Source organism: Rattus rattus, chromosome 10 (genome assembly GCF_011064425.1).
Source record: "Rattus rattus isolate New Zealand chromosome 10, Rrattus_CSIRO_v1, whole genome shotgun sequence".
Taxonomy (NCBI): domain Eukaryota; kingdom Metazoa; phylum Chordata; class Mammalia; order Rodentia; family Muridae; genus Rattus; species Rattus rattus.
Window position 1 is genome coordinate 69,766,100 of NC_046163.1, and position 144,179 is coordinate 69,910,278.

Consider the following 144,179-nt stretch of genomic DNA (forward strand, 5'->3'; position numbering starts at 1 on the left):
CACAAAATGTCCAACATGCTGTGCCTTCCCAGGGTGGTCGTGCTCCTGTCTCCTTTGCTGGTAGCAGCGGCGACCTCTAGGAGAACCCACCCCATCAGCCTCTGCTCCCACCCTGCACTGGAACCACAGATCTAGGTTAGAGAGTTTCCTTCCCTTACTAGGTGAGCACTCTTTCCCGAGGAGAGGAAGCATCTACTCATCTACTCCATTGGACCACCTTCCATCCCAGAGCTCACAGCAAGCTCCAACCAGTTTCTCAGAGTCCATGGCCTCTTTGGATAGCCGTGTCCCACCTTAGATATCTCTAGTTGATATTTTCCCAAAGGTGCTAGAATTGGAGTCCACATTGGCCAGAGCCAGAGTTGCCTGGCGTTGGTTTCCACCCTTGTCTATTCTCCCCTGCACATTCTTGCAGAAGGCAAAGGAAATGCTAAAAATGGTTGCTTTTGAGGGAATTCAATATTGGCTTTTCATAGTTTTGAATGTTACTCTCCATCAACGTTATTAACAATTAATATAGCAATAATCTATAAATATCTATAATTACTCCCTTACGAGGTTACATTGGGATCTAAAGCTAATGTGTGTAAGTCCATGACACATCTATGATATTGGAAACATCAATGATAGTTATGAAATTCCACCATTTCCAACCTCACACTGCTGTGAAGATCAGCCGTGATAAAACTGGGCGTTGTCACTTAGCATTGTGCTCGTCATAGCATGTGACGAATAGGCTTTAGTATCGAAATGACTGTGGTTCTGGGGCCCTCACCATTGTGCTGGGCCTGGAGGTCTCACGCTGTGTCCTTGCTAAGGTTCTCTGCATCCTTTTCTCCCTTTTGAGATATGTACACTTTTGAAATTGAGAAATCTTTGGAAGAATTCTATTGTGTTCTTTCCTTCTGATCCTTGGCACATCTATTTGTATTGCTTTTTGTTTCCCGTGAGTTCTCCAGGCCATGGTCTTGGCATTTTTCTAACTCAGGACATTCTTGCTGCAAGCCTGTCAGGCAGATTCAGCACATTCAGTGATGTGGAAGCACTCTGTTCAGTATCAATCAGTCCTTGATTATTCAGTAGTGCCCTGGACTCTGGTCATGACACGACGCTTGACTCATGCCTTGGTTGTTTTCTGCAGGAGTCCCCTTGCCCACTCCTGAGCCACCATTCAGTGTCAGTAACAACTCTCCTTCTACATTCTCTCAGTAGTGCCTCTCAGGGCATGTGGTCTCCTCTCACCCGTGTCCTGTCTTGTCCCTCTCTTGCGCACATAGGTCCTTTCTTCTGCTATGTTTCTTCCTTTTATCTGTAGCCCCCCCCTTTGGAAGCTATAATAATATGATTTAAATTTTGTGCTATTTCTCATACTCCATTTCTAAAATAAGACTATGCTAAATGGCTTGGCTAGCAGAAACATCTAAGTGTATTATTTATATGCAAATATACAATAATCGGGGCTTTTAAAGATTTATTTATTTATTTCATGTATATGGGTACACTGTCTCTGCCTTCAGACACACCAGAAGAGGGCATCAGATGCCCATTAGATATGGTTGTGTGACACCATGCGGTTGTTGGGAATTGAACTCAGGACCTCTGGAAGGGCAGTTGGTGCTCTTAAGTTCTGAGCAATCGCTCCAGCCCAATAATTATGCTTTTATAGACTACAGATTGAGGCTGCTCAGTTAGCACTTCCCGCTTTTCCAGGGGTCTCAGTGTGAGCAGTGCCTCTTGCCCTGCAGCTTGCTGCCTCTCAGAGTGGCAGGTGGCTTTTGGGAAGTGCTCACCCATGCAGCTGTGCCCTGAGACTCTGGCTCCCTGCTCTATCTGCCTGCTCACAGGCCCCCCACTCAAGTGCCCAGTGGCCAGCCATGCTGTACTGTGAGGGATAAGAGGCCTGCACTTCCACAGTGAATTTTCACATTTACAGCTTTGGTTAAGTAAAAATGGCTAGAGCCAATTACTGGAGGGATCAGAAGTAAGTGGGTTTTTGAGTTCCCTGGTTGAGCTGGGTGAAAAAGAGTATGAGGGAGAGAGAGGAGAAAGTGCCATGAGAGGAGAGGTACCATGACTGGTATGCGGCTGGGGAGGTATCCAGACCAGCAGTTAGAAAGGTGGATTAGGGGTTACCCCCAGTAAGTGTCAAAGCCATAAAATAACCACAGTCTGAGTCTAATTTATCTGTAACCTAGCCAAGGATAAGCATGAATTGGTTGTACTATAAACTGGCTAACCAATCTGAAGCAAGAGCTTATTTAGAACCCAGGTTTAGATCACAGGTATACCAGGTATTGTTTTATAAAACAGCAGCCCTGGGGTTGGGGGTGCCTTGGCAGGCCTTGCCAAGGTATCCCCCTGAACAATCAAGCCATGCAATAGGCCTAATATAAAAGGGAGGGAGTTTATTTGGGACCTGGAGGAGGGGTAGAGGCAGAGGAGAGAGAGGGACAGAGAAGGACAGAGAGAAGAGAGTGGAAGAAAGAAAGAGGGGAAGCGACTGGGGCTCTTGTAGTGAACAAGATTGTACCTGGCTGTTGGTAGGTAATTGTTGGGTGGAGTATTGAGAAAATGTTAACAACTAGGAGAGTCACAACACTCCCCTGCTGCTAGGAGAGATTTAAGGCAGTGCTTTGAAGCTAGGGCTGCTTTGGATTGGTTGGCCCATAGCCCTGGGAGGAAGCCCACACACTGCTGAGGCCCATGGACTAAAACAGCAGCCTCTCTAGGCCCACTGAGTCCCCAGCCAGTGCCTGGTGAGAGGCACTGGTGGATGTCAGGGGATGAAGGCCTAAAATTGCACAGAAGCATAGCATGTTGAAGAGGACTGGCCAGGCTGGCAAGAGGTTAAGCCAGGAGCCCTGAACTAGCTGAACAGCTGGGGCAGGACTGACATGGCACAAGGTACAATCTACAAGGTTCAAGAGTCTAAACTGATAAGGTATTGAGTTTAAAGAACACTAAAAGAGAAGGAAAACCAAGTATTAAAAATCATAGAAACATTTAATTTAAATATAAGAAAGTCCTTAGGGAGAAGTTTTGAAATTAAAAAGGAAAAACGTTTTCTGTATTTGGGATGGAGGGAAACACAATGACACCCTGCATCTAGATTCAATACCATGTTGCACTGTTTATCAGCATACAAATGGCTATTTTTTAAAATATTTACAGTTTTGTATTGTTCTCTTTGGAGAGAAACCAGAATAAGACAAACATGAAGAAAAAAAAAGAGACTGAGAAATTAGAGACTAGATTAGAGATCATAAAAGAGAGGTTGAAAGAATCTTTAAATCAAAATAGAAAACCCTCAGAAGAGTCTAATCTAGAACTTAAAATAACATCGAAAACATTGTTGCAGACAGAAGTTTTCATGGGGCCTTCAGGTGCAGTAAATGCAGTTAAGAATCCAGATTCTGTTTACTGATGGTAACTTATTGCAATGCCACACAATGAATTATGTGTTTCATTTTATAGAGGTTGCAGAATTGAGATATGTATACATGTTGATAAATTATACAACTGACACATGTTCAGTTCCAATGGACTTCTGAGGGGCATGATTCTGAGACTGCACATTTATTAGAGATGACCGCTGTCTTGCAGATGCCTTTATAGATTAAAATAAATGATCCTCAGACTATATGTCCATTAAAATACATCAATTTTATGACCATTATAGCATGAAACCTATTGTGGGGATAGCATACAGTCCTACAGGTCAAGCCATTATAAAAAGGCCTCACAGGACTTTGAAGGAAATGCTCAGAGAAGAGAAGGGGATCTGACAGCTCCCAAAGATGGTTTAAAATGTGCTTTGCTGGCTTTCGATTTTTCAAAAGTCAATGAGACAAAGAGCACAACTGCTAAGGCACTCTGGAATTTAGAAAGGACTGCTGAGTTAGATCAGCCTTTAGAAGTCCTAATTCCACACTGGAAGAAAAGGGATATGGGTTTTTGGGAAGAGATTTTACATTTGTTCCAACAGGAAAAGAAAAGCCATATCTTCCATCCAAATTAATGAAAGTAAGATTTTGGTCAGGGAAGACCCCCCTGAAAATCTTGGCTACAGACAAAGAGGGAGATTAGCAAGATCGACAAGACAGGTAATGTATACACTGATCCCGTTATTTGAGAACAGCTCTGAGACTAGCTGAGACATTAAAAAAAAAAATAGTCTTTGCATAGCAAATAGATTTTGACTACAAAATCTTCAAGACTTTTCATGCCATTTTAAAAGGTATAGATTAAAAATTAACATCCTAATCTGATATATAATCCAAACAAATTTGTAAAGAAAAACAGGTATTTTTTTATTTGCTTAACCAAAGAGCAGAAAATTGTCCTTAATTGATCTTTGCACCTTGCACATTGCATGCAAATGCTTTATAGAACTATATATGTCTTGTAAGGTATGGATATCACAGATTGGAAGGCCAGGAGGGCAGCCCTGACAGGACCCACCCTCCAGGATGGGTCCGCTGGGATGCTTGGTCCTGCCTCACCTGATACTGTTTCTAGAGACTTGTTTTGAGAACAACTTTCAGGACAGGCTGCTAATCCCAGATGACCTTGGTTCTTCCAGCCTTTCAGACTGATTCAGTCACGACTTCACTCAATCAACACACAGAGACTGGGCAACAAAGGCTGTAGCAAGCTTTCTTAAGACCAACCACTTTTCTCATTTTTCTTGCCTTCCAATTCAGCAGGAATCAATTACAAGTAGACCATCATCCCAGTTCCTTAAGTTTGGTGGGTGGTTTAGTCATTTTTTGAGTTACAGATGTGTTGTAATTTTAAGGATGATTACAAATAATTGAGACCTTGGATAGAAAAGAAATGAAAGAATAGGGATTTCTTTTCTTTTCCCATTTCTTTCCTTGGTCTTCCTTTTTTCCTTAGGTAAGGGAAAGAGGTTTGAAAAGGAAAATAGAGGGAGGGTATAGAAATATAAGAAATTAGACAAATATGGGCAGATTATTGAATCTACTCAAACCAAAAATCATCTTATAGTCATACTCTTACATTGGTAGAGAGATTTATATTTTGGCATAGAATTGAGGATATATTTTGTTACATTGGTACAAAATTTTGTATATTCATACAGGTTTAAAGTTTTCATTAGTATAAATCTTTTGTATATTGATACAAAATTTAAGATTAATTTTGTTACAACAGAATACATACATACATATACATATATATTTTACATACATACATACATATACATTTATATATACATTTTTGTTACTTTACACCCTGGACCGCCCGACTATCCTTACCCTTTGGGCTTGGGGGTGAGATGGCAGGGAATCAGAAGCTCACATCCCAGGAGGAGGTAAGAAAGCTGTAGCAAGCTCATGAGAACACCACCACCGCTCATTTATTAATCCTTGGGGACGTCCTGTGTATCCTCTACCTACATCCCATTTGTTCCAAGCAAGCATGTCTTCCAAGTGTCAGTTCCCAATTGGCTGGCTTTGTCTGCATCACCAATTTTTAGGCTGTCCAGCAGTCTTCAATTAGGTCCTCATGTGGAAGTTGCCTCCTCAGCTGAGCATCTCCTGATGTTTATGTGGAGGCATTCACTGCTCCATCAGTGAGGCCCACCATTCCTCCTACATTTCTACCCTTCTGTTTTTAGATTTTGACAACCTAGTGGGAGCCAGGGTGCTATGGCCTTGACATTGTTGGCCCAATAGCAGAGGATTCCCAATATACTGGACTGTGTCTTTTTTAGTTGGTCCTGCCTTCCAGGATCTTACCCATCATTGACTATCAGTCCTCAAGGAGACATCACTCTGGAGGCATGTTGTGCAATGGGGAGATGTGAAATGGCCTACATGGTGGTTTCATGGATCTCCACCATCTAGGCTTTCATCACTTCCTCAGGGGTGCCACGACTGGATTCTCAAGAGTCACCTGGAGGGTCACCTTATTTTTGGAGCTATGCCTGGAAATGTGCTGTCCAAGACACTTAAAATAATTACTAGTATGACAATTCCTCCTATCATAGTGTAAGTGGCTATCCACAAGGTGTCAGTCTCTTAATATTGTCCCACACTTTTCCCAAGAATCCGGCATCTGGGGAGAGCACAGATACTCTGGTCCCATTGAAGTTGGCTATGTTCTTTGTTAACAGTACAGAATAGTTACGGAATTTGTCTGACCAAGTACATTCAAGATATTGAGCCAACTGTTGCTGGGTTTCAATGGCATTATATACCTATAAGGGGTTAAGTAGATTAAGTGAAACCTGGGGCTGTATGCCAATAGAGACATGTCCCTAACAAGGGTCAACTCTTCCATCAGTAAGTCAATCCACTGTTACAAAATGTGGATGGGCCGATAAATATGTTGATTTAGTACCTCCTGTGGTTGTAGTGCCTTAGCTGACTTAGAGACTACCATATTGACAGTCTCCACTGTCATGGCTATCTGGGTCAAGGCAACAACAGCTATTGTTACCTTACCAATGCCTGAAATAATATCCTCAAAGATGACAGCCATAACACCAAATTCCCTCTTTCCCCAATATAGAGGTTATAAGTGACTATGGGCCATCAGAGTGACAACATGAAAGTGAATGGTATTTACTTACCATAGGCACACAAATGGCAGCTGGTTCCCTCATCAGGATGGCCATTGTTAAATACCCCAACCAGCAGATGGTCAAGAGACATTTTTTTTTCTTTTTTTTTTTTCGGAGCTGGGGACCAAACCCAGGACCTTGCGCTTCCTAGGCAAGCGCTCTACCATTGAGCTAAATCCCCAACCCCGAGACATTTTTCACTAGAGCAGTTAAGGCTGCCTCTGATAATGGAGATATTGTTGATCAGAAAGAAAAAGGGAGGCTGGACACAGACTGGGGTGGCTTTCTAGTCAACTTGGCTGCCAATGGTCACATTCACGAGGGGATGGTCGCCCCAGTCCACATTTTCACAGACCAGTTTAATATGTCCCATTATAAAGGCATAGATATCCTGGTTGCATTGAGGTTGCAGCCACCTTTTAAGAGAGTAGGGGGTTATAGATCAAGACAATTGGAAGGACTGCACAGATCTCAATTGTTCATAATGGGGTCATATCAGAATCTAATGGGATCCCTGTCAACATAGGGAGTAATATTGAAAGCATCATGTGAGGTAAACCTCCACATGCCAAGTGTGAGCTTAGATGACAATGCCAAATAGTCCCAGTGAATTTTATACCTAGTGCAAGTTGGCAGTGCTCTCAAGGGATAGGAAGTTCCATGAAAGTGGGTACTTAAGGGACTCTTGGACATCAAGGCAGGGGTGGACATGATATGTTTGGGGGATCCTTTGGGGATTTATAATCAGCAAGGGGAATGTGAAGTCCCGTGCCTAACATGGGGCCACAGGTTAGATTATCATGAAAGTTTCCTGTGGTCATATTGTATAGTTAGATACAAGGGGCAGTGGAGGAGACATTGGTGGTAAGGTAGAGAATTTTCTCTGTGGGACAGGTGCCTTCCAATTATCATGTAGGAGAGTCTAAGTCCATGAAGGGCAAACCCAAACTTGCATTGGAAGAGAACCACCACAGGCAAAAGAATGGAGGGCAGGGACACCAAAGTCCTGAGCTCATCAGCTATCACCAGGCTGAAGAAAAATGAATTAATAAAAACAGTATGTATGTTACCTCTCCTGGTCCTGGTCCTCTCCTGACCCCTTCATCATCCCCTGGTCTATGGCTGGATGAACATCTCTCAAGGGCACCTATATTTGTGCAGCTGCATCCTGGGAGAAAACACAAGTATAACCTTGCCCTTTGTCATAAGCGGAGCAAGTAGTTGCCATTGAGAGGTTATTGGATCCCTGCCTCTATCTGATCAATGGTAGGAGAGTGTCCCTTGGCAAAACTGCCCAATGTTTGTAAGCAGAGCTTCTTCTCAAAGGAGAGAGAGTTCACATGAAATAGGACCTCCAACAATGCCAAATGTGGATCTCTTTTGGATACTGGGGAGGTGACCTGAGCAAGTACTTCTTTCAATGAGCAATTCACTCTTTCTACGATTGCTTGGCCTTGGGATTATAGGGTATCCCAAAGAGTGACTGGTCCTCCATGAGGATAGGAAGGTGCTGAACTGCTGAGATGAATAAGCAGGTCTATTGTCAGTCTTGAGTGCCCAAGGCACTCCCATTACCAGCATTGCTGATGTTATGGTCTTAATAGCAGGAGAGGCCATCTCACTGACATAGCCACTGTGTATATGAAAGGTAAGCAAGTATCTACCATAACATGAACATACCTAAGATTACCAAAGTCTGGGTAATGGGTGACATCCATTTGCCAGATTGCATTGGTGAGTAGGCCTCTAGAGTAGTCATGCTCTGCCAAGGGGTCGCAAAGGCACAAGAGGTGTGCACATTGCACAGGACCTTGCAAGATGTTTACATTGCAACATAGGCAATTCAGGTAGGAGCTTATGCAAATTCTAAGGGGAAAGGTGAAATTGCTGGAGTAACATTCTAGCTTGTTCTAGCAATTCCATGTCTACAGCCCTAATCAGGGCATCAGTTATCTCATTTCCTTCTGCATACTTGCCAGGCAGTTTAGAATGCAATCTTATATGTGAGATGAACCAGGGATATGCCCTGTTCTTGAGAGCCTTCTGGATTGGTCTCCTGCAGACATTAACAGGGCTGTTTGCTCTTTAGTATTGGAGAAAGACAGGGTACAGTCAGTCTGCATTGCATATTGGCTGTCTGAGAAAATATTGACTGGCTCCTGTTGTCAACACTCAAACATTTTCATGAGTCCAAATAATTCGCCTAGTTGTACTGAGCCAGAATTAGGGAGAATGTGAGTCATGTTGTCTACCCCCACCCCCAATTCTGGATAAGGACCCCATATCTGGCTTCATTAGCATCAGAAAAGGCCATGATGGCCTTGGGAATGGGGTGAGAGCTAGGTATGCTATGGGGTTTAACTGTATTGGCAGCTGGGGGAAAGTAGTAAGATACTTGTCTGCTAGTGGGTGATTATTCTATAAGCTTGTGAATTCCCCTCCATTATTTAAAAGCTGACGGAATCAGCTCATGATGATTAAGACTATCAGAGAGAATGGTTCCCTGTTACAAGTTCTTGCTAAGCCTCTCACCTTAAGGGCTAGGCAGAAGGCAATCTCAAACTTGAAAGTAACCTTAAGTAGATCAGAGTGGGCCTGGTGTAACCACATTCCTAGGACTCCCTCAAGGGACCACGGAATTATTATGGTCAGGAGGGGTTTCCCTGGATCATGCCTTTCTAGAGTTGATGTAGCTGCAGATGTTAGTTTAACCCTGGAGGAAGGGCTACTAGGCCCCTCCAAGGTGCCTCACCTCCTGATCTAGAGAAAGGTTTGAGCCAGTTAACAGTTCCACATAATTTCTATAACTCCACAGGGAGTAGGATTATTTTACCATGATGGAGAAGGCCAGGAGCTTCTGTCAGAAATAGAAATCCCAGGAAGGCATACGCCACTGCTTTGTCAGTGAGGCCTTCCATTCCTCCTACATGGTTCAGCTTTTAGACAGGCATTATGCCTGCCTATACAACTCATTTAAAAATAAAGGATTTAGTCCTAATTTGTTTAATAACTGCTATTACAAACTGTTTAGGATAATTAAGTAATGCATGTTAATAGTCAGTTAAACTCATGGTCTTGTCAGGTAGTAGTCTCACACACACACACACACACACACATATGTATTTATCATAAGTATATCACAGAAATATACATCCTGGGTTGTATACATGATATGTAGCTGGAGACAAGAAGCATTTCCTTGTTCACATATGCTATAAATAGACAGATGGTCTTCAGAAAGCTCAGAGACTCACAAAACATGGCATTTAAAGATGTTTGTACTAAAGGCATTTTAACATTGAGATATCTCAGCTCCTGGCAATACTCTGGTCAACTTACAAGATTATGAACACCAATGGATTAGGAGCTTCATTTGAAGATGACTGCAATTGTGGCAAATTAGCCACTGGGCAAAGAAAATGCCCTAACTTCATCTGCAGATAGAATCCTATCCAGAAAGGATAAATGGATACAGGGAAGTCAACTGCCAAGCTCTGCCAAGACAAGGTAAGCAAGTCCTTCATAATTTCTGCTTCACAAAAGGTCTGTCAGATGTTCTGGGCCAGAAGGCTGAAGACAGATGCTCCAATGTTACAGAGAATATTAGGAATTATCTGGGCAATCAGCTATCTCTGTCATTTCTTAATTTTTGGAAGTTGTGTCCCTGCACTTCCTGCATACTCAGGTAATATTCATTCTTTTTCAGGTCTCTGATGACATTGAAGACTAGATAGTTATAACCTTACTATAAGCTTAAGTTCTTTAGTATTGAAGAAGATGTTCTAGGTCTAAGAAGATATTTTTCAGGTTGATAATGCAAGTTAGGATAGAAATTGATTTAGATACAGAACCCTGAACTCACCAGGATAGATAGGAGTTGCCAAATATTAACAGACTAGACCTTTTAAATGTAACTCTTAACAGTTTTCACAAATGTTCATATTTGTTTCTATTGCACGTTGTTTATTATTATAACCAAAAAAGCCTTTTTATTTAGACAAAAACGGGGAATTGTTGGAGTTTGGGCTTTTGCTATGTATTGTAATGCTAAATTTTTTACCCATACATAGGTCTAGGCTAGAACTGGATTCTCCACTTACCAGATTTTGTTGTGCAAACATAGTTCCTTAATTTAAAACTATTGGTTAAATAAAGAAGCTACAGTCAATTACTGGAGAGACTAGAGGTAGGTGAGTTTTCAAGTTACCTGGTTGAGTGGAGGAAGAGAGTATGAGGAAGAGAAAAGAGAGGGTGCCATGAGAAGAGAGGTATCATAAGCATGTGGCCAGAAGAAACAGCAAGTATTTGGGGTACAGTGCTGGGTAAGTTGCCAGGCCAGCAGTTAGAAAAATAGATTAAGAGTTATCCCCCAGTAATTGTCAAAACCAAATAAAATAACCACAGTCCAAGTCTCATTTATTCATAAGCTAGTCAGGGAAAATCACAAGCTGGTTCTACAGGCATTGTTAGTTCACACACTGTGCTGTATGTGGAAGAAACCATGGCTTCTATGTACTGGGACCTCTTCTCCCACCAAGTTCAGAGCATGTGTGGCTTCTAGGGAAACCTTTTCCCACCTTTCCATTTTGTCCCCTTTTCAAGCTGTAAGTCTGTATTTATGGCCTGCAATGTTCACAAATTATAATGTGATTTTCTTGGTCTGCTGGTTCTCAAATAATGACATGGAGACCTTTTATTAATTATGATTGCTTAAGGCCTTTGCTTACGCTTGTTCCCAACTAGCTCTTATACCTTAAATTATCCCATTTACACTGATCTATGTTCTGTCATGTAGCTAGTCATTACCTCCTGAATACTGGCATTTGTATCGCCTTCCATGTCTGGCTTACAAATCTCTTGCCTCCATGTCTGACTGATGAATCTCCCATGCCTGTTTCTTTTTCAGAGTTTCTATCTCCCCTGGAAGTCCTTCCTTTCCTCTCCTCCATCAGTTATTGCTGTTCAGTTCTTTATTAAAACCAATCAAAAGGTATTGGAGAGGATGTTTACAAGATCTAACATATCTATACAAATAGCAAGATCAAAGTCCGGGTGTGCACTCAATTCTCTGCCAACACAGAAATCAGCATTTGAATAATACAAAGACAATCTGTACACAAAAAGATCACTCCAATATATACATATGTATATATATGGTAGCCGTGGTGGTTTCAATGAGGTTGGACTCCATAGGATCATATTTTTGCATGCTTACTCCCCAGTTGATGAGCTGTCAGGGAAGGATTAGCATGTGTGGCCTTGCTGGAGGAGTTATGGCCTTGCTGCAGGAAATTTCAAAAGCCTATTCCAGGCTCAGAATGCCTCTCTGTCTCCATGCCCTAACTCTACACCACAGCTGCAGTGGATCAGGATATAAAGCTCTCAGCTATTGCCTCAGTATCATGTCTTCCTGCCTGCCACTATGCTTGCCACCATGGTAATACTGAACTAATTTTCTTAAACTATATACAAGCCCCAATTAAATGCTTCCTTTATACGAGTTGTGTTGGTCATGGTGTCCCCTTACAGCCACAGAACAGTGACCAAGACAGTGGCATATGCTTCTAATGCCAGATCTTGGGAGGTGGAGGCAGAAGACTAGTCAGGGCTCTAAAGTAGATTCAAGGCCAGCCTAGGCATATAGTAAGCCTGTCAAAAAACAACTAACCTCAACAATTAATGCCTAGCATGAGTGAGTCTCCAAGTTCAATCCATAGCATCACCAAGGCAAACAAAAGAAAGAATATAGGTTAAGAAAAGATAATGTATATATGAGAATATGTATACATATTGTATATATCTAAACTATATTTAATATACCACCTGCTTTGAAATAATCTTTCTTTCCTACCATTCGGCTGTTAAAAGTTTAAATGTTTAAAATAAATAGGCTCTCACTTCAGTCCTGTTCTGAGATCTTGATGTTCAAATAGAAGAGTCTTCTTAATGCAAACTCAGGCCCCCTTGACCTGTTTGGTTTGAGAGAGTTTTTGCACAATGCTTATCTCAAAAGTTGAAGGTGTTTTCCAGTCAATCCTACTTTTCCTAAGAATTCATCATAAACCCAAACACATTGTTTGTATTCAGAAAATACATTGTATAAATCTATATCTATATATGAAATAGTATATGAGGATCATATATGATTTGTCATGACAAATAGTCATAAAAAGAGATGTATTTAAAGATGTGTTTGGACAGTCTACATTAGACCAAATTTCTTAAACATATGAGATCATGTAACTGAATGTGGGGACCATGAAAGATAAACTGACAACAATAAATGGTTCCTGACTGCGCAATAGCCCAATATTAATTGAAAATCAAAACCATGATGAACCTGAGGTGTTTCTGAGGCACTTGCTTCTGTGGCATCATGAGCTTCACTGTAGCCTTTGGTCTGAAAATACAGTGTGTACACTCTGTACTGTGCACGTAGTCAACCATGCAGCACCAATGAGCGCTACCCAAAACACCTCAGCTCAGTGTTGAGACTACCGTATGTGCTTTTACTCCAAATGCAAAGTTTTTTGCTTTTATAGAAACAGCAGTTCAATTATTGAAAACCAGGTCTTAGTATTTTTCTTTCATTTGTTAGAATGTATCAAATTAGTTTATCTTTGTACTATATTGTGATAGAATGCTTAATTTATAAAAAAAAATAAGAATCTTGAGTTGCTGAGTCAAATTTCACTTAAAAATAATTAATTTTGGCTCTGGGTTAGAACAGAATTTTCAACAATTCTGAAATGACTGTAATCCATTTCTGCCATTTTGTACTACACATTTATGTAAAAAGCAGTGTCCTCAGCACTGATGACACAAAGCCAGGTATCAGCCAACTCTGAAAAACTGAAGATCTTATGTGCCCTTATAAAATCAAATATTTGGCTAAAATGTAGTTCTTGATGTTGAAATAAACACAAATTTAAAACATGGAGCAGATTTGTAATCCCAGATACTTGGGAAACTGACTCAGGAAGATCACAGATTCAAGACTTCCTTTGAGTAAAGAATGAATTTAAGGCCACTTAGTGAGACCTTTTCTCACCAAATAAAATAGCTCAGTGTTCGAGGACTTGCCTCATCTACATCCGGCCCTGAGTTCATTATCCAGGACCCTCAAAATAACTAACAAATAAATGAGCTCATGCATTTCTGTAGGTAGAGTTGTTCTTGGCTTCAATGGATGGTAAAATTATATACATACCAAATAATAATTTGAAAGTACATTTCTCTATGATTTCTTATAAACAGTCAATGTTTGAATGGTATCCCAATTATTATACCTGTAAACCTGGTGAAAGGGGGTCAGGAGGCCATTTAAGAAGTCCTGCATGAGGTAATGTAAACAGAAGTGTTAGTTCCCAAACACCATGTTTAATGATTAGGCCAGGTTTCTAAGGTTGTATTTTCCCTGTGTACATTTATTTGGTTATATTTCAATGACTTTATTCAGCTTATAAAAACATGAAAATAGTAGCCCAAGGATAGGAAAGTGAGAAGTGGAAGAGGGATTGATTGTATCTCCATTTTCAGCAATTTTAAAGAAATCTATTGTGAAATTATTTCAGGTTTTCACCTGAAGGGCTGAAAGAGAAAGTTCTTGAAGTGTAGCTGCTTGTATTACAAATGTTGATTATGTTCCCCAAAAAACTGCTTACACAAAGGTCTGTAAGTAGCTTCTGGGAACCTGGCCCCAGTTGGGTCCAATTGGGAAATAAAGACGCCAACAGCCAATAAATAGCTGGGGAGGTCAGACAGAGGTGGGATTTGCCAGGCTTGGGACTGGGAGGAGAAAAAGGAGGAGGAGATCCACCATGCTGGGGGAGAGGAGAGGAGAGGAGAGGAGAGGAGAGGAGAGAGGAGCCATGCCTGGGAAGAGTGCTGGACAGAGAGGCATAGCCACCATGTGGAGGAGTTTAGAGAGCACAGTCCAGGGGGCTGCCCACCTGGGACTAAGGCAGCCAAGACAGAACATAGAATTTAATAAGTAGTAACTTTGAATTACTGTCAGGAGGTAGATTCTATCAGCAGTGGAGGGTAGGCAGTGTTTAAGGCATATTAAAATACAAAGGCTCTGTGTGTGTGTTTCATTCAGGAACATAAACCATTTAGACAGGTAGGGAACCTGCCGTCGAGATTTATAATAATTATTTCAACACTGAAGTTTCCCAGCCATTGTGTAAGGTTGAGCAGCAGTGGAGTGTTGCCAGGTGCTCTAAGCCAGTGTTGAAACTGAGGGATGTCGCTTACCCTCCCAGCATGATGGCATCCAAACAGAATCATTTCTGGTTAATCAAGTACTCAGTTAGGTCCCAGTGTGACCAAATGTTAGTTGTCTGGTGTCAAGAAAAGCATTTAGTCTCTTCCGGTCTCTTTGGCCTCGCCAGTAGAAGCAAGATGACAAAAGGAACGTCATCCTTTGGAAAGCATTGCAATAAGACGCACACACTGTGCTGCCACTGTGGCTCCAAGGCCCACCACCTTCAGAAGTCGACCTGTGGCAAATGTGGCTACCCTGCCAAGCACAAGAGAAAGTGTAACTGGAGTGCCAAGGCTAAGAGGCGAAACACTACCGGGACTGGTCGGATGAGGCACCTAAAGATTGTCAGACATGGATTCCGTGAAGGAACAACACCTAAACCCAAGAGGGCAGCTGTTGCAGCATCCAGTTCATCTTGAGGATTTCAATTGGTCATAAAATAAATGTTCTGGTTTCAAAAAAAAAAAAAAAAAAAGAAAGGCATTTAATTCTGTTTACTTGTCTATAGAACGGTCCAACAGAAAGTCTTCTCCAGCTGTTAAGAGAGTATGCGGGGTTGGGGATTTAGCTCAGTGGTAGAGCACTTGCCTAGCAAGTTTAAGGCCCTGGGTTGGGTCCCCAGCTCGAAAAAAAAAGAAAAAAAAAAAAAAAAAAAAAAAAAAAGAGAGCATGCATAGCGTGAGGGATCGGCAGTAAGTTGGAATCGGGGGACTGGTAAGACAAATGAGTAAATGATGAGAGAACTATGTACTCTGTCATTAGGAAGTACTCAGGAAAGTGGCTGGAAACTTTTTATGGCAATGTAAATAATAAAGTAAACCATGGATCACAGTTCATGGATTCTTTAAGACAAAACTGGGGAGCTGTTCAAACACCCATGTCAAAGGAAACTGCCCTGCAAAACTGTGGCAAGAAGCAAATTACCTTGACTCTGCTAATTTCAAAATACCAGCAAGGCTGGATTTATGTTACATGATATATTTCACAATAAAAACCAGGGTCCAGAGTTACTAAGGATAGCACGGGGTGAAGGTAGAAACTGCATGCAGGAGACAGGAAGGTGCTGAGTGGTCTGAAGATAATTGCAGCTGTAGATAAGGGGCAATCAGCTTCTGAAGCAGCAGGAGGGTAAGTACCCTCACAGACTAGCACACAACCAGACAGTTCCCAAGAATTCTGAGCCCTCAATGGTTAGAAAGTGTCTATTCCAATAATTCTCAAAGTAGTCAAGTATTTCCTAAAGTGTGGTCAAACTCAACACTAGGAAGCAAGTGGGTGCCATTCCCACAGAGATGAGATTTGAAAAAGATATAGTATTTATATAGGATCCTAGCCAAAACCACATAACCAAAAATCTAACCACGACATCAGCCATCCTGCACTAAGGAATGGTCTATAAAGAACTAGCTTGTATTCATTTAAAAAATGTCAATCTCATAAAAGGAATGAAGATAGGCTAATGCACAGTGCCAGAAAATTTTTTTTAAAAAAGGATGTCACTCTAGAGATAATATGTGTCCCTGGAATGGATCTCATATTGGGGAAGAGAGGCGCTACATAGGGCATTATTAAATCAACTGATGACTGTGTATTATGCATGAGATAATAGTACTGTATTAATGTAAGATTTCCTGAATAACCAGCAGTAGTTATTTAGAGACATTATTGTTATTCTTAGGAAGCACTGAAGTTTTTAAGGTAGAGATATAATGTGCAACATCTTCTCAAATTGTATTAAAAACACTTTGAGACAGAAAAAGGGATTGATAAAGTATTGATTAATAGCCCTACTTTTTATTCCTTTTGTATTGTTCTAGAAATGTAAAATTATATAAAAAATTAAAAGTTGGTTTTAGGTGCCATGGATCACCTGCATCAGAACCCAGGAGAACTGTATTTGCTAATGACACAGACTCATAGGACCTGCCACTCAGTACTGAATAAGAAATTCTAGGGAAGAGCCTGGCAGAAGGTCACTCACTGTGGAGTGCTTGCCTAATACACAAGGCTCTGCAATCAACACAGGGAACAACAGAACCTGGGGGAAAGTCTGGGAACTTTCATTAAAACCATCTCCCCAGCAACTATTTTGTTTGAAAGCAGTTGGCATGGATTTCAACCTATGCTTCCATTTTATTTTAGGGGTTAATATATTTTCTTAATCAAGTAATTACTTTGAAGTCTACCATGACTAGTTAAAATGCATCTTATAGTCAATGATACTGATTTTTTCAATTATCATAATAATTTCTATAATTATGTACTTTTTACAGATGAGGAAATAGGGCACAGGAAGACGATAGAAACGCAAATTCATAGTTAATAAAGGATAGAGACGGGGTTGGGGATTTGGCTCAGTGGTAGAGCACTTGCCTAGCATGCGCAAGACCCTGGGTTCGGTCCCCAGCTCCGAAAAAAGAAAAAAAAAATAAAGGATAGAAAGAGGATAGAAATCCAAGGCAGTCTGGCTCTAGCACCAAATACTTGGCCCTAGACCTCTCTAGGAAACTGTATGTTGAAATGACTGGCTTTGGTTATCATAAACTGCTATGCTGCTTAGTTTATAAAGTCCATCTTGACCTCCATATTAAGGAAAGAGGAAGTTGGGCAGAGTGGTGGTTTGAATAGGTGATGAAGGTAAGGGCCTATGGACTTAGGCGTTTGAATGCTTGGCCAAGGGAACATTACTAGGAGACATGGCTTTGTTGGAGTAGGTGGAAGACATGTGTCACTAGGAGATGGGCTTTGTGGTCTCAAATGCTCGTCAGGTCTAGTGTGACACTCATTTCCTGCTGCCTTTGGATCTGGATATAGAACTCTAAGTTCCTTCTCCAGCATCATGTCTGCCTACACACTGCCATGCTTCCTGCCATGATGATAACTGACTAAGCCTCTGAAACTGTAAGCCAGCTCCAGTTAAATGATTTTCTTTATAAGAGTTGCAGGGGTCATGGTGTCTCTTCACAGCCATGAAACCCTAACTAAGAGAAACAGCTAACCCATGTGCATTGTGATAAGACATGGGGTCGCCCTGTCCATGCCTGCCGTGATGACAGAGCCTTGGCTCTGTGATGAAGGTTAAGGCCACCATCTGTTCCCCTCCTGAGCTCTACTGTGATGTTTGTTGTTTGTTTTACATTTATTTTTATTGTATGTGTATGAGTATTTGTCTTGCATGTATGTCTGCACATCGTGTATGTACCTGGTACCTGTTGAAGCCAAAAAAGGGCACTGGGTCTCCTGCAACTGGAGTTACAGATGGTTGTGAACCACTTTGTGGGTGCTGTAGATAGAACCTGGTCCTTTGCAAATGTATCACGTGTCCTTAACTGCAGAGCCATCTTTCTAGCCCCTCAAGTATGATTTTTCCTACCACACACCTCTTGATCCTTTTCAGCCTGCAAGACAAAGCCAGGTGACATCTGGATGCACCTTCACCTGAGCCTCAGGGCTGGGCTAAAACTGAGCACCAGAGGGTCTCCTCTCAGAGGGGGAATCTCATGTTTTAAATGAGAAAAAGAATTGACCCTGATAAAAACAAGGAAATTATTTAACTGCAACTAAGGCATTGCCCTAAGGTACAACTTAGCCCACCCTGCTGGAAACGTTACTCTTCTGAGCTCTGCGGAGACAGTCTGTCCACAGCAGACAGCCTATCAGCAGCTCCCTGGACCCTCAAGAGTAACCCTGTGAGGTAAGCTGGGCAGGCATTGGCCTCACTAAAGTCTCTATTGCAATTCTATTTCTTTGTTTGCTTGTCTACTTTTACATTTATTTTCATTTTATGTTTATGAAGTGTTTGTCTGGCATGTGTGTTTGCACACCATGTGTGTGCTTGGTGCCTTGCAGAAGCCAAAAGAGATGTCGTGAGACGGACAGAGCTGGGCTGATTTCTTTCAGTTACCAAGGTCAAGATCGTGCTACCTTAGAAGGCCGCCTCCTAAGTGAAGCACATCAACACTGATTGTTAGAATTATTGCCTCCGAGTTGACTGGGAATGCTGAGTGCAACTTTAAAAGTAGAAGTATGTTTTCAGTTACATCCAGCTGAAAGGTAATGTGAAACATTATCGATGACTTTCCTTGAGAGATCACATTTAATGTGCCAATCTCCTGCCTGAACTTTCTCTGTGCTTTGCCAAGGATCAAATGCTGTGCAATAAACAAATGTTCTAAACATATCTCTTCCTCAGCCTTAAGACTCAGGTGATTCAGGTTCCTAATGAGAAGAGTGAACACTTTCAGCATGACACCACATTGTTTTGAGAAAGCCACTGTGGGACCGTGAAAGGCACCCTGGTTCCCAGTTGAGGAGGTTTGAAACCCAGGTGACCCTGAGGGATGGTGGGCCTTTCACGTGACTCCTAGGAAACCAGGCTGGTCACTAGCCACAGCCCTCCATAGATCTGTGGCCATCAGTCACAGAAGGGCAAGGCCCAAGCCCCTCCACACGTAGAGGATGTGAGCACAGTCAGGTAGGCTCAAGACAGATCTCCACCATACCTAAAGGCCTGGATGCTTAGCCAGTAAGTCTTCCTTCCCAGACATTCCCCCCTGTAAAAGGTACTTAATCTCAAGCCCACCCTGAGAAGTGGGGTACAGTTTTACTCATCCACCCTCTGCCATGACAATAAATGTCTTAAAACCACGGACCGTTTCTTTTCATGGGGATCCACTGTGGGGAGCCACAGAGAAGGCCTCACCTACAGAGCTGCCTGTAGAAGGCCTCTCTGTGCCTCCAGCAGCAGCCACCACCAAACCAAGCCTACAGCCTGCCACTGTCAAGCCAAGGGACCCAAGGGACCAGACAGAGAGCTCCGCTTCTTCCCCTCAGCCCTGGGCTACATTCAGCTTGTGTGTCCCCACTCCATTCTCAGCTCTTCCTCGGCATCCCAGCGGTGCCTGGATGTCCAAGAGCCTGAGAACCTGACGGCCATGGCCTCCTTGCAGGTCCAGGGACCCCTGAGCAGCTCCGGCTCTGTCCTGCTCTCAGACTGCATTTCCCCACCCCCGAGCATTGTCCTGGTGCTGCCCGAAGGCAGACACAGACAGTGCAGGATAAACTAGTAAAACCTCCTGCCTCCCTGAGCGGCCAGCTGATGCAGCACCTTGATTAGCCCTACAAGCCACCGCTAGTGCAGCTCTGCACTGCACACACACACACACACCCCCCAATACCAGTGCAGCTGCCATCATTCTTAAGACCCTTCAGGGTATAGGTAGCATGATTCGATCTAATGAATAGCTTGCGAGAAACTTTTAGAACTTGTAGCTAAGTTCAGCAGAATTGGAACATACAAGATTAACATTTTTAAAAATCAATTATAAATAGAATGAGTAAAACAAATATATTAACAATAGCATAAAAAGAAAATACTTAGAAATAAACTGAATAAAAGACATACGGAGGCTTTACTCTGACACCATAACATAACCATAACCATAACTGAAATTAAAGACCTGTAAGCAAAAGGACTTCACTGTTAAGATGGTCGTGTTCCCAGGGCATTTACAGACACATCACAATCTCAATCATAATTCCATCTGGCTTTTTTTTTTTTCAAAAATTGGATAATCTGATTGTAAAATCCATATGGAAATTCAATGCACCAATCTTGAAAAAATAAAATAAAGTTGAAAGACTTGTGTACCTAATGTTAAACATACCGTAAGCAACAGTGATCAAAGCAGCACAGAACTGGCTGGCACAGGAAGGACAGAGCAGTGGAGGGGATGGAGTTCAGCGCCCTCCTAGAGCTGATCAATTGGTTTTTATCAGCTTGCTAAGACCATCCAATGGAAGAAGAATATTTGTTAGCCAAATGTAGTGCCTTAGTCAGGGTTTCTATTCCTGCACAAACATCATGACCAAGAAGTAAGTTGGGGAGGAAAGGGTTTATTCAGCTTACACTTCCACATTGCTGTTCATCACCAAAGGAAGTCAGGACTGGAACTCAAGCAGGTCAGGAAGCAGGAGCTGATGCAGAGGCCATGGAGGGATGTTACTAGTTGAAAAAATGCCTTACAGCTGGGTCTCATGGAGGCATTTCCACAACTGAGGCTCCTTTCTCTGTGATAACTTCAGTTTCTGTCAGGTTGACACATAAAATCATGTAGTGACACACTCCTTTAATTCCTGCACTTGGGGTGGGGGAGCAGAAGCAGGCAGATCTCAGTGAGTTCCTGGCCAGCCTGGTTTACATAGTGAGTTCTAGGGCAGCCAGAGCTATACAGTGAGAACATACTTTGAAAATAAACAAACAAAAAAATTTTTAAAAAAAGGAAAGGAAAGAAGTATTGGGTTAATAAATGATTCTGGGCAGCTGGATAATGATATACAAACTAATACAGTTGTAGTAAGGGAAGCTCAGGGGTTAGAGAGGTTTAGGGTAGGAGGCAAAGGTGAGAAGAGTTGAGAGTAGCAAGGACTTCAGAACAGGTACTTGCAATACTGAGAAAGTTTGGCAGCCAACATCTGTTTGTCCTTTTGGAACATATGTTAGACCTATTAAAAAAACCATTTCCATGATGTTTGATTAAAGCAAGCTATATTTAGAAGTGCAAAGGGGGACTGGTCAGATGACTAGACTCCCCTAAGTCAGGGTTTCAGAAAGCAGCACCTCACTAGTTTTTGAGATCCCTTTTATGGAGAAGAGTTAGGGTTAATAGGAAAACAGCTGTTGAGATAATTGGCACTTAGCAATTGAACAGAAGAATGGGGAACTCAGGGCTTGAGGTTGCCTGTGGGGTAGATACTAGCAAGAATACATCATGTGGAAGGGGTTGTCATCACAAGGTGTTCAGGAGTTTAGCAAGGCAACAGGATGGGTATACATCAAGGGGTTACAAGTTCAGCAGAGGCTGAAAGACATGGTTTGCAGGATACATTAGGCTTAGGAAACAGACACTCTTGAAAGGTATGGAGACTTGTAACAGTGTATAACAATGTAGCTACTATTTTAGTTTCACACCTAACAATAAATCTTTGCAGTATTGGAGTAGGCAATGATTTCTTAGATGTGGCAGCAAAAGCATAAGCAACAACAGAAAAAAAATTAGATAATTAGGATATAAAAAAGGTTTTGTGATATACCATCAAAATGGGAAAATATCTGTAATATGTAGCTGATAAAGGGGTTGCTTTTAGAATATATAAATTTATAATTCAACTATAAAAAGAACTTAAAGGCAGAAAAAAGTTTGATGGTTATTTCTCCAAAGAAAGTATACAAATTGTTAGTGGGCACATGAAAAGATACTCATCATTAACCATGAGAGAAATGCAAATCAAAACAAGGAACTGCCATTTCACAGCTACAAGAAAGAAGGTGTATTGGTTACTTTTGCATCACTGTGACAAAATATCTAACATAAGCTACTTAAAAGGAGTAAACATTTGTTTCCATTCATTGTAAACCACAGATTATTGTACTGCTAAAGCTATGGAAGGGAAGCATGGTGGAGCAACTTACCTTGCAGCAAACAGAAAGGGAAACACAAGAAGGTCCCTAGTGAGATATAACCCAAGGACACACTCCCTACTCCCTGCGGCTAAGCCCTACCTCCTACTTTAACCACCTCTCCCAAATGCCACCAAATTCTGAAACTATCAAGAGGTTAAGTCATTGATTCGTTTAGTGCCTGAGTGATATAACTTGTCTCTGGAAATGCCAACCCGATGAGGAGGGCTGCACCAATCCCTTAGGTTTGTCTTAATCCAATCATGCTGACAATTAAAAGCAATCATTCTAGATGGCTGTGATCAAAAAGAAGGAACATAAGGGTGCGGAGAACCTAAGCCACCTTCCTTTGCTGGGGGGATATTAAAGAGTGTAGCATGCTGTCTTAGAAAATACTTTCAAAAATTTAAACAGTTACTGTTATCTGTCCCACAATTTCACGCCTAGGTATACTTTTAAAAGTATTGAAGACGGGCCCACAAAAAAATTAGTTCATTAATGTCCACAGCAATGTTTTCATAACACCTACAAAGTAGACACAACCCAAACTTCTGCCAGTTAATGAACTGATTGACACATGTGGTATATACCCAGACAATGGAAATTTTTGCAATACATATGGGTGATATTCCAATGCTATTTACAACACAGATAAACCCTGAACAAATACAAAGGAGCCAAACTCAAAAGGCTGTAAATTCTAGGATTCAACTTATCTGACATGTCTAGAATACATAAATCTTTAGAGAAAGAAAATAGTTGTTTTCCTACAGTTAGAGAATTCCAGGAAAGATGGTGAATAACTCCTAATGGTCTTGTTGGGCTGATAAAATACTTTCATGATGATAGTTGTGCAACTCTACGAACGCACTAAAGAGCTTCATATGCTTTACATGAAGAAACCATGTGCATGCGAATCACATCAAAACAACTGACATGTACACTGCACATACTTCTATGTACATAGTTCTTTATAACTACAATATACTTAATTATCTCATGATATATATTTATTGGTATATCTGCATAATGTGTGCATATACACACATAAATATCTTTCAGGACTGGTTCTTTTCCTCCTTTTCTCTCAGCTGATCAATAGCTCTTCTTTATTACTTAGAAATGTGATAGTGTATCTATTTTTCCTCCTCTCCTTCTTCATTGAGACAGGGTCTTGCTTGTATCACTTGCTAGCCTGGAACTCCCTATGGAGCCCAGGCTAGCCTTGAACTTTCAGTAAGCCTCCTGCCCCACTCCATCCCCACAGTGCTAGAATTGGAATCATGTGCCATCTACTGAATTTTATATAGCAAACAAACTGTTTTATGTATCTTGAGAAACATGAACTATAACTTGTCTAGTTGATAAGAACCATTTAAAGATGTTTACAGAGAGGTTCTGTTTGGGGGCAAGAAGACTGGACTTTAAAGAACATATGCATTGACCAATACTTTAAAACTATCATTTGAGTAAAAAATACACATACTGCACTTAACCTATGGAATGCCATAGCTTTAGCAGTACAATAATCTGTGGTTGACTAGGGGTGCCCTGACTGCCCAGCACTGAGAGTATAGCACTGCGTATCACTTGTCTAGGAAAAAACAGACTCAGAACAGGAAGCAGTTTCTACCTACACACAGCCCTTTGTTGTGGATGAAACGCTTCCCCCAGCATTCCAGTGGAGGCTGAAATTTCTTGTGCTCCAGACAGAAAATAGTTCACAGCTGGAGAAGAGTAGAGTGAGAAAATAGTAAGGTATAAACTGCACCGGGTAGAGGGCAGTTCAAGTCTAGGGGCAATGGCTTTGTCTTCCTCTAGCATCTGCTCCTTTAAGTCTTGTTCTGCAGTTTCTCGTCCTGCGGTCTCCAGCAGGCACTGGCTTTCCTAGAAAATGTTCTAACTAGCTGGGCAGTAGTGCATGTCTTTAATACCAGCACTCAGTAGGCAGAGGCTGGTAGATCTCTTGAGTTCAAGGCTATCCAATCAGGGCTACACAAAGAAACCCTGTCTCAAAAACACAGAAAAGGAGGAGGAGGAGGAAGAGGAAGAAGAGGCGGAAAGAAAGAAGAAAATGTTCTTACACAGAACTCAGTCTGTGACAATTAGATGCAAGAGTGTGTACAAATGTGTGATTGCCCATAAAGTTAGGAAGTTTACTAGGGGAAAGGGCAACTGTACTTTGCAGACATTTCTTAGGTGGGGGCTTCATGGGAGCTGGCCAGAGCCTGCCCAACCTGGTTTGTTATTTTTCCTAAAGCCCTATCCCTCCTCTTATCTGGTCAGCACGGCTATCTTCATATACATCTAGACACCGTTTCCTTTATCCTCTTCCGCATTCCTGCTATCTTAATCCTCATACATTTTTTAACCATAGCAGCCTCTGTAACAATGTAACACTTCTAAGCATCTTAAGTCGGGGGTGTCAAGAAGACATTAAATTTGACTTGAGACACATGGAGTGAAAAGTTGGTCACAGCGCTCGAGATAAAAGGATTCCCAAGTGCCTCAGCATGCTGGCTGAGCCTGGAGCCATGCTATATACACTATGTAAGGAAGGCATCTGCTTCATACTGTGAAACTTTCTCGGGTTGGTCCAGGAGCTTCACGTTGGTATGATAATTCTGCTGGCAAGGTACAAAGTAAGGAGCAAGGGGGACAATGAGAGTGACTGAAGTGGCAAGAGAGGTGAGAGAAACACAGAGGAAAGGGCAGGTGGAAGATCAGTGAGCAAGATGTGAGGGAGTGAGGGTGGGGGATGAAGGATGCTGTGGTAACTGAGCTGACCTCATGACCCTTTGGTTACAGTTACAGTGTCAACCACCTTCAAGATGACTTTGGTCTGGAGCTTCAAGGCACTGAAGCAGCGTGTGCTTTGTTACTCATTTGTTTGTTGGTTTTTATAATCAGTTATTCCAGGAGGGGAAGCAGGATTTAGTGCAACCTTTAAAAAGTGCAGAAGCTGGGTATAGTGGCACACACCGGTAATTCCACAATGAGGGAGGGAGAGACAGGAGGATTGTGTGTGGGAAGCCTGATTTGCATAGTGAGAACCTGTTGAAGAAGGCCGGCCAACCCTATCAAGGCAGGCAAGCAGAGCACCCAGGCCTGCACATCCTCCCTCCCGTTTTTTATGTGTTTGACTCGACTTACCTGAACTTATCCTAGCAAAGTCCAGGCCCTTCTGTACTTCACTGATGTTGCTTTAGTATTTTATAATGAAACCAATGCATTCAGGTTAAAAACACTCAATGACACAGGGTGTAATGAGATCCCCTACAATAAAAATACTAACATATACTTAGACATATAATTATTATAATTATATTATATTTATTATTATTATTATTATTATTATTATTATTAATTATTTGGGGTTTTGAGACAGGGTTTTTCTGTGTAGCCCTGACTGTCCCAGAACTAGCTCTGTAGACCACAGTGACCTTGAGCTCAGAGAGATTCACCTGCCTCTGCCTCCTGAGTGCTGGGATTCTAGGCATGTGCCACCACCTGGCTTTATACTAAGTATTATTTTACAAAGAAACACTCACACTTTAAACTTTTTTCAGTACATGTTCACTGTGCTTTGCTGGGTTTCATAAGGACAACTTCTGGTATGTATGCCATATTTGTTCCATATTTACACCCAGACCTGCCCTTTTTCCCTCCTCCTCTTCCCTCCCTCCTTGGACTTTATTGCTAGTCTGCTTGTAATTTATTGGTCAAAACAAAATAAAAGCACTGAAAGTCCTTGAAGGCTTATGAGAGACTTTAAGTTAAATATAACCGGAGAAAAACAAGGCACACAGAGGGACGAGGCTAGCCTCATACTCGGACATCTGCCTGCCTCTGCCTCCCAAGTGCTGGACCTAAAGGTGTGGGCCACCGTGCCTGGACCACCTTTGATTTTATAGTATCATGTTTTCCCCTTGTTTGCTTAGCTCATAACGCTAACCTCCTACTTCTAAAGTCACACATTAGTTTTATGGTGTATACGAGAGCACAGCAACTGAGAAGCTGTATGTACTGTTTGTTAGACTGACTCAAGAAGTGGACTGTCTTAGAAAGGACGTTAGAATGAGCACAAACAGCAAAGACAATCCTAAGTAAGCAGTAATCTTAACTGGCTTTAGCACATGAGCTTTTGAATCATGATAGAAAAGCATTAGTTTGAAGCACACTTCTTACACCAATAGAACTAAGTTAAGTAACTCAGAAGCTACTGAAGCACTTGCCAGAGGGAGGGGCAGCACTGAGAATGGATCCAGGTTGAAAGACTTTCTTGGCCTCATTTCCAGTGAATCTGCTTGGGTTAGGTGTAGGGTCAGACTATAAAGACTGCTTTCCTTCTGGAAACACTGATTTGAGGTGGTCTAGGTGGCCCTTGCCTGAGGCAACAGTTAGACAGACATAACTATTCATTAAACCTCTTAACTCTTAAGCCCAGGTACTAGGCTAGTTTATGATTTGCCCAGGACCTACCACTGTGTTTGCTGATCACCATAACACAGAGTGCCCTGAGTGGGGAATGCAGACTTCATTCTCATGCCTCAGTTACTCCATATGGTCTGGGATGTGGTTCTTCCCACCTCTTACCATGTTCAGCCCAATTTTACCTAAATTTCTATCAAGTGCATCTTCTTCTCAATTCCACTATCCCCACTCCAGCATGAGCTACTACAGTGTTTTCTCTCATGGCCAGATGCTCCTGAAAAACATAACTGGTCTGGGTTTTATAAACTGCACCACTGCCTTTATGCCTTCATGCTATTAGTTTTCTTCACAGCGGTAAGGGAGGGGTTGACAGGAACAGGGAAGGGACATCGGATGGGACAGACCTGCAGATGTGGCTGCAAACATACAATTGAAAATTGAGCCTACCGGTCATTTACTTGAGGCTAGCACTGCTTCCCAGCAAGATGTTCACCACCCAAAGTTCCCTGTCCTACTTAGAAACAGCCTTCCTACTGCCCTTTCGGGCCCCCAGGGCATGTACCCCTCCAGGCTGTTCTTGTTCTCACAACTCTGGTTTATCCTCATGGAGGAAATGTGCGTTCTATCTGCCTTTACTAACTTAGCATCATCCTCTTCTACCCTCCATGTTAGGTCCCTGGGATAGCCTCTCCAGGCATCCTACCCTTTCCCTTCAGGTCATTTACTCCATTCGCCATTGCATAATTACTCATCAGTTGTCTGACATCTAAACTCAGCATTTTGGTTAGCATTTCTATTGCTGTGACAAGACACCGTGACCAAAAGCAACTTGGAAAGGAAAGGGTTTATGTCATCTGGTTTATAGTCCGTCATCCAGGGAAGTCAGGGTAGGAATTCCAGACAGGAACCTGGAGTGAAGAGTGTTGCTTACTGATTTGCTCAGCCTGCTTTCTTATAGCATCCAGGACTACCAGTCCAGGGGGGACACTACTTGCAGTCAGCTGGGCTTGCCCACAACATTCATCAATCAAGAAGATGCACCACAGGCCAATGTGATAGGGACATTTTCTCAATAGAGTCTCCTCTTCTCAAATGACTCTAAGTTGTGTCAAACTGACATAAAATAGCCAGCACACCAGGCTGTGAACTCTGCACGACATTTGTGTGGCACCACTTAGCAACACCTCCATCTCCTACAAGCTCAGCGTAAGAACCATACCTGCTTTTATCATTGTGGATTTAAGTTCTAGACTGGGCCTGGCATCCAAGAGGCTAAATAAACACCTATGCTGGCTCCACCTCAAGTGCCATAAGCCAGAGGGGTTTTGAAGCCTTCCCTGCTGTTAGTCTGCTCACCTTCTGAGCCCTGAGCGTCTGCTGCCATTGCCAGTGTTTCAGATGTGAGCGCCTTCACTGAGCACCACTGGCACGGCCTTCTAAGCTCATCTGCTGATCTGTCCCTCTACACAGTCAGAACAGACACTCCTGTTTTACTTGAGAGGAGATAAGGGTTAGCGCGATTAATAAACCACAGGTTACTAAGCCCAGACAAATCAGCTTATCATGGGGGAACGGTTTGTTTTGCTTTGTAGTTCTGAGGATCTCTGCCCATGGTCTTGTTAACTGTGGTAAAAATCATGGCAGAAGCTAAAGGTGGGAATTCATTGAGCTACCAGGATAGGACACTTTAAAGAAGAAAATGGAGGTTTGGGGATCTAAAATCCCCTTCAAGGACACACTCCTATAACTCAAAGGCCTCCTCCTAGGCTGCACCACTTGCCATCACACTACAGATTAGGTCCTTTATCTCATGGGCCTAATGCCTTCACCCTTTAACACTAAAATAATTTGGTTCCCATGACTAAAAATTAGTTTTTTGATTCTTGCCCTCCCTGCCTATTGATCTCCACTAACGGCTGCCCAGGAGAGACACTTATCAGTCACCCAACATTCTTACCTATCCCTTACCTCTCTCCTTCCCTAACTACACCTACAATGGCCAATCACAGGCCAGAAAAAGGGAAACTGTAGTTGCTTTCTCACAGCCCCCTTCTTTCCCTACTTCTATCCCAACATGGAAGTAAGTGGTTCCTTCACTAGAGAGCCCCTCTGCAGGCTTCTCACAGACTTGAGTCTGTGAGATCATGAGTAGCTTGTCCCTCTGTCTTGCCTTCTTACTGAGCTCACAGTCCCTACTTCACTAACAGGAAGGACAGGCGTAAGGACAGGCGTAAGGACAGGTGTGTCTCTATTCTTCAGAGCTGCTGCAGAGAGTCACAGCCAATCTTCTGCTTAGGTCTCACAAACAGGGACACTGTCACATGATCCTACCTCCCTGCCAAAGAGGCTGGGAAATGCAGTCTGTGTTTGCTATGAGACCAAAGATTATTTCTACTTAGGATTTATTTTATTTACTTAATCTATTATCTATTGTTACTAATTATCATTATTACATTAGTCAATGTAATCAATATATTTATATCACACAATTTTATATAAAATATACTTTTATTTATAAATTGTATGTTTTGATATTTTACATTAAATAATTTATATCACTATATTTATATATAAGTATGATTATATATAATATAAGTGCATGTATATAAGTATAATTATATACTATAGAAATATAAAATTTACATAAAATATAAAAATTAACTAATATAATTATTAATAATGATGATGGTAATAATTTTGAGACGGTTTCATAGCTCAAGATGCTTTTTCCTCTTATGAGTAAGAAAGGAATAATGGGTGCTGATGAAGATAACCAGCATTTGCTAACCCACACCAAGCCTCTATTCCTGTAACTGGACTTTGCTTCCTTTTGCAGAAACATGACTTTCAAATCTCTCTACATTTCGGCTTCATCCAGATCACATTAACCCTTCCCCACACTGGGGCCTTTTATCACTCTATCTCTCTAAAAGCCAAGCCCATTTTCCCTGTCTTCTTGTCCCTGACCAGGTGACGCCTTCTCCTCCACAGGGACTGACTGCTCCAGTTAGCTTCTTCCCCTTCTTTGAAATCCAGCTGTAGAGCACACCTTTAATCCATCTGTAAATGCCAGACAGCCACGAGGTATAGGGGCATTTCACCAATCCTCTCTGTCATCTTTCTTCCCCCTAGGAAGGAAGAGTAAAGTCTAGATACTAGCAAACACCTACTAAGTACTTACCGATTAATATGTAAAGCTGGCCTACCTATTCTAGCACTTGCCTAGACCTCTGTCAGAAGACTCTGTCAACATGAAGTTTGCACAGTGGGACTTCTACACTCCTTCTCCTATGAAAATAGATTCATTTAACGAATATTTATTGAGTGCTTGTTACAAGCTCCAGGAAAGAGCTCTCCCCACCCAGATCAACTAAACACAGCTCTTACTTGCTTCCAGGTTGTGAACTAACAACCTTAAGCACACTGGGATCACATGGGAATCTTATTAAACGTGAAGTCCTGGCCCAGGAGATCTGCAGTACAGTCTGAAGTTCTAAACAAATTCCCCTGGTGACTCCATGATGGAAGACAAAAATAGCAATGCTCTGGAAATGCCACACCACCCTCCTCCAATCACAGGAAGCTAACTATGTCTAAAACCAAAGCTCATGACCTTGCCCTAGGCCCTAGGAATCAGAACATCTGGAATGGGGTTCCAGAATCAGGGCTTAAAAAGTCTTCCCAGATATCTACATAAACACAAAGTCTAAGTTCTAAACGAACTGCAGGTGATTCCTATGGTATGGCATGTCTAAGAACCTGATGTGGGGTAGTCAACTTTTGGAAGAAACTTCTAAGACAGAGAAGTTAAAGCTACCAACTCTTGATGCAAGAACCTAACTAAAATGATTCAACTAGAATAGTTCTAAGATTTACAAACCATTACCCGGGGCTACAGGCAGGCTCAGTGGTTAAAAGTATCTACTGTTTATTTGGTTCTCATCATCCACACTAGGGGACTCACAACTCCATGTAAATAATTCCAGCTCCAAGCGTACAGAGAACATGTGTACACACACACACACACACACACACACACACACACACACACACACACACACACACACACACACAGTACCTAGTGTGATGGTATATTGCAGTACCCAGGAAGCAGAGGTAGATGAATATGAGTTTGAGGCCAGCCTGGTCTAGTGAGGTAATTTCTCCAAGGATAAGTAAGTAAGTAAGTAAGTAAGTAAGTAAGTAAGTAAGTAAGTAAGTAAGTAAATCTTTTAAAACCCCATACTTAAACCCATACTTTTAACATCTTTCTTTTACCCAGAGCTTTAATTCTAAGCACTTAAAATTAGAGCTGACCCAGTCCCCAGCCCCAGTCTAATTGGTGGTTTCTCAAGGTTGTTGGGCTGCCAATGGCTGATTTAAAATAATTTAGATCTACTTTAGTGGATACTTTGAAGAGAAAATTTGTGTTTGTTTGTTTGTATGTTTGTTTTGTTTCAAGAGAGAGTTCTGTGTAACCCTGACTATCCTGAAACTCTAGACCAGGCTGGCCTTGAACTCACAGAGCTGTCTGCCTCTGCCTCCCAAAGTATTGGGATTAAAGACATACAGGACCATCACCTGGCTAAGGAGAAAGTTTAAGAGAAATAAAGGATTTAAAAGTATGCTTTATAAACTACTACAGAAGTCATTTCAAGGGAAAAATCAGGCAGAGCCAAGTCATGGGAAGCAGGCCAGTAGGCTTCTGCACTAGCTATTGCCTCTGTTCCTATCCTGCCTGAGTTCTTGCTCTCACTACTTTTGATGATGAACTATTATATGTAACTGTGAGGGAAGTAAATTTTTCCTTCCCAAGCTGTTTTTTGGTCATTCATATGAGGTTACTAATCATTGGCCAGGATTGAGACATTTGCAGGGTTTGAGATTCTCAATGTTAAAACCGTAAAAGGCCTGAGTAAGTAGGATGTGTTGGTCACTGTAATGGCTATTCCTGGTTGTCAACTTGACTATATCTGGAATGAACTACAAATCCAGAATTGGAAGGCTCATCTGTGATCCTGATCTTGAGGCTGGGAGATACAAGTTACCTGGATCTTGGCATGGAGATCTTGAGGAATAGTGGCTATGAATCCCAGGAGACTAAGGCAAGATCTCTGAGTTCAATGTCAGCTTGGGACAAAACAAGTCCCAGATCCAGGTGCGGTGGTGCACACCTTGAATCTGGGCCATATCTTCTGCTGGAGACCTACATAAGGACAATGGAAAAAGGAAGATTCACTCTTTCTCACCTGCTTGCATTTACTTGCCAGCACATCTGTTGGAATCTAGCTTTGTGGAACTGAGCGACTTACTATATCCTTGGACTTCCCATTCACAGTTGACCATTGTTGGGGAGTTCAACTACAGACTGTATGTCATCATAATAAATTCTCTTACTATAGGAAGACATATCCATATGTTCTGTGACTCTAGAGAACCCTGACTAATAGAGTTACCTTAAGATCACAGTCCAATTTTGGTACACTCTGTGACGATCTGGTCCCTAACTTCTCCATACCTCAATTCCCCATTCACAAATGGCATTACTGTATAAACTTGGTTTGGCAGTAGAAGACTTTCATCCAAGTAGTAGAGAGGCTGAGACAGGAGGATCAAGAGTTTCATACCTGGTAGCATATGCCTTTAATCCTAGTGCTCAGGGGATCAGAGGTGGGTGGAATTCTTTAAGTTCAAGGCCAGTCTGGTCTACATTGTAAGACCTTGTCTCAATATATACACAGATATTTAAAAAATGTTCCAGGTCAGTCTGGGTTACATTGGGAAACCTGTCTTATCCCAACTCCCACCAAATTGGAATTACCCTGTTTTCCTTTCATGAGGAATTCATTTCTATCATCAAATGTCACCAAACCCCAACCCTTGAATATCAGAATAAAGGTGACCCAGAATTGTTTGTTTGTTTGTTTTTAATTTGTGATAAACTTGGAGACATAGGACACTTGTAGGGTTCCAGAACCTAGGAATTCATCTGTGTTAGGACTTGCTGCTGTGAGAGGAAACATGAGATGTGGCATTCTGAGATCTTCTAGGGGCTGGGAGAAGAGGACTAAGGGAGGCATGAATTAGTTCAAAAGCCAGTTAAGGAACTATGCATAGGAAGAGTTCTGCTTTGGAAATGTCTGTGGCTACAGTTCAGGGACATTGCCAAGTTGGGATTTCGGTGACTCTGAGCAAACTCAAAACCCAGGAAGTAGACAAGAGCCAGCTTTCCCAGAAGCTAGAAAGACTGGGGTAGGGTTTTGCTTTAAACAGGAAGATGGAGTACGAGCTAGAAGAATGGAATGACTGGAAGGATGAGATACTGAGGACCCAGTGGGTAAAGAGGCAAGGTGGGGAAAGAGGGTCAAAAAATAACACAGCAGAAGAGGAAGCATACAGCGAAGGGGACTAGAGAGGAAGGAGAGAAAGTTGAGGCAGGAGGGCAAACTGGAAGAAAAAGTACACTGGCACATATGTCTTACCATACCTTAATAAAAACCTAGTGTTTTGTATGCTAACTTAAAATTTTCTATTAAAAAATTAATTTCTGGGTTAGGCTCAAAAGATGGTTCAAAGGTAACGGTGCTTGTTATCAAGCCTAATGACTGGGTCTATCCCTCAAACCCACACGGAAGAAGGGGGAACCAACTCCTGATAGCTGCTCTCTGACACACACACACACACACACACACACACACACACAAATGCATAAATAATAAATGTAAAATTTTAACAGTGAATTACCTAAGGAGAATGCAATCAGACATGGTGGTGCACACTTGTAGCCCCAGTACTGGGGAAGCACAGGCAGAAAGGCTGGTGCAAGTGAGATACCAGCCTTGCTGCAGAATTCGCTCTAAGTCACTTAGGCTTACATAGCAAAATCCTGTCTCAAAAAAATCCAAAATCCATAAACTTTCAGACATATGAGCATCATGACTGCTCCTGGTCCCGGACTAAATTTCATCATTTAATATACCCAACTGTTGTTAGAAAGTGAAAAAAGTAGGTCAAATCAACTAAATAAACACTGAATTAAAAAAAATCTATTTCTTATTACCATACAACAGTGGCTCTCAACCTTCCTAATGCTGTGACCATTCCAGTTTCTCATGTTGTGGTGCCCCCCAACCATAAAATTATTTTGTTGTCACTGTAATTTTGCTATTGTTAGAAATAGTAATGTAAGTATCTGATATGGGAACCCCCGTGGGGTCCCTACCCTCAAGTTGAGTACTGCTGCCATTCAAGGCACCAGAGCAGCTGGAAAGCAGCAAAGGAAAAGGAAGAAAGGAGGTAGGTGCTCTTGGAGACCCAAGGTAAACTGCCTAACAGCCCCATTTCTAAAATGCAGGTAACAATAAGCATTATAAAGTTGTTATGAGGATTAGAAGAAGGAATGCAGGGTGTGATGACACAGACCTGTAACCGCAAGCATACGTGAACAGAGATTTGAAGATTTGAAGCCCTCAGAGCCACCTGAAGTGTAAGTGCCCAGGCATTCCCCAGTGATGTCAGCAGAGGAGGCTGAAGTGATCTAGGAGTGTGGAGATGGTGCTGTTGACTTATTAGCCACAGAGCGTGGATTTGACTCGTAGGAAGGGAAAAGTATGAGATTCTAAATGCAAATTAGCTAACCACATCTCCTCCCTCTGCCCTGACTGTGGCTACTACAATTAGGGACATGGCCAGAGGCCAGCAGGAGACAAGCATGAAAAGGGACAAGGCTGATGAGAAGGCACATGGATGAAGTCGTCCTTGTACACATAGGACTTGAATTCAGATCTCCAGCACCCACATAAAACGCTGGCTGTGGTGGGACACAAGTGTATCCCAGGACTCACTGGCCAGTCAGTCTAATGAAAAAGGTAAACTCCAGGTTTGGTGAGAGACCCTGTCTCAAAAAATAAGGTGGAGAGTGATTAAGAAATATACCTTGGACTGGAGAGATGGCTCGGCAGTTAAGAACACTGACCATTCTTCCAGAGGTCCTGAGTTCAATTCCCAGCAACCACATGGTGGCTCACGACCATCTATAATGGGATCTGATGCCCTTTTCTGGTGTGTCTGTAGACAGCGACAGTGTACTCACAAACGTAAAATAAATAAATCTTTAAAAAAGAAAGAACTGTCCCCAGTACTCAAGGGTACACAGCCAGCTGTAACCCCAGCTCCAGGGGGATCCAAAGCCCTCTTCTGGATTCTTGGGTACCTACAGTCATATGCACACACCCTCAGACCTCAGACAGACAGACAGACACACATACATTAACATTTTTAAAAGAAAGAAAGACACCTTTCTCACAGCCCCTGTTCCCAGAATGGCGAGTCTGTGACTAATTATTAATTATTAAGTGCCTGGGCCATAAACTTTGGCTCATTCCCTGATTAGCTCGTAACTTATTTAACCCATCAAACTATTCTATGTCTTCCAAATGGTTGGTTACTTCTCCTTCAGTCCTGACCTGTTCTTCCTTCGAGGCTCTCAGCTTCCCCTTTTTTCTACTACTATTTCCCAGAATCCTCTCTTCCTGCCAGCATCCCACCTCCTATTTCCTGCCTCAGCTCATTGGCCATCAGCTTTTTATTGATAGGCGATGCTCGTGAAGAGATTTGCTGTGCATTATCTCAGAGCTGGGAGGTGGAGGTGGAGAGCACCGGGGTTTGGTAACCAGCTCAGCCTTCTTGACCAGTCCTTGACCAATCCAAGACCCTTTTCAGAGTATCTGACACCAGATGTTGAGAGAGAGGGGGGTGGGGAATGTGTTTCATGTGTTTCTGCCAGCAACTAGCTCCCAGAGAAGCACTGCAGATTGTGGTCAGGAGCACACCCTTGAAGGGAACTGAAAATTCAGTCCGGACTCCTCCACTTGCTAAGAGACCCAAGGTAAACTGCCTAACAGCCCCATTTCTAAAATGCAGGTAACAATAAGCATTATAAAGTTGTTATGAGGATTAGAAGAAGGAATGCAGGGTGTGATGACACAGACCTGTAATCGCAAGCATACGTGAACAGAGATTTGAAGATTGTAAGTTCCAGGCCAGACTGGGCTACACCATGAGAAGTTATCTCAGCAAAAATAGCCAAGAAAACAAATACTGAGAGAATGAGGCCAGTGAAGTGGCTCAGTAGATAAGGTGTTTACTGAGCCCGCTAGGGTTTGAGCCCTGAAAACCTCTTAAGGTGGAAGAAAGAACCAACTCCACAAAGTTGTCCTTTGACCTCCACACGTGAACTCTGGCCTACAGGCACCCGACCCTCAACATATGTACAATAATAAACAAATGTCTTAAAAGGAATGTACGCAAAGCACTGAGAACATGACTAGCAACCTTTTGAGTGCACACTCAGTGCTGGGGTGATTACAATTAGCAAATAAATGTAAATTGTTCTTTTGTTTCTTGCCTCAGGCAAATACAATTTTAAACCTGCATTTGTCTTATTCATAGGTATACTATGTGAATTTGTGGGTTCTGGAGGAGAAAGAACTTGCTGAAATTTTTTTTAGAATATCTTACCTACTCTAGCCCCTAAGAAGCCACCAGTAGAAATGAGGTGCAGCTTTGGGCTTGTAGAAAACGTTAACTAACCCTTTGGGAATAGGGAACCTTTTCATAGCCAAAAGCTATGTGTTGTGTGCCTACCTCAGTAGGCAGGACGGATAGGGTGTGCTTAGGAAAATGCAACACTGGGCAGAAGACTCTAGTTTAGGGTGCTATCTATTGGTGGGGTCATTGTCTTATGGATTCTCCAGGGCCCTAGTGATAGTTTTAGCTGGGGCAGAAGCAAAGGGAAACCAGATGGGCAGGAAAGTTGCCCAGAGAAGACAGAGATTGTTTAGGTCATAAGAAGGTTGTTTGGAGACAAGCCTGTTAAGATTAGTTACTGAAATGTTTCAGTCCAGACTTGAGGGTCTGGCCCACCTTGTCTAGAGGACTTTAAGATGATAGCCCCATAGGTTTTTATGTGAAATGACTATGGATATCTTTTTGTCCAGCCGGACGCTGGTGCTGACAGCAACTGGAATGCCAGACTCTCTGGGGCTGCTGACTTCTAGGTGGCCCCTGTTTCCTAGCAATCCCAGGCCTGTGCCAAGTCACTGCACAGGCACAAAACTGCTGGTGGGTTCCCCCTAGAGAGGAAATAGTTCATTGGAGCCTCATTGTAGAAACCAGCACAGGCAGGTAAAATGTTTTTATAATTGCTACTAGGAAAAAGAGCGGGCCCAGGGGGAATCTTCTACCCAAGGGGCCCCCCTCTAGTTATAACCTAATTTGTTGTGCGAATGTGGATCATGTGGGTGGAATTTATCCTTCTGAGGTGTTAAGTTAGATTGTTTTCAAATGTGTGGAGACCCCAAGAAATGGAAGCTGCTGCATTTTCCCACCATGTTCTGTGGTTCATATATAAGGTTCTGAGACAGACCTGTCACTGTAAGGTAGGATCTGTTTCCTTTTTTCCCTATTAGGGTTGTACACAAAGGGTCTGCAATTCTGGAATTGAGGTTTGTGTTTTGTTAAAAACAGCTCTAAGGTGCTGGGACAGGGAACTGGAAGCCAGTTGTCACTGGATTTTCTACAGCCATTCCTATCTTCCTGTTAGGATCATTCAGGGAATTTATATCTCTATTTGCATGTGGTAGAGTGCAAATAAACCACAGGAAAACCTCAGAAAGTTAGTGTTAAAAAGTGGCAAGGCAAAAAAGTATTCTGGCAAGAGGTTATTATATGCAAGGTGAAAAGATTAACATGATTAAAAAAGATGCAACATGATTAACTAAAATGAACTTTGAAATTAAGAAATAGGTGTAAAACCATCTGAAATGGTTTCCTGAACAAGTTGGACAAAACACCATTTTACATGATTTATAGAGGTTTAATTGTCTTAAACAAACATAATTCTGTGGTCAGAAAGCTAAGAAAAGCCCTTTCCACACACTCTTGGCATATGTATACCTGTAGCCTGGTGTGCTGCATAATTAGCTGAACTTCAAGAAAAGCTACACAGGCAGCTTCCCTGTAAGAGAAGGCTCGGGGTATAGCTAGATCTGTCAAATGCCTACTTAGCAGCATTCAGCCCCGCCCCCCCCAAACAACAACAAACAAACAAACAAACAGATCCTCCTGGGTTGAAGCTACTTAACATAATGAGATGACTGAGGGAACCGGGGTTCCTGGTGCTTTGCCCGAAGAGCTAGTAAACTGACAATGTCTGCAGTATAGAGACTGGAATGCTATGGCTGAACAGTACCCCCAAAATTCATACACTGAAACTTGGTTTCTGCTTTCTCAGAATGCAAATAGACCTGGGGCCTTAAAAGAGACAACAGTTTTGAAACACGGCCATTAGTGTGGGCCCCGATGCAATCAGACTGGTTACCTTATAAGAAGTGTGACTGGGTGTGGTGGCACATGCCTCTAATCGCAGCATTTGGAAGGAGGATACTGCTGTAGAGTCCTGTCTGGACTAGATAAAGAGCCGAAAGCTGGCCTGCTGGGCTTCCCATGGAGACCTGACTCTCAGACTGAAACAGCAGCAGGAGAGATTTGGATAAAGCTGGAGGCAAATGCTTCCAGAGAGATGGCATGGGAGACAGGGTAAACCAAGAAGACAGGCCAGAAGAAACCAAACCTGTCCACACATCCTTGGCTTTAGCCTCCAGAACTCAATGAAAACTAGTGATCGGTAACTACTGTTACCAGTCTAGCATTCTGTGCCCACCGTTGTGGGCTAAGGCAGACAGAATAGATGAGATCCAACAATAACTTGCAATTGAAAGGTTGTACCTCTGAGATTCAGGTTTCTTAAAGTCTATAAACTATCAACCTCAGAATCTCCTATTTACAATTTTTGTTTGTTTCTTTGGTTGGCTGGTTAAATTTTTGAGAGAGGGTCTCTCTCTCCCCATAGCCTCAGCTGTTTTGAAACTCACTACATAGACCAGGCTTGCCTCAGACTCACAAAGATCCACCGGTCTCGGCCTCTGAGTACTAGGATTAAAGGTGTGCTCCACCTCATCCAGCATTCCTTTAAGACTCTGAAAAGTGCAGGCCCCCGAGATCCAGTGTTATGCTATCCTGTTATGTATCTGGGTTCTTACTGTGGTAAAAGGTCACAAACGATGCTTTTGAAACCCGAATCTTGAGCTTCACTGCTTGGCTAGCAGGGGCTAATTCTCTTAAGTCAGTGCACTGACTGTTGAGGCAGATAGTCTACTATCTAGGAAGCAGACGTCCATCTCCGTGTTTGTTATGAGAATACAATGACACAGCCTGAATGTCATCTTCAGTACCTGTTATTACACTTCTCTCCGAAGGTTTAGTGGAAGGTCCAATATCTTGGTGCCTAGACTGACAAAGGAAGAGCAAGAAATGAATGAGCGTATCTAGCTTTTCTACTGCCACTCATGAGCCCTATGGATAGCCCTGACATGGCCAGTGGCCTTTAATTCTTTTTAGTTGTGCTTTGTCACACGCTGGCCTGGACCTTGAATACACAGGTGAGCTACATCCCTAGCATGCCCTGTACAGTAAAATATGTTTGTGAACAGGTAAAGGGTAATAATAGCTGTAAAGGCTAAACATACATGGAAGGGTACATATATTTCATAGTTTTTGGGTGGTTTTTTTTTTTTTTTTTTTTGTCATTCCTGGATCAAAGTGGGAGGGAAAAGGGGGGATTATAAAAGCATGAATTTTTTTTTTAATTGATTCTTTTTTTTGACTAGGTCTGACAGCCTTGGCTGGTCCAGGACTCCTGGTACTCCTGCCTTAGACTCTCTGGTGCTGGGATTATCGATGCGTACCACCACACTGGGCTTTGATATTTTCACAGTACAGACACAATAAGTGATACTCCTTCACCCCTTAGAGACGTGTGAAAACTGCCATCCTACCGGGCATTGTGGTTCAAACCCATAATCCCAACACTGGGGAAAATGAGGCAGGAAGATTTCTAAGTGTTGGAGGCCGGCCTGAGCTGTTATAAATTACAGATCAGCCCCGACTATACAGAAAGTAAGGCCTGGTCTTAAAGAATAAGAAAACAAACTGCTGCTCTATTCACAGGGCTTTACTTATTCATAGACAGGGTCTCACTCTGTAACTCGTATAGGAACTCATTCTGTATCCCAGGCTAGCCTCCAGCTCACATCAACCCTCCTGCCTCAGCTTCTCAAGTGCTGCCATTACGGGCATGAGCTACCACGCTCAACAAGAGATACTGGGTCTGTAAGGACTCTTGGTTTTGTCTAGCCTTTGAACCCAAATTCAGCTAATGTCCTAGTAGTGACCAGGGCTGGCTAGGAGTCCTATTATGGTCATTGTATTCAACACCAAGCATGTGGCTAATTGTTTTTTATTCTTCCATTAACTCAGTTCTATTTCTGTGCAGACCACTGGATTCTCACTGGATCCGCCCCAACCGTGTGTGTGTGTGTGTGTGTGTGTGTGTGTGTGTGTGTGTGTGTAGCGGGATTGAAGATGTTGTCATTCAAGTTCCAGGTGCTTTCCAGAAACAAGGATTCTGGCATTTAAAAACAACTGATTTAAAAACGCTAGACCGTAATACCTTGGGGAGGTTCAGAAGAAAAGCCCTGAGCGCAAGCGGGTTTCTTTAGGAATGAAAAGGAGAAAGCGTGCCAGCCTGGGCAGCCAAGGAGCCTCAACAATGCAGCGCGGCGGCCCTTGTGGCTGAGAGGGGTCCAGGAGGGCCCAAAAGGTCCCCGCGCGCTGGGAGGGCCAGCCTTCCTTCCAGACCTTTCCGAGCAGCCTTCTGCCTCCACTCGGGGCTCGGTGAGGTCTGGGGCCTAGGCCGGGCGGTCGGGGGCGCCCTCAACCGCGCACTAGGGGGTCCGCGGGGCGGGCGGCGCCGCGCCTTCGTTAGAGGGCGCTCAGGGGCGCCGCCGCTTCCTCCCGCCAACCCTCCCCGCCGGCCCGGGCGCACGCAGCCGCCGGGCTCTGGGGAGCGAGTCTCCACACCGCCCGGGACCTGAAGCCCGGAGGGCCGCGCCGCCGCCGCCTCCTTCCGCCGGCCATGCATTCTTCCGGCTCCCGCAGCCCGGGCCGGGCCCCGGCCTGCCCGAGGTAACCTGGGGCGCGGCGGGCCGGGCCCGGGAGGCGCTGGGGGCGGGGAAGGGTGCCGTTGGTCGCGTGGCCTGTGGAGGAGGCGGCGGCGGCCGAGGGCCGAGGGCGCGGTAGGCCCGGGGAGGAGGCGGAGGCGGGGGCGCGGGGCATCGCCCGCCTCCCCGGGACCCGCCCCGGTGACAGGTCCGGCCTCTGAGTCCCCGCCGCGCCTCTGTCCACAGGCAGTCGCGGGGGACTAGGGCGCCCGTGCGCCCGCTCGCGCCGCGCCTCGGGCCGCCTGGGCCGCCGCAGCCGCGTCCATGACCGCGACCCCCGGGCCAGGGACTCCCGCCGCCGCCGCCGCCGCCGCCGCCGGCCCTCGGCCCTGTCGCCGCTCGCCGCTTGCGCCCACTGAGGTGAGCCCGCTGAGGAGACCTGGCCGAGGATACCTGGCTGAGGGGAGCCCTCCGTGGAGAGCCCGCGGAGGGGGAGCGGGCTGGGGGGACACGGCTGAGGAGAGCCTGCCGCGGCGACCCGAGGCCGCCCCGCTCCTCACCTGAGGAAACCGCTGCCCGAGCCTTCTCGGCCGGGCGTCGCGGGCTCCGCATCCCTCGCCCCTCGGCTTCACCTTCTGGTCCCGCTCCCCCTCCCCCTCCCCGCCGGCTTCCTCTCACCTTCGTCCTCCTTCCTGGGCCCCTCTCCTTTCCTTCCCCCTCAGAAGCGAAGCGAAGCAAGCACCCCGCTGTTGCGGACGAGCCCTTGGGGAGCCCCGGTAAAGGCATGGCCGGGCGTTCAGGACCGGCGTGGCGGGACCTCCGGCCGGCGGGTCCGGGGCAGCGTGCGGAGTCGGAGGGTCTGGCGGAAGCTTGGCGGCCGCGGTGGGTCGCGGTGCGGGGCCGCCACCGGCTAGCGGGACGGTCTAGCGTTGGCTAAATATATTCCGCCGTGGCCGGTGCCCCGCGGAACGGCTCCCTTGACCTTGTGCGGCTCCTCCCTCCTCTCTGTCCCCCTCTGGAATTTGCCCTGGAGATCGCAGGGCGAGCGCTGCACCGGGAAAGCTTAGACCCTCGCATTTTCTTGTATTTCTGTGCTGGAGATTTCTGTGCTGCTGACTGCACCCATTTTCCTTTTGAAATGATTTTTCCTTTCATCCCCAGAAAGACAGGACCGACGCCAATGTGAGAATGGCTGTGACCGTGGAAGAAGCTCCGTGGCTGGGCTGGATGGTCGCGAAAGCCCTGATGAGGTTTGCCTTCATGGTCGCCAACAACCTGGTTGCTATTCCATCCTACATCTGCTATATAATTATACTGCAGCCACTCCGAGTGCTGGACAGTAAGCGCTTCTGGTATATCGAAGGACTCATGTACAAATGGCTTTTAGGAATGGTGGCTTCCTGGGGATGGTATGCTGGATACACAGGTAAGAGCGAGAGCACTTTAATGCATACGAACCAATTTGCAATGCTACGCATAAGTCAGGAGCCATGATTGGATCTGTATTATGCTTTTGGTTGAGAATGCCTTGGCCATTAGGAAAGAAATAGTCTTGTTGGATTTCTCATCGAAACCTCAACCAGGAAGTCTAATGTTTTATAGTTAGTATAGAATTATAATTTTATAATTGAATATTGTTGATAGATTCCTTAAATAGTGTATTTTTAATGTGACTTATTAAAGTTGGTCCTTAAAAGGTATCCTAGAGGAATAGGAATGTGTTATATAGGACTTGAGGGCTTACAAAGTGGAGATGTGAGATACCTAGTCCAGTCTGTAAGCATTGGACATTTAGAAAAGCCAGGGAACCATATTTCTGCTCAGACAGTTTAATAAGTTTCTTCTATGTAATGTAACGCTGCACTGTATATTGTTTTAAGCTAGGCTTTCTCCATTTCTGTTAAGTAAGTTTCTTTTGTTTTCTAGGATTTATATTTTATCTCATAAGTCTATTACTAAAATTTTCAGAATATGTTGTTAATTTTCCCTGAGTATCTTTCAGTGGATTTCTCTTTTTGCTTTTAAACTTCATTTTGGGGAGGAGGATGCTATGTCGAGGTGGACTTTAATAACACTCAGTGAGGCGTGGTGTGCGTTCTCTACACATGAACTTCACATATTTTGAGAACTTCCATCTCTGCCCAAATGCTGCATCCTCTGTTTTCTTTCACTGACTATTCCTTCTTTAGGATTACAATAATGCAGAGAGGGTGAGGCTCTAACTTGTGAGATGCGGAAACTTTTATTGTGGAAACAGAACTGGTGGGCAGATTCCTCAGCAACTGTGTGGCAGTTCATAGCTGAAAAGTGGAGGGCATTTTTTAAGGATCAGACAGCAAAAACGGTTCTCCATTTCCAGAGTCTGTCTCCCTCTTGCCTGCACTGCCTGCATCTGCAGATTTTATCCATACACCAGAAAAAGAGTGAGAGCACAGGGTGGCAGCCTCCTGCTGAGTGACAGGATGTCCTCTGTGGCCTCCATGAAGGGTTTCCTTCCCTCAGTGCTGTCTGGTACTCTGTCATCCCCTGGCACTGTACCTGCATTCCTTCTTGGTAGGGAGCTGCTGAGCTGCAGATGGCTTTGGAGGCTGGGTAAGCCCCTTGTCCCTTTCAGTGCCTGGTAGCAATAGTGATGGGAGAGAGAAAATGACACTCCTACCCTCATGCTGAATTGCCTTGCTTGCTCGATGTCATTGGCTTTCCCAGGTATTCTGTGTAGTAGCTGGTAGCTATCATGTGTACAGTATACTTACGTTTGCTTGTTTAAAGTGATCTTATAAGGCTTTCAAAAGCAGCTTGTATTTTCTACTTGGAAACAATGAAGCAACTGGACCTAATGTACTTATCTGTGATACATGCTCATGTGTGCTGCCGGCCTGATGAAGTGTGCTAGTCGTTGACCTTGCGATCGTGAGAGAGGAGTGCTGCTGCCTGAAGGCTGTCACCTGTGGCTGGGGCTCCCTGCACTTGTCCTTTTCTAGCTTTCTTGTCTTTTGGGGGGTGTTACTTGTTTTGTTTTTCTTGAGACAAGATTTTGTTCCTATATCCTAGACCGTCCCCAAACATGTCACCCATACTGGCATTAAATTCAGACCAGAGCATTTCTCCTGCTGCAGTTTTCGAAGTGCTGGGAACCCAGCTTGCCTCCAGTGTGTTTTTAAGCAAAGCTTCTTGGGCGTCTTCTTCCTTACTAACTACCTATCTATCTCTGAGGGTTCTCTTACCTCCAGCCCAGCGGCTGTGGTGTCACCTCTATGCTTTAGTCTCCTCCAGACATTTGCTCTTCTTCAGGCTACTGCATGTTGACAGTTTGACCAGTTTTTCATCAAATTTTAGTTTCTTTGGAGAGCAGAACAGAACAGTTAAGAAGTCAAACAGAGCAGGAATTAAGTCTGTTGGAAGCCTAAGCAGGTTTAAAGAGGACACCTCCATAGGCGTTAATGAGCTCCTTTCTCAGCATTGCGCACCTCGCTTCTTCTCTCTCAGTCAAGAGGACAGTAGGTATTTTGTTTGTCTTTCACAGATGAAAACTTGGACAATGTCAAAGGAATTGTCAGGTCTGCTCAGGAGCTTGGCGTTCACGCTTGCCTCACATCCACAGATACCTGGCTGCAGACCTAACCAACAGGGCCCGGTGTTAGTGCCGGAGACTTACTGAAGTGTTGTGAAGAGGCAGACGTAGAGCCAAGCCTGCAAACACACGTGGTTCTTGCTCCATAAACCCATGACTCTGGGTTTATTTGGACCCTTTTGTTAGTATGCCTGCTCACCACCTCCTGTCATTGATCCATTTGCTTTCTTGACTCTCTGTTATGACCATATTAGCAAGTCTAGTATGTTCATGTTTTAGAATAAAAATTGCCAAATTTTTATTGAAAACCTACTTAAAAGGAAGTTTTACATATCATAAAACTGAAAACAGGTTTTGAATGAGAGATTTCAAACTGGTATTTTAGTGTAAGACAAGGTTGCTTATCCTCTGAGGACTTACGCTGATGATCTAACCTGCCCTGCCCTAGATGGTAGCAACTAGCTGAATATGAATTCATTAAAACAACGTGAAACTGAAATTCAGTTTGCTTATACCTATAGCACTTTAGCTGTTAGTCCTGGGTGGCTTGGGCTGACCTGGAAAGTATAGATACAGACCAAGCCATCTTCATAGAAAAGTCTGCTGCACAGAGGCAATAAATCCTGCTTATGGCCTTTCCCTTTTCTTAGGAAAGACACACTTTGTTTCTTAGCTGTTTCTTATCAGAAAACCTTTTTTTTTTTTTTTTTTTTTAAATTTAACAGATTTCTGGGCTAGGGATATAGCTTAGTAGTAGAATACTTGCGGTATATATAAACAAACAGGTTCCTTTGGGATGTACAGGAAGATTTATTAAGTTTCTGTAAAGAGGCACACAAAACGAGTCTTTCAGATGCACCTGCGATTCCTGGATGAGGAATAATGAGGCCCGAAAGCCCCAGACCCTTTTTTGTTATTGTCGATTGTTCTTTGAACGAGGATCTCATTATGCTAGCGCGTGACCCTCGAACTTCTGGAGCTTCCACTTACAACGAATATCTTTAAACTGTTTAATGCACTCAGACGTGTTTGAATAACAATCACTTTACCAAAGTAAGAGGATGAGAGCCAGACTGGCCTTGAACTCATAGTGATGCACCAGCATCAACCTCTGACATTCTGCAATACAAGCATGAGCCACCGAGCCGGCTTCCCAGAATGTTGTATTTAGTTTGTCTTCTCAGAGTTGGAGAACTAACTACATGTAGACACAGAGGCTAGAAAGAAGATTTTTCTGGTCCTTCTCCCTGTTTCTGACTTTGTCTCGTCAGATGAGCACATTTCCTGAAAGGACTCTGAAGACAGTGGGGCTCACACCGCTCACTTGGTACAGGGCAAGGTGAGCGTTGCGACCACTGGCTCTTGAGTGGCCACAGTGCACAGACATTGCAGACCGGGGACAAGTCATACTGCTTTGCCCTGACACTTTGAAGGCAGTCTGAAAAAGATACTAGTTTAGCCCGGGATCTACTTCTGCATGGATTACTTGGGTCTGAGGTAAATTAGCCTGTCTCCCCTCCAATTTAAGTGAAGACTGGCAAATTTCAGAGAGAGATTATATTTAAAACAAAATGTTTAAAGTATTTTGTTTTGACTTTCATTCACTTATTTTGATAAAGTCATTATTACCCAAACACATTTAATTAAAGTCTCAGTACATTAAGCAGTTAAAGATATTCACTGTGAGTGGAAGCTCCAGCACTTCTACCAAGGACTGAACATCTTTAGGCCAGAGTCTGGCTAGCAGGGTTGGGGGCTTCCTGCCAAGTCGGCTTTGCTTTGCAAATGCTGCTTTCCTTGGGTTACCTTCCTGGCTCTGAGGGAGGCTGATGCAGCTTAGCTTTAGTTTCCTCCTGGTCCCAGGCTCTGTTGGCTAGATATACGTTCATCTTTGTGGATCATCTAACTAGATATGTGTTCATCTTTGTGGATCATCTAACTAGATATGTGTTCATCTTTGTGGATCATCTAACTAGATATATGTTCATCTTTGTGGATCATCTAGCTAGATATGTGTTCATCTTTGTGGATCATCTAACTAGATATATGTTCATCTTTGTGGATCATCTAGCTAGATATGTGTTCATCTTTGTGGATCATCTAACTATTTGGTGTATCATATAAGCAGTGTGCATCAGTGCTAAGCTGAGCTACAGAATGTGGTGGGGTTTTTGTTGCTGTTACTTTTACTTTACTTTCACTGTGAGTGCAGAGGCGTCTGAGAAGCATTATTCTGGAGAGAAGTACACTGAAGCTTGTCCTCTGAGAAGCATTATTCTGGAGAGAGGTACACTGAAGCTTGTCCTCGAGTCAATGATAGTGACCCACTCACTGGGGGGGTGAGATGTTTGCCTCTGTCTTACCCACAGCCTCCCTATGATCCCAGAGCCTGATCCACTGTCTGATGTTCATAGTGATTGGTAAGTGTGTATATGTACGGTTGAGGTAGAGTCTCATGTTCCAGGCTAGCCTAATTTACTGTGTAGATGAGGATGCCTCTTCCTTTCAACCACTGGGACTATAGTTTTATGTCACTCCATAGGGGCTGAAGTGGGTTTGTTTTTCTCAGGAGATAGAAGCTAGGACCACATACATACTGTTTGAAGTCCTCAGTCCTTGAGTTACACCACTGAGTCCAGCAGCCTCTTTCTTGAGTAACCTCTTTCCTTTTTTTTAAAAAAAGGAAGAAAAAAAGAAACTCTTTAACTGAATGCCTTCCTGATATCAAGGTGGCTACAGGCTATAAAATATGAACCCTGAACCAGATCATATGAAGTAAGCATTTGCTCATTTAATATGCTTGTTTGTCTTTAAACAGTGTTTTGCAATGTAGTTTTGGCCGGCCAGGAACTCACTATGTAGATCTGTTTCCCAAGTGTTTGGAAATAAAGGTGTGCGCCACCATGCCCAGCCCTCATCTAATGAGTAGGAGCAGGTGCCCTGAAGCATTGAGATGACACACAAGAAATACTTGACTTTAGGAACTCTTGCAGTACTGGCAGAGAGAGAGCACCAGAGAGGAGTGTGCACTGAATGATGCCAAGGAGATGTGCTCCTGCCCGATGAGTGGCCCCAGTAGGGGTCGGGGTGAGAGGGCGGCACAGGGCACACCATGCTAGGGAAGGAGGGAGAAGCTCCATTTCTCTCTCTCTCTCTCTCTCTCTCTCTCTCTCTCTCTCTCTCTCTCTCTCTCTCTCTCTCTGGGGGACTTCCCCTGCCCTACAGAAAAATGCTTCTCTGTCATATCTTTCCCCTAATTCTATCGTTAGCACTTAGAGTAGATTTAAAAAACTTGAATAACTTGTCAGTTTGAAGTTTGTATCTTTGTGGCAACAATATTAGCCAACACTTACTGAAACAAAGGCTCAGTGGCTCTGAGCACTTCCGGTAATGAGTTTGCTGTTTTCATCACTTCCCTATTTGCTCATGTCATCCTTGGAGCAGCTGCCTGTCTGGAACGTTAGGATTCCCTCTCCTTTTGTTGTTGATGTGGAAATAGAAACAGGGTTTACAGTTACTTCCCCTGCAGCATTAACTGAATTGATGTTTGCCATGGTTTATTTTTGCATTCAAAGAGCCAATATTGATCTCTAGATCATGTTCCTAGAGTGTTTCTTAGTTTTTACCTTCCTCTTCGTTTCAGAGGTGTGAGCTCTCTGAAGTAATTCTATTATCCGAAAGCAATATCAGAACTGGATCTCTATGAGAAGCTAAAATATTGCTGCTTTAATTTATAATGTATTGGAAATTTATAAAATCACACTTCCTCTAAGTTTTGTATTTTCATATATATTTAGAATTTAGGTCTTTAACTATGGTGCCTGATTTGTTTGTTTTTTTTTCCCAGATATTTAGGAAGTTTTGTATTTTTTGTCTCATTTCTTTATATCATATTCTTAGTTCTCTTTTTAATAACCCCGATGAAGAAAAATGAAATTTTTTAAATCCTTTTTTCCCATTTCCCATCTTCATCACTTGATTTTAGTCATTTTTGTGATTTTTTTTTTTAAATGAGACAGAGAGATTCACCTGCCTCTAGAGGCCTTGTGAGTGCTGGGATTAAGGCATGCCCCATGATGGCTGGAGAGATTCACCTGCCCCTAGAGGCCTTGTGAGTGCTGGGATTAAGGATGCCCCACGATGGCTGGCTGTCTACTCACTTTTATGCACAGTTATATACCAGTTTCTATTATGTGTGTTCATATTTACGACTTCGATGTGTGAGCTTTAAGGCTTATCCACTGTCTCTCAGCTGTTACGTTTAGATATCCCTCTTGGATTTTTCTCCTCACAATTCATTATTTGCTTTTTGATAATGTTATAGCCTGCAGTTTGTTCTATTTTTATTCTGTTTTTGTTTTAACTCTTTACTTAAATTTATGTGATGCTCACCTAGATATCTGGCAGGAGTTTTCTTAAAGCATTTCCAGAACTTTATGTTGCTTCACCTGTAAAGGACAGCTCACCAGGTTATAAAATACCTGGCTCACACCGTGGTGTACTAGCTTACAGTACTGTATAAATACCTTCTGCCATTTAAAAGTGCTGCAGAGACATTAGACACTAACTTGAAATTTTCTCGTTGTTAGTGATTGATCTTTTTGGTTTATTTGCCCAATGGATCCTCACTTTATTTTAATACATAATAACTTTACTAGGATATATTGCTGTAGTAGTTGAACTCCGTTTTTTCCTGTGTGATCTTTATAGATTTAAATGTTGTTGTTGTTGTTCAAATAGTCTCGGAGGCATAATGTTATTGTGCAGTGTGTAAAGATTATCCCTGTGTAATTCAAATGCTGATTTCTCTGTGCCCCACATCTGGTTGCAATCCAGACGTGGCATTGTAATGCTTATTCTAAGAATCTTCCTTCATTGTTGTGTCAATACTGCTCCCCATTTATTCTCTGATTTGTCAATAAAAGCTGATCAGCCAATGGCTGAACAGAGGAAAGAATAAGGCTGGACTTCTGGTCCCAGCCAGGGGAGTGGTGGGAGGGAGGGGAGAAAGAGAGGAACACACCTGGGGCAGAGAGAGCCAGACCAATTCTAAAATGCAGGTATCTCAGGGATTTTGGCTGGGAGGTAGCCAGATTAGCTCAGAGGATTAGAATAGATTAATAACTGCTCAGATATTATACTGTAAACCTTGATCAAATAAATCTTATAGTCTCTGGCTCATTTATTTGTGGGCTAGCTGGATTAAAGGAAAAGCAGTCACTTCATAAAATTGCTCTAATATGTATGGTCTCACTGTGTAGACCAGACTAGCCTTGAGATCTGCCTTCCTCTGCCTCCCAAGTGCTGGGATTAAAGGCATGCACCACTGTGCCCAGTTGGATTCAAATATTTTATTTCAAATTTATATCTTTAAGTGTTTATTACAGCTCATTGTTTTGGGTTTCTGCAAGCTTTGTATGTCTTCTATATCAATTTTTTTATTATCTTTAAATTTTTAATTATATTTGTGGGAGCATACATGTGTGTATACCATAGTGAATATGTGGAATTCAGAAAACAGCCTGAAGGAATTGGTCCTCTCCCTTTACTATATGGGTCCTGGGGATTGAGCTCAGGTAGCAAGGATTGAGTCTTAGTGGCAAGTGCCTTACCCATTATGCTGTCTCTCAGTCCTTTTGCTCTAATTCTTTTGTTTTCATGTGAGACAGAGTCACCTGTAGCCCAGGCTGGCTTTGAACTCTGTGGAGCTGAGAATAACCTTGAACTCCTGAACCTCTCAGGTGCTGAGATACAGGTGTGTCTCAATCACAGTTGGCTTTGCCCTTTGGTTTTGATACATGTTCATTCAATTATTTCTATCTTTAATGTCTGGTTGTGGTTGTGTTTTTGTTTGTTCATTTGTTTGCAATACCTTTTCTTTGTGTTCCTTTTTATTTCTTCTTCTATGTTTGAAAGGTTTTCCATGTCTACCTTGAATTCTGCCAGCCCACACGTCCCTCATTCTTATAATCTGGACACTCTCCTTTGAGTCCTTTGGTTTGGTTTTGTTAGTTTTTTGTAGTCTTTTCATAGGGGTAGTAGTTTCATTGATTCTTGCAAATTCGTGGAAGGATATTTAGTTACAAATTTTACTCTCTCCATCATAATTCTCCTGATGACTGTTCTGGGTACTCCTGTTTTGTTTGTCGCTTAGTCCTATGCCAGTCCTTTTTGTTCCTTATGTTATTGCTTGGATTTTCTGCAGTTGCTATTGCCGAAGGTTTGGATGAGGCCACGCAGAGCTCTAGTTTCTTCCTCATACAGCACCTGGATGTGCTTGTCTATCTTGCCGTAAGGCTTGTTCCTTCCTAAGTCAGGTTGAGTCTAGGAAGCGTTTTATGGCCAAATCTGGACTTCACACTCCTTCCCTTGTGGCTGTGACTGGACTGACATAGCCCTTGCAGAAGAGAGTCAACCTCCTTCCTCAGGAAGAGCATTGCCAATGTTGATTGTATGTCTGTCTCTGTCTCTGCCTCTGTCTGTCTGTCTGTCTCTCTCTCTCTGCATACATACGATTTATCTTTATTTTATGTTCACTGGAGTTTGTCTGCATGTACTGCCTGTGGGAGGGTGTCAGAAACCCTAGAAGTAGAGCTACAGGCAGGTGTGAGCTGCCATGGGGATGCTGGGAATTGAACTCAGGTCCTCTGAAAGAGCAACTAGTGCCCTTAGCTGCTGAACCATCTCTCCAGCTCAGTTTCACCCCTTGCCATGTGGTATGACACAATCTCTACTTCATCCCAACATGGATATTATCAACCTTGTTTCTTTTTGGCCTTGCTCTCAGGTATTTTGTAAGTTTTATTTTATTTTTTCTAGGTTTACTAGAAAAACTGGAGTTTTGTGGCCTCACTTCTCATTGCTTTGTTTGCTTCCTAAGGAGAGTTATGCCAGAAAGTCTAACACAAAGATCCTTGTTCACCTGTGTGGTAAAACTCAAACAGCCCAGCCATACTTTCACTGGACTGTAGTTGATTGTTATAAAATGGTAACAAGTTTTATCATCAAGTTAATTTTCTTCAAAGTCTGTCTGAAAGCAAGAAGTAGCCTCCAAAGTAAGTGTGTGTGTGTGTGTGTGTGTGTGTGTGTGTGTTTCCAGTTCACCAGCTATCACTTTTCTCTCTCTCTTTTTTTTTTTTTCTTTTTTTCGGAGCTGGGGAAGGAACCCAGGGCCTTGCGCTTGCTAGGCAAGCGCTCTACCACTGAGCTAAATCCCCAACCCCCACTTTTTTCTCTTAACCTGAGCCTAATTTGTCATGTGCATCACCTGCATGGAGCCTGCAGCTTTGAAGGATATTCTTTTAAAAGAAAAAGCCAAACTGTAGTTACTCAACTTTTGTTGGAGAGACGACGGTTGTTTATGCTTATATGCCATACTGTAATAATGTAGTATCAAGATCTAGAACCAAAGGACTGGCACGTGCAGTGGACAGTTTGTCAGTGAGTCAGCTCCTCATTTCACGGAGGAGAGGCATCTTTGGAGGGCTTACGGTAGCAAGCCTTATGATCAGTTTTCAAGCCATGCGTACATCACCAATCTGTTGAGTCTTTCCTGCTATTCCTGTACACTTAGTTAGCAAAATGTATTATTTCTTTTTCAGTGTCTACAGAGGCCAGAATAAGGTTGGATTGGAACTCACAGATGTCTATGAGTTTAGTCTGGGTGGTCTGGAACAGCAGCCAGTGCTCTTGGGTGCTGAGCCCTCTCTCCAGCCCATCGTATTTCTTTTTTAAATGTGGTTGAATAACATGTAGAGCGTTGAAACTTAGTGATTTCTCTTTCCTGATTCTTTTTATTTTATTTTTTACATAAAGATTATTCTTTGACCAATTTTATACATATGTGCATATATGTAAAATGTATTTTGATCATATCCCCATTGCCCTCACTTATTCCCTGTGAATCTCATCTTCCTCCCAACAAATCTCATTTTTAATTTCATCTTTTTTTAAGCAACCTGTTGAATTTTATTAACATTGCTTGCATGAGCATAGGTGTGGATTTAGTAACTGGCAACTTACCAGTGGCTATCCCCTCCCGGCAGCCATCGGCTGCCAGTTAACTCAGCTAAGAGGAAGGCCTCATAACCACTCTGCTCTGCAGGATAGAGTGCTGCCAGGCTTGTTCTGGTGCAGGTAACCACAGCTGCTGCGAGCTCATAGTGCACTAGCCATGCCATGTGCAGAAGATACTCTGCAGTCTGTAGCACTCTTCCTCACTCGAGGCTCTTAGGTTCTCTCCATCTTTTTCCTATGATGGTCCCTGAGAAGGGAGGGTTTCTGTAGATCACCCATTTAGGGCTGAGCACTTACGCTGAGTCTGTATGAACTGCAGAAAGAAGCTGTTCTGACCAAGGTTGAAAACAGCACAGGTTTATGGGTATAAACATGGATGTTTAAAAGGCAGTTTGGCAACATGTAGCAAAATAATAATAGTTTCCACTCCAAGGTTCATGGTCTCCCAAGCCGTTGGATTTTGGCTAGGTTCACAGTACCAGGCATGAATTTCTTCTTATGAAATAGGCCTCAATTCTAAGCAGAAAGTAGTTGTTTACCCTCATAGTGGCCATGTCACAACCAAACCTGTGGGCACATATGTGCCTGCTAGGTAGATCCTTCAGCATACAGGCTCCAGCACTAAGTAAGACCACTGACATCTTTTTCCCCTGGTGGTCTGCATAGCGCATGGTGGTGTGAAAACTCACCAGGCCAGTAGGAAAAAAGGGTTCAGTTCAGTTCCAACTCAGCTTGATTTCTCTGTGTTCTGCACCAAAGGGAATGGTAGCATCAGTAGTGTGGACTTACCATCTCCAGTTATAGTGGACACTGCAACAGCCTATGTTATTTGGGGGGCCTCTGGGACCTCTGATACACTGGGAGCTGTTCCGTGCCTGGTTCTGGGGTTTTTGTTTAATGACCAGTGGTTTCTGGAAGCAGCATTATCTACCCATGCAGAGTACCACCATTTAAACTCCTTTTTAAGGAATTGAATTCTTAAAACAAGCTCATAAAGTAGTGGTTTTTCATATTTAAAAGTCTTCATTCCTTCCTTCTTTCCCTCCCTTCCCTTATTTCTATGTTTTTTTCTGGTTTTTTAAAACAGGGACTCCCTATGTATAATTCATTGAGACTTTCTTGCCTCTACCTCCCGATTAGGGTGCTGGGATTAAAAGGTATGTGCCATTATGCTGGACCTCATTAGTGGTTTTTGTTTTGTTTTTGAGGTAGAGTCTTGCTTTGTGTCCCTAGATTGGTGTCTTAATCAGGGTTTCTATTCCTGCACAAAACATCATGACCAAGAAGCAAGTTGGGGAGGAAAGGGTTTATTCAACTCACACATTCACATTGCTGTTCATCACCAAAGGAAGTCAGGATTGGAACTCACACAGGGCAGGAAGCAGGAGCTGATGCAGAGGCCATGGAAGGATGTTACTTATTGACTTGCTTTCCCTGGTTTGCTCAGCTTGCTTTCTTAGAACCCAACACTACCAGCCCGGGGATGGCACCACCCAAAATGGACCCTTCCGCCCTTGATATAATTGGGAAAATGCCTTACAGTGGGATCTCATGGAGGTATTTCCTCAAGGGAGGCTCCTTTCTCTGTGATAACTCCAGCCTGTGTCAAGTTGACACACAAATCCAGCCAGTACAATTGGCTTACGACTTGCTGTGTAGCCCAGATAGCTCCAACTTGAAATAATCTTCCTACCTAAGACTCCTCAGTGCTAAGATTGTAGGCTCCTATGTCTGGCTATTTCATACTTTAAAATAAGCAAAGCAGGCTTAATGATTTGCTTCTCATTTTAAGGTGTAATAACTAACAATAATAGTAAAATATTAGGAAGGAGTTGGAGAGTGGCTCACTGTAAGAGCACATACTTTTCTTGCAGAGGACTGGAGCTGAGTTCCCAGTACCCACATGCAGTTACAGCTGTCCTTAACTCTAGTTAGTAGGTCCAGTGCACTTTTCTGGCCTCTGTGGGCACAAGGCATGTATGCAGAGCACATGAAGGCCAATAGTTATACACAAAACACAAACAATAAACATGTTTAAACCATAGTTTGGGGCTGTCCCGATGGTTCGTGAGTAAAAGCATGTGCCATTACCAGCTTGATGATCTCAGTTTAATCCTTAGAGCCATTGTGCAAGGACAGAACTGACTCCCAAAAGTCGTTCCCTGAGCTATGCATGCGTCACAGCGTGTGTGCACGCCTCCCCAACAATGCCAGTAACAAATAGGTAGGAAAAGGTTACTTATATTTGCCATCAAGGTTTAGCGGATTTGATGAGATATTGTTAGTAAACACTTTCCCAAACGTTTAAAACTTCATTAACCACTAAGAAGTCTTATGAAGGAGCCTGGGGAGATGACTCAGGTAAAGCACTTTCCGTATAGGCAGGAACATAGGCACAGAGCATTCCCTGAACTAGCTAGTTAGTTAGCCACATAAGCAGAAGGTGAGCTTGGGCTGCACTGAGGTCTCCTACCTCAGTACATAGGGTAGAACATGATTAAAGAAGGCCTTGACTCTATACACATGAGCATCTACTCACAGGTGTTCACACATGTGAAAACATATGTATACCAGACACACATGCAAAAAAAACCCCACACCCTATGAATCATGTATGTAATAGCATGCTGTAAGTAGAAGCTTACGATACTTGATAGTTAAGGGGACAGAATATTTATGACTTAAATATATGAAGATGTTTTTAGCAAGGTAATATAGTCTGGAGGTGAAAGCAGGAAGATTATGATTTTGAGGCAAGACTGGGCTACATAGTTAGACCCTCTCACAAAGCAAGGTGTGGTGTTAAACGTATAAACATTGTACATTGGAGTGTAACTCCACAGTGGTTTGAATGAGAATGGCTCCCATGGGCTCCTGAATTTGATGTTTGGTTTCCAGTTGGTGGACAGTTAGGAAGGATGAAAAGGTGTGTCCTTGTTAGAAGAGGTTTCAAATGACCACGCTAGGCCTAGACTTACTCCTCTCAGCTACGACAACTGTGCTGTACCTGCCTGCCTACTACCATGCCTCCTGCATAATCATCCTAGGCTCACCCTCTGAAACTGTGAGTCAGCCCCCATTAAATGCCTTCTTCTGTAAGTTGCCCTGGTTCTGATGTCTTCACAGCAATGGAGCAGTAACTGAGCAAGTGATGTCAGTGTGACCACATGGTTGGTTATTCATCACCACTGTCTAACTGCAGAACAGTTCACCACTGAGAGGGAAATCCCAAACCTATTAGCTCGGGCTCACCACTCCTTCCTCCTCTGAGCTGGCAGCCACTCATCTATGTTGTGTCTCTATGGATTTTTGTATTTGGAACACTATGTGAATGGAGTCATATGGCATGTGGTCTTTTGCTTACAGCTTCTTATACTTACTATAGTGTTCCTGTGTTCATCTGTGTGGTAGCATGTGCCAGTCCTTCTGCCTTTGTATAGCTGAGTAATATTCCACTGGACAGATGGGCCTCATCCTGTTTATGTATTCACCAGGTGATAAATGTTTGGCTTGTTTCTATGGTTTAGTTATTCTGAATACTGCTGCTATGAGCATTCATATGTAAGTTTTGTTCTGACATATGCTTTCAATTCTCTTGGACCTAGGAGTCAGATTTCTGGATCACATGGTAATTCTGGGTTTAACTTATAAGGAGCTGCCAAACTGTTTTTCATAGCAGCTCTACTGATTTACATTTTCATCATAAAAGGAGGAAGGTTCCAGTTTCTTTCTTCCTTGTTCATACTTATTTTCTGCAGTTTTAATTTTCACCATTCAGGTGGATAAAAAGCAGTGTCTCCCTGTGGTTTAGATTTTCATTTCTTATTGACTAATGCTATTTCTGTGTACTAGTGGCCATTTCAATTCTTCTCTCCCTTTGTATCTTCTGCCCATTTTAAATAGATGCTTACCTTTAAATGTGGGGTTGTGCTATAATTTGGATATTTTTTCTCTCTCCAAAGATTGTGCTGTGGGAGCTTGGGCTCCAGAGTTAGTATTGGAGACAGTATGGCCTTTAAGAGGTGGTGCTAACTGGGAGCCCCAGAGTTCATAGGTTAAGTTTGGACAAGTTCTCAAAAGAGGTTGGTATTTATTATGAGACTGGTCATTCTCTTGGAAGGATGATTGAGAGCCTGAGCTGGTTCCACTGTGTCTCTCTCACATCCTCTTCCTGCTGGTGCAGTCTGCTATGAGCTAGCTAGCACAGGGAAGGTGGAGCAGCTGGCCTGTCCCTCCATTTGGATCTTCAGCTTCCAAAATGGTGAACTTTCCTTTATAAAGTTAGCCTACCTCTATCATTTTGTTATATTAATGCAAAACTGACTAATAGAAGTTATAAGAGTTTTGGGGTCACAGGCATGGCGGCACATGCCTTAATCCCAGCATGTGGGAGACAGACAGACAAATCTCTTTGAGCCAGTATGGTCTACATAGCAAGTTCCAGGCCAGAGCTACATGATGAAACCCTGTTTTAAAACAAAACAAAACTTTATAAATTTGGTACCTTTTCTATTTTTTCATTGGTTTATTATATTTTTAGTATTGTGACCCAATCGAAAGTCTTGAAAACTTACACTTCTTAGCTTTTATATTTAGTTGTGTGAACCATTTTGAATTAATTTTTTTCATACTCAATGAGTTAAGGGAACAGCCATTTTTCTCACTGTCTTTCTTGATTGTATATGTGTGGTGTGCATCATGTGTGGGGTGGTATTTGCATATGCGTAAGGAGTGCATGTGGAGGTCAGAGGATGACGTCAAGTGTCTTTCTGGTTATTTTCCACTTTATTTACTGTGGCAGTCACCTGTTGAACCTGGAACTCAATGATTTAAGAGTCTGGCTAGCCAGCTTGTTCCAAAGATTTCCTGGGCTCTACCTCCCATGAGTGCTGAGATTTTATGTGGGCCACCACACCTACCTAGTTGTTCTCTGTATACTGGGGTCCTGAATTCCTGTTTCCACCCTTGCATGGCAACTCTCCCAACCTCATTAATTATCTACTTGTCCTTAAAAGACTATTTTTTTCCTAGAGTGACTGAACTTGGTGTCCTATGAAAAATCAATTGACCATAGAGGTATGGATTTATTTTTGGATTCTTAGTTCTGTGCTGTGGTTCTGCATTTAATATCGGCCACTCTGCCTCAATTGCTGTGGCTGTGTAGTTGAGTTTGGAGTGTTAGATAGGCTCTGTTGCTGGCTTTCTGTTGTCACTGGTTTGGGTTGGTTTTTCAAACCGGGTCTTACTGTTGTGGGCTGTTCACCAGAGACGCCTGCTCAGACATAGGTTTAAGCTAATAGAAAGTCTGTATTAGCCTTTCTCAGGATGAGCTTTTAAGCACAAAAAACCATGTTCTGGGTTGAAGTAGTTTAGTTAAGAAGAGTTAGCCAGAAGTAGAACTACGGAAGTCAAAAAGCAAGGTTAGGACATTTAGGGACTTTCCTAGAACTACAGGATTTAATAGATTAGGTCTTTGTTCTCATTTTTGGTAAGTGGTGCTGTCTCCCTGCTGAGTTTTACAGCCTGAATGGCTCTCCCATCATAGAGTCAGTTGTGTTAAGGTCTGGGGCCCTGTTACATTACTATATAACTCACTGTCCTGGAATTCACTGTATAGATCAGGCTGACCTAAACTCACAGAAATTTACCTGCATCTGCCTCTTAAGTGCCGGGAAGAAAGGTATGTACTACCCACATGGCTTTTTGGTTTGGTTTGGTTTTTTGAAACAGGGTCTCACTATGTAACTCTGGCAGTCCTGGAAATATTTTAATTCTGTAATATGATCCTTCTGGATAATACATAGTTATTATCACAGCACTCAGGAGTCTGAGACTAGGCTATATGATGTGACCCTGTCAAAAATAAAAACAAAAAAAAAAAGCTTTTTTTTTTTACATATTAACTGATTTAGAGATCCTAATTTTAAAAACGTTTTCTGAGGTCAGGCATTAGTGGTACATCCCTTTAATCCCAGTACTTGGGATACAGGCACCTGGATCTCTGCAAGTTTGAGGCTGGTCTATTCTGCAGAGAGAGTTCTAGGACAGCCAGGAATACACAGAGAAACCCTACACCCCCTTAACCCCCACCTCCTCCCCATACACACACCATTTGCCGAGTTATAACAGTGGGGCTTTTGGAATTAGTATACATTACTGGGTTAAATGGCCCCTCCTGTCTCCACTGGGAAGGTGTTTAACTAAGAGCTGTCTTGAGATGTTGCTGTTACTCTCATCAAACAGAACATCGGTTGTAAAAATGTCTTGCACTGTAATCCAATACACGTTTATTGACTGTCCACTACTAGTTAGCAGATACTGACTAGCAAGATCCCGAAGAGTGTGAGTAAACCTAACTTGTTATTACTGTATTGTGTGTGTGATGGGGGCATTTGTGTGGAGGTCAGAGGACGTGTTTTTTAAGGACAAGCAAGCAAAGTTTATTGAGAAATAAATAGCTCCCTAAAATCAACTGGGAATGCCAAAAGGAGCTGCCCGCAGAGAACTCTGTGGGGTTGGCTCTCTCCTCTCATTTCTACATGGGTTCCAGGGACTGGAGTGCAAGTGATCGGGATCATGTGGCAAACACTTTTATTCACTGAGCCGACTTGCCAGCCTGGAATAGATTAATTAACGTCTACTACAAAGGTTTTTGAGAGATGTGGTGGTGTGATTAGGAATGGACCCCGAAGGCTCATGGGTTTGAATGCTTGACCCATAGGGAGTGGCTCTGTTAGGAGGTGCCACTATTAGGACTTGTTGAGATAAGTATGGCCTTGGTTGAGGAAGTCTGTCACCGTGGGGTCAGGTTTTGAGGTCTCATATTCTCCAACTAGGGCTATTGTGCCATTCATTTCTCCTGCCTGCGGATCAAGTTGTAGGACTCTCAGCTCCATGTCCCCCACATACCACCATGCTTCCTGTCATGATGATAATGGACTAAATCTCTGAACTGTAAGCCACCCCAATTAAATGTTTACTTTATAAGAGTTGCTATGGTGTTTCTTCATAGCAATAAAACCCTGACTAAGACAAAGGTACAGATTTTGAGAATCAATTAGGGCAAATTCTATGTTCAAGAAGTTTCCTGATTTTTCTTTTTAATTATTTTATTTATTTATTGACAGCGAGCATGAAGTTCAGTAGATAAGAGAGATACGGAGGTTCTGACTTTTTTTTAAAGAGAGAAAACATAAAGTTGAGTGGGTGGGGAGAGGTGGGAATGATCAGGGAGGAATAAGGAGGGGAGAAAACATCAAAATACATTGTATGAAAAAAAGTTTTTATAAAAAATATTATAAAAGAAATCTTCGGAAAAGCAAAGGCCAGTGTACACATATCAAGCCAGTGCATAGTTCCATCTTTGGAAGTTGATGGCTTAGTGGTTAAGAACACTTTTTGATCTCTACAAAAGAATGCACAGCTTCCAGTCATAACTCCATAACTTCCATAACTCCAGTCAGTAACACTGGGACTCTGACTTTTCAGGTACCAACCACTCAAATAATACAGAGACGTGTATTACGATGTGAGCAAAGCACTCAGATATATACTTAAAATAAATCTTAAAAAATAAAGAGAAATCTAAATGAGCTTCTTGCAGAGAATGGGGTTAACTGGAAATACATTTATTTGGCAAAATGAGTACATAATTTATGAATACAGAGCAAAGATGTTGGGATGTGTCACAGACTGTAAGAGTGGATGGAATCTGTGTGGAGTAAGAATAAGTAGATGCTGGTCCATTGACACAGGAGAAAGGGTGTGTGTACAGGCAGGAACTGTTTGTGTTTGAGTAAGGGGAGGCCAGGCCAGTTGCACCATGGAAGAAGGAATGAGAGAGGGAGCAGAGGGTGGGAAGCTGGCCTTGACGTGCCTGGAGGGATTTGAAGGGAGTGGTGATGGATTCTTGTCATTCTCTGCTCTGCTTGCTTTGTGGGAATGGATTAGAGAAACGAGAGAATGTGTGGGATGCTGTGGGGCTCTTAAGGGCTCTTCACAGCCAGGGAAGCAGAGCTGGAAACTGGTGAGCTGGGGAGGTTTATAGGAGGGAAACTGTCAGAACATGGAAGGTTGATCAGGTATCACGAGGCCCAGAGAAGGAGGACTTGAGGAAGATTTAACCCAGTCAGAGCATAGATGGAACACATTAATGGAGGAGTGGTGTGGATGTGAATGTACATCTAGGAACTCAAAGGACGCCTGGGCCAGAGACGGAAGCTGGAATGTTCAATGCTGTTATAATGTTGTGGAGCTGGGTCAAATCCCCTAGGCCAGTGGTCCTCAACCTTCCTACTTCCTAGTGCTGCAGCCATTTATACAGTTGCACGTGTTGCGGTGGCACCCAGCCATAAAGGTATTTTCATTGCAACTTCATAACTGTAATTTTGCTACTGTTATAAATCCCAATGTAATATCCATGTTTTCTGGTGGTCCAAGGTGACCCCCATGAAACAGTCGGTCGTTTGACATCCTCCCCTGCAAGGAGTTGATACCCACAGGTTGAGAACTGCTGACCAAGGGAAACTAAGACCTAAGGGAGGAAGAATCTAGGAGCAGACCTCAGGATATGCAGGTGCCTAGAGCCTGGGGAGGTTGTGGGTACAAACTAGAGGAGGGGCTAGCAGAGCAGCAGAAGGGATGCCTGCCTTGAGTCAGCCGTGTGGAGCTTTGTGATGTGGTCCTGCTCCAGACTGCAAAGCGATAAAGCTCCTCTCCCGAGGCACGCTGCATCTCCTCAGATACAGGCCTCCAGTACCTAATGTGTTCTCCCATTTGAAAATTTCCACTTGCCTCTGACCACACCACACACTTCCCCGACCCAGTTTCCACTGTCACCTGCTTTCTGAACCTCTGTAACTGAGCTTCCTAACCATTGGGTTGATTCTGCAGTATACAAAGGGTCCGGATTCTGTGCCCACATCATCTGCACACAAAAGTAATGACCTTGTAAATGTGTGCTAGTATTTCCTCAGTATTGTAGCTCCTTTCTAATTCCTAAGAAACTGCTTAGGCTTACCAGTTAAAAGCACTGAAAGCACTACCTGCTCTTCCAGAGGACTAGGGTGCAATCTCCAGGACCCACATGGCTGTTTATAACTGTCTTTAACTCAGTCTCAAGAAATCTAAAACTCTATTCTGACCTCCTAGAGCATTAGACACACATGAGGTGCATAGACAGGCAAAACACCCAAACACATAAAAAATAACAATTAAAAAAATGTCAAAGCATTATAGACTGAAGTTGGCATGTGTCTGTATCTTTTCTCTCTCTCTCTCTCTCTCTCTCTCTCTCTCTCTCTGTGTGTGTGTGTGTGTGTGTGTGTGTGTGTGTGTGTGTGTGTTTTCTGCACTAGTCATCTAACTGGGGCATTCAGAGCATGCATTCTACCAGCAAGCTGGGCTCCTAACCTTCATTATATGTATTTCACTTAGTGAGAAAAGAACGACTATTGACAGGTTTGTGTATGTGTATGTCTCTGTGGTGTAAACACATGAGTGTGTTTCTGTGAATGAGCTTGTCTGTGTTTATATGTGTGCAGGTGCCCAGGTAGCTGTGAGTGTCATGTAGAGAACAGAGGCCAATCCTGAGTATTCTCCTTCATTCCCCTTCACCTTATTTTTGAGACAGGGTCTCTCACTGAAGTTGGGTTCATCAGTTCAACTAGAATGGACAGCCAGTGAGCCACCCACAGGTTTGCCTGCCTCTGCTGCCCAACAGCTGAAATGAGATATGTAGGCTTTGCTGTTATTGGGTGCTGGGAATCTAACTCAGGTCATCATGCTTCTTCAGAAAGGTACTTACCAACTGCCATCTCCTCAGACCCACATTATTTTTGTCATTAGAAGGAATGTTCATTGTAGAGAGAATCTCTTGTATCACCTATCAATAAAAACAACAACGAAAAAAATGGCCATTGAGCTGAGGCAGAAAATAGGAGGTGGGGCACTGGCAGGAAAAAAGGATTCTGGAAAAGGAGATGCTGAGAAAGGCACTAAGGGAGATGCTGAGGAAGATGAGAAAGAACAGGTCAGGACTGAAGGAAAGGTAGCCAACCATGTGGAAGATGTATAATAGTTTGTATGGGTTAAATAAGTTACGAGCTAATCAGGGAATGAGCCAAAGCTTATGGCCCAGGCATTTAACAATAAATAATTACTTTCAGAGTCATCATTCCAGGAGCAGGGTCTGGAAGGGAAAATGGACTTTGGTTGGTTGGTTGGTTGGTTGGTTGGTTGGTTGGTTGGTTAGTTGGTTTATTCCAGACCTGATAGGGTGAGGACTAACTCCTCTGTGCTAGCTACATGTTCCGCCTCTTGCCCCTCACTTTCCACTGTTTCTCTTGTCTCTTTAAAACTAGTCAGTTGCTTAAGGGACAAAGATTTGTGGTTCTTCCTTCTACCTGAAAGCCAAGACAGTGGCCCCTGGGCTAAATTCAGCTCATTTTCCGTTTTGTAAGTCCCTCCATCTAAGCATAGTTTACAGCTGAACATCTGTAATCAATCTGATAACACAAAAACACTCTAAGGTATAATTAAATATAATATTCTTATCTGACAAAGAATTCTATTCTTCTCATTAGTGAAATTGTATCACAAAGAGTTGGGTTCAGGTATGCTTACATTTTGAGTTTTGTCAGTAAAAATTCTGCAGAAGTTTCTTTAAAATGTTAAGTGAGTACCCATGCAGGATCTCCAGGCTTGCCAGCTCTCAGCGTTAGTGGGCGTGCACAGACTTTCCCTGTCTTAGATACTTTTCCATTGCTGTCACCAAACGCCACCACCAAGGCAACTTACAAGAGACAAGGTTTAGGCTCCCCCTCCCCAACCATCTCCCCTTCCCGCCTCCCTGCCCTGACATTCCCCTACACTGGGGCATCCAGCCTTGGCAGGACCAAGGGCTTCTCCTCCCATTGGTGCCCAACAAGGCCATGCTCTGCTACATACGCAGCTGGAGCCATGGGTCTGTCCATGCGTACTCTTTGGATGGTGGTTTAGACCCTGTGAGCTCTGGTTGGTTGGTATTGTTCTTATGGGGTTGCAAGCCCCTTCAGCTCCTTTAATCCTGTCTATAACTCCTCCAACAGGGACCCCGTTCTCAGTTCAATGGTTGGCTGCTAGCATTCGCCTCTGTATTTGTCACGCTCTGGCTGAGCCTCTCAGGAGACAGTTATAACAGGCTCCTGTCAGCATGCACTTCTTGGCTTCATCAATATTGTCTAGTTTTGGTGGCTGTATGTATATTGGCTGGATCCCCAGGTGGGACAGGCTCTGAATGGTCATTCCTTCACTCCCTGCTCCAAACTTTGTCTCCATATTCCCTCCTAGGAATATTTTTGTTCCCCCTTTTAAGGAGGACTGAAGCATCCACACTTTGGTCATCCTTCTTGAGCTTCATGTGGTCTGAAGATTGTATCTTGGGTAATTCAAAATTTTAGACTAATATCCACTTATCAGTGAGGGCATACCATGTGTGGTTTTTTTGTTTGTTTGTTTGTTTTGTTTTTTGGGTTTTGTGTGTGTGTGTGTGTGTGTGTGATTGGGTTACCTCACTCAAGATGATACTTTCTAGTTCCAACCATTTGGTGAGGCAAGTACTTTATTGACTAGGGTATCTCCCTAGACCCTCGTCTTCCTTCCTTCCTTCCTTCCTTCCTTCCTTCCTTCCTTCCTTCCTTCCTTCCTTCCTTCTTTCCTTCTCTTTAAATGGTTTGATTTGGTTTGGGTTCTTTTGAGACAGTGTCTCTTTACATAGACCTGGCTGGCCGAACTCTCAGAGATCCACCTGCTCATGTCTCCCAAGTTCTGGGACTAAAGGTGTGCTTCGCCACACCCTGTTTCCTGAGGTCTACCAGAAGAAGCTCTTTAAGACCCTTGACTTAAACCACATTTTAAACCACACAATCTAGGAATTTAACCTGCACAGGAGGAAGAGGGGTAACTTCCCGCGGAACCTGTTCATATACGTACTGAGGTCCTCATGCATATCCTGCAGCCTCCAGCTTTGTTCAGTGGTGTGCCTGTGTTGTGTGGTCTCCAGTCTCGCTCATACATTCTTTATCTTCCTAGAATTAGTCTTGCAATGACATTTTTTCTTATGTCCATAGATTCAATTTATAGTTTTATTCTGAATATAGTTAGGAATATAATTAGTCTTTCGTTAAGATTTACTATTAAGAGAAAAAACTTTTCTCCCATCCTGCAGTTAGGTGAATAACTTAAATGAGAAGTGATTTGTAATACTCCAGTGAGATATAAAACTTAGTGTGCCCAGGCTTTTAGGCAGTGCTTATGTTACTGAGAACAACTCTGAAAAGAAGTCATATTTGTTCTTTATTTATATATGCGGCAACGGGGAGGTTAAATAACATACTCAGTGGGTGAGTAGAGTTCAAAGGCTTGGTGCTGGTTTTTGAATGAAGCCCACTATGTTATACAGACACAGCACACTTCAGCTTTCATTAAATAGTTGGAATGTAATTACATGAGCAATCTTTGCTTGGTTTGAGGGATCATAGACTTGGGTTTCAGTCAGATTTGTGATGCTTATTGATGCTATTACCTTATAGAAGTATCATTGTCTGATCCATAGGTGTGAATACAATTAATATGTGAGTTGTGTGTCTTTTAGGTCTGTTTTAGACATTGAGAGAATATGGGTGAAAACCATTCCAAATAGGGAAAATTTGCTAATATGCTTTAGAACACAGTTAACTTTTCATTTGGTTCTGGTGTATAGACTAGGCTACCTTTGAACTCACAGAGGTCCTTGGCTCCTGCCTTCCCAAGTACTGGATTTAAAGGCTTTATGCTTTGTTCAGTCATGCTCTTACTATGTTCTTTTCCTTTCCTATATTTTAGTTTGTGGGAACGTGACCAAAGCCTCCAGCTAGAAACTACACTAACTCCTGCTATGAATTTCTTTGTGTAGGGTCTCTTGGGTATTTAGCTGGTGTACTGCACAAATTTTGCTTTCTGCTCTTTAATTTTAATGGGTTTCCCTAAATTGTCTAATTCAGAAGTTCTGTTCTCCCCGATATGCGCCCCTTCATCTTTCCATTCCTGGCTTTATTTGTTTTCTGTTGTTTTCTGTAGTTATAAGCTAATATTGAGAATGATTGTCTCTAATAAGGCTACTCCCGGGACTCCTTGTGCTTAACTTGGCTGTCCTTCCTCTTACTCTGCTGTAGTGATAGTTTCCTCCTGTCAGAGCCACTTCTGTCTGGATTCTATTCATTCCTATTTACTTAGGAGCCTTTCTTTGTCATTAATCTCTTTAACCTTCATAAATTCATTTATGAAATTAAATTTCTAATAATAATTATGGGTTGCTTAATTATGAAAGTGTTTTTTCAGGAGTTTGATATACAATAAACTTTGAGAAGTTGGTGATGCACAAAGCTGTGTCACCTGAGCCACTGGTTCATCATCCTTGCCATGACCCTTCAATACAGTCCTCATGTTTTGGTGATTCCCCCAACCATAAAATTATTTTTGTTGCTATGTCATAACTCTAATTTTGTTACTGTTATGAATAGTAATGTAAATATTTTGGAGCTAAATGTTTGCCAAAAGGTTCATGACCCATAGGTTGAGAATTGCTGATTGTTTAGGTCCTTCATATACACACACACACACACACACACACACACACACACACACACACACACATATATATATATATATATATATATATATATATGCTTCCATCATATATAAGTCATAATTGGCTAAACCTCATTATATAAAACCTAACTATACTCTTTTTAAAAACTCTGTTTATGTTCATGGCTGCTTGTCTGTATATGTACCACATATGTACAAGTGCCTGTGCAAACCAGAAAAGGATGCCAGATCCCCTGAGCCTGGAGATTCAGATGGCTGTGAGCTGCATGATGCAGGAGCTGGGAAGTAAGCCTCGGTCCTCTACAAGAGCAGCAAGTGCTCTCAACCTCTGAGCCATCATCCAGCCCCATAATTCACTTTCAAAGAGTTGGAGGAGTTTAGGAACCCTGAGATAGAGCCACCTCAGCACCTGTAGTCCTCCTGTGCTCTGCGGCCCTGTGAGCAGAAATAGAGCTAAGGGCAGCACTGGGAGCTAGAAACACACTTCAAAACAGAGCCATCCCGGACCTTAAGGCCATTGCTAGAGTCAGCCTGAAGGAGGAACAAGTTGCAGTCTTCTGTGCCCATCCACACCCTTCTGCCCCATACAATACCCTGTCTTGTGTCTCCCACCAGGCCCACTGCTGCTAACCACAAAGCTGCCAGTCTAGGCCCATCCCATCAGTCCCTCAGAGTCCCCCGCCCGCCAGCCGTGAGCACAATTGCTGGCTCTGCCACTCACTTCATTGCTCCTCAGGGCCATTGCAACCTGTCCCCTTGCCCTCCCCTGGCTGTACTGAAATCACCAAAATACTGAGGCCTCCCAGAGACTCTCGAGTCACTGTTTCATCACCCGCATACCAAGTAGATGACATAGGATGGAAGTGACATGGCAGATGACAGATCAGGCTGTTTCTGAATCTATAGCCTGGGACTCCCACTGACTGGACAGTGCCCACAGGGGCCCGACTCAGTGGTCTCTGCCTCTTGTCTGAGCAGATCCTTCAGTCAGCTGGAGATAGTAGTTCCAGTTCTGACCTCACCGTATAGCAGAGCGCAATCCTGATTCTCCTGCATCCACTTCCCCCCGGCTGACTCCCAGATCTAGACCACAACAGCTGTTTTCCCTGATTCTGGTTCTCACTCTACCCTGGGCTAGCCTGGAACCTACAGTCTATTCTGTCTCAGCCCGTCTGGTACTCAGGTACCTGACTTGCACTGCTAACTTTGTGGCATTTCCTCATCATTCATTTTAAGCCTATAAGTATTGTTTGGTTTTGTTTTTTGTTTTTCTGTTTGCTAGTGTTTTCCAAATTGTTTCTTAGGGACCTGTTTGGGGTTTAAGGTCTCAAAGTAGCATATTGATAATAAAATGCAATTTATTGGTAGACAGAGGAAAAATGAGAAGAAGGGAAAAAAGGAGGCTATGGTAGTTTGGCTCCACATTCCTAAGCACCAAATGTCAGTACACGGTTGGCACTGAATGGCTATCCTCCTTGGGTGGAATCCACATGGTTTGAATGGAAGTGGCCTGCAGAGGTTCATATATTTGCACACTTGGTCCCAAGTTAGTGAAACTGTTTGGGAGGGACAGGTGTGCCCTTGTTGGAGGAGATACGCCATTGTGAGTGGGCTTTGAGGTTTCAAAAGCCCATACTAGGTTCAGGCCCTTTCTCTCTCCTCCTGGAACGAACTACACTAGCACCATGCCTGCCGTCTGCAGCCATGGTCTCCACCATGATGATCATGGACTAACCCTTTGAAACCGTAAGCAAGGCTGCCAGCTAAATGCTTTATTTCAGCTGGGGTGATGGTAGTGGTGGTGGTGGTGGTAGTGGTGGTGCACACCTTTAATCCCAGCACTCAGGAGGCAGAAGTAGGTGGATCTGTGAGTTCATGGCCAGTCTGGTCTACAGAGCAGGTTCTAGGACAGAGGGCAGCCATGGCCATTACACAGAGAAATGTGTCACAAACACACAAACAAACATGCTATGTTTCCTAAGTTGCCTTGGTTGTGGTTTCTCTTCACAGCAGTAGAACAGAAACCAAGACAGGACCTATCCTTTCTATACTCAGTGCCTGCGTCCCTCAGTTATCACCTCCATCACCAGCCACATCAGTAAGCACTTAGTGGAAAGCGAGCAGGAGGCCATACGATCAGTCATACTTACCCTCTGTGTGAATTTTCTTTGCAACTCTTCGATCAGGCACAGAACAGCAGACTTTCATCTCTTGTGTTTGACTGAAATTTCCTGTAAAGTAAGAGGTTGGGATGAAAAAGTTTGTAAATTTTGTTTCTAGCTTTTAGTTTCTTTAAGGTCAAAACCTCAGTGATGTCATCATCTGGTGACAAAGCCGAGAAATACTACACGGCGTACTACTTTCTGGCAGTTTGGTACAATTATTACTTTTGCCATGTGGGAAACCTCAGCTTAATCCCCAGCACGATATAAACCAGGCATGTGACAAATCCCATAATCCTCACACTGGAGAGGTGGGAGTAGGAGATGAAAAGTTTAAGGTCGTCTTTGAGTAGGTAGCAAGTTAAAGGCAAACCTGAACCTAGGGATAGGGTAGGAGACATAACGCTTATTTGAGAGGGTGTGGAGCTATTCTGTCTCCAGTATGGTGGTTGTTATGAAAGACAGTGGGGCTGTCTATGAAAGAACATTCATTTCTTGTTATAAATTATACTCTTCAATTTGACTAAAACGTGTAGGAAAACTTACAAGACAAATTTTTTTAAATGTTTTCAATCCAGTTGGTAAATAAAGTCATAAATAAACATGAAAGATTTTTAGATGTGAATAAATTATCGATAATAGAGTGCTAAAGGTGCACGGGAACCAGAGAGCAGCACAATTTATGAAACTAACTAAATAAAACTAATGAAGGACAAATGTAAGTCACCAATGTCAAGAACTAAATGTTTTTCTTTTTTTTTTTTTTTTTTTTCCGGAGCTGGGGACCGAACCCAGGGCCTTTCGCTTGCTAGGCAAGCGCTCTACCACTGAGCTAAATCCCCAGCCCCAAGAACTAAATGTTTTGTGAAGGGTGAGAGATAAAGGTCTAGTCTCACTCTTGTACATGTGTCTGTTCATGTTAACCAACACGATTTCCTGAAGATGCTGTCTTCTCTCCAGTGTCTACTGTTGACTTCTTTGTCAGTAATCAGGTGGCTGTATGAGTATGGGTTCTCAACTCTATTTCATTCATCAAGGTGTCTATTTTTATTCCAGTACCATGATGATTATATTATTATTCCTTTGTAATATAATTTGAAATCTCGAATGGTGATAACTCAAGTAGTTCTTCTATTACTCAGGATTATTTTGTCTGTCCGGGCACTATTGTGTTTACAAATGAAATTTAAGATTTTTTTTTTAATTTCTGTGAAGAATTGCATTGGAATTTTGACAGAAATTGTGTTACATATATGGACTGCATTTGATAGGATGGTTATTTTTTAACACTTTAAACCTACCAAGCCATGAGCACAAAAAGTGTTAGTCTGCTTTCTGTTGTTATAATAGAGAGCAGCCTGGGGAGGAAAGAGCAGTCTGTCACTGAGGGAAGGCAGGGCAGGGTTAAGATTTATTTTTAATTATGTGTCTGTGTGTCTGTGTATGGGCATGTGCATGTCTGTGTAGGTACCTGTGGAGGACAGAGGCATGGAGTCCCCCTGAAGCTAGAATTATAGGCTGTTGTTAATTCCTTCCCCACAAATGGCTGTGGAGCTAAACTTGGGTCCTCCACAAGAGCAGCAAGCATTCGTAACTACGGAACCATGTCTCCAGCTTTAAACCAGAGCGTTTCAACCTGCCTGATGTTGGGATCTGTAATACAGTTTGTCATGTTGTGGGTGACCCCCACAACCATAAAATTACTTTGTTGCTACTTCATAATTGATTTTGCTAGTTAGGAACTGTGATGTAAATGTCAACTAACAGGATATGTGATATGTGACCCCTTGTGAAAGGGTTTTACAACCTCTCCCAAGGGTTCTCAACCCACAGGTGGAGAGCCACTGCCTTAAATGATACCTAGAAAGTAGATTTTCTACTTTGAATTTTAATTTTATTGTGGTTTAGGTTATATAAATATTTATAACCTTTATTATGAATATATAGTTTAGTTTATAACTGAGCCATTTGCAAAGTTGTTTACTTTTATTTTCCTAAGATTCAGTAATTTTCCCATGCTTTATGTGCATGTGTACACACTCATGTGACTGTACGTGTAGAAATGAGGAGCCAGGGGTCAGCCTTGGTTATCACTCCTCAGCAAGCTGTGTGCCCTGTCGCTGGGACCCAGGACTGGCTGATCACCCAAGCTGCCATGCTCAGCATCTGCCTTCCCCGTCTCCATCCCAAGCACTGCGAGTCATGCTCGTGCCCAGCTTTCACACGGGTTCTGAGATGCAACTCACTTCCTCTTACTTATATAGCACTTGCTTTACCTCCAACCCCTCCACTTTCTATGCTAATTTCCCCAAGCTCCATGTCTGTCTTCATTTATTTGATCTTGTGGTAGTGGTGGTTTTTACATTTGTTTGTTTTTGAGGCAAGGTCTCATAGAACCGGAACCAACCTCAGATGCCTATCAAGACTCCTGATCCCCTGCCATCACCTCTATCTGGACAGTGCTGGGCTTACAGTTGCGAGCCACCGAGGGCTAGCTCCTTCTTAGCTTTAGTTCTCTCCTTCAGTCAGTCAGATGCTAGTGTGAGAAGTCATCTTGGAGGAAGTCTTTCTGGGAGCCCTGTAGCCTACTCCATTGTGGACTTGGCTGTCCAACAAGTTGGTACAGCCAACCTCTGGATTATCTTTCCCACTTCCCTGGGAAGTCAGCAGATTGGTCAGAGGGCTTTTCAAAGTTGGAATAGAATATTATGGAGATACGTGTGACTGCCAACCTGTCCTCTCTGCTGCTTCTCTCTGTTTGCTTTGTGACAGCATATTGCTCTGTCTCCCAGGCTGACTGGCACATACCACTACTCCCAGCTCTCCCACCTCATAACCACCCCATTGCTTGACCACATTTCCTTACCCGTCTGCCATCCTGCCTTATTTTTTCTGCTTGTTTTTTCTGCATGTTTGACTGTCTATGCACCATCTGCATACAGTCCCTTCAGAGGCCAAGAGGGTATCAGATCTGCTAGAAATGGACTTGGAGACATGCAGGTGCTGAGAGTTGAAGTTAGGTCCTCTGAAAGAGCAGCCAGTGCTCTTACCTACTGAGCCATCTCTCTAACCTCGGTTAATGAGTTACCAAGATGCTTTCCCACAGCTCCTCTTGATGGACATACATATTCATTCTTTTGTTCTGTTTGTCCTTGTCATTTTAACCTTAGGAAAGTACAGTAGGGTCTGCCTGTAACCTGGGATGCTGAAAACATGGTTGGTTAATAATGATTCTATTTTAGTTAGGGTTTCTATTGCTGTAACAAAATACCATAACCAAAAAAGTAAAAGGGGGGGATAGGATTTATTTGACTTAGACTTCCATATTGCTGTTCATCACCGAAGGAAGTCAGAACAGAAACTCAAACAGTTCAGGAACCTGGAGGCAGGAGCTGATGCAGAGGTCACGGAGGAGTCCTGCTTACTGGCTTGTTCATCCTTCTTTCTTATAGAACCCAGGACCACCAGCCCAGGGATGGCCCCACTGATCACTAATTGAGAAAATGCCTCACAGTTGGCTCTCATGGAGGCATTTCTTCAATTGTTTCTTCCTCTCTCCTGGCTCTAGCTTATGTCAAGTTAACACACAAAACAAGCCATTACAGATTCCAAAAATTATGTGTCCAATTATCTTAATGGATCAATCAATTATACCTTATTAATTTTTACAATATGTTTTAGTATTATTAATGACTAAAGTACAGGGTGGTAAAAGAGTGTGTAATATCAGTGTCCTAGTTGGTGTTCGTTAACCTGACACAAACTTAGATGTATGTTGGAAAAAGAAATCTTAATTGAGAAAATGCCTCCATGAGACTGGCGTGTAGGGTATTGTGATTAATGATAGATGTGGGAGGACCCAGCTCATTGTCAGATGTGTCACCCCTGCAAGTTCAGGGGCTGGAGAGATGGCACAGCAGGTAAGAACACTGGCTACTCTTCCAGGGCACCTGGGTTTGAATCCCCACCTGGTGGCTCCCATTCATCTATAACTTCAGTTCCAGAGGATTTGATAACCTCTTCAGGCCTCTGCTGCTGGCACTTGCATCACATGTGTACACACACACACACACACACACACACACACACACACACACACACACGAAAAAGAACAAGAAGAAAGAAGAAAGCAAACTGGGAAAGCCAGGAATAAGCCAGAAGCATCATTCTTCCATGGTTTCTGCTTCACTTCCTGCCTTGAGCTCTTGCCCTGACCTCCATCAGCAGTGGAGTGAGGGTTCTAAGCTGAAATTTTTTCTTGTCAATTCACCTTTTGTCATGGTGTTTACCACAGTAGCAGATACCCAAACACTCAGCCAGGGGACAGACAGGTCTTTTGCTGGTCATAGCAAGGCTTCAGAGTCATTGTTTTCTTCTAGGATTTTGTTGTTGTTTCTTGGTGTGAAACAGGGTCTTGCTATGAAATCAAGTATGCATGTGGTAGGGGATATTGTTAATCTTCGGTTTTGTTCTTAAAACTAAACGATTTTCTGTCCAGTGTTTTGTTCAGTTAACCTTCATTCCTTTGGCAATAGTGGGTTGTCTTAGTCACTATTCTTCAGCTGTGAAAAAAAAAAACCACCATGACCAAGGCAACCCTTATGAAAGAAAGCATTTAACTGGGTCTTACAGTGGGAGGTGGATTTCTGAGTTTCAGGTAAGCCTGGTGTACATAAAGAAATCCTGTCTCAAACAAAACAAAACAAAACAAAAATTGTAAAAAGTGTATTCTTTCTAGTTCTGGAGACCAGAAGTCTGGAATCAAGGTGTCAGCAGAGCTGTTTTCTCTGGAGTCTCAAAACTTGCGAGGAAGTACATACCCCCTGGCTGCATCTAGATTCTGGTGGTTGCTCACTATCCAACCAATGCCTATTATATGACAGGGGTGTGCATGTGTGTGCGTGTGTGTGTCCTCAAAGGAATACTAGTTACTAGTTACAGGGCTGGACAGTTGGCGCAGCTGTTAGAGAACTTACCATTCTTACAGAGGATCCAGGTTTGGTTCCTAACACTCATAGCCATCTAGAACTCCAGTTCCAGGGCATTTAAAACCTCCACTTCTGACTGCTGCAGGAACCAGGGAGGCATGTGCCGCACATACATGACTGCAGGCAAAACATTCATATACATAAATAAATTTAAGGAAAAGAATGCTAGACACGTTGGATTTATGTTTAATGCCCACTCTTAGCCATTATGGCCTCATCTTATGATGGGCAGTTTCAGAGTGAGTGTGGAATTTGGAGATCCATCCAAGGGATCTGAAGAAATGGCTGTCAGTGAAGTGCCTGCTGAGCTGGTATGAGGATCTGAGTTCACGGGGCCTGGGCTGACATATGAGGACTTCAGCTCCCATGTAAAGCTGGGTGTGGCTGCATGCGTCTGGTAGCCCCTCTGGGGAGGAGAAAACAGGCTTCCTAACAGGCAGCCTAGCCAGTTGATGACCTTCAGGTTCAGTGAAACGCCCTCTCCCAAAATACAAACTAGAGAAGGGTGGAAGAATGCACAGACTTCAGTCTCAGGTCTCCACACATGTGCAGACTTACACAAATGTGTGCAGACTCATACACCACCATGTACACACATTAGAGAATCTGACTCATCTAGATGTTGATATTTAAACCAATAATACTTACCGATTCATCTATATTATATAAAAGTGACTGACAAGATACATTTTATGTAAACAAATCTTCTTATTGCTTATACCACATTCCTGCATTTCTATTGTGTGGGCCGAGATAATTTTTCTGTCCATCTGATGGAGAGTACATTAGAGGAGTTTTAGTGCTGGACACATGTGCAATATGCATCTGTATAGATGTTGGACCTGAAACTTTTCAGATTGCGGCCTAGCCTCTATTTATAAGACCAAGGTAACTTTTAAAACCATTTATCTTAGAGTAGTACTTGAAATGTTTTACGTTATATACATAACACCTAACAGCACCTGATACTGATGTACTGAATGAAATATGAATGAAAGAGGAAAGTGTGTATGTTCCCATTGACATATTGTCATTAGAACATTAGCAAATCTGTTTACTTCCTCTCCAGAAAGCCAGGCAGCAGTGTTCTCCTTAGTGTCCTGTTGGCTGCTTTTTTTTTCAGCACATCATTCTGTGTTAGGACCTAGTCCTGTGGTGTAGGAGTCCATTGTGTAGATAAGGCCTGACTTGTATTGTTGGTTTCTTTTTCTGAAAATTATAATTGTGGTAAAAGTACATGTATTATTTATATACATTTACATGTATATTGAGTTTTAATCTTCATATATGTATTTTGTTAGTATGCATGTGTGTGTATGTATGTATGTATGTATGTATGTATGTATGTATGTCATTTTCATGCCTGCTGCTCGCAGAAGCAAAAGAGGGTGTTGGGTCCCCTGAAAATGAAATTATAGACAGTTTTTAGGCATCATATCGGTGCTGTGAACCAAACCGAGATCTTCTGCAAGGACAGCAAGGCTCTTAACCAGTGAACCCCCATCTTAACTATTTTAAAGAGTACACTTTGAGCCGTTGAGGTAGCTTAGTGAGGGAGGCCTCTATGCAGTAGAACTGATTCCCACCAGTTGGTTCTGACCTCCACACGCACACCATAGAACATATGTGTATGCACACATTTTAAGTAAATATATACATAGTTTTTAAAAGGGAGAAAAAAAGCCAAAGAGTGTGCTTTAGTGTCATTAAGTATATTCACATTGTGCTGCAGCCACGTCTCCAAAGCGTCTCAGCTTGTGAAACTGAAGCTATGTAATTGGCCCTCCATATTTGTAGGTCTCCAAGTTCAATCAACTTCTTTCTTTTCACTATTTCCCGAACAGTGCACTAGTGTAGTATTTACATAGCATTTGTATGGCTTATATGTCAAGTTGTCTAAGAGTTACTTAGAGTACGCGGGAGGATACATGTAAGATGTATGCAAGTACCACATCACTCTTTATAATGGACGGAAACACCTACAGATTTTGGAACCCTTCCGCAACCAATATACCATAGATCAGGAGGGTCGACTGTGTCCATTAAAGAACAATTTCTCATTGGCTCAGACCCTAGCAATTACAGGTCTGCTTTCTGTTTCTATGGATTTTGGGCTAGCCTTTGCTTTTGTTATTCCTGTCTTTGCAGTGCTGTTTTAAATAGACCTGTGTACATGCCATTTTGCACATAGTTCAGTACATCTATAAGATGAATTCCTAGAGTTACTAGATAAAAAGGATTGTGTTCTTCTCTGTTCCATTGCTGTGAGGAGACACCATGATCAAAGCAATTCTTACAAGAGAAGTTTTTAACTGAATTGGAGGATTGCTTACAATTTTAGAGGTTTAGTCCATTTTGGTCATGGCAGGGAGCATGGCAGCACACACGGTATTGGAGCAGGAACGTGAGAGCTACATCTTAATCCACACCCAGAGAGAGCCAGAGAGAAAGACAGGAGGATAAGGTTGGGGGTCGAGATTGGGCCTGGCATGGGCTTTGAAACCTTAAAGCCTACTCTCAGTGACACACATACTCCAACAAAGCCACAACTTCCTAATCCTTCTCAAATACTGTCACTCCCTGATGATTGAAACATTCAAATATATAAGCCTATGGGCCATTCATTCAAACCTCCAAACACGTAAGATTTAGTTTGTTGTTTGCTTGCTGGCTTGCTTTTTAAAGTGTATCACCTGAGGAGATGGGTCCATGGATAAAGCTTACTTGCTGGTCAAGCATGAGGACTAGAGTTCAGATCTCTAGAACCTGTGTAAAAAGCCAGACAGGATCAGGTAGCAAACAAGGTTCTCTGGGACAATATGGCTAATTAGACTAACTGGCTGGAATTAGAGCACTCCAGATTCAGGGGGAGATCATAGCTCAATAAATAAAATAAATAGGGATCAAGGTGCACTCTCTCTGTCTCTGTCTTTGTCTCTGTCTCTGTCTGTCTCTCTCTCTCTCTCTCTCTCTCTCTCTCTCTCTCTCTCTCTCTCTCTCTCTCACACCCACACACACACACTCACATGCACATAAATATATACATCCATGCAGATAATGTGTGCCCACATCTACCTCCCCAGCAGTGTATCAGCTATTGGATGAGTGTCAGTCCCGAGAGCATGCCTCCTGAGCTGAGCTGGGAACTGGTGTGCTACTGCAGTTAGCAAGAGGCTGGGCTCCTGAGGTCCTGAGGTTCCACCTCTTTTTAAGGAACAAATGGCATCTTCTCCTAATGTAGCTTCTGTAGTTCATTAATTTAAATTTTTTAAGTAAAAACATTTAATCATAGACACTAATCTTTTTTATATTAATGATGCTATCATTAATATAAAATGATTGCAACATCTTGATTCAGTGGGTATCACAACTTGGTATGTGTTGACCCTGTCAGAAATTTCTTTAGCATGGAATTTTACAGTTGCTAATATGAAAGGAAAGATGCCTTCTTTGAACTTGTGTGAAGAAGTGCTTCATACTAAGAAGTCTGAGTGTACTGGGGTAACGGGAAGAGTGAGCGTAAGAGTGAGTGCCAGGTGTATGACGAGGAGGCCTCAGGCCTCTTCCCTGTGTCACCCACAGCAGGTATGAGGTCCTTGTAATGGAGGTGGAAGTGAGCACAGCCCCTGGCTGTCCACACAGCGTCTCCATAAAGTCCTGAGGGGGAGACTGATTCTCAGCTTCTTCCTTTCCTTTTCCTTTTCCTTTCCTTTCCTTTTTTGGACACATACCTTTCCTTAGAATGTATAAGTAAATTTTGATGCAGTGATTTTTCTACCCAGAGATTTTAAACTAATTTAATTTGTTTTCTTCCTTTAAAAGAAAAATAAATAATTTTGAGATATTCTGATATTTCCTTGTACAGTAAAATGCAAGAGTCTAGGAGTCATCTACAGATGGCTGGTTTGTAGTCCGGGACTCAGTGAATTAGGTAACATGCAACTTTATTCCTTCTTCAGCTGATTCAAAGATGTAATAGAAGAACAAAACCTGACTCCAGGGCTGGGGAATGCAGTGCAGTGATAATGCACTCCTTTACACGCAGAACACGTGGATTCTATTACCAGGGCCTTAAAGCATCTCTAATGCCCCTCACTGGTGGCCTTTAATGCCTGATGGGTGGGATTTTTTTTCCGTTCATACACTAAACAAGAAAGCAGTTCCTCGACAGAAGACAGCTGGATGTTCCCTAAATTCCAGTGCCATTTACTTGGCATTGCCTCAGGTCAAGAAATCAGCTAATCTCCAAGATTGCCTGCCCCTGAGATGCCAGTCACAGGTGTTTGTAACCTGTGTTTCTGACTGGTTGCTCTAAGTTAGGGTCCCACAGCTCTCTTCTCAGGGTCAGTTAATTTGCTCAAGTGGCTCACAGAGCTCAGGATGGTGCATCATAGCAGATACTGCAAAGGATGCAGATGGGACAAGACACACACAGGCAGTCCTGGGGAAGAGCAGAGAGCCCTCTAGGATTCCCACGTCCAGCTCTCAGAGCCAGATCCTCCTGCGACTGTAAAGAGACACTTTATTACACCAGAGGTTAACAGGATGTGTGGTAAAACCCCATGAGGCCTGACTGTACAGCATTCCTTCTCTAGATGTGTGCCAAGACTTCTTCTGAAGTATCTTATTATCTGTCAGACAAGGAAGGCCAGAAAAAGGTGTGGAAGATTTATTGTTTCCATGAGCAGCCATAGAGTCATATGTTTTAGTTTCTGTCATTTGCCGTCAGTATGTAGGTTCTGAGTGAGAGACCTTAACAAAATAACTAAAATGTATATACCAAAATTGCAGTTGGTACAATAGTTTAGGGGGATTTATTCTTTCCCATGATTTCTTTATATCATAATTTTCTTATCTATTTTCCTGTTGGTAAACATTTAAGTTGTAATAAACATCTTCTATACCTATATTTTAAATTATTTGTACAATGTAGGATAAATTAAAAAAATATGATCATTTTATATTTTAATGGATATGTTGGGACTGTTGTCAACATTGTGACTTTTATAGGAACCTAGTGCCAAACTTTTAAAAGTGTTAGCAAGGAGACATCCCTAATGTCTACTATTTTTTCTAATAAAAGGTTTCTAGCCACAGAAACATCTTTAAATGACAAATTTGAAATGTTTTATTCTTACAGTGATGGAATGGGGGGAAGATATTAAAGCAATTGCTAAAGATGAAGCAGTGATGTTGGTGAACCACCAGGCAACTGGAGATGTGTGTACACTGATGATGTGCCTGCAGGACAAAGGACCGGTAAGCATCTTTGGTGCCTTGGGTGGATATCCTGCAGGGATGGACTTAAGCATTGATTAGAGTATCTCACTGTTCTCATAGCATCAGTATAGATTTCATAAATTCTTGGTCACCCCCCAGAAGGGAATTTAAAGACTTTAAAAGATAAATTGCTAGAATATTGAATATCCAAGAATTGACAAGCCAGTGTTTGAACAGTTGATTTTGTATCATATTGATAATTAAAAAAATAAATCAAATAGATTTAAAATGTTTGTATTTATCATTCAAGGAATTACTACCTGAGAAGGTAAGGAAATTATGTTCCTAGAGAACTAAGTTAATAGTTTACAAATTATTGGGACCTATAGTAAGTAAACAAAACAATGGATGTTCATAGATTGCTTAAGTCATTAGTGACTAAGAACTAAAGACTCACTGGATGTGGGGGTGCACGCCTTAGTCCCAGTACAAGGTAGGCAGAAGCAGATAAATCTCTGAGTTTGAAGCCAGCCTGCTGGTCTACAGAGTGAGTGTAAGGCTGTGTAGAGGGACCCTATCTCTTAAAACAAAACAACAACAATAAAGAAATAATGACTCCATCTCTCTCTCTCTCTCTCTCTCTCTCTCTCTCTCTCTCTCTCTCTCTCTCTCTCTCTCCAGCTGTTGTTATCAGGTGAGAGACGAGATCAGTACAGTATATAAATTCAAAATGAAAAGCCTATTTGAGGGTGAGCTCACCATGGACTTGGTGGACAATGGCAACTTTCAGAAGAGAGAACACATATACTTGCCCTTTAAGGTTAGGGAGGATTTAGTTAGGCCACCTCTAGTCAAATGATTTGTGCAAAACCTGAGGTAAGAATCAGTGTGAGGTTTTTATTAGGTTTAAAGAATTTTGAATCACCAGGTAAAGTCAGAAAATAAGGTAAAATTAAAAGAAACTATTTTTAGTTATTGCATAATCTGTTTTTCCTCTCTGAAAAACAGCGGTATAATCTTGCTGGAATGTAAGATAAATTTAATCCTTCCTTATAATCAGAATCTCAAATCATCTAAGGGAAAAAATACTACTGTGTAGATGCATTTCCTCTTACAATAAAACATATTGTTTTCCTTAAATTCATAATGTTAAAATTGTGTGGGTAGTTAAAAAAAATCCTATTTGGCTTTCTGTAAAAGCAATTAGCCAACATTCTTTAGTCTAATAATGGTAATTACACTTATAACAGTTTATAAGAATGCAATGTGCTTAAGTGGTCTAGAGTCTCGATGGCGCACATGATCATATAGAATATGCTTGTGTTCCAAGGCCCTGGGGTCCTCTTCTCTGAACCTCCCTATGCTGGGATTATAACCTAAGCCTCCGCACTTGGCTTTTACACGAGTGCTGAGAATCAAACTCAAGTCCTCATGCTTGCATGGCATCTTAGTCACTGTTGCTGTGTAGACACCGTGACCAGGGCAACATTGAGAGAGAAAACATGTAATTGGGGACTGGCTTACATTTCAGAGCTTTAGTCCGTTATCATGGTGGGAAGCATGGTGGCGTGTGGGCAGGCACTGGAGCAGTAGCTGAAAGCTACATCCTGAACCATACACAAGCAGAGAAAGCAAACCTGGCCCCCGCATGAGCTTTTGAATCCTCAAAGCACAGCCCCAGTGGCACTTCCTTCTACAAGGCCACACCTCCTACTCCTTGTAATCCTTTCCCTAATCACTTTCAGGTGACTAAGCACTCAGATACATGAACCTTTAGGGGCAGGGGCCATTCTTATTCAAACTACCACGTACAGTGTTCTGGCTGGTTTGTGTGTCAAATGGACACAGGCTAGAGCCATCAGAGAGGAAGGAGCTTCAGTTGAGGAAATATCTCCATGAGATCCAGCTGTAAGGCATTTTTTCAATTAGTGATCAGTGGGAACCTTCGTGGGTGGTATTATTCCTGGGCTGTGGTCCTGGACTCTATAAGAAAGCAGGCTGAGCAAGCCTTGAAGAGCAAACCAGTAAGCAGCACCCTCCATGGCTTCTATATCAGCTCCTGCCTCCAGGATCCTGCCCTGTTTGAGTTTCTGTCCTGACTTCCTTCAATAATAAAAAACAATATAGAAGTGGGAGGCAGAGAAACCCTTTCTTCCCCGATTTACTTTGGTCATGGTGTTTCGTGGCAGCAATAGAAATCCTGACAGAAACACATGGCAAGTAAGCCATGGCCGCAGTCTCGATTCTTTTATATGGATGTACTTTTACATCTACATAAAAGCAGTCCAGTCTACTAAAGATGATGGTTGTTTCCCTGAAAAATTAAGGGAGGAGCTGTGTTTTTTGGACTTTCACATTGCCTTTATAAAAGCAGATGGTGAGTGTCACTGCCTAGTCTTTTCTTTATATGTAAGTTCACACAATTTAATACTTGGAATTATTTCTTTCTGCCCTTTTCTTAGAGGTCCAGGGTAGAGTTCATTACATTCTTAATCAAGACTGTAGCTTTCGTTTCAGTTACGGTTTAGTGCTAGGAATGCTTATTTCCTCAGCAGGAAAGAACAATTAAGCAGTTCATTAATTAGATACTGTTTATATTTAATTTAAAATTTTAAATTTGCTGCAAACAAAGTCTTCTCCATACGAGAATTAACTTGTCAGCAATGGGTAATGGGGTTTTCTTTGTGACTAAAGACTAAGGCATCTTAAATATAACACTAGCAGAGAGTATGCACTTGTGCAAACTAACAAGTTGTGTTAATAACAGAGTATGTCATTGTAATACATTATTTTATAAATATTTTAATGATTTTGTTTTATTAATCCATTGTAGTTTTACAAGTTATAAGAATTGCCAGAGACCTCCTTTAGATAGAAGAAAAGTATTTGAAATCTGCAAAAATTCCTTTCCAGGAGAGATATAAGTAATATTTACCCCTTCCCATAAGGTCTCAGTGACAAACAGGCATGACTCCACAAAAGTTCATTCTGGGGAGCCAATGAGTTTGGGGGCATCCTTATAGAACATAGGTAGAGGGGGTTACTTAAAGGGTTGTGGCTCCTTCCCAAATAAGCCACTTCTAACAAGCCTCTATCAAGTAGGGATGAGGTCTTCCTGGTAGCCACATAGACAGAAGCCCCTTCCCCTAGTCTTCCTGGCCTATAGACTCTTACCCCTCCCCATGGCCACTTGCAATTAAGGAAGTAATCCTTGAGTCCAAATTTAACAAGCTGATTCAGCTTCATTCTTTTCTATATACTTATAGACTTAGGGTTCTAAAGCTAGGAATCAAGACTTAGAATTTTCTATGTAAAACCTATTAGTAACTGCTGAATTTGTAGAAACGACGTTAGATTTAAAATATTTCTGACACTAAATGGACTTAGCTGGATCTATCTATGCATATGTGTATATATAACAACAATAACTAAGGAAGAGGTCATTGGAAGGAGTAGGATGGGTAATTATGTAAATTCAGTATTCAGATGGAATTCTCAAAAGAATAAAAAATAAATTAAAAAATGTATTTAGGACTGAAGAGATGGCTCAGCGGTTAAGAGTACCCGACTGCTCTTCCAGAGGTCCTGAGTTCAATTCCCAGCAACCACATGGTGGCTCACAACCATCTGTAAAGAGATCCGATGCCCTCTTCTGGTGTGTCTGAAGACAGCTACAGTGTACTTATATATAATAAATGAATAAATCTTTAAAAAATGTATTTAGTCACTAATTCAAAGTCTGTATAGATGAGCTATGCATGATGGTGCTTGCCTTTAATTCTCCAGCACTGAGGAGGCAGTGACAGGCTTATCTCTGAGTTGGAGGCCAGCCTGACCTAAAAAGTGAGTTCCAGGACAACCAGGACTATTACATAGGGAAACTCTGTCACAAGCCCCGCCTGGTGGGGAGGGGAGAGGGAAACTTGGATGATTGTGGATACTTGTCTAGAGTGTAGTGTAGAAATATTTTTTATTCTGTTGTAATAGTCTTATCTGAGGCTTACTGCTTCAGTCTGCTAACCTAGGGCTAATCCCGGAAGCTTCTAGCCTCCATACAGTCTTGTCTGGGCCTAGAATGTTTTTAGACGTAGAGACTTACTGCTGAAAAAGCTCATCCTTCCTAGCTCTTTGTAAACTTTGGCTGGCTGGTTCAACTCAGCTGTTATGGCTCAAACTCTGCTCCAAACTGACTGATTGAATCTGGCTTCTCTCTCAGCTTCTGACCGAATTGCTCTGCTTGACCTTGTACTAACTTTGGCAATCTGCTCTAATCTTCTGACTCCTTCTTGTTATTTGTCTTTACCAGTGTCTACCTTTGTCTCTCTCTGCAACATGTCTTTCTGTAAGACTACCTCCTCCTCCTCCTCTGCATTGCCCCTTGAACAGCTTCCCTTTCTCCTCGTGAGAAGTGGATATATCCTATTATGGTGGTCTGAGTATGGCTGACCCAGGGAATGGCACTCTTAGGAGGTGTGCCCTTGTTGGAGTAAGTGTGTCACTGTGGGGGTGGGCTTTGAGACCCTCCTAGCTGCCTGGAAGACAACAGTCTTCTCCTGTTTGCTTTCATAACAAGATGTAAAACTCTCAGCTCCTCCAGCACTCCATGGATGCTGCCATGTTTTCTGCCTTGATGATAATGGGTTGAATCTTGTACCTGTAACCCAATTAACTGTTGTCCTTTATAAGGGTTGCCTTGGTCATGGTGTCTCTTCACAGCAGTAAAATCCAAACTGAGACACCTATTCTATCAAGTCTTTCTTCGATTCTTCACTTTTTCTGCCACTGAACTATATGTTATTTTCAAACATTGCTGCTTCCTTCTGCAAACTAACTTTACCTTCATTGTTTGGGCATAAAGGTGTGTACTAAAAGTGTGTTTACATTTTAGCCGAGGAGTTAAAGGTGGATGTTCGTGCTGAGCCACACCACAACTAGAAACAGCTTTTATCAGAAAATCACACAGTCTTAGGGTTCACAGTGTGATCAAATACCCTGCAGCAGTGGAGCACGTTTCTTGTTCCCAACACTGAATTAACCACATCTGCCTTTAAATACTTCAGGTTGTTGCTCAGATGATGTGGCTGATGGATCATATTTTCAAGTATACAAACTTTGGAATTGTTTCCCTTATTCATGGAGACTTCTTTATAAGACAGGTAAGTGACGAACATTGTTTTTCAGTGTTCAGACATTTAAAGTGATTGATTATGTAGATTATGAAAAAGTGGTATGACCAACTATTTGGGCTGAGTAGACCCTGTTCTCAGGTCTTGGCTCCTCTTTTGAATCTTCGTTCTGTAAACATTTATTTTAATCTCACTTGAAATATACGTGATCAAGCACCTGCCACACTCCTGCTCTTCAAATCTTTAGCTGAGTGGATTGGGCAGAATAAATGCTCATTTTCCTCACTTTCACATGAGAACAGTAGGTGGCCTTCCTCAGAAAGTGTGGGAATCACATGAGGTTAAACTTGTAGAGCTCTCAGAACAGTGCCTGCTGCCTTCAGCAGCATTTTACCAGGAGCACTGTCTGACTTCTACTGTCTCTACTATTTGAAGCCCCTTGTTATGTGGTAAGAAGATATCTTAGTTACCAGTAGGGAGGTTATAATAAGTAAATATAATCATCATCATCATCATCATCATCATCATCATCATCATCATAGGAAATGATGAGGGACTTTATAGAAACACAAATGAGTACATCTGATTTCTGTAGATCCAGAAAAACGTTGAGGAGGATATCATATTTGGTATATGGATCAGATGACTGGAGATGAGTTGGGGAGGGCTGTAAGCTCAAGGAATAGACTCTCATAGGCGAGAGCATGGTAACTTCTTCCCCAGTCGCACTGCTCGGCAGCATTTTCACATCCACTGAGTATCACACACTTCTTGCAAAGCATGGGAATACCAAATGTAAGCACATCTGTGGATGGCAGTGCCATGGTTACTTGATGTTCATGTTTTTAACAACTTTAATCTTGTTTGTATGGTCCTGTGCACAGAAGCTCTTAATGAATACCTGAGATTAAATGAATCTTGTTCTGAGGAACCACAAATTAAGACATAAGCCAGAAGTAAGTAGAAAGCACAGAAGCAAGCAACAGAAAGATCCACAGCTATGGAGGGAGGGTCCAGTGGGAAAGCTAGCTAATCCTCTTACGTGGTAAAGGCTGAGGAAATGACTAATGCAGGGTAGTGTAACAGTTGATGTTGATGATGAGCATCAAGAAGAAGTAAAATTCTCAGTGTACTCTGGAGTGTAAAAATGAGAAAGGGTTTTGAATCCATACAGGCTATTTCAGAGTAACTGGAAATTAATTCCTAAAAGAGCAACATTTTCCCCTCAGAATGAATGGTCTAGAAAAGATGCTAATTTAGTCAAATGTGTGGGTACACCACTGTGTTCCTAGTACTTCAGGCAGAAGTGGGAGGATAGGGAATTCAAGGTCATTCTACAGAGCAAATTCAAGGCCATCCTGGGATATGTGAGACCCTCTCTCATAAAGAAAGGGGACAAGGTAGTTTTTGTTTTTGTTTTTGTTTTTTCTTTAATTTGTTCATTTTTTCAAGACAGGGTTTCTCTGTACAATAGCACTGGCTATCCTGGAGCTCCCTTGGTAAACCAGGCTAGCCTCACTCAGAAAGAGCCACTTGCCTCTGTCTCCTAAGTGCTGGAATTAAAGGTATAGGTCACCACCACACCTGGCTAAGTTGTACTTTTTAATCATAATCTTAATTCAGTAAGCTAGCTCTGCGTTTTGTTTTGTTTTGTTTTTATTTGTGATACATTTAATCTGAAGACGAGAAGCATACGTACTTTAAGGGGCTTTGGGACTGGCTTTAGAGCCGGCACTGACAGGAAAGAGGCTTCTGATGCCAGCTGAAGGCTGGGGCCTTCCAGTAGCTTTGTCTGGTGGCTGTTTTCAGCCTCCACGTCATCCTTTCTTGTCACTGACATCCAGTGCATGCCCTTGTCCTGTCTGCTTCCAGGGATTTCCCTGCATGCATCTGTTCCTCGTGCATATGCGTGCTGAGCATCATCAGACCTCTGTTGGCTATGACAGTGTCTCCCTGACCTTCCTCGCTGGTCTTTTGTTTTCCTCATCACAGAATCAGTAAACCTTGGCTGCTGTACAGATAAGAGTTGGGCTTACTTATGATACAAGTAGTATTATGGCATTTCCTTGATCAAAAATTTCCAACAATTTTGCATTTAAGGCCAGCCCTGTGATAGCTGGAGAAATAGTTCAGTTCGTATTCTTATTGCTCTTACAGGACCTGGGATTTACAGCTCACAACACCTAAGACTCTAGTTGCAGGAGATCTAACACCCTCTGCCTCCCTGATCATTTGTAGGCAAGTGGATTACATAAGTGGAGCACAGGCTACTGTGTGTTCTTGCACACACACACACACACACACACACACTCACACACACACACACAGAGTGGACTACATAAGTGGAGCACAGGCTACTGTGTGTTCTTGCACACACACACACACACACACACACACACAGAGTGGACTACATAAGTGGAGCACAGGCTACTGTGTGTTCCTGCACACACACACACACACACACACAGAGTGGACTACATAAGTGGAGCACAGGCTACTGTGTGTTCTTGCACACACACACACACACACAGTGGACTACATAAGTGGAGCACAGGCTACTGTGTGTTCTGCACACACACACACACACACACACAGAGTGGACTACATAAGTGGAGACAGGCTACTGTGTGCACTTGCATCCACACACACACACACACACACACACACACAGAGTGGACTACATAAGTGGAGCACAGACTACTGTGTGTTCTTGCACACACACACACACACACACACAGAGTGGACTACATAAGTGGAGCACAGGCTACTGTGTGTTCTTGCACACACACACACACACACACACACAGTGGACTACATAAGTGGAGCACAGGCTACTGTGTGCACTTGCACACACACACACACACACACACAGTGGACTACATAAGTGGAGCACAGGCTACTACACACACACACACACACCCACACACACACACACACACACACACACACACACACACACACACACACACACAGTGGACTACATAAGTGGAGACAGGCTACTGTGTGTTCTGCACACACACACACACACACACACACACACACAGTGGACTACATAAGTGGAGCACAGGCTACTGTGTGCACTTGCACCCACACCCACACACACACACACACACACACACACACACATACACACACAGTGGACTACATAAGTGGAGCACAGGCTACTGTGTGTTCTGCACCCACACACCCACACACACACACACACACACACAGTGGACTACATAAGTGGAGCACAGGCTACTGTGTGCACTTGCACCCACACACACACACACACACACACACACACACACATAGTGGACTACATAATGGAGCACAGGCTACTGTGCACTTGCACCCCCACACACACACACACACACACACACACACACACACACACACACACAGTGGACTATAAGTGGAGACAGGCTACTGTGTGTTCTTGCACACACACACACACACACACACACACAGTGGACTACATAAGTGGAGCACAGGCTACTGTGTGCACTTGCACCCACACACACACACACACACACACACACACACATACACACACAGTGGACTACATAGGGGGAGCAAAAGATACTGTGTGCACTGGCACCCACACACACACACACACACACACACACACACATACACACACAGTGGACTACATAAGTGGAGCACAGGCTACTGTGTGCACTTGCACCCACACACAACTTTTTTTAATTTCAAAACAACAACAACAAAAAAAAACAAAAAACAAAAAAAAAATCCAGTAAAACAGCACCATGCCTGAGGCCCTTTCTGTCTGGTCTCCTCTGGTTTTTGTCACCTACCACCGTCATCTCCTCCATATTGACCAGAGCACTGCTGTTCGTTTGTTTGTTTGTCTTACTGTGCAGTCCTGGTTTGAAACTTATTAGGTAAACCAAGCTAGTCTTGAACTCATAGAGATCCACCTATCTCTGCCCATACTGGGATTCAAGTTGTGTGCTCCCACTGCAGGCCCCAGCATGCCAAGGGTCCTCCCTCCTTGGACCTGTATCTTTTTTGACGCTTGTCAGTTGGAGACTCTGCCTTTCATCTTGTGTGGCTTATTCCCTCGTGTTTTCTAGCAGGTCTTCCCTCGACTGTCACCTCCTGGCATCTGCATGGCTTGCTCACTCCGATCCTTTTCATCCCTCTTATATTTCTCTTCCTAAAACCCATTACCTGGAGTTTACCCTCCACATTCAGCACTTCTCCATGTGGTCTCCTGTTTACTCCCCTGTTTCTGGGGATGGGACTGTAACTGGCCCACTATGTGGCCACCAAACTGCTGAGTTACTTTTCCTCCAGGAAGAAGTTCCTTTGTATAAGTTTGAATAGCTCCTCCCCCTTTCCACTGCACTCAAAAAGAGAAATAACTTGGGAAACCACTGTTCTAGCCTATAATTGCATTCCAGTTTTGAAGCTGTTGTTTCTGTTTGAGCTTGGGGCATTTAATCTCCAACTGTCCTCACTGTGTGTGTATGCCTTCCAGGGAAGAGCCTATCGTGACCAACAGCTGCTGGTTCTCAAGAAGCACCTTGAACATAATTACAGGAGCAGAGATCGAAAATGGATTGTTTTGTTTCCTGAAGGGGGCTTCCTCAGGAAGAGGAGAGAAACAAGCCAGGCATTTGCCAAGAAAAATAACTTGCCATTTCTTACACATGTCACTTTGCCAAGGTTTGGGGCAACAAACATTATTCTGAAGGCACTTGTAGCACGGCAGGAAAATGGAAGCCCAGCGGGAGGAGACGCCAGAGGCTTAGGTAGGGCGCCTCAGCGTTGCTTGTCTGGTTTGGATGAAATGTCTTTAGAGTTCTAATTCTCTTTTTGTTTTTGTTTTTTATTTGTTCAGTTGGTTTGGGGTTTTGAGGCAGGATCTCTTTATGTAGTCTTGGGCTGTCCTGGAACTATATAAACCAAGCTGGTCCCAAACCAGACACTTCTGCCTGCCTCTGCCTTGTGGGTGCTGAGATTAAAGTTTTACACCACCAAGGCTGCCTCAGTTCTTTTTAAATAGCTTTCAACAATTAGAATCGACAGTTAAAGAGAGGATAAAGTTATAATCTCTTCATATTTCTCTTTAAACTAGTCAATATTCACAATAAAATAATTATACTCACAATGGTGCACTAAACATACCTACAAGTGTGTAGTCAAAGATGTCTTCCCTGCCTGCCTGGGTCTTACTTAGGGTGATTTCTGCCACTAACAATGCAAGTTACCGTAGAAGGTTACTTGCTTCTAATAGACAACAAAGTTAAAGTAATTTGGCATTATTTATTAAGACTCTTAAAGTATTAATAAATGACTCAGTCATCCTGCTACAAATAATTATTAAATGGAAACAATCTACATCAGGCACAATGGCTAGTGCCAGTAATTCTAGTACTGTGTCTGAGGAGGAGGAGGAAGAAGAGGAGGAGGAGGAAGAAGAGGAAGAAGAGGATTGGTTGCCTTTGATTTTAAGGCCAGTCTGGAATATGTAGTGAATTCTAGGTCAGCCTGGGCTGCAAAATGAGGCTTTGTGCCAAAAATAATCATAATCTGCATATAGGTAATGAAACTTGTCACGGGTTTACTTATAATAACCAGTCAGAGGGAGAATGGATAAGCAATTTCCATATGTCCATAGAACAGAGCCACACAAACGACGCACATACGCTATATTATGGGTGTGTGGGGGAGAGATTACATATAGGTCTTGTGGAAATAACATGAGCTCCAGACTAACCCATCAGACAGCAGGAAACAAGTGACAGAAGATGCCAGCAGCTGGCAGAGGTCGTCCCACGAGCTGTAACACTGTGGCTCGTTCTCCAGAGTTTTAGAATAATGAGCACATACTGTTTAACAGCCAGGAAAGCCAGCAGCACTCAGTGATGCGGCTCCCAAGGCGCAGGCGAGTCTGAAGCTGTTTCTGCAAGAACAGAAGCAGCCTCCTCCACGCCACCTCTGCTACAAAAGCTTTCTGAGGGACAGCTCGAGGAGATTCCTGAGGCCCATTTCTTTGATAGCATTTTAAAATTCTTTTACTATTATTTAGGTAAATGTTGAAGTGGCTGCTCTCAGAAGCGTTTTCAGATTCTGTACGGAGCATGTGTGGAAATGATGCCCGTGGAATTGCTCTGCATTTCCCTTTCATTTGTTCTTCTCAAGTAGCCACTTGGCAGTCAGCTGTCTTAATCTTTTATCATCTATTAAAAGGCAAATTGAAAGAGTCTTTTAATAGAAAAGCAAAGTTCAGAGCAGCTCCACTGTTGGAGAGACATTGTGCAATGTCAGGCAGGCCAAAGCTGCAAGCAAAGGTCTTCCAAACAGGATTAGTCCAGCTAACAAGACTGCTGCTCGCACAGACCGCCCAGGCAGTGCCCAGGGTGCTCTAGATCTCAAAGGACAATTGTGGTAGCAGTTGCCTACTGATGAGAAAAGAGACTTCTTTCAGGTGGCACAGGTTCTATTTATAAGAAAGTTTAGTATTTATCCTTAGTTAATATATTTAAATCTTAAGTTATCAGAATACTTGAAAAGTATTGTACTGTTTCTTCTGTTTTGGTATATTCCATTGTTTTCTTTGGTTTTCATAGCCATTAGTACTTATCCTTGGTAAACATAAGCCCTGCCTTTGTGTTTTTAATGTGTACTCTAGGTGCTTATCAGAATTAGATTCTGCCTGGTTACCTTTAGACGTCTCAGGGTCTTCTGAGTGGCAGTGCATCCTGAACTGAACTCAGCTGGGCGTCTTACGCTTGCTGTCATCATGAGAATTTCTAAATGTAGAGTTCAGAGAACTTAGACCATCTGTCCATCCGTGAGCTGCCATCCATATTCCACATTTTCACCACATTGGCTGTAACATCTCCTTCTACCTTCCTCTCTGTCCAGTAGTTCGTTTGACTGCTTTTGCTTCAGTTTAGTTTGGGTTTTGAGGCAAAGTCATGTAACTAATACAAGCACCTTGACCCACTTACCCTCCTGTCTTCCGGCCACCATCCTCTGGGTGCTGGAGCTGCAGGCCTGAGGCACTGAGTCGGAGAAAACTGCCTGACAGGGTGTTGTTCCAAATCTTGTAAGGAATTTAAAGCTTGTTTTAATTTCTAACAAGGAAAAGTAATATATTATTGGCTCCTAATATAATTTAGACTCAGGCTGGAAAATGGTTCTAGGCACTTCATGTGTGGAACAGGCAATTCCACTTTAACACACTTTCTGAAAAACCAATGTTCTCTGTGAGAACCCCCTCCTTTCTTGTTCTGCTTTGTACTCATTGATGGAAACAAAGACTGTGTGTGAAGAAGCAAACTAAACAACTTTCCCATCTCCTCACAGTGGTGGCCACTGATCATTCCTTCTGAAGAGCAGGGTAGGAAAGTTATACATGAGTAACTCTTGCTTTTTCCCCCAGATAAGAACAGTGATCAATAATAATGTCTGTCTACATTTATTTTACTTCCATTTTTCTGCATTTGTTAATGTCCCCCAAGTACTAATATGATAAATCATGACTTTTTTACATTTATTGGTTTAGTTTTGAAGTCTGCTTTTCATTTTCATGATGTGTGCTTTCCTCTCTGGCTTTTCATAGGCTCCTTTGTGTAGGAGTGATAATATATAATAATACCTTTCTAGTGTATAATTATACTGAAAATCTGAATGAGCCGTGTGTAGCAAGTAGTCGTGTCCTACCGTGTGTTCTGCAGTAGTCTACTTTATAGGACGATGCTTTCGTTTATGCTGAGAGCACTGCTGAAGCAGTCCGGCTTCTCTCAGAACAAAGCACATCAGTGCTTCCGCTGCTGAGGCGAGCTCAGTACTTCAGCCACAGACTCCTCACCCAACTCAAGGCACCTTGTCTTTACTTCCAGAATGCAAATCAAGAGGCCTCCAGTGGATAATAGACACAACCATAGCTTATCCCAAAGCTGAACCAATAGACATTCAGACCTGGATCCTGGGGTACAGGAAACCGACAGTCACTCATGTCCACTACAGGTCAGTGTTACAACTCAGTGTGTCCACCACAACTGCCTCAGGACAGGAAGAGCTTTAGTATTTAACTTAACCAGACAGTGAAAGTATTGGCCTGGTTCATGTTTATAGGAAGCAAAAATCATTCTTATACTGAATTTTTAATATGAAAATTAATTTGAAGTAGTTATTTTCACTGATGATGAAGATTTCTAAAGCCAGTGTTCCATGGCACTGTGATTATTCAGTTGCCTGACACTCTTAAGTAAAAGAGTGAGCGTCAAAGGATAAATATGCTCATGGTGTTAACTAGACATATGAATAGAAATGAGTAAATTCAAAGTAATTCATTATAATGTTTCTGAACACCTTCCTGGATAACTCAACTGGGTTGCACCTGTAAACTTTCTTTAATTTGTTTTTTAAAATTGTGTGTGTGTGTGTGTGTGTGTGTGTGTGTGTGTGTGTGTGTGTGTGTGTGTAATATATGCTGATGGAATTAGGTCCATTTCTCTTTTGTTATGTGAAGAGATTATAAGGAAACCAAACCCAGAAAGAAGGAAAGGTGTTTGGAAACTATGTCATGTGGGTTTTTTGCTTCTCCCTCTGGAGTGCTGGGATTAAATACATATGTCAACACACCTTGCAACATGACTAAATTTTAATTGTAGAATAAAATGTTCACAAGAGTAAAATCAAAAGTAACCCCAACACTTAATATAAATAAATGTCTGCTTTAGTCCAAAATGGGACACTGAGTGAGAAATGATGAGCCTTTATTCAGAATTAGCTTATATTTTAATTTTTTTAGATCTTGAGAAAAACTTACACCTTAAGCACATGGGCATGAGAAACACTGAAGGCTGAAGCTTTGCTGGAGATGGAGCACAGCGCTCAGGCCTGCCAGCGCTCTCCACTGATGCATTCTAGCTGCAGGCGTTGCTTGGCATGTCTGACTTGATAAGAGCATTGGATTCTTTGAAGAAAGCATTTTACTTGGGAGCTTGGAATTTTAGGGTTTTTTTGTTTTGTTTTGTTTTGTTTGTTATTTTGGGGGTTTTTTGTTTTGCTTTACTTTTGTTTTGAGGGGCAACTAATTTAGAAATACTTAATACTTTAAGATAAATATGCAGGCTGGGCATGGTAGCACACACCTTTAATCACAGTACTAAGGAGGCAGAGGTAGGTGGATCTACATAGCTTGTGATCTACATAGCCTAGTCTACATTTCCAGTTCCAGACAGTTAGGGCTTCATGGAGAGACCCTGTCTCTAAAATTAAATTAAATTACATTAAAAACTATTTATTTATAATATTCAATTCAATATAATATTCTCATATTCAAGAGCATATGAATGTTAACCTTTTGACTTATTTGCTTTAGGTCTTTTTTAGTTAACAAAACTAATAGGCCAGTTCAAGCCAAAAAGCTTCGCAATTCAAAGATGATAGCTTTGTGCACTGGAGAGATGGCTTAGCAGCTAAGAGCACTAGCTGCTCTTCTAGAGGACCCGGGTTCAATTCCCAGCAACCACATAGCAGCTTACGACTGTCCAACTCCAGTTCCAGGGGATCCACACACTCACACAGACACAACAATGCACAGAAAAATAAATAATTTAAATTTAAAAGAATCATTTAAAAAAGATGGTAGCTTTGACCTTACATACTGACAGTAAAATTGTAACCTTCTGTGACTCTTAATAGAGCTGCCTGACTCAGTAGTTCTAATGCATGATATATGCATAGCTTACATTGGTATAAGGAATATTATTAATATTACATGTATATAATCAGCGATTTTTGAATTTTTCTTTATGGAAAAAATCTATTACTTAAAAACAGAGCTTGTATTTAGTAATTTTATTGCTAAATATAATATTTACAAATTTATGATTAATATATTATTTTGGTTTTCCCTTCTGCTTTTATCTCCCTAAAACAAAACAAAACAAAGGCCCTGCATTCACTCTCATCAGTGCCCAAAACAGAACAAAACTCAAAAAGCAAAAATTATAGTATGGGAAAGTTTAGCTGAACTTAGTGATGGACATGTGCCGTGCTTCGCTCCTGAGAAAGCAAAGGCAAGAGAATCACAAATTCCCTTTCAGCTAAGATAATGTCTAGGCAGTTTGACCTACGTGAGACTCTGTCTGAAAGTAGGGGAGAGAAAGAAAGAGAGAGAAAGGGAGGGGGAGAGGGAGGAAGAAAACACTTACCACCAACATTGCTGTGTAGTACCAAACTGAGATCAATGAAAAGACTAAAGTGTCCAAACCTGTGACTGGGGACATTGAAAATGGGTGCATAATGGCTCTGAGCCATTAACTCACTGTGGAAGTCTGTGCACTTGCTCGGTCAGCGCGCCTACAACAGGACACTGAGGAGCTGGAGAAAACAGAGGGCCCTGTGCAGGCACCATTCATGCATGTGGTACACATGGACACCATTCAGGAAGGTGCTCATACACATACAACTAAGTGGATAAATCTAACCCACGGAGATGGGATAAAACCAATGCAGTTATGGGGACATGAATACATGGTCCAGTTTGAAGAGTCAGTATTCCTTAAAACCTCTGTGATCAAGCTGCTTTACTTGGGTATCCAGTTCTAGAGAAATAGAAGGTATTAATTTTGGATTATTTTATATCTGACACCCAGGTAGCTGCACTACTGCATCAACAGTGATCTCTACCACTGAACTGTAGCACTTTCCCTAACAACACCCACATGTCCACTGTCCCTGCCTGTCAGATAAGAAGTCTCAGCGATGCTGGGGAGATGACTCAGTAGTTAAAGCATTTGCCGTTCTAGCTTTAGGAGTAGAATTGAGATCCACAGCATATGGGTAAAAGCCAGGTAAAAGCCCATGTATAATTCCAGCATATGGGAGAGGGAGATGGAGTCCCAGAGCAAGCTGGCTGGCCTGATTTACAATGTCATTGCTCTCTGGGTTCCGTAAAGATCCCACCTTACTGAAGGAATTGGAGAGTGATCGAGGGAGACCTTGACATTAACCTCAGGCCTCCACATATACACACATGCATCCTTACACTTGTGCCACATAATGGGAACACACACACACACACACACACACACACACACACACACACACACACGTGAGATAGAAATAAAAGAAGTCTTGGAGTCATGACTCATTCCTTCCTCCTTCCCTCCCTCCCTCCCTCCTTTCTTTCTTTCTTTCTTTCTTTCTTTCTTTCTTTTCTTTCTTCCACACCTCCTATCTATGTAGTCAGGGAATCTTTGGTCTGGCTGTGTCTTTCCCTCCGGCAGTAGCCACCATCACCTCTGGCCTCTGAATGACTATCTGCAGTTCTTACTGGCTTTTCTGTTTTCACCTTGGTCCCTTGTGGTGGTTTGAATGATGAGTATGTACCCACCCCAATAGGCTCGTATATTTGCATGCTTGGTCCCCAGTTGGTGAACTGCTGGAAAGGATTAGGAGGTGTGGCTCTGTTGGAGGAGCCAGGTGTGTCACTGGTGGTACAGGAAGCCCAGAGTCTCTCTCACTCTCTGCCTGTGGATTGGAATGCAAAGCTCTCAGCCACTGCTCCAGTACCCTGCCTGTCTGCTCTCCACCATGATAATGCAATAGCTTAACCCTCTGAACCTGCAAGCAAGATGAAATGATTTGTTTTATTAGAGTTGCCTTGGCATAGTATCCCTTTCATAGCAGTAAAACAGTGACTAAGACATTCCTCTAGCATGCATTTCCAATCTAATATCCAGAGTAATCCTTTTGAAATCTAGATTATATCAGCCTGTAGCTGAAGTGATGTGATGTCTCATCAAAGAGCTGGAAGCTCTACAGCGTTTGCCCGGGTTCTTCCCTGTGACCTCATCACCTGGTGCTTTCGCTTCCGCCCTGAGCTTTTCTTGTTCTTACTGTATGTGCCAAGCATGTGCAGGCTGCTTGCTCTTCTCCAAAGATCTGCATGAGGAGTTCCTTTTCTTCCTTCACGTCTCCCTGCAGCCAGTATGCATAACAGCAGATTTGGAGTGATTCTCTAGTTTTAAAACCATACAAAAAGGAAGGAATTATGTACCATGTTTCATAAATTATAATGCATATTCTTCATAGTAACATCTCTAAAACTGGAAAGCATCCCAAAAACAATGTAATAAAACATTGTTTAGTAGTTTGATTGACAGGCAGCACAGGAAGTACCGTACAGATGGCATTCAGCAGAGAGACTTATTTCTAATTGAACTACTGAGGTTCTTTTTACAATATGCATATGTCCTTCAATGTAAAACAGTCAATTAAAAAAAACACCCACAAAACTAGAAGCTTGGGTTTAATGATTATTTGACAATTGCAGCAAAAGTTTTATTATTATATTCTGATTATTGTAAAAAAATTAGTAAGTTTGTGTTGAGAAGTATATCATTTGGTAATCAGGGATATTGACATCCTCAAATGATAGTCTATGTTTCCATGTTCTGACATTTTCCTCTGCAAAGGGATCCATGACCAACCGAGCATCCATACCTAACATATTCTACTGGTTCTGTTTCTTCAGAGAACTTCTTCTTTTTTTTTTTTTTTTGCCTTTTAAGACAGGGTTTCTCTGTGTAGACCTGTCTGTCCTATAACTCTCTCTGTAGACCAGGCTAGCCTCAAACTAAGATCCACCTGCCTCTACTTCCTGAGTGCTGGGATTAAAGGTGTGTGCTGTCACTGCCCAGCTCTGAGAACGCTTAACATACTACAGTAACATGTTTTTCCTGTAAAATTGTTTACATTTGAAGAAATTTGGCCCAGAGGATGAAAAAGTGAGCTTTAGATGTATGTCATAACACTGAGGTAAGCATCAGACTAGACTTGACATGGTAAGAGTCCGCTCTTCTATACATGGCACTAAGTGTTAAGTCAGTTTTCCCCAATGCCCCGCATCGTGCACCAACACTAAAGCATCCCACCTCAGCCAGCCCAGGGTCTGAGGAGTGTGAGGCCATCGGTGAGCTATGGTAGCTGTGCCCTGGCAGAAAGCGAGCGCCCTTCCTCTATTTCTCTCCTGCTGCAGCTTTGCTTTCTCGGTGCTCCTAAGCTTTGCTCATTTTGCCCCAACTTCCCTCTCCCCCAATTGTTTTTTTTTTAAGACTTATTTATTTTATATGTATGTGAGCACACTGTAGTTGTCTTATTTATTTTATATGTATGTGAGCATACTGTAGTTGTCTTATTTATTTTATGTATGTGTGAGCACACTGTAGTTGTCTTATTTATTTTATATGTATGTGAGCACACTGTAGTTGTCTTTATTTATTTTATATATGTGTGAGCATACTGTAGTTGTCTTTATTTATTTTATATATGTGTGAGCACACTGTAGTTGTCTTATTTATTTTATGTATGTGTGAGCACACTGTAGTTGTCTTATTTATTTTATGTATGTGTGAGCACACTGTAGTTGTCTTATTTATTTTATGTATATGTGAGCACACTGTAGTTGTCTTATCTATTTTATGTACGTGTGAGCACACTGTAGTTGTCTTATCTATTTTATGTACGTGTGAGCACACTGTAGTTGTCTTATTTATTTTATATATGTGTGAGCATACTGTAGTTGTCTTATTTATTTTATATGTATGTGAGCATACTGTAGTTGTCTTATTTATTTTATGTGTGTGAGCACACTGTAGTTGTTCTTATTTATTTTATATGTATGTGTGAGCATACTGTACTTGTCTTATTTATTTTATATGTATGTGAGCACACTGTAGTTGTCTTATTTATTTTATGTATGTGTGAGCACACTGTAGTTGTCTTATTTATTTTATGTATATGTGAGCACACTGTAGTTGTCTTATTTATTTTATATGTATGTGAGCACACTGTAGTTGTCTTTATTTATTTTATATATGTGTGAGCATACTGTAGTTGTCTTTATTTATTTTATATATGTGTGAGCACACTGTAGTTGTCTTATTTATTTTATGTATGTGTGAGCACACTGTAGTTGTCTTATTTATTTTATGTATGTGTGAGCACACTGTAGTTGTCTTATTTATTTTATGTATATGTGAGCACACTGTAGTTGTCTTATCTATTTTATGTATGTGTGAGCACACTGTAGTTGTCTTATTTATTTTATATATGTGTGAGCATACTGTAGTTGTCTTATTTATTTTATATGTATGTGAGCATACTGTAGTTGTCTTATTTATTTTATGTGTGTGTGAGCACACTGTAGTTGTCTTATTTATTTTATATGTATGTGTGAGCATACTGTACTTGTCTTATTTATTTTATATGTATGTGAGCACACTGTAGTTGTCTTATTTATTTTATGTGTGTGTGAGCACACTGTAGTTGTCTTATTTATTTTATGTGTGTGAGCACACTGTAGTTGTCTTATTTATTTTATATGTATGTGAGCACACTGTAGTTGTCTTATTTATTTTATATGTGTGTGAGCACACTGTAGTTGTCTTATTTATTTTATGTATGTGTGAGCACACTGTAGTTGTCTTCGGACACTACAGAAGAGAACATCCTATTACAGATGGTTGTGAGCCACCATGTGGTTGCTGGGAATTGAACTCAGGAAGAGCAATCAGTGCTCTTAACCACTGAGCCATCTCTCCAGCCCCCACCCCCATTGTTTCTTACATCTTCTTGACTTTTCATGCCATTGAATCTCTGGGTTCTGCTTTTCTCTTGGAAAAAAAAAAGAAAAGAAAAAAGGAAGAGGAGGAGAAGGAGGGCAGGAGGAAGAGGGGGAGGAAAAGAGGAACTTAATGTTTTCGTTATTAGAGTTTCCAGTTGGAAGGTTACACATAAATCACAACTTCAGATGGAGGTTCTGAGGCTGCAGAGCTGGCTCAACAGTTAAGGACACTTTGTTCCGCCTGATAACCCGAGCTTGGTCACCTGAACCCTCATAGTGGAAGAGAACTGATCTCTATAAACTGTCCACTGATCTCCACACACATGTACACCGGCATATGTACATGCATGCAGATGCAGATGCACACAAATAAATGTAACAACAGAAGTCTGGTCCTGCTTCTGTAGTGAAGTCAAGGATGTGAGGTAAATGAGTCCTTGTCAAACACAGTGGATCTTCATCCTCTGGACCAAATTTCTTCAAATGTAAACAATTTTACAGGAAAAACATGTTACTGTAGTATGTTAAGCGTTCTCAGAGCTGGGCAGTGACAGCACACACCTTTAATCCCAGCACTCAGGAAGTAGAGGCAGGTGGATCTTAGTTTGAGGCTAGCCCGGTCTACAGAGAGAGTTATAGGACAGACAGGTCTACACAGAGAAACCCTGTCTTAAAAGGCAAAAATAAAAAAAAGTTCTCTGAAGAAACAGAACTAATAGAATGTGTTAGTTATGGATGCTTGGTTGGTCATGGGTGCTAAGAAGGCCCAGAGTCTTGTAGCCTGTAAGGTAGCCTCAGCCCAAGTCTACAGGCTGACCATTTAAGAGCCAGTGTTATAGGCCCTAATCCAAGCCTGCAAGCACATCAGGGGTCAGGTAGTGTGAGCAAGCCCTGGTACTAATATGAAGGCCTGGGAGAAGCAGTTATACAGTTGTGAACCTAGTCTAAAGCTCGAGATGCCTCAGAAACTTGTAGTGAAGAACCACAGTTATAACCAGCAAAGCTGATTCACTGTGGTGAACATGTAACTCCAGACGCCATATGCTTTGTAGACAAAGCTGGCCTTGAACACACAGATCCCCACAGATCCCCTCCTTTGCTAGGAGTAAAGCATGCACCACCATGGTAGCATTTCCCACTTTCAAGTCCCTTTAAGATCTAACAAAGTATCGTTGCCACTCTCTTTTTCTTTTGTATTTTGAGGCACGGTCTCACCATGTAGCCCTTACTGTGCTAGAACTCACTTGGTAGACCTCTGGCTGGCCTCTAAGTTACAGAGACCCACATGCTGCTGCCTCCCTAGTGGTGTAATTGAAGGTGTGCACCACAATACCTAGAGTACTCAATATGTTTGTTGTTAACACATTAACTGCGATTTTCATTGTGACATGTTTGTGCATATACACAATATATTTGATACTGTCCCCTTCTGATATCCTCTCTGAGTCTCACTCCCACTGATCCAGTGTCCTCTTCCCAGCTAGCTCCCTTCTCCTCTCATATCTTTAGTTATTTGTGTGTGTGAGTAGCCTAATGAGTTTCAGTGGGGTTGGTCAGGAGCATAGCATAAGGGGTTGTCTACAGGAGCACGGGCTCCTTACCAGTGACTACAGTGTTCTCCCTCTCCATCAACCATGAACTAGATAAATCCTCCAGAAGAGTAGAACCTCGTGAGCTTAGTTTAGTTTTATTGAAAATATTATGCCTGAACTATAAACATCTTAGAGCTTATGTTTTAGTTGACTATTGGTTAAGCATAGCTTTCATTGATGATCATTGTTTAATCTGAGCCAGCATGGACACAAGGCCTATCATCTCAGCATTTGGGAGGCAGAGGCAGAAGGATCAAGAGTTCAAGTCCAGTCTTAGTTACAGAATGAGATCTTGTTTTAAAAACAAACAAAAAAAGCAAACAGCTATCAGGTGAGATACTGTCTCAAAACATGAAGAATTGTTTGTTCTATGCATATGAGTGTTTTGACTACATATGTGCACTGTGCCTTTGGTGTGCCTGGTGCCTGTCTCCATAGGCACTTAGAAGAGGGCATCCTAGAACTGGAGTTAGAGATGATCGTGAGCTACCACGTGTTACCCAGGTATTTTGTCAAAATTTAAGTTAACCTCAAAAATTGAGGAAAAACTATAAAATACGTATCAGGAAAGCTTATATAAAATAAAATATCAGAGAATATAGTTGTCTACAGTGGCACTCAAAGTGTTTCACTGATGTCAGTTGAGTTAAGCAGACCTAGGTTTTGACACTGCACTGTATACAAATGTGAATTACAACACAGTTGGAAAAAGGAAAGAAATCGATTGGCTCTACACAAGAAAGTGTGAGTGTAGCCATGGACTGCAGGAAGGAGATGAGGGCATGGTGTAAGATAGCTGGATCCGTATTCTCAATGGAAGCAGAATAATTTGAAATGAGAGACTTCAGACTTACAATCTACAGGGAAGTGGTGGTGAAAGAGAGTCACAAGAGCTTGTATCAGGAGCCAGGACCAGCGGAGGGAAGCTACATGGAATTTTTTTGTTGTCTAACTTACGATTGCTTTAACTTTTGAAAACTAAGCTTATGTTCCTTAGACAAACAGTTTTAAAGTCCTGAATCTCACTTTTCTAGACAGCACTCAAGCAGCAGCTTTGCCACGTCTTGGGCCTGAGCAAAGGCTCAGGGCCTCATTTAAAGTCGGCCAGTGGTTCTTCAAAGTAAAGCGCTTACTATCCGACTGCCTTGCTGTTCTCATCCGTCTGCTAGATAACTAGCTTCATAACACCAGGGAGGACTGCTTATGTCAGACTCTCTCTGCATGATTAGCCTCTCCCACCTATGGGAGACGACCCACAGATGGGAGTAGTGGCACGACTGAGTCGAGGGTGAATCTCGAGGTTTGTCAGCTCGAGTTTCACAGTCTTAATGGCTTAAAACTTCAATGTACTAACTCAGATCTTAGAGTCTATAAGCTAAACATTATTTTATATGTCTTTTTAAAGTATAATCTCATGTAATGCTCTTAGGATTTTATGGATTTAGGGAAATGCTTTTTATTTAAAAGTACATTCTAGATTAAAGATAATAAGAACTTTCATTCCTTAAAAAATGACAAGCTTGTTTATCATTTGGGTAGCTGGCTATTGGAATTGTAAGGACTTATGTCTGGTAGGTCTAAGTGTACTTTGCTAACTTTCCCAGAAACTCCTCTTATTTTGCTTTGGGGGAACAGGTGTTTAGTACAGTTGATCCCTGACTGTATTAGAAGATTACTTCATTTTAATATTTTAATCTCATGGTAACCTAACAAGCAGCATAAAGAGGTAGACTGCTCTTGAGAGGGAACATTTGGTCTGCCCCCCCTGGCTGTGTTTTAGTCAAGAGAATGTCCAGGCAGCTCTGGGCAGATGGTAGGATAAAGTCTCAGTCCAAATGCTGCCCTGCTGTCTGTGCCAATCCCCGTTGAAAGTGACAGATAATCCAGCAACCACATTGTTCTTTCAAGAATTCCTTCATTAAGCCCACACTTTTGCTATTTAATTCGGTCTTATTTTAGTGTTAACGTCCTCGTAAGAACATAGACCTTTGGTCAGCTCCTGCTGACTCATCCTTGAATTACTATGGCCTGGTTTTAAATTATCACAAATTAAATTAATCTTATATAATACAGCATATACTGCAAATGTTAACTGATGTGATTCAACATATTTTTTTTTATCTCTTTTCCAACAAATACCTAATCAGAGATAATCACTGGTCATATGGCCTTCATTGAACAGAGAACACTGATTGATTTGTGCTGGGTCTTAAAGGGCAATGGGTACAATTTGATAGGGAGAGGGTGGGTGACAGGCATCTTGCGGAATAGTTACTGTGAGCACGCAGGGCTGTGGAGCACGCATAGCAACCGTTAAGTAATCTGTACGAGAACAGAGAGCGAAGTGTAAGAAATAATTCATCATTGGAAACCACACTGCCATTTTAAACAGTAAATATGAAGTCAGCCTCCACTCATGGCCAATCCTGAACTTTGTGTACACTTCTCTCTGAAGGACACGCAGCTCACTTCCCTGGCCTTTACTTTTACTTCATAGGCCACAGTGATGGCAGGACACACCAGAATCACATCATATTACTCAGTGATGATTATCCTTATGATTGCAAATATTTTTGTTAAGATTAATGTTAAAATGAAAGCACAGGATTGCTGAACACTGACAGAACTCATGGATGACCCCCAAGAACTGGTATGTGCTAGTTGGGAAGCACTGCTGACCATGGTCCACACGATGCTGGCCTTCTGGTTTTGTTTTGTTGTTGTTGTTTGTTTGTTTGCTTGTTTATAAAGAGTATTATCCTGCAGTCTACACTGATCTGGACCTCACCGTATAACCCGGGCTGCCCTCAAACTAGAGCTAACCTTCCTGCCTCAGTTTCTAGAGGGCTGGGATTGCAGGCATGAGCATCACACTCAGCTAACCAAGAGCCTTCTGATTGCTGTTTTCTACTTTAAAAGTCTCATTGTTGGGGCTAAAACCATAGTTCAGGAGTAGAGTGATGGATGACCTAGCGCATTCAAAGCCTGGGGTTTGATCCCCAGTATCACAAAAACAGGGAGGCACCTGGAGAGATGGCTTCAGATAAAAACACATGTTCTTGCAGAGGACACAGGTTTGATACCCAGCACTCATGTACAGCTTACAGCTGTCCATAATTACAGTTCCAGGGAACCAGTGGACTCTCTGACCTCCTCAGACTCACACATGGTACACAGACAGACATTTGATCAAAACTCTCTTACACATAAAATAAATAAATCTTAAAAAAAAATCTCTTCCCTGTTCATAAAGCCAGTATTCTGCTATACTTGATGAAAAGCCATCATTTTGGGCAGATTTTGCTTAGTTTTCACTTTCTCATAAAGCAACATTGCTAAGGAACATTCTTTGCCTAGCACTTAAATCACTTTGTGTGTGTGATTCATTAATAAACTTAGGGTTCTGAGTAGTTTTCACTTCTGAATTAAAGCAGTTCTTTTTATCTTTCTGAATGGCCACAGGATTTTCCCAATTGCAGATGTGCCCTTGGAAACTGAAGACCTCACCAACTGGCTCTACCAGCGCTTTATTGAAAAGGAGGACCTCCTGTCCCATTTTTATAAGACAGGTACACAGCACCTCCCCTAGCACAGTTCTCGAGTTAAAGGACAGGTACACAGCACCTCTCCTGTGCACACTCAAGTTAACAGGGATTCTGAGCCTTGCTGCAGGCAAGAGAAACATTTTTCAGTTATTCTCTTTTATTTTTAATGATGTGGGGGGTGGACTGGGGTGGGGTGGGGTACCTGTGGGTATGTGCTGGTGAGGACAGGGCCAGAGGAGGCCAGAGGCTTCGGGAACCCTGGAGCTGGAGTTAGAGGTGGTTGTGATGGAGGAGAAATGGTCCCCAGCCTCATGGGTGCTGGGAACAGAACTCAGAACCTTTGAGGAGCAGCAAGTCCTCTTGAGGAGCAGCAGGTGCCCCTCTCTCAACAGAAAGCAAAAGAGTAAAGGTTTCTTCTGTTTACAAAAGGGCACAGTTTACTGCTTTCATGGGTACAGAGTTGTTTCCCTGGGGATGGAAAGGAAATCTATCCTTGTTTCTTTATACTCTGAGTACTCTGTGTACTCCTTAGCTACAGAGTCTTGGTAGCACAGGCCTGGGAGGTTGAAACAGGAGTATCCCAAGTTCAAAGCCTTCCTTGGTAACTTCCTGAGACCTTATCTCAGAATAAGAATCACCACTCAGGCTGGAAGTGTGGCTCGGTGGTAGAGTGCTTGCCTAGTATGTGTGAAGCTCTAGATCGAGCCCCAACACCAACACAGAACAAAAAATACAGGGAGAAAAACACGTGAAGGAAGAAGAAAGGAAATTAGAAAGACGAAAAGTAATGTTGGTTGGCACAACCAGCATACTTTCCCAAATGGCTGTGCAGTAGGCCAACTTTTTAGTGTCTAAACAGTGGAGAAGTTATATAAAGGAATAGCCTAGTAAGAGCACCAGTGGAAGGGGAAGCTCTTGGTCCTGCCAAGACTGAACCCCCAGTGAACGTGATTGTTGAGGGGAGGTTGGTAATGGGGGGAGGATGGGGAGGGGAACACCCATAGAGAAGGGGAGGGGGAGGGGTTAGCGGGATGTTGGCCCAGAAACCAGGAAAGGGAATAACAATCGAAATGTAAATAAGAAATACCCAAGTTAATAAAGATGATAAAAAAAAGTATTCAATATAAACAAGACTAGTTTAGCCTTTGAGAGAAATAAAGAATTTTATACTAAAAAAAAAATAAATTGAATTATTAACATTAAAAAAAAGGTGTCTGTGGAGGGTGGGATTAATGCAAAAGGCTTAGCAGGCAACATGGGGTGGTCAGAGAGTAACAGGTCTACACACACACACCAGTCTCTTGCCTTGTGATATCCGGCCTAAGCTGGAGCAACAGTGGTGAGCACCTTGAACAAGGCCACCTGCACACCAGACCTCGAGACTGGGGAATGCCCCTGTGAATTGCTTCTGAGCAGCAAATCCCTTCATAGCCGGCTTACCCCGGGGATTATCAGCCAGGACAAAGACGGAAATGCTGAAAGTGTCATAGATGGTCTTGGTAGACTGCAGCAAAGCCATGTCGCTTTCCTTCTAGAAAAAGTAGACGTGCTCACTCCGTGTCACCTTCCTTATTGTGACATGGAGGAATTCTGCAATGCTTGCTGTATTTTGAGAATGTCAGTGTTACATAACTACTTTTGTGGCAAAAAAAAAAATGCTATTTAGAAATTACTTGATGTCAATCTCACAGATCCTGTGTCTGGCCATGGTGGAAATGTAAGTGGGGAGCAAGGCACTGGACACAAGACAGTCGGCAAACCCACAGGGAGAAAGCAAAGAGGACCTGGGAGATGGGAAGAGCCAACGCTGAGGGGGCCGTGCTTTTGATCTGGGGAAACCGCTAATGACAGTTCCTTACCCAGTGGGCAGAGGAGTTTGGCAGAGGTGGGTTGCCAAGCAGGAGAGGCAGCTGAGAAGTGTGAGTTAGAGGAGTCCCTCAGAGTAGGGCAGTGCACAGGACATCCTAACTGGGTGAACCAGCTCAGCTTGATTCCACTGTGTCTGTCTTGTCTTGTAGGAGCCTTTCCTCCTCCCCAGGGCCAGAAGGAAGCTGTTTCCAGAGCAATGACCCTCAGCAACGTGTGGATACTCCTCATTCAGTCCTTCGCGTTTTTGTCAGGCTACCTGTGGTACCACGTCATTCAGTATTTTTACCATTGTCTATTTTAGGAACTGACTTGGACTTGCTACATAGGAGTTCAGACTTCTTCATACATGTGCATTATTTTACATGTGCAAATCAAATATACAAATCAAAATATATAAAAAGAAAAGGAAATTCAATGGATGGATTAATGTTTATCCCCCTTTGGGATATTTTAAAACTCTACTACAATGAGGATCGTAATACAATGATGTGCTAAGGTATTTTAAGAACTTCTGTGTTTTAAAGAGATACACTCTACCATACATTTACTCAAGCATCACACTGGGAGAAGAGGAAATCATAAAATCATCTTAGAAGACTCCGAAAGGAACTATCGCCACCAGATGCACTTAGTCGTCCCCTGTGACTCACTTGTGACCTTTAGTTCAGGTTCAGAAGCTATGCTCCTCTTTCCTAGGACAGAGCGCCACAACATTACTGTGTCTACCCTTCATGCTGAGGTACTGGTAGCCTGGAGAGCTGGTGGGCACATCCTGAGGAGTGGTCTCACCATCTGGCAACCCTGGCTAAGGTGCAGTATGGGCGTTCCCTGAGGAGCAGTGTGCACACCCACCTGACCTCGCAGACCCTTGGAAGGCCAGCTCAGCCCAGTACCGTGTTTACATGTGCTAGTGCTCTCTCCCTTCAGGAGGAGGGAGCACCCACTTTCTCTCTTTGTATAGAAGGCATATCATAGAATAATAATTGTATTTTACAAAATGCACTTTTATCAGATGCAAATATAGCAAAGGATAGTGACCTAGCCTGAAGCAAAGGGAAGCCTCATCCGTGAGCAGGCTCCCAGGAGGCTTTCCTGTCTGTGCTTGCCCATGATGCTCTAGCACCATCTTCATTGGCCACCTCCCTGACCCCAACCCCTGCTGGTAGCTGGATCCCCTCCCCCAACTTTGATATTTTAGCACCAAATGTATTTGGGGGCGGTTAAAGCAAATCATCACAAAACATTTAAACGACCAGTTTCAGGGAACTAGAGTAGCTTTTAGGAAATAAGAGGTAGAACCAGACCTTGGCTTGCAATAGTGACAAGGCCTCTTGTGGACCCCAGGGTCTGTATGTTCTCTCATTACGTCAAGCAGCTGCCTCTCTCAGGGTGGCAGGACCAGGAGACAGCAGTTCAAAAACTCTTCCCAGTCTCTTCCAGTTGTCTTCTAAGAGGGCAAAGTCAAGCAAGTTTCTGTTCATTGTAGAAAACTTCTTAAAGATTTGTTATTTTGTTCGTGTGATTTACCTCACAGGAGAACCAGACTTTACAAAAATGCAGGCTCTGTGTCAGTGTTGAGACAAAGGGTAGGTTTGGTTTAGAACAGTCAAACTCCTAAACTTGAAAGTCAGTAAAGTAAGTCAGCAGTTGTTTTCTGTGGCATGGGCACTGCAGATTCCCCTCTTGTTACTAACAACACAAACAACAGTTCTGAGAAACAGGTTGTAAAACAAAAGTAAAGACTAATGTTTTCTGTTTTCAAATAAACCAAAAAGAGTAAAAGGAGAGATGCGAATTTTCCCCAGTTGTGCAGGAACCAAATAAACACCAAATAAAAGCCCCTCACAGCTTCATCTTTAGCAAACCCCAAGCATGTACAGAAGAGAATGATGTTACCTGAAATACCTCACTGGTTCCACACTGCTGGAAACTGAAGAAGGCTTTGGTGTGATAGCCGTTGTTATAAGACCTAAGCATTTGCTCTGGTGTACAGGGACAGTGGATGCGTGAGAGCAGTCTCAGTCGAGAGTGAAGGGGGGGCAGAGAAGCTACTCAGTGCCTCTGTTTGAGGCCGAGGAAAAACTCGTCAGTTTCAGGATGAACTGAATTGAGACATTAGTTAGTTGTCTTGGGGGAGAAGCTGCTCATTGTCAATTATAGCAGGTAGTGCTAGATGGCAGAGCATTTCCTCATTGCAAAGCCAGCTACAGACTACAGTGGCCAGTTCCTGTAAGGAGATATATATATGTATATATGTGCATACATACAGAAAGTGACTGGCCCACTTTCACCACTGCTGAGGAGTGTGACAGTTAGAATACATGCTAAGTTAAATTCACTCTTCTAAGCTGTGTTACTTTCAAATACAGTTGTTGCCACAGTCTCTGGCGTGACAATGCCTGTAGATGTGTAAGCTGACCTTTGACAATAGAGATGAGCTGTAAATACATGTGTGTTTGGTCTTTCCTACACCTTCCAGTCCAACATGTCTTCTGTGTACAAAACATACAAAACATGCTTGTTTGAGAGTATTGGTCCTGCCTTCTTACCAGTAGCTGGAGTCCACCTGCTTGTACTAGGGAATGTGAAGAGAGAATAAACAGGTGTTCTTTATGGCCGTCTTGAGAAGCCACGCTATGCCACTGTAGAGAGATGAATAGAACTCCCCATCTGTACTCAGTGTGTACAGTGGGATGCAAGGGAGTTATTGTATTAAGTCAGGGGCGGGGGAGGGGGAAGCAAGGCTGTGTCAGTTCACACTGGCGTCCTTTAGGGCTGCAGCTCTTTTTGCCCTCAGCTGGGTTGCCAGGCTTTCTACCACAGGCAGGCTGGGCAACTCAGTACTAGTCCTTGGACCACAGGAGGGACCAAGCAACAGCTCACCTCATTTCAGAAATGGTTTTATGCAGTGACAGAAAAGCCAGTGAGCAGAGGAAGCAGGAAAAGCAAAAATGGAATGAAACTTGAATAGAAAAACAAGCTAGACGGGGATTTACTAGGAAGTGTGAGAATGATAGCTGTGGGTTCAGATCTGTTATTAGTTCTTGGTATTACAACTCTCAATTCCTACAGTAAGAATGCTGAAGAAGTCATCAATTACAGGGTAGTTAATCCAGTATTAAGTCATAGGAAGCCAAAAATTCGATTTTCTGTAAGAATTTCTGAATTTTTACTCTCATTGAACTTTTTCTTCTAGGGATGCTTACTACTTTAAAAGTTGACTTTAGTTCTTATCCTGACTAACCTTTGTCTGTGAGTTATGACTGTGTTAGTGAGTAGTTAAGTAACAGGAAGTCAAGACAACCAGCAGGAGGAGAAAGCACCAAAGCCAGCAGGCATAACCTGAGGGCTGGAAAAGGCAAAGTTGGTGCAACTGGAATTGTCCTGGAGGTGGAGTCTTAGGTCAGCCACTTCGGCCCTCAGGGGTGGCAGCCCTCAGGGGTGGTTGTGGTGCTGCTGTCTGGGCGGGTGCTGAGGAAGCTCCTCACTCATGGCCATGTGGCTTTCTTGTCATTAGTCAGTCTTAGTGATGTATTTGACAATCGGTACCGTAAAGATGTGCTCACCTAGTTGTTCATAGCTATGATCACAGAGATGGTCTCTGAGCATAGGTGGTCTTATGTATCCGGTGTGTGTTTAAAGAGAAAAATGTCTGTTTGCGTCACCGACCAGGAAGGGTTAACTGATCTTTTCTGTGGTTTTTCATCCTTTCCTTTGAAGTCACTACACAATAATGAACACAGGATTTCTCTCCAAAGTTGTCATTACAGAGTGTGTTGGGCTCTGGTCCACAAGGATGAATGGTAATGGTCTTCCGTGGGATTTTTGCCCTGCGAGTACTCTGAACCTGGTCTCTGTCCGCAGGAAGGGAGAGCCAGACGGCAGTGCCCAGCAGGCGTGCGAGTTCACCCGTGGTGGGTGGGACCACAGCACCTGAGCTGGGATGTGTGGACCACAGGAGAGCCGGCGTGCTCTGAGCACGCGTCATGCCCAGCCCTCCTCAGGAAGTTCAGAGTGGGCTCTGAGGATACGCTGAGGCTCCTAGTTGTTGGGGAAGAATGGCCAGAGTCAAATGAAAGATGCAATCTGGAGTTTTCTGAAAAAATTCCATCTGAGGATTTTTACATTTAATATTTTTTTAAAACAATCTAGAGAGAAAAAAAATGTACATGTATTGTAGTTGCAAAGTGTGCAGATGCTTTGGGTGGCTTTGTCTTACTATGTAAAACTGTTGAACACGACTGTGGTGCACAAATTCTTTCTGTGTAAGGAGTCTATGCATTTTACAGTAACATCTTATGATTGGTCATGAGACAGTTATACAGTCAACTGCCATCATTCTTAATAAGTGCTTTCACTTTCCTACAGTTATTACAAAGTTTATTTATTTTCTACAGGTGGGTTTTGTTTTCATGATGCTGTAATGTTTACTTCAGCTTGTTGAGCTTTCTCTGTGATCTGCATGTCACAATGTGTGTTCTGAGGTGACTGTAAAGGCTGTGACAACTGTAATTCGGTGTTGTAAAGGGCTGGTCACCTGTGGATCTGGTTTCTGAATGCATCGGGGATGATTTTACCAGATCACCTTTTCAGAAATTTACATGTTGTAAACACCAAAAGAAGCATTTTCTCAGCAAAAATTAATAGCTGGTTCTATTTTTTTTAATGTAGAGAAAATAAAGTTGATTTCCTTTTTTTCAAAAACAATGCTTTTAATTCTTAAGTGGGGGTGGTGTCTGCTGTGCGGAGCTCCTCGGCAGTCCGTGCTGCAGCAGTGCCTGGAGCTCAGCATTCATGGCCAGGGAGAGAAACCTTCAGGTTCCTTCTTGGGCTTAAAAAGACTTGGCCCTCTCTCCAGTCTTCTCATTTGGTGTGAGCTCCTGGGAAAATTATGTAAATGTACACCCATGTGTTATAAAGTTTGCTGATGACATATTTAATGTAATTAGCAAAAAATAAAATATATTTTTATTTTACAATAAATCCTTACAATATAATTATCATTGCTGAGCCCTCAGAGCCAACTTGTGACAATATCAACCATGATTTGATTAGTAGCTTTATGCCCTGCTACACCAACCATCTCCAGATACTCAGTCTATTGTATGATTTATATTAAACTCTTACCCATGTACAGAACCTCCTTTTAGTTTCAACGTCAGTTAAAAGTTTAGATAATTTATTTTTAATTATATTAAACCCTAGAGTTAAATGATCAGCTTTTAGAGGCAAGCTGGAGCTGCCTTCGTCACACTGCTGCCCTGGTCTTTTGTGTTTTGATTTGTTTTAATTACTAGTGTTGAATAAAATTCTCAGAATTGATTTACTCACTGGTCCACGAAGACTCCTATCACTGGCCCTTGCAGGTTTGAGAGCAAGGGAACTTTCAATCCCGGAAAGCCTTGAAGACATCAGGCTTCCCAGGGAGCACAGGGGCCAGCACGCCAGATTCTCAAAGATGGGTGAATGTGTACACCTATCACTAAGATTTTATTTTTTGGACATTAAAAACATTGATGGTTTAGTTGTTTGTTTGTAGAATGTGTCCGACCCATTGAAACCTTTAATATATTAAACTATCTTGCACAATCCTACCAAGTAAGTTAAATTGTTACCGTTGAGCCTACCTCTTCTTTTCCTGGCTGCATTTGGGATGCTGGTTGGGTGAGGCTGCAGTTTTGTTTCCCCTCTAAAGTACTTTATGTGGAAGACAACAGATTACGGGCCCGAAAGCAGATTTGAGGCTTTTTGCGATCTGTTGCTGACCAGCCCTATTCCCTATGAGTTTGGGGAAAGCCATTGTTTTTAACACCCACTTAATATGAAAATGTTTGTTTAAAAAAAATGTTTCTTGCTGGTGAAAAATGTATTTTTAAAAGGAAAAACCAAAATCCTCTTTTGGTCTGAGAAGTCAGCTGTATGAGCAGGTGTGACCATGTCATAACATGCTGATGTCATAGAAATCAATAAATTTTTATCTCTCAGGAATTGGGTGACCTTGTTCTTAACTCTTAAAGGCTGGAAGAAGATAGAGGTGGGGAGAAGCCGGCTGGAAGACTAGAGGTGGGGAGAAGCTGGCCACTGTGAGTGGGCCCCTTTCACAGTCAGGAAAACACTCCCCGGTGGGTGCCATTGCGCCATGTATGAGGAAGAAACTGGTAACCAAGGAGCAGGACACAGTGGGCTTGAGACTCACTCTAGAGGCAGGGATGCGTACTCATTGTTTGGCTGAAGCAGGAGAGTTACTTACTTTTATGTGCATGGGTGCTTTTGCCTACGCATTCATGCCAGTGGCCCCTGAGGTCAGAAGGAAGCATCAGCTCCTCTGGGACTGGAGTTACACTTTTAAGTTGCCACATTGTTCTGGAAATTGAACCTGGGTCCTGGAAGAGAAGCCAATACTTTTGGGGGTCCAGGGCAAGGGATGGCATTGAAGATAGTGTTTCTCTGTGTAGCTATGTTGGTCCTGGTACTTGCTCTGTAGACCTGGCTGACCTTGAACTCAGAGAACCACCTGCCTCTGCCTCCAGAGTGCTGGGATTAAAGGGCTGTGCCTCAACGCTGGGCTCAAGGAGTCAGTACTCTTAACGACTGAGCCCACCTCTGCAGCCCCACTTGGTGTTATTGAGGAAATGTGGAACTGAGTGAGAGCGTGGATATACCAATTACGGTTTGGGTTCCTTTGTTTCCCTTTGGTATAAAAACTATCAAGTCTTAACTGCAGTTTTCTATCAGTTGATACTGTATCAGGACCAGCTGATGGTTAGGTGAGGGCAAAGAAAATAACCAAAGGGGAGTGGTCAGAAGAACTGGAGCTCTGAGAAGAGGAACCAAAGCTATTGGGTAATACAGGGAAGAGCAGGCACTGCGGTCCACAGCAGGTATGCACACTCCAGACACAGAGACTGCAATGAAATTAGGACTAGGAAGTCAACTTCCATTCGTATATGCCTACCTGCATTTCTGATGACTGTCCCCTGAACAGGAGAAAGGCATACCTAAGTCACTAGGAATCTCCCTCCAGAGGCCCAGCAAAGGGACAGTTCGCCATGCTGATGACTCACGCCCTTCCTGTAACCAAGGCTCCCACAATCCACAATAAAGCTTTTTGTCTACCCTGGTGTGTACATGTTCCAACGAAGACAAAGGGTGACACTAGTGTTTGGGCCTGTCTTGGATACGTTGAATGCTGATGTGGGACAATGGGCAGTGGCAACTCAGCTTCCAAAAGCACAAGTAGCCAACACGGCTTTGTGGAACACAGCCCAGGAGCAGCAGCACTCCCACCAGGGACTTCCCCTGCGGAACCTGTGTCAAGAGGAGTGAGAAATCGTCTTTGGAGGTCAGCTATACGGTACCTTCCTCGGCTATTTGAATAAGAACATTGTGTCTAGGAAAGTTCTCACACTTGACAAATGTGCCAGCAATATCATTTGAAAAATGCTCTGAGCTACCAAACACTTAAAGGATGGTTAAATCTGTGGTACTGACTCATTCATGTAAGGCATGTTAATCACACTAACAGCTAGCTAAAAAGTTATGGCTCATGCCTAGTGTGCACAGGGTCCGATCCTCAGAGATAAAAAGATTGGTCTTGCCAAACACCGTGAGGCACACTGTAATCCCCACCCCCGGGAGGGTGGACAGACAAAGTAGGAAGATAGAAAGCTCGAAACTAGCCTGGACTACGCGGTGGTGAGTTGGAGATCAGCCTAAGCTACAGAGTAAGACTCGGCAGTCTATGCATGGTTTGTGGCACCGATCAGCACATGCCTCATTGGTCTTCAGAGTTGGGGGAACTTTGGCATTTCCTTCTTTAGGTTGGTATGTGTTCTTGTGCAATTTCACCCCATCACAGCAGTTGGACAGCTGCTTTGAGAACTGAGGACTAACTGGTTCTCAGTCCCTAAGTTGGAAGGTGGCGAACTGTTCTTGTAGAAGATCCAAGTTAATTCCCAGCACCCTTGTTGGCCTGAATCTCCAGGGATCCTACATGCTCCTCTGAACTGAGCAGCACCACATCCTACACAGATGCACATACATGATTTAAAATAGTCTCCTTTAGAAAGAATGACAAAGGTTAAGTCTAAGTATTATTGTTTTTTAGGCTTTTGAGACAGGGTTTCTCTGTGTAGCCCTGACTGTCCTGGAACTAGCTCTGTAGACCAAGCTGACCTCAAACTCAGAAATCTGCCAGCACTGCCTCCTGTGTGCTGGGATTAAAGCACTGGTGGATTTTGAAGCAAACAATAGTCTAAGCGCTAAAGGATAGCATCTTAGAATAACCCCTGACTCTCATAGAGACACTTCAACCTCTAAACAAAGTTTGAGGTCTGTGGCTTTTACCTTTTCCATGTGGAGGGGACCTGTTTTGCCCTATTCAGTGTGAGCAGGAAAGAACACTTTCATTTTAGACTGAAGGAGAGAGACTCTGATCGCATACTTCCTGTTCTTTCTGAATTCTAGGTCTGAAACTGACCGAGGGCAACTGGGAGCATCTAGTGCCCTGTCTTTCCTTCCACTGCCAGGGCCCACTGACGAGGACCAGGACCTGGGGCTCTGCCCATTGAAAAATGTATTTTCCTCTCAGTTCCATTCCTTGTATGTCAAACAGGGAGCTGCCAAGGAATGGTTTTCAGGGCACAGGGAGTGGGTGTGCTTTGTATTGAAGGAGAGCTAATGAGTAAGACCGTGTTGCTGACCCCACACAAACTGTTCTAATGCCCTCAGACAGCAGCAGGAATGAGCTTTGAGGTCACAGAACCAATTAGGAACTCAAAAGAGACGAGCATAGAGGAAACCGGATCGGCTAGACAGAAGCATTACATACTCTCAATAGAGACCTATTTTTTGCTTCTGAGACGTGATGTCACCTGTGTGGTAAGGACCTTGAACTCATTATCAGATGGGAGAGAAATATTTCTGGTGTTTGGAAGCTGTTCTCCAGCTGTGGTCCTCTCTGCATAGTTCTTATGGTAGCCACGGCATTGAAAGCTGCTAAAACTTTTAGATAGATGAGCATAGTCCTGAAACGCATTCTCCTGTCTTTGGGCACAAGTCCCTGAAATCTGACCCTTTACATTGTTAAGTACTGTGCTGGGTGCTCAATTCTAAGGAACTGAGGAAGCACAGGAGGTAGGCAGTGTAGGGTTGGGTCTTGGTGATCCTTCCTTGGGGATCAGTGTTGACTACAAAAGGACCTACCTGGGACAGCAGGAGTGAAGAGCTGGCATTTCTAGCTGCTCTCACAAGTTGGAATAGGTGTAGAGCTCATGCTTTGGTTGATCCTGTTTCCTATGGTGCAGGTCTAGGGTGAACACCACATGGTTCTGGAAGCTTCTGTGCCCTTTCCTTGCCTGGCCTTTTGCACAGCCTGCCTCTTCCCTCCTGTGACTGGTGTTGCTGGCTGACTGTTTAAAGCAGTTGTTTTGTGTTCAGTGTCTGCATGGGTTTCCTTGGGCAGTGGTGGAGAGGAGCTCTGGGACCCAGCTTGGTTCTTCCTCCTTTAAGTAGATGTCTATACACACATGGAAAATCCACTTTGGCTCCCACCATCTTAGAACTGTCATTCAAAGTGAAGTACATCTGAGAGAAAGGCACAGGGCGGGGGGTGGGGGTGGGGAGTTCATTGGGGGGTACAAGGAAGACAAGCTGAGGTGAGCACCTCAGAGCAGCTAACAAGGAGAAGGCTGCACAGACAAGATTAATGGTTTCCTTGGAGAATGCCCACCATGCTGCATAGAGGAGGGAACATAGGGAGATCACCTGAATCTTGAAAGGGCTTAGAAAGCCTCAGAACTCATCACAAGCGTGGAGTCCACGGGGACAGGCACTCTCTTGTCACTGGAAAAGGTCACACAGAGGCTGAGCTAGATGGTGCCAGGGTAAGCATGGGTGGGAGATTACAGCTGAGAAGGGTGGGAAAAGCTGGCCCTTTTCCCTGCTCCTCCCACTTCCCCATGTCCCCTTGTCACAGGGAGTCTGATCAAAGCCTCCACTGTCCTGGCTTTTCTGTTGCTCTCAGAGGAGGGAGGAGCAGTGAGCTCAGCTTAACCCCACCCAGCACAGAATCTGTAGAGGCCTCTCATAGTTTAACTCACCAGAAACAACCATCATTGGTGTGACCCAGTGCAAAGTGAAATTGCCAAGGTCCTGCTTCAAAGCATTAAGAATTGTGACAATGTTCAGAACACTCAAAACAAGGGAGGTCACACTGAAATGACTCAAAACATCAGCTTTCCAGGTACCAGCATTGAGAGGTGAAATGGACACAGGGCCCACTCCCTAACCCAGAAGCAATCTGCAATTGCTGCCTGGGAAAACCAGTTTTCTCCAAAGGCCATGTCAATGGGTATTCCAGACACTCTGTGGGGCAGACCCTGTCCAGAAGTAGCTGCCACCCAGCACAAAACAAATTCCGCATTACTGGTTTTGTTGTTTTGTTTTCTGTTTCTGTTTGTTTCAGGGTTTTGGTCTTATTGGGGTTTTTGTTTTGATTATTTGTTTGAGAAAGAGAACATGGAGTTAGGTAATAGGAAGATGGAGAGGATCTGGGAAAAGTTGGGGGAGAGGAAAACATCAAAATATATTGTATGAAGAAAATTAGAAAGAATACAGAAATATATATAATGTAAATATATATTTAATATATATTTAAAATATATATTATATAATATATATATATATATATATATATCTCAGCCCTGCCACAAGGGCCATCAAGGAGGAAATGAGGAAGGGAGAGAAGCCAGGTCCCTGGGGGAGGAGTCAGACTCTGAAGTGGGAGGCCCAGGCTGAGGAGGGGATGGTGATCACTAAGGAGACCTCAGTGTTTGCTCTCTGCTGCTCTTCCCATGCTATGAACATGAACACTAGGGGAAGGAAGAAAGCTCAACTGTATCCTGTCCTCCTCCCAGCAATAAACAAGGTGCTCCTGGACACTAGGGAAGGATGAAATGTTCAACTGTAAGGACCCCAGAATTTCCCCAAGGAACAGGGTACCCAGCCAGGTACTTACTGTCCCCCAAGTGGGTACAAAAGGGTCCCCTGGCACAGCAAACACTTCAAGGTCCAAAGCATTTAGGCCTGAAGTCAGAAGCTGCTGAGAGTGAGGTCCTTAGGACCACACGTGTTGTCACAGTGGGAACTGAGAGCCAAGGCAATGTGGCAGCACCAAGACACCTGTATGATGGCCTCTGGGTTTCCTGGGGACAGCCTCCCAACAGTATGTGGACATTGCAAGATCTGTGGCTCCTCTCTCCCATCTTCTGCATTACAAGGACCAACACAGAAGCAAAATTGTGGAGCGGTGGGAGGGAGCAGTGAACTGTTGTGTACTGAGTGTTTACTGAAGAGGCATAAAAGGGGACAGGCTATGTTGCCATTACAGCACACCAGTGTACAGCACAGGTGGCATTGGTCCAATCTAGGGGTCTTCATAGGGTTCATTTTCCCTGTCAATCAAAGAGCTAAAAGGCAGGAAAAACACAGCAGGTAGCAACAAATGACAAACTTGATCACAAATGAAGAAGTGTGCACATACACACAGCAAAGCACACATATGTGCGCGTGCGTGCACAGACACAGAGACAGACAGACAGACAGACAGACAGAGAGAGAGAGAGAGAGAGAGAGAGAGAGAGCGCAAAGCCTACAGAAAGACACGCCCCAGATCAGAAAGGAGATGAGATCTGTTTTCTCTCTGGAGGTTGGAGGACTGGGGTTGTTTGGGGTGGCTTGGAATTGGTTCCCTTTCCCGAATTCTGGGTCAGTCAGCAAAGGAAGAGAAGCTGATATGCCCACAGCTCCACATAAATATGGTTAAGACTAGCCTTGAATGTACTTGACCAGCCTGAACCAGTCAGCAAGAATAAGGGGCAGCTGGTGGGACAAAGGCCTAGAAGGCTTGCATATCCACACCTTGGAGCTTGTTAGATTGGCAGATTGTCTGGAACCCGAACTGCTAGAACAAGCCAACTGCAAGAGTGGTGGAGACACCTGATCCCAAGTCACAACAGGAATTCTCCTTCCAGGTCCTTATCATAGGTGCTCAGGCCTGAACTTATGACTTACTTGGCAGAGGGGCTATTATGCCTGCCCTGTCTGCCTTCTGGGTTCCCAGGGGTTCATCTATATGGGAATGTGTATACACAAGGGTGAGTCGTATGGGCACGGGTAACATAAGATACACATTAGAAAAATGAGCTTTCTCATTGGGCTTGGCACCATCTACCCATCCACAGACCTGGATCTAAGTGAAATGTTTCCTATTCTCTGAGAGCCAGAGGATGCTTATCCTGGTACCACGGTACCATGGAAGGGAAGAGGCCCCAAAAGTCTGCACACTGGAAAATCTATTCGCACAGTAACGATATAGAAGTGCGGACCTGTGAGAGGAGACAGGATCAGGAGGGTGCTGCCCTTGAAACGGGTAATGATTGGTCACAGGGGTCAGTCAGAGAGGAAGTGAGTTCCTGAAAAACAGGCTGAGCCCCTTTCTTCCTGCTCTAGTATGTTTCTGTTAAGACAAGCCTTGCTATAGCAGAGGCGAGCCTAGAACTCACTACGGTGCCTAGGCTGGCCTTGAGCTGTGGAGGAGGAGCCCTACACCCCCAGCTGTTGTAGACATCTGATGGAAACTCAGCTTCTCCATGTAATCCACCACCTCCAAGACTAGGTTTTAGCATTAACCACTCAAGCTCTGTGGTACCTGGTTCATGTTCCCAACTACATAATTTCTCTAACGTAAGAGATCTTGGCTACTGAGGCTGTACATCTAGTGAGGACAAAGCCAAGTCTGACCCAAGGACTTGGACTAGAGATGGTGGATTTCCAGAGTCTGTTGTGATCGTCTTATATCCTGGAGGAGGAGGCAGGAGAAAAACAGTAATGTCCCAGAGCACCCGCAGTAGCCATGTGCATTAAGCCAGGACAGAATGGTCAGTGCCCTGACGGTGAACATTTGATCTTTGACTCAGGCTCAACCACTAACAGCTGTCCTTGCTCCAAAAGTGCAGAAGAACACACAGCGCCAGCACACAGAGCACTCCTGGATGCTCGGGTCAATGGTCAGCACAGGGGCAAGTGCCCAACGCACAGTGGTATTGGCAAATACAGAACTCTTACTAACTTGCAGCCCTGCACTCAGTGGGAACCTCAGAGCTTCAGGGCACACATGCACAGTTCAGGGTGACTCTCACACTGTGATTTTGCTGTTTACAATGTGTCTCCCAAGAGCCCCACGTGGAGGGGCACAGCCTGACATTCCTAAGCTCAAGAACAAAATCAGGACAGATAGAACCTGGCAGCCTGCACAGGGGTTAGCCTTACCTCATACATTCATCTCCTGGGGCCGCCATAAGCAACTAATCCTAACAGGACTGCTTCAAACAACAGAAATGTATTAGCATTAACACATGTTGGGATTGCCGGCTGTCCTAAATCACAGCGTTACCAAGGCTGGTCCTGCCCCTGCTTCTGGTGACTCACAGAGGCCCTGGCTTATGCCTCCATCTCTGCTGCACCTGAGTTTCCTTTCCCCATCTCCATAGCCTCTCTCCTTAGAACTTTGCTCGTTAGATTAAGAGCTCTGAACTCAGGACTCTCAATCTCGATCCATCTCAAGATCCTGGGAGAGTTTTGTCTTCTGAGGCAACAAACTAGGGTGATGTGAGTCCAGGACTGTCCACAGTTAACACTGCTCTCACAGAACTCTGAGGAAAGCTCTGACACTAGGAGAGAACGTGGTCCACACAGAGCCAGAGACCGCAGAGAGAAGGGTAAGGATGGTGAGTCCAAATGCCCGGTGTGGGCCTGAGGCCAGCTCCCCCAGGTTATCCAGACTTGTGGTTCTTTGCATTGTTTAACCTGCCCTAAGCTGATTCTCTCTCATTTATAAGCATTCTCAGGCCGAGGATGGTTTCTTTAGTGGATTACTTGCTAGAACCCATGAAGCCCTGGATTGAATTCCCAGTGCTGTATAAACCAACCAAGGCAGCACGAGCCTGCAATCCCAGCACTTGGGAGGTGGAGGCAGTAGGATTAGAAGGTCAAAATGATCTCCAGTCACACAGCGAGCTCGGTATAGCCCGGGCTATACTGAGAACTGTCTATATGTACATAAATGAGCTCATCTTAGTTACTCAGCTTTAACTGTCAAATTGACAGAACCTAGTATTTATCTGGGAAGAGAGTTCAATCAAGGAACTGCTTCTCGTAACGGCCTCTGGGCATGTCTGGGGCAGGGACTGTTCACTGAGGTAGACTGGCCCAATCTACTGTGTAGATAACACCATCCCCCAGGCAGATGGTCCTAAACCTTGTAAGAAAGCTAGCTGAGCTGAGTGCCAGCCAACAGCTCCTCCACGGTTCCTGTTGTACCTCTTTGTGAACGGAGTTTCCTGGAGAGAGACAAATGCTGTGCACAACAGCAAGCAGTGCGGCAGTCTCAGTACAGAGAAGGAGTGTAGCGATGAACAATGGGTTTGCAGTTTGCCTCTGCTGGGGCAAACTGTAGTCAGGGCCAGAGACCTTGTGGGGAAGGGGCGCTTCCTCCTCCAGCACCCCGAGCTTATTTTTTTTGGCTTTCTTTTGTTTGCTTACTTGGCACCACTCCTGAGTGGAACTCGCTGCTGGCTTACTCGGACTCCAGGGTTCACTGGCCTTCTGTTCGGCCCAGTCTCCCAGGTGCTGGCCAAAGCCCAAGGTAATCCCGGAGATCACTCTGAGTGTTGTTGGTAAACGACCCAGGAGATTAGGTTACTGCTGGATAAAGTTCGCCGCCTTTGTTCAGGGCCACGTGACGCTGCAGGAGGAGGAACAGGGGTATGAATTATTGAGAAAATCTCAGGTTCTCACCGATTCCCTAGTGATGCTGATACGCTCTGAAACCCGAGAGTCGTGACCCTTGGGTGCTATAGCTAGGATTGAGCAGGAGCCAGAGCCAGCCGCGGATTGAGACCCAGAGTCTAGTGGTTCATCGCAGCCCCATGTGGGAAGCCCTGTCCAGCTAGGAGTTCCCAAAAGAACTGCAGAGAGGAAGGAACGGCCCCCGGAGAGAAATCCAGCTGAAAAATCACTCTAGCTTCGAGCACTGTGAAGACAGAGAAAACGGGCCCTGCCTCCTGCCGGAAGAGCCCAGTGGAGGCGTGGTCACTCCCAAAAAGATATTCAGTCCATCGTGGGAGGCCTGATAACAAGGTCCAGGAAAGGCATAAACACCAAACAGGAGGCCAGAACTAGCCAAGCTGCTGTAGGGGCTCAGCCCAGGGTTAGTACCCAAGCAGCCCCTCTCCCCTGAAGCCTCTCCAGTGCAGAACCTTTGCAAAGCATTCTGAGAACTTGATTCCTGCCCCTCCCACCTCCCACCCCGGTGCATCATGGGATTCCTGAGAGAAGCAATGGCTGCAAGGGTCTTGCCTGTCACCTTAAGTCCTGGGCTACTATCTGGAAGACGGGGAAGGAAGGAGATATGAGAGGCAGCTTGGCCTCCATTTCCTGGCTTCCTTCACTTATCTGGAGGCAGCTCACATGTTTGCTCAGGCTTCTGGCCACCTGCCCTTTGACTCATACTATCTTAGACAGATATGCTGCTAAAGTGTGTGTGCGCGCGCGCCTGTATGTGTGCCCATGCAATCTTTTCACACATATGAGTGCATGCACACATATATGTAGAGGCCAGAGGTCCTCCAAAGCATGCTGTCTGCCTTGGTTTTTGTTGAGATAGAGGCTCTCATTGGCCTGGGGTCTGCCTGACTGGCCAGTGAGCTGCAGGATCCCTCTCCACCTCCCCAGGGCTGGAATCCCAAATCTGCACCACGCCTGGCTTCCGTCCCTTTCAACTTCTGCATGATGTGCCAAATCTTTCCCAGAATACTGATGGTGCCTCCTCCTCTTCTCACTCATTCCTCAGACCAGCTGTGTGTCTCTCAAGCCACTGTGGGCTAAGAAGCAGAGACGAGTAAGACCTGGCTTCTGTCCTCATAGTACATCATGAAGAAAGGCCTCGGCTCTGCTCAGCTGCTCAGAGGCAGACTCTGATAAATCTCAGGGACACAGGGAAGGGGATGGGCACATCCCCCGCCCCAGAAACCTGGAGGGGCTTCTTTGAGGTCGCACTTCTGCCTCCAAAACGAGGAGATGCTTAGTCTTTACTAAGACACTAGGCCTGTTCCTGAGACCACCAAGTTTGTGGAAGTTTGTCACAGTAGGTATAGACTATGAGTGTGACAATGTACAACTGAGTGTGTTACAAAGATTCCGGTGCAATTCCACACAGAAGGCTGTGGGAAAATGGGGAGGGGCAGCCAGGCGCTCGTGCAGACAAGTGTACAATCCTCCACAGCTTTTGACATACACAAAACAAACTCAAAATTTGGGCCAAAGCCCAAATGTAAGCAGAGTAGTGGCACATGCCTGTAACCCTGACATTCGGAGGCAGGCACAGGAGAATCATGAGATCAAGGCCAGCCTGAGCTACGTAGGTAACAAATGTCTCACACAAATAAGCAACCAAACTCAAAACAAAGGAAAAATACTGAATGCAAACCAAAGCCTTGGCTGAGCATGGCAGCTCGGAGCTGAAACCCAGGCACTGAGGAAGTTAAGGCAATAGGACTGCAGAGAGTTCAAGGCCTGCACTGGCTACAGTGTGAATAGCATGCCAGCCACAGCTCTAACAAGCAAACAGTAAATCAAAAATACTAAGGATAAAAACAAAGCCATGAACCCCTTGCAGAACCAAACAAGAAAACCTGGTACTCTCCTGTTAAGTCAGGGTTCCATAGCTGTGATGCCAAGCACGGGCCATGCAATTTAAAACTTTATCCACTTGACAATTTAAAGCAAAAGTCTCTCTTATCGCTTTCATTTTTTTAATGTCTACTTTTAATGATGGTTCTTAAATGCTTTAACCTCCCTTTTAGCCCATCATCTACCAGCGGTAGTGGAAAAGAAAGGCTATGGGGGAGTGGACCTGTTCAGAAATTGTTCTTTGTAGTAAATCTCATCTTTGTCGTCAGGAAATTAGTAGTTTAATTCACAGGTCAGCAGCTACAGCTCGATCCATTCACAAACGCTTTATGGATACACCAGTAGTCCAATTTGGAAATGTTGGGATAGCAAAAGTGGTGACAGACCCAGCAGGAAGGGCCAGGCCTTAGTCGAATCAACACAAGTCAACAGGAAGGACCAGAGCCAATAGGAACATCGCGGGCAGTTTCCGCCTGTGCCTCTCTCAGTGAATCGAAATGGAGATCAACGAAGAAGAAGACGTGCGGTGACAAACATTTAGCTATGCAAACCAAAGCCCAGCCCCCTTCACTGTCTGCTGAGTTTTATATTCTCTCCGAGCGTCCCGCCTGTGTCCTCTCCAGGTCTTGCCTCAGCACAGGTTCTGTCTCAGCTGACGTCACTCTGCCAATCGGCCCAAGTCTGAGGAAGCCACAAGAAGCCGTACCACACCACTAGAATGTCTTTGACGTGTTTTTCTCTATGGAGTCCCAACAAATGGAGCTCGACTAACTGCACAGTGTAAGGCAGACCGACACATGTGTGTTGTTAGTGAAGAATTCTCCATCACAGGTCTTTTCACGCATTTGCTTTAGCAGAACGACTTTCACCTGTGTCTGCTTCACTAAAACGCCATCCAGCACAACTGACTTTCCAAGGAACCCTTAAGTTTCCACTCCACTCTGTCCTTTGAGTCACTGCTGAATGAAGACCCAGTCACAGGTGAAGAAGGGGAGCAAGCGAAGACGATATAATTTGATTATATTTTTTTTTTAAAGAAAACTCTCGGGCTTAATAATAAATAACCCTTTAAAACCAGCAAAGGATTTTGCTTTTAAACTTGATTATTATTTGCGTATTGAGACAGGAGCTCACTCTCAGAGATCCCCCTGCCTCCACTTTCCTAGTGATGAAAGTAAAGGCAGGAACCGTCTTGCTTGGCTATTTTAAAATATGTATGTGTGCACGTGCCTGGGAGTGGGGATTCACACGAGTGCAGCATCAGAGGAGGCCAGAAAACGGTGTCAGATCCCCTAGAGCTGGAGTTTAAAGGGGTTGTGAGCTGCCTGATGTGGGTGGTGGGGACCAGAATGAGGTCCTCTGCAAGAGCAACACCTGCTTTGAACAGCTGAGCTATATAGGTTTAGCCCCAGGCAAACGGATTTTTAAATAAATTCCTCATCTAGCCACAGAAAGCCTTATGGATTCTCAAGCTGTAAGGAAATGCAAATCAAAACCACAGGATGCTAAGACATGGAGTACTGGCAAACAGGGTCAGTGGATTTCACCTCTCTCCCCACCCCTCTCTCCCACCCACCCATAAAAGCAATGTTTCAAAGACAGCCAAGGGGAAAACATCTCCATCTCAAGAAAGACATTTTCTCTCCGCAATGTCGTGGGAAACTTGCCTGAGGCATTTTACCTGAGGCATTAGACCCTCGGGCTATCAAGGATCTAAGATGTGAGCTGCGGGCACCTGCATTGCAGAAGAAATACTACGAGTGCAGCCCAACACACTTGATGACATCAGTGTGCCACGTCACAAAGCCGGACATTCTCACTGGATGAGTAAGACAGAAGGCAAAGTGGGCAGAGGGCAGAAAAATTCCTAGGAAGACTCTATGGAAGCCAGTCGGCTGTAGCTGTCTCGGGCATGTAGCTGTCCCCATGACTACTTCTGGAATCAACTAAAACCCAAGTCTCTGGGCACACCTGTAAACGTTTTTCTTAATCATATTATTCGAAATAGGAAAACTTACCTTACGTCTGGTCCAGACCTTTTAGTGCAGCCCAGATAAAAGGTTGTGTGAGGGAGAACCTTTGTTTTTTGCTTACTTGCTCTTACTCTCCTGGAAAGTTCATCTGCCCCGTGGTGTGGCTAGGGTTAAACCCAGTTTCTTGAGGATTCCAGTGCAAACCCGATCTCTTTAGGACCCCAGGTCAAGACTCAGCCTTGAGGACTGACCCGGGTTCTTGGCCTTTCTGTCATGCCACAGCTGCTGTTGGACGATCCAGACTATACCCTACAAGCCAAGCTCATGAGTCATATATCAAATCTATATGCTCTCGGAGCTAGTAACCCCATCCCCAGAGAGGGAGGGAGGTTGTCCACATCTGCCTTGAGGCAGCAAAAACAAGAGTAGAAAGTTTGGTTGGGCTGTCTTCAGTATTTAGGGACCAAAACAATCAGACCTACCAGATGGCCCAGCTATTGAATGATGAGGGGTTTATCCAAGAGACATGAGCATGCGGCCATTCAAAGACTCAAACACAAACACGCACAAAGGTCTTGTCTGGAATGGCACCAAACACAAACAGCCCGCACATCTACCTTCATGGAACGGGCATAACACAGTGGAATGATATGCCGACGCACATTGCCTGGATGAATCTCATAATAATCAATGCCAGACGAAAAAGGGCTGTCCTGCACCACAGCTTACCCACAGCATTCTACAGTATGAGTCTCCCGCATCAAAAGGCAGATCAGAGTCAGACTGGGTGTCTACGGTAGAGACCCGAGGAGGGAGGGATGTGGATTCTCTGTCACACCCCAGCTTCAAGGATGCGTTCAGAGGCCAAGACCTCTCAAAGCATTTGAAATATGTGCTGCTTGTCTTGCATCAGCCATACCTCGGCAGAAAAACAAAAGCTTAAACGAGAGCTGATGGCTCCAGTGTTTCCAGCGTTGATGGGATGGCTCTGCACACTGCTGGAGACAGACATAGATCTGGGACCGAAGTGCTTCTCAGGCCCAGTCAGCCCTGGAACCCCCAGCTCTGTAACATCCCCAGGCCTGGATGGACCCAGCAGGCTGCCTCCCATCCCACCTGCTCTCTGCACCTTGACGTGTTGGCTCTTCACCCTCTGGAGGAGGCTCTGTGATTGCCCTGCAGGGACCTGTGAAGAATGTGGTCTCCTGAGAAAAACCCTATTCTCAGTGAGAGTGGCAGAGAACACCAGGCCCAGGGGATCTGTGACCCTCTCAAAGCCATCTTCTCTTACAGTGTCTTACTGTTTCTCTTGCTATGATAAAACACCACAAACAAAAGCAACTTGGGAAGGGAAGGGTTTATTTCAGCTTACAACTCTCGGGTTCACACTCTATCTATCGCTAGGGGAAGTCAGTGCAAGAACTGGAGACTGATCTTGTGACTTGCCCAGCCTGCTTTTTATACAACTCAAGACCACCTAACTAGGGTTGGCACCACCCACAGTGGGCTGGGCCCTCCCAGGTCAATCACTGATCAAGGACAGTACTGCACAGACTTGCCTATAGGCCAGTCTCACCGAGATATTTTCTCAAGAGACCCTCTTCTCAGATAGCTTTAAGTTTGAGTCAAGTTGGCAAAAACTTGCAGCACAATGGAGCCTTTGTCAACTTACATACAAACACATCGCTTATTGAGCCATAACCTGTTGGCTTAGATTTCCCAATGACCTACTTCTAATGATGGTTCTTAAACGCTTTAACCTCTCTTTTAGGCCACAACCTACCAAAGATAGTGGGAAAGAAAGGTTGTTAGGATTCAGGGGAAATGGACCTGTTTACAAATTGTTCTTTGAAGCAAATCCCATCTATGTTGTCAGGAAATCAGCAGTTCAGTCCACAGATTAAGCAGCGTCAGCTCGATCCACTCACAAGTACTTCATGAATACACCAGCAGCCCGACTTGGTAGTGTCGGGATAGCAAACATGGATCAGCAGCGGTGGCACGACCTAGCAGAGTCAGCCAGGTCTCGGCTGAATTGGTAAATCAGCAGGAGGGAGCAGGACCACCAGAGACACCAGGAGAAGTTCTTCTCTGTGACTCTTTCAATGAGAAACCAAGATCAAAGATGTGAGACCAAGAAGCACTGCAAAGCTAGCTACGCAAGAAAACCAAGCCTCCCTTCCTCCCCCATCACTAGCCTTTGAGCCTTATTTATACTCCCTCCAAACATCACGTGTCCGTCCTCTCAAAGGTCTTGCCTTGCTCGTGTCTTGCTTCAGCATGTGAGTCTGTCTCAGCTGAGTCACTGTACTAATCAGCCCTCGTTCTCAAAAGCAGCAAGAAACTTCAGCACATCACCAGAAGTTTTTTTTTTGGCATGTTCCTCTGTATGGCGTCCTGACAAATAGAGCTCAACTAAGCAATGTGAGACAGACCAATACATTTGCGCTGTTAGTGAAGAATCCTTCATCACCTGTCCTTTCCCGTGCTGCCTTTAACAGAACATACTCTTACCTGTGTCAGCTTCAGGAGGACACTCCTTCACATGTCCGCCCCAGCAAAACATCATCTGACACAACAGACTTTCCAAAAAACCCTTAAGTTTCCACTTCAATAACCTCTCCTTGTTTATCCCCAAGATCATATATTAATATTGATATCACGATATAGAACAATCTAACTTTTTCAAGTCCAATAGTCTTTAAAGACACAAACACTTTAAAAGGTCAGCATCTGCAGTCAGGAACCGTGTTAATGTCTGCAGCCCACGTTACCACCACCGAAGTCCACGTGGATGTGTGTGGGTGGGGGAAAGCTGGCCTCACCCCTCCTCAAGCTGATGGCTTCTCGTACAGATGCAGGCAGAGAGAGACTCATCTTCCTTGAGGGGACTGGCTGCTAGGGATCTGAACATGCGCAGTGAGTGTATAGATGCATAGAATGGGTTTCCTCTTTCCTTTTTCGAGAGGAAGGATGCTACGGGGGAGAGGTGGACATGGGAAGACTGGGAGCCAAGCACAATCACATGATGGATGTGAGATTCCCAAATAATTAATAAATAAATAAAATATCCCTCAAATTAAAAAAAAAAAGTTGAGCATCTTCAAAACATCTTAAAATCTCTCTAAAATTCCAAAGTCTCTTAATTGTGGGCTCCTTAAAATAAAAAAATATAGTAAGTTTTACACACTTTCTTCCTCCAAAAGGGGGAAAAACCAGGACCCAGTTACTTTCAAATTAAACAAAACCAAAATCTAAGGATGTGAAGCTAAGCGTCCAACTCACTGTCTTCCAGGCTCCCAAGAGCTTACCACACAGAGCACACACAGCATGTCTCCACGGCTCAGCCAGCTCCACTCACAGCTACTGTCCTTGGCACTTGTCCCCTGGTATTTCCAAAATGCTGGGGTCTGTACTGCTATTAAGTGGCATCTTTAACAACCACCACTCCTGGGCTTTCTCTGTGGACTCTAACATTCCCACAGGGTGCCAAGTCTCAATTTCTCTCCACGACTCCTTCACTCCTAGGTCTTCTGCTTCCACTGAGACTCCATATTCACCAACGGCCTCTCCTGGTCTCTGTAGATAACAAACCTCAGCTGCTCCTTTACGTTTTCAAAACCAGCACCACCCGGGAGACGCTCACATACAACCCAGTAGCCCATAAGTCCCAGTAGCCCATCAAGTCGAACCCCTCTCCAATCTCAACTTGAGACACATTAATGCTGCGTTTTTGTGTATTGTCTGACACAGCAAACCCTTACCATGCTCCTGTGGGGAGATTTTAATGATTTTCATAGCATACATACATACATACATATATTACATACAATTTGTTAACCTAACAAGTCTTAACGTAGAGTGGACGGTGCTGAGTATCTGCTCTATGGTAAATCCAATATGCAATCCTTTTTCATCTTCCAATATGAGGACTCTACCCATAGTGACTCCACCCTCACCTCCCTGCTCTGCCAATCACCATTCTCGTGCATTTCCATGAACTTGAGAAAGCTAGATGCCTTTATGAGTGAACCGTTATGTTTATCTGTCTTTGCTTTCTTTCTTTTCTTAGCCAGCATTTTGTGTATCCCAAGGTGCCTTGAACTTGCTATATGGCCAAGGATACCTTTGAACTGCCTCTCCTACACCTCTCGAGTGTTGGGATCAGAGGCTCCACCATACTTGCTGTGAAGACGAAACCCAGTCCCTGTGCATGTTTTACAAACATTCTAACAACTCAGCCAAATACCTCCTTTGCCCTTTGGTGACTGACTTATTTTATGTAATTGCTTGAGGTTCCTGCCTGTTGCAGTATATACTGAAGGCTATCGCCAGCCTTACACCCACTGTCACAGGTCAAGTCTAGGCCAAGTTGCATTCTCCACCCACAGTTCTTGGGAGGAGCAGGAACATTCTGGAAAATCCGCAGAGTGTACTGACTGATAGTCACCTGACCCCCTTGTCCCAGATAGAGTTCGAATGTGTGTCATACGCTCGCTAGCCAATAGATTCAAAGGTCAGTATGCTTAGCCAATAAGTTTTAACTGTAACCTTGCTGATGTAACCCATACCCCTAAAAACTATAAAAACTGCTTGTTATAGCTATTTGGGATCGCCCTCTAGTCACTCGCCACGAGGGGCTGATTGAAGGTTGACCCCGACACAAAGGAAAATAAACCTCTTGCGTTTGCATCAAACTATGTTCTCCCGTCTCACTTGGGGGTCTCCCAGTAGTTGGGACTCACTTCGAGCCTTACAATATTGACATTTCCCAGGGTTTCCTTTTGGAGAGGCATCTACAGACAGGCGGCAGTGACTCATGCAGCATAATGAATGTTCTTTGTGCCTCAAAAATACATACCTGTAACCCCAGCTCTTAGAAGGGTTGAGGCAGGAGGATCCGGAATTCAAGGCCAGCCTGGGTTACATAGTTGCAACCCTTTCCCAAAACACTCTCTACAAGATGTCCTAGAACCAACCAAACATAAAAGAGATGCTTGGGCTGGAGAGATGGCTACTGTGGTTAAGAGCACTGTCTGCTCTTCCAGAGGTCCTGAGTTCAAATCCCAGCAACCACATGGTGGCTCACAACCATCTGTAATGGGGATCCGATGCCCTCTTCTGGTATGTCTGAAGACAGCTGCAGTGTGCTCATGTAAATGAATAGATAAATAAAACTGTTCTGATGTGAAGGGCCCTCCCTACCCAACCCTGGACCAACATTCTTCTTCATGTGTTATACATTGATATATGCTGTGGTTACTCCTGAACTCTTTCTTATGATTGCCCCCAGAATGTTAACGTAGGTTTACATTGCACAAGCTTAGTAAGTAGCCTAGGGAACATTAACATATGCGGGAGGAAGTGGGTAGGTAGCATGCAAATAAAATGCTAATTTATTTTAGGCAATCCTGGAAGCTGTCCCTGAGGGTAATGAGCAGATATTATGTAGCTGTAGGGACCAACCACTAGTCCTTCACAACATCCCACAGAGGGTCAGCATGGTTAATGTTTGTGTTTACAGCCCGCACCATGCTTTCTGTGGGAAAGAGGGATACTGCTGAGGATGCTTGTGGGGAGGGAGGAAGGGAGGGAGGAAGGGAGGGAGGAAGAGGAAGCCACAGTCGGGGAGAGGAGACTGGACATCTAGAAGCCTGGGGGCAATTGAGGGGCAAGAGAATAAGATGTGCTGAAGGTGTCAGAAGCCTGTGTATGGTGCAGCAACAGGGTTCATTCTGTGAGGCTCTCTCAGAAGCAAAGGGGCAGGGAGGAAGACCTGTCCCCAAGTGGCATCTGACCCTCTCCCAAACAGGTGTAGCAGGTATTTCTAGATCCGAGTGCACAGAGAGGCTGACACATAACCGACACCCTCAACTTCCCATGAGTCTTAGCTATGACTTGGGAGGAGTTTCCTCTCCACAATCACAGTTCACACCAAGATACAGTCCAGATGATTATTCACGCGGTCTTCCTTTTTCATAGGAACCATGAGTGGCTTTTGAGAATCCAGACAACAGAGTCGGAAGGACCAGGGAGCATTTGTAGCTGAATGAGTGTGTTCTGAAAGAATGAAAGCGTTCCCTCCCTCCGCTTGGCACGTAGCTCGCTGGAATGCTTCCTCAGCCATGTGGGAAGGCCTGGTGGGGAACTCAGATATGCTGGAAGTCTGGCTGATTATCTGTGCCGAGGTAGAGGAAGGGTCAGAGTCTGTCTAGGCAAGTGCTCTGGGGATGCACATAATCCCAGGCCCTAGGGAAGATCTCTAGGTCCCTTCCTGCCCAGGGCCTCATCCTAGAATGCAAGGTCCCCCTAACTATCGTCTGTTCCTCCCTCGTGGGAAAGCTTGGGTCTGACACTGGCCAATGACTCAGCCATCTTTGCCCCAGGGAATTCTTGGAAGGAGGTGAGGAAACTCTGCTTTCTGTGAAGGTTGTGCCTGGGCCTGCTGCAGGAGACTGGAGGCTGCAGAATGCTGGTGCAGCCACCCCCTAGACACCTTAATGGCAGGGGCGGTTCCTGCAGTATCATCCCTTCGAAGTTACTGGCAGGGGAGTTAGTTAGGAAAGACACCCAAGTTCTGGAAGTGAGTTCAGTGGTTTGCAAATCTCCCTTGGCCTGTCTAACCTGCTAGGGCAGCTGTCCCCAGCAGTGGCAGAAGCTTCATTCAGGTCTCGGGCTTCATCGTGGTTGAAAACAGTCTTTTAACTGGATGACAAGTTGGAGTGCTTAAAGGGACATTCTGTGAGGTAACAGGAAGTACTCAGGTTACATTCATGATATTCCACCAAGGAAGGCCTTGGTGGGTGTGGAGCAAACTCTGCTTTGGAAAACCATGGGTCCTCTCTGCCACAGACACCTTTTTATCATTTCACCCTCAGAATTCCTCATCTCCGACCTTGCCTACCCACACCCTTCCTGTTCAGATCACTCCAGAACAATGTACTTCCTGGTGCCTGATGACCGATAGCCCCTGCAACTTGACTTACAGGCTGCTGCTCCTAGACTAAATTGAAGTCCAGATTCCTGACAACCTTTGTCCCATAAACCCTCACATCCAGAAGGCCAAGAGTCAGGTAGCAATATGACCTCGCCATTTATCCAAAAGATTGATCTCTAAGTGTCCGATGCTGTAGATAGGGAAGGTCACTGTTGTAATAAAACTGTAACTGGCCGGTGTTTGTGGTTCTTGTCCAGGGCCCCAGCACTTGATGTGCACTACCAAATGTCATCTCCACAATTCTTAGAAGTCAGTGCTGAGATTGGGGTTATTTTTACTCCTTTAGTAAAGAAAACCAAGCCTCTGTAAGCTAATTCTCAAACATGTCTGCTTGTTCCCAACCTGTGCTTCTGTCTGATAGTGTTATCAGTCTGCAGGGTCATTCTCATCCCCAGGAGGACATATAGAAACTGACCACTCTGCCAGGCAAAAGAGTCCCTGGTTCAGTAGGTCTGGATGCGGTCAGAGCCCGAAATTCTTGAGAGTTCCCTAACATGGCTGCTGCTCCAGGGCTCTGCTCCTGAGGATGCTACCCTATAGTACAGGGGGCTCCAGGCCTCAGGCAGACAGCCTGGGTCCCTTATACTCCTCTGCTATGTTGGTTTCTCCGTCCTAATCTGGGAAATCAAGCCCCTGCAGCCCTCCAGAGGAACAGACATCAACACCAACAGTCACACTCAATAAACAGCTTCCAGGACAACACACACTTAACAGCACATAAGGTCACTCTAGGCCTAACTTAAGCCAAGCTGGCCCCATTGGGACACAGCCTTCAAACACACTGGGGTCAGGGCTAAGCAGGAAATAAGACCCACAGACAGCTCAGATCACCTCATGGTTCTTACTCTGGTTTCAGCTGTGTTCAGTGACCGGCTTTTCTTCTCACCCCAGAAGACAAGACTCTCTTATTTCAGTCCCCCACTGTGTACCCAACATCTAGAACATTGACAGACACCTGCGACGAGAACAGGGAAGCAAATGGGTATAGGGCTGAGCAGATAAAGAGGAGACGATGCTGTGCGTGATAACAGGCAGCTTTTATCCCAGCATTCGAGAGGCCGAGGCAGGGGCATCTGTGAGTTCCAGGACAGCCTGGTCTACAGAGTGAGTCCTAGGACAGCCAGGCCTACACAGAGAAATAAAATAGGAGGAGGAGCAAGAGGAGGAGGACCAGGAGAGATAGAGGAGAATTGAGTGAGACAAGATGAAGGAGGTTGGTTGACTGTAGCTTGGTGGTGGCTCCTGGGAAGCCATGCCTCCCTTCCCTGCATTCTAAAACCCAGCTCCCCTGAGCAGGTGAAAGGCGTGGCCTGTGGGTCCCAACCTCAGTTTATCTGGACTGAGGAGCCTTCCACCGTTTGCTAGGTCTACTGTAACAGCTGCAGATGTGGGTGGGTGGCTATGTGACAGAAGTGTGTGGCTTTGAAGGCTCAGGGCCAGCAGAGCTGACAAGGGCAGTGAGGGAGAATCCTAGACCTCTCCCGAGACTGTGGACATGTCTGGCGTGATGATAAATATTGACTGTCCACTAGGCAGACTCTTGAACTACTCAGAAGACAAACTTCCAGGCATGCCCGAGAGTGTTTCTAGACCTGGTTAATTGGGAGGACTCAGCCTGAATGTGGGCGGCAGCATCTCATGGGCAGAGGTCCTGGGCTGAGCAAACAGGTGAAGGAAGGCAAGCCAAGTGCCAGCAAGCTTGTCTCTGTGGTTCCTGACTGCGGACCCACTGTCACAGCTGCTCACCCCTGCTGTCCTGCCCCACCCCACCGTGATGGACTGTACTCTCAATCCGTGAGCCAGATAAACCCTGCCATACGTAACGTCACTTTTGTTGGGTACCTTCTGACAGCACAGAAATAACTACCACCACGCCTGGCCTGTGGCTGCACCGTGGTCTGTCTTCCTGTGTGTTCTTCCTTCTCCCTGTGTGTGGCCATTTCTGAAAGGCAGCAGCATCGGATGAGAGCCCACCAATGGCCTTTATCTGACTAAATACGCTAAATGTGGGCATCCTGCTCTGAGTCAGGTTACACACTGAGGTCCTGGGGTCAGGGCTCCAATGCATCTTTTTCTGTTGATAAGACTTACATCTAGGAGGAAGACATGTTGGAAGCCAGAAATGGGGGAGGATCTGGGGAGATCTTCCAAGGAGGTGGTCCCTCAGGCTGGGGAAGAAAGAGGTCAGGTGCTGGGGGCAGTAGGCTTCCACACCCTGGAATCCCTGAGTCTAGAAGAGGAGAGCTGAGGGCCCAGAGGGCTGAACTGAAGCCCCCACACCCCCTAGGCAGATGGAGGGCTGCACAGATGGGCCCTGAATGCTACACCCCGACAAGAGCAAGAGCTTAAGCTTCCCTTTCTGGAGGTTTCCATCGTGGGGAAGAATACAACACTCTTCACCTCCTTTCTGAAGCACAGAAGAAAAGAAGGTCACTCCGGGGGCACAGGTCTCACTAGGCCAAACGCCATCACTCAAGCACCAGGTCAGCTCCCCTCTTTTCATTTTTTCTTTCATCTTTATTTCTTTTCCCTTAACAAAATGATTTACATTTTATGGATGGATGAGTTGTCCAACCTAAGTAAGTGTATGTGCACCATGTGCCTGCAGTACCCGCGGAGGCCAGAAGAGGGCGGTGGAACTGGAGTTGCGGATGGCAGTGCGCCGCGTGCAGTCTGCGTCTGGGACCAGAGCCTGGGTCATCTACAGGCTCAGCAGTGTTGATGACTGATGGGCTGTTTCTCCAGCGCTCTTTCTGCTTTTTAAGAATGTTTGTGGGTTTTTATTTGCCTGTTTGTTCTGAGACAAGGTTGAAGTAGCCCAGCTGACCTCCTACTGACTCCATAACTTTGAATTCCTCATCTTCCCGCCCCCTAAGTGCTGGAGTTACAGGTCTGATTCACCACGCCTAGTTTGTGCGATACTGAGGATTAGACGCCGAGCTCCCTCCTGCGTGCTAGGCACGCACTCTGTCAACTGGGCCAGGTACTTTCATTTGAAGTTCTTTCTTGACCCATCCTTCCTTCCCAGGCTGTCTCTGAAGGTGGGCTGCCTCTGATCTCCACAGGGAGAGGAAAAGGGGCCTTTCCCAGTTTTGGTCTGGCTCGGGTCCTTGGTAAGAGCGGCCGGTGGAGTTCTCTGTCAGGGCATGTGTGTGCAGTGACCTCAGGCACATACCCCTCAGAAAACTGGCTCTGTGAAACCAGGGAGCATCACAGAGGCCAACTCACAGCACAGGGAAAAAACTACAGTCGGAGAGGGGCAGAGGTTCCAGTCTGCTGGGAAGCCTGGGTTGGGAGAGGGCCTCCTGACTTGTCCCCACTCTCTCAGCTTGTGACCTCCCTGAACTGTCTGTCCTCTTTGGGTCACCTCTTCAGTCTGATTGCTGCTAGCCCCTCTTTAAGCTCTGGAAAAGCCCCTCAGGGCAGATTAAGGAGAGCTCTGTTTGCAATGTGTCTGCGAAGAACCTTCGAGCACTAGTACCCCACACCCGGGACTCCATCTTCATCTTTATGGGCTCACATCAAAGTCATGGTGGGTGAGGGGGAAGAAAAGACACAAATAAACCCCCCAGGTTATCCAACCTCTGGGTTCCACAGCCCCTTCTGGAACATCTCCACCACGAAGAACACTGTTCACCGACGTCCCAGAAACGGGGTCAGCCTTTCTATATTCAGACACCAAGCAATCTCAGAGCCTCCTGAGGGCTTTTCCTTCTGCAGACTTTCATAATGTGCATGTCCCTACACACACACACACACACACACACACACACACACACACACACACACACACACCTCGACAGCCCACCATTTCTAATCTCCTCCTTCAGTACCTGGAAGGTGCAAGTGTCCCATGTGACCACAGTTGGGCTGAGGAGGGGCTTAAGGTCCTCTGATGGTCTTGTCCCTGGATGCTCATCAGATCCATCCAAGGGACCCCCCCCCAAATTACAGAATCCCAGACATCATCATTGCCCACCAGTGAGGAGGTGGCTGCCATAGCCCAGGCTTTCTCTTTCCCTTTCTTTCTCTTTCTTTCTCTTTCTTTCTTTCTTTCTTTCTTTCTTTCTTTCTTTCTTTCTTTCTTTCTTTCTTTTTAAGATTTATTATATATAAGTACACTGTAGCTATCTTCAACTGCACCAGGAGAGGGGATCTGACCTCACTTCAGACGGTTGTGAGCCACCGTGTGGTTGCTGGGATTTGAACTCGGAACCTATGGAAGAGCAGTCAGTGCTCTTAACTGCTGAGCCATCTCTCCAGCCCTCTCTTTTCTTTCTTTTCATTTCCCCTAAACTTTAGGGTATCACTGGAGTGAAGGTGAGTTGTTGAAAATAACTTCTCCTCTCTCTGTCTCTCTCTCTCTGGCTCTCTCTCTCTCTCTGTCTCTCTCTCTCTGTCTGTCTCTCCCTCTCCTTCCCTCTTTCCCTCTCCTCTCCTCTTCTCCTTCTTCTTCCTCTCTCTCTCTCTCTCTCTCTCTCTCTCTCTCTCTCTCTCTTTTTTTCTGTTTTGTTTTGATTCTAGACGGGGTTTCTCTGTGTAGCCCTGGCAGTCCTGGATCTCACTCTGTAGAGAGTTCAGGATGACCTTGAACTCAAAGATTTGCCCGACTCTGCCTCTGCGTCTGCGCTGTGCTGGTGTCAAAGGTGTGTGTCACCACCCTTGGGCTGAAAAGGCTTCTTGGTAACAGTGCTCCAGCTGCCAACTCTGTCTCTGTAACGTGCAGGTCAGAGCAGGCTTAAGGCTCATCCAACACCGGTTCCTGCTGCTCTCAGAGAGGAAGGGCTATGTGGCAGCTTCGCCTGGTGCTCTTCAAATCTGCTGCCCAGAACCAAGGCTGGCATCTGCTCACACCGGGACAGCTTCCAACCAGCCTCCCCAAACAACAAATGTTAAAGTGGGGTGAGCTTTAAAGAAAAGAGATTTGTTTTGGCTCCCAGTCGGGCCATGCTGAAGGCGTTGCATCTGATGACAGCCTTCTTGCTGGCGGAGCCCCAAGGCAGGCAGGGCGTCAAGAGGCCACGCTGAAAGGGGGACTCCCTCAGAAGTGTGTCTCAAGAGAAGATGGAGTCCACATCGGGTACCTTGGCAGGAAGCCACCTCCCCTGAGTGACTGACTGGCAGGGGAATCCTCAGTACCACACTGAGGACCAGACTTTGATGGAGGAGAGCCAGAGCAGGCCCGGGCTGCTTTTCCGACAGGAGCCCAGTAACACGCGCGCTGCTGACAGAAACACCAACTGCCTGCAGACCTGCCAGCATGGGGTGTTGGCCCAGTGTGGGGTGTTGGCCATCTCTTGCTGACCCACTTGGGCAAGTGTACGCACAGAAAGCAGGGCTGTTTTTTTTTCTTCCCTACATAGTAGCAAGTCATGGCTGCCCCCTGCGGGGAGCGCACTGCCAGAGCCACAGAGCATAGCGCCCCTTCCGCCCATTCATACTGTCCACAGCTCACAGGACTCCTCTGGAAGTGCTGTCCCTAGCTCGGACTCATGTCCTGTCATTTCTTCTTCTCCTTAAGATTTATTTTTATTTCTACGTATGTGCATGTATGAATGCACGCCACATGTGTATCTGCAGAGGCTAGAAGACAATGCCAGATCCCTTGGAACTGGAGTTACAGGCAGTTGTGAACTGCCTGAGGTGGATGCTGGAAAGAGAGCACTGTGTGCTTGTGTTCACTGAGCCATTTCTCCAGCGCTCGGTGTCACTTAACGCAATTCCCCACCTCTGGCAGAACCAACCAAAGCCTTCTGTTTGGCCATTCCTTCTGGTTTGCACTCACTTTCAAGGGTCTCCATGCATTTAAAATCATTTTATGTATATAAACATTTTGTATGCATCCAAACTGGAGTTATGGATGGTTGTAAGACACCATGCAGGTCCTGGGAACCAAATCCAGGTCCTCTGCGAGAGCAGCAAGTGCTCTTAACTACTGAGCCATCTCTCCAGCCCCCTCCCGTGTACTAATACATACATTTTTCCTGCTAATCTTTCTTGTATCAATTTGGCTCTTTGGTCTAGCCCAAGATCCTAAGAACAACAGTGCTACCAGTTCCTAGAGGTTGAGGCAGGAGGAGTCTGAGTTCAAGGCCAACCTGGACAGTATAGCAAGACTCTATATGGAAAACAAGACCTGTACCGTCTGTTTTCTGCGGAGAATAGTATGTTGCTACCTGAGGTGGAAACTTACAGTGCTTTGGAAAGTCGCTTGGATGGTGGTTTGCTGGGGCAAACACGTAAAAGAACATTTAGTGGAAGTGGACACAGGTGAAAGACTAAGGCAGACTCCTGAAGGAATGTTTTGCAGAAGTGGACACAGGAGATGGTCTGCTAAAGCAAGCACGTGAAAGGACACATGATGAAGGATTCTTCACTAACAGCACGCATGTATTGGTCTGTCTGACATTGCTTAGTTGAGCTCTATTTGTCCGGACTCCATAGAGTGAAACGCACCAAAAAACTTCTGGCGGTGTGCTGCAGTTTCTTGCTGCTTCCTTGGGCTCGGGCTGATTGGCAGAGTGATGTCAGCTGAGAGACTCGTGTGCTGAGGCAAGACTGTGGAGGACGTGTGGTGTTTGGAGGGTATAAATAGGACTCGGAGGACAGTGACAGGGCTGAGCTAGGCTTGCTTAGAGAGCTAGCTGTGCAAGCTTGTGGGTCTTGTGTCTTTGCTGATCTTTGCTTCGCTGAGAGAGGCAAAGCCAAGAACTTCTCCTGGCATTCCTCCAGGTTCCTCCTGCTGACTTGTGCTGAGGCTGAGGCCTGGCTGTCTCTGCAAGGCTGTGCCACGGCTGCTGCTAACCTGACTCTTCTGAATGGACTGCTGGTGTATCCATGAAGTGTTTGTGAGTGGATCGAGCTCCTGCTGCCTGCTGACCTGCGAACTGAACAGCCAATTCCAGGCAACACAGATGGGAGTTGTTCCAAAGAACCTTTCTAGACAGGTCCACCTCCCCCATATCCTTTCTTTTCCACCACCTCTGGTGGGAGGTAGGGTTAAAGAGAGTAGGCTTAAAGCGTCTAAGAACCATCATTAAAAATAAGGTTTAAAGGAATTAAAGTTACAGCTACCACTGGGTGAGTTTTAAAGAAAAGTTTTATTTTGACTCACAGTTCTAAGGTTAAAGATCATCAGCCAATGAATGGCGGCTGCCTTACTTCTAGAGTCCCAAGGCAAGGAAGGGTATCCTGGTGGACGGGGAGAGATTGTTTGTATGCATTCACATGAACATGTGTCCTCTGGTCTGTCTCTTCTCCTTGGTGTCCTCTTGGTCATCACCTAATTCGTCTCTGTGCCATCTAACACTGGATTAAATTTCCACCCTCTGAATATACTTTGTACCTCAGAGGGGACAAAATATATTCGAGTCCCAGAAAGGGCAGAGGTGGGCAGGTGTGATTGTTAGTCTCTGCCCACCCAGGACTACATGGGAGGGCTGACCAAGTCTCTGACCAGCACTGCTTCCCTATGACAGGGTCAGGAGTTGATACAGCAGAGCATCTCTTTTGTCTAGACCTCAGGGCTTTCCCGGAATGCAAACTTCTAGTGTGTCGATGTGGGACAGTCCCAGGGGTAGCAGGCTGCTTGGTCACTGTGCATAGCCATGTCCCGGTGAGGTGAAATCTTGAAATAGATGGCTGGAAACGTGTCAAGGGTGCTTGTGAAGGGATGAGTGTTAGGCTCTCCAGAGTCTGGAGAAGCACTCGGGGCAGATACATTAAGATTGTGGACACATGCTCATGGTGCCAGGGCACTCAGAGTGAGTCCATGGGGATGTGCTTTCAAAGCATTGAGGACCCTGTGGACTAAATTTATGGTTGACTCAAGTGGGGTTTTAAATATTTATTTATTATGTATATATCACACAGCCTTCTGCCTGCATGTATGCCTACAGGCCAGAAGAGGGCATCAGACCTCACTACAGATGGTTGTGAGCCACCATGTGGTTGCTGGGAATTGAACTCAGGACCTCTGGAAGAGCAGTCAGTGCTCTTAACCACTGATCCATCCCTCCAGCCCTCAAGTGGGGTTTTAATTGGTGAGCTGTGAATTGGATGGGAAGGAAGGGGATCAGAGAATGGTTTGAAGACTGCGTGTGGGGAAGGTTTCCCACTCGAGCAGGCTTCGGTAGTCAGACCATTGCAGTCAGACTCTGCGTGCACCGTGTGCTTAGATGTCTACATTACAAACGCACATCTGTCGGCTGTAGGCTCCTTCTCCCTTCTGCTCCTCTTCACTTTCCTTCCTCTCAAGCCTGGTAATGGAAGCCAGACCTCACCCAAGCCAGGCAGGTGCTCTGTCACTGAGAGCCACTGTATTTCCTTGGCAATTGTTCAGAGCCAGCACTTAGGTTTCCATGGCCTTCCTGCCCAGGTGGCCTGCAGGGGATGTCACTCGGTGCTGTGACCCAAGTGCCTCACCAGTGTCCTGTCTCCACCCTGCATGCGCTATGAGCATGAGCCCAGCCGCTCCACAAGGACACATCACATCAGAAATGTCACACGCTCCCTGGAGTGCAGCCACACTCTGGTCAGCTATGGTTTGATTCTGAGAACTTGAAGTGCATGGGTTTCCCAGGTACATGGAATCCCAAGGTGCTGTAATGAATCGTATCCCTGTGCGTGGAGTCCAGGGGCGCTTCTGACCCATAAACCAGATGGAAATACAGGTGCCTTTGGTTTTTGTTGTTTTGTTTTTTTCCGTAGAGATTTGATTACTGTGGCCTGGGCAGGCTGGGTGCTGCCCCAGCTCTTCCATTTCTGAGCAGTCTGGTCTCACCTGCTTGGTATCCTCATTGGAGATGCAGAATCTGGGCCAGGGAGCAGAACAGCATTCTGTTCTAGCTCAGCCAGGAGGAGGAAAGTGGCCTGTCAGGAGCCCCGCAGGCCTTCCTGTGTGGGAACTAGCTGTCACAAACACGCTGCCAGCCATTGGAGGCCCCCAGGATGACAACCCCTACTTTAAAAGATGCTCACAAAGTTCGCATGGAGGTGGTGGATAGATTCCCTCCACCGCCCCGCCCCATTCACGGTTTCGTCTGTTGTTTAACTTGGGTATTCAGCATTGACGTCAGGGCCCCATGCGTGCCAATGTCCGCGTGGAGCTTAGAGGATAATTCTGTGGAGTTCAGTTCTCTTTCTCTACCTTTGCATCTGTCCCAGGCTTTGGGCGAGCACCCTGCTTGCTTCGTGTTTGAAGAGTTTTACATTTATAGGAAAGTTGTGAGGAGGGCACAGAGAGTTTCCATTTCTCAAGGTGTGTCCTGAGGGGCTTCTCCTGAGGGGCGGGACCCGCTACGCTCCATCAGTTTGGGTCTTGTCTGACTTCCCTTTTCAGTGGTAAACAGTCATGCTGAAAGCAGGCTGAGGTTATAGCTTCTCCAAACGCCCCTGGTCCTCACCATCCCCCCCCCCAGTGCACACACAGGCCCATCGGCAGCCTCTGTGAGGAACACACCCAGTGAGCCAGGTGCAGGCCCTTGCTTTGTCTCCTTGCAGACCTCATGGCTTGGATGTAGGGGTGGGGACAGCTCTTCCTCAGAGATGAAGAAGCCAAACCTGGGAAAATCTTGGCATTTGTGTCACATCTGTGCTTCCTCAATGCTCCATAAGAGAGCTAATATGGGGCCTGGTGGGTGAGAGCTAACCACTTCTAGCCTTGTTTGTCTTTCCTAGAAAATGGGAATATGCAGTATTCCAACCATGGCCATGGTAAGTTGTGGGGCATGTGAGCTACCGATGTGAGCTGCTCTTACATCCAGCTCCGCAGGCCACCAGGTTGCAAGTACTTGTGGGCTCAGCTCTCTGGGTTCCTCTGCCCTCTGGCTGCCCAGGGTGGTGAGAAGAATCTCCTTGGTTCCACAGTCTAGAGAGGCCTGAATAGTTGTGTCTGACAGTCATCTTCTCAAACTTCTGGATACACTAAAATACCCATCAAAACCAGAGTATTTTTAACTAAAAACATGGTTTTTTTATATATTTATTACTTTGTAGAATTTATTTTTGTTTGTATGCATTTGTGTCTATGTGTGCATCTGTGTGTGTTTGTGTGTGCGTCTCTCTCTCATTTGTGTGTGCGTGCTTGCACATGTGCCTGTGCCATGTGCACGTGGGTGCCACAGAGTTCAGAAGAGGTTAACAGATCCCTTGGAGCTGGAATTACAGGGCATTTTGAGCCTCCTGATATAGGTTCTTGGAACCGAACTTGGATCCTCTTGAAGAACAGCAAGCTCTTCTAACTGCTGACAACCTCTCCTGCCTCTAACTATGTGTTTCTAGCCTGCTGTCCTTTTACACATTTGTAGTCGCAAACTTGGAAGACTGAAGCAGGAGGAACGAGAAGCCAGCTTGGACTACATCGTGAGTTCGAGGCCAGCCTGGGCTCCATAAGAAGACTGTATGGAAGTTTTGCCAGTTACTCAGTGTCATCACCTCTGCCGTCTTTGTGCTTTGGGTTTGAGCTCTGAGTTCAAGAGAGAGGGAGACCCGGCCACTTTTCTTACAAACAAGCAAGCAGAGGCAGGAGTCCACGTTCACTGGAGGTTTTTAGGCGGATCTCCTCCAAGGACTTTCTACATCTTTCCCGGCAGAGAGGAAAGGGCCTACTCTTTTCGCTTGAGGCCAGTGAGTCCTGGTGACAGTGAAGGTGACAGGCTGGTAGAGAAGTCTCCTTGCTCTCTAGCGCCCAACAGCCTCTGACCTACGCAGACAGCTGAGAGTGGCAGGTGGGAGGGAGATAAGAGCAGTGGAGAGAGAAGAGGAAGTGGAAGGGTAGAGAGGAGAGAATGCCTGCATGACACTGGCAGTGGGGAGGTACTGACACCTGTCCCAGTGGGTAAATAGAGCCGCGCAGGTCCTCCCTCTTCAGGTTTTGTTGAGCTGAGGTTGACAGCCCAGGCTCAAGAGTCCACCAAGCTCAAGCCAAGCAGAAGCATCTGGGGATGCTTGCCCTAAGAGATGCTTGCAGGGCAACCAAGCCTCACAGCGCCTCCGAGTGAGAGGGACACCCAGGTGGTGTTTTCTGTCTCTCCCAGCTGTGGAGCAGAGGTAGGCTGCAGCCTGAGGGTTGGAGGAGGAGCTCGGAACTCCAGGGCCCCACTCTGCCTAGCAGGGACAGTGAGTCCCTCTCAGGGCACACATCAGTCCTCTGGCATCACTGATAACAGGGACATTGGTCGGTTTGGTGCTGGATTTGGTTCAGATTCCCTCAAAAGCTCACACACAGAAAGCAGCTTTCTTCTTCCTGGCCCTCACCCGGGGTAGCTTGCCTCTGCTGTTTGTCACCAGGTCAGTGGAACACCCATCTGGTACCTGGCCTCAGAGCTGGGGAATCAGCCTGGGACTTAGCACCACAGGCGGCAGCTTCAGGCTGTCTCTGGTCTTTGCCCTGGGATGCTCTGTCTAAAGGCAACTGAGGTTGTCCTGTGAGGCTGCATCAAAAGTGTCACCCTGTCCAGCCCGGCTGGTTAAGGATGCTTCCAGAGGACCCAGGTTATGCCTTCAGCCCTGCATGGCGGTTCACAGCCATCCTTGACTCCAGTTCCAGAGGATCTGACGTGAACACATGCATATATGCAGACAAAATATTCATACATATTCAATAAAGACACATCTTTAAAAAGCTCCACCCTGAGAAGAACACAGGAGCGTGCCACTCCAGAAGGACTCTAAGCGCATCTCACCTACACTGAGCTTGGTTCCACTCACTGATGTCTAAACAAGTTCCCTGTTCAACTCTCTTGGGCCCTCTTTGTTCTCACTGTGCTTCCTACGCCACCACCACTTCCCCACTCCTGCTTTCTCAGTCATTTGGACCCTGTTCAGGTCAGCAGTCAGCAGAGAGATGGAGGTGTGTGCAGCCTCATGGTATGCATATTCAAGTGTGTGACATGAAGTTACCTGAGGGTTAATGTCATGGGAGGGTGGCAGTGAGGGCAGGAGGTCTCTGGAGCAGGACGGAGGGCCAACAGGTGACCAGGTGGATCCTGCAGCTGCCCTGGAAGGCGGCCTAGGGTACACACACACACACACACACACACACACACACACACACACACACTCACTCACACACACACACACACACACACACACACACACACACACACACACACACACACACACACATTCCATCAGCTCTCCCTCGCCATCTGACCTTGCTGTGACTCCTGCTTCTAGCTGCTGCCACTTCCCACTTGCTCTGGGAGAGGCCTATGTGCTCTCAGAACGAGACCCAGTGTTTTGTGTCAGCTCTGATTTGCTCTGGCTTCCACATCGGCCCCTCCCATGCACATGCACATGCACATGCACACGCACACGCACACACACACACACACACACAGACACACACACACACACACACACACACCCCTTCCTTTAGTCTCACTCACTGACTTTTCTTCTTCCCCCTGTCCACAGCAGCCTCTGGCTGGCCCTCCCCCTCCCCCCTCTGCTCCTCTGTCACTGGCCAGCTTCCCACATGCCCTTTAGCTCAGGCTTGCTCTTCACCTCTCCCTGTGCCACCAGTTTGGTCCCCTAAGCCAGTACTTGTCTTCCTTGCTTACCCATCTCACAGATGGTTACCACGACACATCTGACCCCCACTTCGAGGCTGCTGTGCGGTGTTGCTGCACTGCTACCTCCTCTCCGAGGGTGGTCTAGGCTCCTGTACCTTCCACACATGGTTCCTTCTCTTCCCCAGTCTTTAAGAGTTAGGTCTCGGGCTGGAGAGATGGCTCAGTGGTTAAGAGTGTTGACTGCTCTTCCAGAGGTCCTGCGTTCAATTCCCAGCAACCACATGGTGGCTCACAGCCATCTGTAATGGGATCCGATGCCCTCTTCTGGTGTGTCTGAAGACAGCTATAGTGTACTCATATACACGAAATAAATAAATCTTTAAAAAAAGAGTTAAGTGTCACCTTCCAGAGACATCTGCCATTCTCAGAGTCTTTCTGCTGTGGGTCTGGGCAGAGCGGCTGCCACACTGCATAGAGGAAATGTTCTCCTCCCACTGGAGCCCCTTCTAGGTCAACACTGCCTTCTCCCCTTCCTTCTCCAGCACCTGTCACTGACCTGTAGCCCCTAAGTCCTGAAGGTTACAGTCAAGCATGAAGAAGATAGGGGCTGGTTTCCCAGAGTGCCCAGGTTCAATTCCCAGCATCCACTTGGTATCTCACAGCTTGTTTCAAAGGAGCCAAGCACAGACACACATGCAGACAAAACACCTTCACACAAAACAACAAAGACAATTTTTGTTTATTTTTGTTTGTTTTGGGGACAGGGTCTCTTGAAACTCAATAAGTAGACCAGGCTGGCTTCAAACCTACAGATCCAATTGCCTCT

General features: G+C 44.2%; 2 protein-coding genes across 5 annotated transcripts; both read left to right on the plus strand.

Moving 5' to 3' along the window:
• Window positions 1–14,992: 14,992 nt before the first annotated feature.
• On the plus strand, window positions 14,993–15,313 carry LOC116911466 (60S ribosomal protein L37-like). The gene has a single exon (XM_032915445.1). The coding sequence runs from the start codon at window positions 14,993–14,995 to the stop codon at window positions 15,272–15,274; it is 282 nt and encodes a 93-aa protein (XP_032771336.1). The 3' UTR covers window positions 15,275–15,313.
• Window positions 15,314–40,675: 25,362 nt separating this feature from the next.
• Window positions 40,676–107,043, plus strand: Lpgat1 (lysophosphatidylglycerol acyltransferase 1). Of its 4 annotated transcripts, none has more exons than XM_032914715.1 (8): window positions 40,676–40,833; window positions 41,970–42,234; window positions 78,312–78,430; window positions 83,452–83,547; window positions 88,001–88,274; window positions 91,374–91,500; window positions 103,168–103,274; window positions 105,269–107,043. In XM_032914715.1, the coding sequence occupies exons 2-8, from the start codon at window positions 41,997–41,999 to the stop codon at window positions 105,418–105,420; spliced, it is 1,113 nt and encodes a 370-aa protein (XP_032770606.1). In that variant the 5' UTR covers window positions 40,676–40,833; window positions 41,970–41,996; the 3' UTR covers window positions 105,421–107,043. The 4 variants fall into 4 exon arrangements, with proteins under 4 accessions (XP_032770606.1, XP_032770603.1, XP_032770604.1 ...); XM_032914712.1 differs by lacking the exon at window positions 40,676–40,833 and adding an exon at window positions 40,929–41,228; XM_032914713.1 differs by lacking the exon at window positions 40,676–40,833 and adding an exon at window positions 41,210–41,228 and having other exon boundaries at window positions 41,974–42,234.
• Window positions 107,044–144,179: the final 37,136 nt, after the last annotated feature.

What these genes read in the sequence shown, in the direction of transcription:
- Lpgat1 (XM_032914712.1), top strand. Translation starts at nt 41,133, where the DNA reads ATGACCGCGACCCCCGGGCCAGGGACTCCCGCCGCCGCCGCCGCCGCC. An exon ending in GAGACTTCTTTATAAGACAG is followed by an intron (nt 83,548 to 88,000) that starts GTAAGTGACGAA and finishes TATGCCTTCCAG; the next exon opens with GGAAGAGCCTATCGTGACCA. An exon ending in GTCCCATTTTTATAAGACAG is followed by an intron (nt 103,275 to 105,268) that starts GTACACAGCACC and finishes CTTGTCTTGTAG; the next exon opens with GAGCCTTTCCTCCTCCCCAG.
- LOC116911466 (XM_032915445.1), top strand. Translation starts at nt 14,993, where the DNA reads ATGACAAAAGGAACGTCATCCTTTGGAAAGCATTGCAATAAGACGCAC.